At 37.0% G+C, this 123,815-nt stretch overlaps 8 protein-coding genes across 9 annotated transcripts; 2 read left to right on the top strand and 6 right to left on the bottom strand.

Annotated features, from left to right (window-relative positions):
• Window positions 1-6,656: 6,656 nt before the first annotated feature.
• pcyox1 (prenylcysteine oxidase 1) lies at window positions 6,657-11,146 on the bottom strand. The gene is made up of 7 exons (XM_053516038.1): window positions 10,979-11,146; window positions 10,418-10,562; window positions 10,045-10,251; window positions 8,526-8,700; window positions 8,226-8,437; window positions 7,924-8,076; window positions 6,657-7,542 (listed from the first exon to the last, which is right to left on the bottom strand). The coding sequence occupies exons 2-7, from the start codon at window positions 10,527-10,529 to the stop codon at window positions 6,872-6,874; spliced, it is 1,530 nt and encodes a 509-aa protein (XP_053372013.1). The 5' UTR covers window positions 10,530-10,562; window positions 10,979-11,146; the 3' UTR covers window positions 6,657-6,871.
• A 287-nt stretch (window positions 11,147-11,433) lies between these two features.
• Window positions 11,434-14,273, top strand: fam136a (family with sequence similarity 136 member A). The gene is made up of 3 exons (XM_053516040.1): window positions 11,434-11,785; window positions 13,598-13,738; window positions 13,891-14,273. Exons 1-3 carry the CDS (start codon window positions 11,699-11,701, stop codon window positions 14,077-14,079), a joined length of 417 nt encoding a protein of 138 aa, XP_053372015.1. The 5' UTR covers window positions 11,434-11,698; the 3' UTR covers window positions 14,080-14,273.
• A 1,840-nt stretch (window positions 14,274-16,113) lies between these two features.
• On the bottom strand, window positions 16,114-26,453 carry gmcl1 (germ cell-less, spermatogenesis associated). The gene is made up of 15 exons (XM_053515657.1): window positions 26,219-26,453; window positions 23,824-24,034; window positions 23,292-23,415; window positions 22,427-22,523; window positions 22,232-22,329; window positions 21,195-21,307; window positions 21,032-21,097; window positions 20,858-20,942; window positions 20,684-20,774; window positions 20,370-20,510; window positions 20,022-20,091; window positions 19,129-19,204; window positions 18,902-19,047; window positions 17,548-17,635; window positions 16,114-17,323 (listed from the first exon to the last, which is right to left on the bottom strand). Exons 2-15 carry the CDS (start codon window positions 23,997-23,999, stop codon window positions 17,183-17,185), a joined length of 1,512 nt encoding a protein of 503 aa, XP_053371632.1. The 5' UTR covers window positions 24,000-24,034; window positions 26,219-26,453; the 3' UTR covers window positions 16,114-17,182.
• A 1,507-nt stretch (window positions 26,454-27,960) lies between these two features.
• Window positions 27,961-41,738, top strand: ggcx (gamma-glutamyl carboxylase). Its single transcript, XM_053516112.1, has 15 exons — window positions 27,961-28,075; window positions 28,383-28,583; window positions 29,090-29,248; window positions 33,457-33,622; window positions 33,906-33,984; window positions 34,143-34,249; window positions 34,900-35,063; window positions 35,585-35,886; window positions 36,098-36,229; window positions 36,321-36,472; window positions 37,164-37,333; window positions 37,568-37,698; window positions 37,842-37,989; window positions 39,534-39,738; window positions 41,116-41,738. Exons 1-15 carry the CDS (start codon window positions 28,054-28,056, stop codon window positions 41,270-41,272), a joined length of 2,295 nt encoding a protein of 764 aa, XP_053372087.1. The 5' UTR covers window positions 27,961-28,053; the 3' UTR covers window positions 41,273-41,738.
• Window positions 41,739-45,468: 3,730 nt separating this feature from the next.
• snx24 (sorting nexin 24) lies at window positions 45,469-51,240 on the bottom strand. Its single transcript, XM_053516114.1, has 7 exons — window positions 51,045-51,240; window positions 50,736-50,819; window positions 48,257-48,361; window positions 47,452-47,546; window positions 47,302-47,331; window positions 46,947-47,011; window positions 45,469-45,763 (listed from the first exon to the last, which is right to left on the bottom strand). The coding sequence occupies exons 1-7, from the start codon at window positions 51,111-51,113 to the stop codon at window positions 45,693-45,695; spliced, it is 519 nt and encodes a 172-aa protein (XP_053372089.1). The 5' UTR covers window positions 51,114-51,240; the 3' UTR covers window positions 45,469-45,692.
• A 1,640-nt stretch (window positions 51,241-52,880) lies between these two features.
• loxa (lysyl oxidase a) lies at window positions 52,881-65,558 on the bottom strand. Of its 2 annotated transcripts, XM_053475931.1 has the most exons (7): window positions 64,743-65,558; window positions 63,585-63,693; window positions 62,113-62,244; window positions 56,952-57,108; window positions 55,512-55,607; window positions 54,833-54,948; window positions 52,881-53,411 (listed from the first exon to the last, which is right to left on the bottom strand). In XM_053475931.1, exons 1-7 carry the CDS (start codon window positions 65,305-65,307, stop codon window positions 53,405-53,407), a joined length of 1,182 nt encoding a protein of 393 aa, XP_053331906.1. In that variant the 5' UTR covers window positions 65,308-65,558; the 3' UTR covers window positions 52,881-53,404. The 2 variants fall into 2 exon arrangements, with proteins under 2 accessions (XP_053331906.1, XP_053331907.1); XM_053475932.1 differs by lacking the exon at window positions 52,881-53,411 and having other exon boundaries at window positions 54,829-54,948.
• Window positions 65,559-83,118: 17,560 nt separating this feature from the next.
• On the bottom strand, window positions 83,119-96,035 carry LOC128545381 (eosinophil peroxidase-like). Its single transcript, XM_053515598.1, has 15 exons — window positions 95,957-96,035; window positions 94,873-95,018; window positions 92,668-92,764; window positions 92,378-92,556; window positions 92,055-92,187; window positions 91,639-91,768; window positions 90,828-91,034; window positions 90,243-90,606; window positions 88,838-88,998; window positions 87,945-88,203; window positions 87,517-87,687; window positions 86,974-87,211; window positions 86,219-86,418; window positions 85,482-85,525; window positions 83,119-83,900 (listed from the first exon to the last, which is right to left on the bottom strand). The coding sequence occupies exons 2-14, from the start codon at window positions 94,937-94,939 to the stop codon at window positions 85,488-85,490; spliced, it is 2,244 nt and encodes a 747-aa protein (XP_053371573.1). The 5' UTR covers window positions 94,940-95,018; window positions 95,957-96,035; the 3' UTR covers window positions 83,119-83,900; window positions 85,482-85,487.
• Window positions 96,036-111,479: 15,444 nt separating this feature from the next.
• On the bottom strand, window positions 111,480-123,614 carry LOC128545333 (eosinophil peroxidase-like). The gene is made up of 15 exons (XM_053515510.1): window positions 123,583-123,614; window positions 121,964-122,077; window positions 120,825-120,921; window positions 119,510-119,688; window positions 118,479-118,611; window positions 118,078-118,207; window positions 117,283-117,489; window positions 116,816-117,179; window positions 115,947-116,107; window positions 115,260-115,518; window positions 114,810-114,980; window positions 114,342-114,579; window positions 113,160-113,365; window positions 112,696-112,733; window positions 111,480-112,230 (listed from the first exon to the last, which is right to left on the bottom strand). The coding sequence occupies exons 2-15, from the start codon at window positions 122,028-122,030 to the stop codon at window positions 112,216-112,218; spliced, it is 2,265 nt and encodes a 754-aa protein (XP_053371485.1). The 5' UTR covers window positions 122,031-122,077; window positions 123,583-123,614; the 3' UTR covers window positions 111,480-112,215.
• Window positions 123,615-123,815: the final 201 nt, after the last annotated feature.

Here is a 123,815-nt window from a genome sequence, read left to right as displayed (position 1 = left end):
TATCTGCCGGAGCATCAGTGCATTATTATTAATATTCTTTTGTTGCGTGGTTTTTGAGTCAGATTTTGATAACTGACGATATTTCATCCCTGTTGGGATAGGTTATTTATTATTACTATTGTTATTATTATTATTTTCTTTTTTCTTGTTAGTTTGTTTATAGTGTTATATCTATTTAATGTTTCAATTAAATAGTTGTATTTCTTTTCTTTCATTAAACGTTAGGGGTCTAAGAAATAATACCAAAAGAAAAGCTACTTTTTTGTTTTGTAAAGAGAAAAAAGCTCAATGTGTTCTTTTGCAGGAAACTCACTCAAGTGGCGGTGATTGTACTTTTTGGTCTAATCAGTGGGGTGAACCAATTTTATTTTCTCATGGCACAACGAATTCAGGGGGTGTTGCTTTTTTGTTTAACAATTTAACTGGGAAACGTATTGAATCAAGATCTGCTTTAGATGGACATTGGTTATTTTGTATTCAAAAAATAGATAACTGTTACATTATCTTGGGAAATGTGTGTGGGTATAACAATGTATCCCAAAACAAACTTTTAATTTCAGAAATCTCAGTAATATTAGAGGAAATGAAAACAAAATATGCTACTGATTTTGTTATACTGGGTGGTGACTTTAATATGGTGTATGGATCACCAACTAAATATGATGCACATCATTATAATTCATTACTGCTACACTTTTGTAATAAACAGGGTTTAATAGATCCCTGGCGTGAAGCAAACCCTTATCAAAGACAGTTTTCTTGGTTTAAACCTGATGCCTCTAGCAAGTCCCGAATTGATTTCTGGTTAATTTCTTATAATTTTCTACACTATCAAACAATATCCAGTTTATCGGCAGCTCCTCTTACAGATCATTGTTTAATTGAATTAACAATAAATTATAAAAACAAACATGTTCGTAATAAAGGTTATTGGAAACTTAATTCTAACCTTTTTGTGAAAGATGAGTATGCAAATTTGGTTAAAGATATAATTTCAATGGTTATTAGTGACGATAATTTGGTCTCATGGACAAGTAAATGGGAATTTTTTAAATATAAACTTCGTCAGAAATCTATTTCCTATAGTAAACAGGTGAAAAAAAATCATATCATAGAACAGACGTCTATTATTAAAGAAATAACTGAATATGCAAACAAAATAAATTTAACAGAAGGTGATAAATCAAGGTTGTTATTTTTGCAATCACAATTGGATGAAGTCTATATGAAAAATGCCAAAGGGGCATCAATTAGATCAAGAGCTAAATGGATGGAAGAGGGGGAAAAAATACAGCTTATTTTTGCAGGTTAGAAAAAATACGTCAAGAAAGGAACTCTATTAAAACCTTAATCATTGATGGAGCAGAGTGTTCAGATACACAATTAATAGCTAAAAAAATAGCTAGCTTCTATCAAGATTTATACTCTTCTTCCTCGTCAATATTAGATCCTGATCCTCTTTTAGAAAAACTCAGCGACTCTATCCCTCAAATAGATGAACAATTCAAACTGACATGTGATGCAGAAATAACAATTGAAGAGCTTGATTCTGCTGTTATGTGTTTGTCATTAGATAAATCACCTGGACCAGATGGTATTACATCTAACTTTTATCGTTATTTTTGGGATTTGTTAAGAGAATTTCTTTTTGCAGCTTTTCAAGAAATTATTAAAAATTCATCTTTGCCTAACTCGATGAGACAAGGGGTAATTACACTTATTCCCAAACCAGGAAAGGATGTTAGATTTTTGGACAATTTCCGACCTATAACTTTATTAAACAATGACTATAAATTGTTAACTCATATATATAATAATCGCTTAAAATCACATTTGTCCAAAATTATTGGGGAGACTCAAACTGGGTTTATCAGAGGTCGATCTATACAAAATAATATACGGCTGGTTTTGGACTTGTTAGAATATGACCAAGAAATTGAAGATGATGGGGTTATTTTATTTTTAGATTTTTATAAAGCCTTTGATATGTTAGAGCACTCCTTTATTTTTAAATGTCTGCAAAAATATGGGTTTGGTGAGAATTTTTGTAAAGTTGTTAAGCTATTCTACACAAACACTAATAGCTCTGTTGCCCTACCAACGGGTACTTCGCCCAGATTCGATATCAAAAGAGGAGTTAAACAAGGCTGCCCCATCTCACCTTCACTATTTATTTTGGCCACCGAGATGTTGGCCCTCCTTATCAAAAATTCCAAAATTAAGAAATTGAATGTATTTGGTCAGGAAATTGTAATTAGTCAGTTAGCTGATGATACAACATTATTTTTAAAAAACATTGATCAGATCCCTAAAGCAATTGAGATAGTTGATTACTTTTCAAAATTTTCAGGCTTAAAACTTAATATTGAAAAATGTGAAATTATTTCCATACATGAATGTCATCTTACAACTGCATATAACATTCCAATTAAATCAAATGTTAAATATTTAGGCATACACATTTCTAAAGATGAGATCAAGATGGAGAAGCAAAATGTCTGGGATAGATGGAATGAGTGTAAAAATAGACTTGAGGTATGGATGCAGAGAGATTTATCTATTTTTGGTAGAGTTTATTTAACTAAAATGGAAAGTCTGTCTAGATGCATCTATCCTGCATCTTGCCTTTCTATTTCTAATAAAGCCATTAAGACTATCAACCAAATTAATTTTAACTTCATATGGAAAAAACGTGTGCATTATATCAGGAAAGCACAACTTGTACAAGATTATGAAAATGGGGGATTACAGTCCTTCGACTTTACCTGTATAAATGGTATGTTAAAAATTAAATGGCTAAAATATTTTGTAACAAATGAAAATAAATTTTGGTTTTCCGTTCCTAGAGGTTTATTTAAAAAATTGGGTGGAATTGATTTTCTATTAAGATGTGATTTTACTGTTTCTAGACTACCAATTAAGTTATCTTCATTTCATCAACAGGTTTTGCTATATTGGAAATTATTATACAATCATAACTTCACTCCACACCAAACCTCAATATGGAACAATAGATTTGTCTTATTTAGATATAAATCCTTGTGCATTCTTGATTGGCTTGAAAAAGGTGTTTGGTCAGTTCATCACTTGATGAATGAGGATGGGAGCTGGTTATCGTTCAGTGGTTTCTGCTCAAAATACAACTTGCATGGTGAACGCAAACAATTTGAACGAGTATTAAAAGCTATTCCAAAAAGTTTTATAAACCTTGTACAAAACAGCTTTACTGACATCTCAGATAGTTCATGTGATCTCCCATCACTTCTTTTTAATGGTAATAACCTTAAAGCAACGCTTCCCAACAAAATCATCCGCTCTTGTTTAAATTTTCTAATATATCCAACATCATTATATTATAACAATATTTTACAAACTTATGATAAACCAACTGTTAAAATACTACGAACACAATATATTGCCTTTCCAGTGGCTCCTAAAGCAAAGGAAACCCATTTTAAAATATTTAATGGTATTTATCCATCATCTGAGTTTTTAAGACACCGGTTTAATTTTGAACAAAATGCTTGTACTTTCTGTAAAGTTGACATTGAGACTACTGATCACCTTTTTTTCTTCTTGTGAGTACTCCGCTATCTTTTGGGAAAATATGTCTTATTGGTTGGAGCCAAAGATAAAATCACTTCCTGCTTTTGAAAGAAAACATATTTGGAATACTACTGGATGATAAGAATAATACCTTTCTCATTAATATAATGCTGATTTTAGGCAAATTTTTCTTTCATAAATGTAAGTGTATAAAAACTAAACCTTATTTTTCAGTCTTTAAAAAGGATTTTATTTGCAATTATGTTCCATCATTGGAACATATGAAAGGTAAAAAGGCCAAAAAATTAGCTGAAATAATAAGAGAATTTAGTTTATCAGAAGAAGAATAAAGGGACCCTTTTTCATTTACTTTTTTTTTTTCTCAATTTTTTTTTTGTTTGTTTTTGTTTTTGTTATATATTTTTTACTATCATTTTCTTGTTTCTATACTTATTTTCGAATAATTTATGTGTGCCTTGCTTTTTGATCAACGTTTACACAACTTTATGATGCTATTATAAATGTATATTTTGTTCTGTTTTTGTTCAATAAAAAAAAAAAAAAAAAAAACCGGGACCTGCGTTCCATTCCGAAGTGCACTTCACAGTGTGCGCCCTACTCCAAGTGCAGGGAATGTCGGCGAAGGGAACTTCCCTCGACAAAACTCATTAAATATTGAATATTTTAAAAAAAAAAAAAAAAAAACTGGTACCGTTATGAAACTTATGCTATTGAAACGTGTATAACTTGTAAATAAACTATTGATTATTATTTTAATAATTATTATTAAATATGTACGGAAATGTATGTATTTGTTTACAGATTACTAGCCTATATAATACTACGGATTTCTTGATTAAATAATCTTTTTAAATTATTGTGTCCCATTAATAAATACCGTCCTCGATAATAAATGTATAAATCCTTTTTTAGGATTTTTTTCAATCTTTTTTTTCACACTCCAGCGAGACGTAATGACTTATAGGAAAGTTTCCATTCCCTTTTCCATTGAACCTGTTGTTCACTTGTTCCCTACACCATTCGCAGTTCCCTTTTCGGTCCCTGTGGTTTGAAATCACACTTAACATGGCTGAACACCCTATGAAGTATACTTCGCAGGCTACTTCAGGCCGATCGAAACTTTTCGCGTCCCTCATGCCTGAGCTCACTAAGAATTACAAAATACAGAAGAGATCTATAATTTAAAAAAAAGGCTTTATTTAATTATAACAGTTGATGTTAATTGATGTATATATCATGCTAGATTAGCTACGCAGCAGGACTAGATAGTTTTATTGACAGATTTTACATTATATTCAGTAACTGATTCTAGTGATAAATAGGATAGAATGGCGGAGGCGCAGCAAGCCCGAGTGCATCACGCGGTGGAGGAGATGGTGCAAAGTCTAAAGCGGGATCACATTCGGAAAATGCAGGTAAGATCACTCACCTGGTGGGATTATTATTACACACTAAGCCGCTGTCCCCACTGGAGAACATCATCCTCATCAAAATCTATTATAAATTATCAAATCCAAATGAAACACCTGGGCTTTATTTCAGCTATATATAAAAGTACAGTATGTACAGCCCTGGAGGAATAGATAGAAATTTGCCTAAGCATATACTGTACTCATACTCATGTAGTGGTATTACCGTACTTTACTGATTCCCAAAGTAATCAGAGTTGTCATTCAGTTTGAGAAGCGTTGATCAGTTAATGTTTTAGGGTTTCGCTCAAAATTTCGAGCCTCTCTCTCAAATTTTCAACAAATAACTTAAAAACATTCAAGACAAAAATCACTATGTCCACTTTGGGTTGAGACAAAAGCAAAACCAAATTCTACTAGAGAAATTCTACTACAAAAAGTTAGAAAAAATCTGAAGTGGTGATAAAATCATGTTGACAAAAGCTCTTATAATGGATTGGACTACAACCCCACAAGTGCATCAGTGAGCCGTAGTCACCCATGACACTGACCACTGCAGGCAGGGAACATCCTGCAAGAGCTGCAGATTTTGGAGTTCCTCTGATCCAGTCCTCTAGCCATCCCAAATTGGGCCTTGTTACAGTAGTTACAATATCTTATACCAGTTGAGTGGGTATAATAGGCAGTAAGTGAAGCTTTTGTACCTGAAGTTGAGATGTACAGTAAAGAAGCAAAAAAAATGGGCAAACGTAAGGACTTTAGTGACTTAGTAAGGCCAAATTTACTTACACTGCAGATTCAGATTTAATCCTTACCTGTGATTAACAGATTCTAATAAATAATTATATAATAGATGGTATGTCTGTGTATACTTACTACATACTTTTATTAATAAATTTATTAGAAACAAATATTTATCAGTACAGCAGTTTATTCTAACAAAGGTACTGGATCAGTGAATAGCTAACAAGAAAAGATTTACGGTTTTAAGAAAATCAAAGGTGTCATGTGACCACTAGCCTATGTAGTAATATTTAAATCAACATAAATCTGTTACACCCTGACTTACATTTGCAGGTTTTAAAGTTGAAGTTAATTAGTAAATTAATAAACTGAAAAATAGTTAATACTTTTACACAATATTCTGAATTTTACAATGAACTGCTTTTTCCCCCCACATGAAAAAAAAAAAAAAAAAATCACTCGCAGTGCTGCTTACCCACGTTCTAACTTTTATAAACTGAGCACTACAGCAGAGAGAGAAAATGCTCAGCCTGGTATTCTGCATTATGCTGTATTCGACTAAATGACTGAACTCATAACTTCCAACTTACAGCTCGGGCAAAATAATGAAAAGTGAACTGGATAGCCTCCTGAACTGTAAGCTCAGCAAGTGACATCAAATCAACAGTGGTAGCCCGCAGGATCGACAATAAGCAAAGTGGCACTTTCCTTTAAATGAATTACGCTGTCTTTACAGGGACTTGTTTTATATTAATCAACATAAAAAGTGAATAATTGATTGTTCATTTTAATGTTAAATGTGTTAGTTTCAAAGAAATCTTAAGTCTGAAATAAAACGGAAAAATATATATATTTCTTTCACATCCTCTAGAAATTCAGAACCAGAATTATCCTGCTCGATAACATCTGGTAAGATAATTATCTTTACCACACCAGTGCAATGGAAAGAACTTTACTAAATCAGTTATACAAGTAGTAACTCTTAACAGCTGTTCTCTCTAAAACACTTCTCTAGTAATGGAAAAGCACATAAAAGTGGTCCTCAATTCACATAGACAACTTCCAAGTTCAAGAACCTGATAATGCCGTGAGAAACAGCCAGTGCATTGTTGATTTCCTGATTGTTATTAGTAAATGCATCTCTCGCTCCTCTACAGCTCCCCCCGGAGGCGAGCATGAAGATCCTCCTGATCCACCTTCGATGTGTGTCCTTGCCAGCGGTGGTTGGCGAGCAGTGCTATGTTTCGTGCTGAAATGGCGCTCATCTCCATCGCTGATGCGGCCCACTCGATAGGGCTGAGGTAGTAGAGGTTCTGATGGAAGATGAAAGGTGGGGCACGACGCTCTGGCGCTCTGTATGATGGATACGCCAGCCAGCGCTTCTCCACCACACTCTCTCGTGAAACGAAGAGCGTCTTCAGCTGTTCCTCAGTCAGCGGTTTAGAAGAAAAAACCTTCCAGATGTTTTTCTGGCTGCCCGGAGGTCGCGAGTAACCTGGAGTGATGTGGACAGGATCCAAGGAGCTCAAACTGGCAAAGCCCAATTTCTCATCATCTGTTGTGAAAACGTCAGAGATGAGAAACTCGCTCGGTTTCCGTCTGGTGTCCAGGTGGGAGACGTTGAGACGCCCGTGGACTAGCGTGCTCACAGTCTGGTGGTAGCTTCCAGCAAAGTTTGAAGGCAGGGAAGGAGAGAAACCAGAGAAACTGATATCGGTCAAACCCTGGTGGAGGGGTGTGGCCAGAACCACAATTTCATAAAGGGAGTGGGCGGGGCCAGAATCCGCATCGTAGTTCACCTCGTAAAAGGTTAAGATGGTGTCTGATTGTTGACACAAAAAAAGGACAAGCGGGGACAAAGTCAGGGTGATTTACAGTATATCTGAATATAGAGTTGTGTGCAATAGTTTGTACACCCTCAAGATGAATGTAAGAACATATTTAATTTAAAGAAAACATGATATGCTTTTGCAGAGGATCATTAATAGCTTACATTTTTGGTACTTGTGATAAAATTAATTAACGAAATCAAGGAGCTCAGGATGACACAAAATTCTCTTACTTAATAAAATGTAAATATATATATATATATATATAAATAAAACACCTGTTATTCACATCTAAAGCTCGGTTACTGGTCGCCTGTATTAAACATGGATTTCTCTAAGCTGACTTAAAAAAAAAAAAAAAAAAAAATCTGTACCTCTTTTATGGGGCCTTGTTTTGAGAGCGATGTTGGTCACACGTGCCTGAATGAGTTCTGCTTTGCTGTGATACAGAAGCCCAGAACAGACTCTCTTATTACCTCCATCCACAGCCCACAGACCGGAGTCAGCGCCCGCCAGGGACACGGAACCTGCACAGGGATGGAAGCAGCATTTGTTCTTCTCAACTTATACTGTGAAGTTATACATAATAATTAACTCTGTGTTTAGCTTTAAGGGTTCTCGTCTAATGCTGAAACATACTGTACATGTAAAAATGTTAAGGTTTGCGCAGACATACCAACAAAGGCATGCAGGCGAACACTCTGACCGTAATTAACACGCGATATTGGCGTGACGATTTCATTAATGAAGGTCTGAGAGAAGCCGTGAGCGAGCATGGCCTCCTCTAGAGTCTGGTTAAGCAGACCGAGAAACTCGTCACCGCCCATGGCATGAAGCAATCGCTCAACACTCGTGAAGGAGTAGCTGAACTGCTGGTACTGATAAATCCTGTTGTATGAAGAGAACAGTTTAGCAAGACAAAGTCCTAAAGGAACACTGGCAGCATTATGTCATACTGTAGATGAGAATGCTTCACCTCATGAACTTGTCCAGAATCCCCTCCACCCACATTTTCATGCGAAGCGAGTTGAAGCCGTAGTTCCACAGCATGCGCAGGAAGTTCACGATAAACCAGTCGCTCTCCTCGTATATTATCTCCTTCCCATCAAAGATTGCTGTCTTGGAAGGAACATCAGCACGAGCTGACAGACCTGGCAGAAGACCAAAAAAACTTTACAATCATTTCAAGAATTAGTCTTTCGTAATGTTTATTTATTTGATACAAAAACCAGCAGGCATTGCTGTAGTGTGTAAAATTCAGTACTTTCTGATAAACAACAGGGACATCTGCATCCTCAACATAAAGGAAGCTGCCAAAGCTATAGCAAAGCTATTTCAGGCAGTCAACCTTGCTGTGTCCTTGACTAAAATGTAGTCAGCTACTTATGCTGCTTCATATAAATCCTACAAACATTCAACCACTTGTTTTGACATTTTAGTCAGCTTAGAGAAATCCATCCATCAGGACAATCTGACAGACAGTCAGAAACGTAAGCTGACAAATGGATTCACCAGTGCCAAAAGGTTTTTCAAAGCCAGACAGCTGCCAAAACATGAAGGTGCAAGCACCGCCACTGTATAACAAACAGGAAGGATGCTATCAGACCGTAAACATGTTTGTTTCAAATAAAAAAACATTCTCAGCCATTTACAGTCTTGAAGGAAAAGTCAGCAAGAGTGGAAAAAGATTGCTGTTATTTGAATTTAAAAGCGAGTAAAAGACACCCCTCCCCTTAAAAGGCCCACCCTAAATCTATGACTGTATATCGCCAAGGTAGCAACACTAGGCTTACCAATACCATACTTTAAAAAAATCATAGGGTGCAAACAGCCCCTACTGATGATCAACTGGAATTGTATTATTATTGTATATTAGTATTGTTTGGAATAATCTGCAACTTTTTGATTGTTTACCACATACAGAGCCAGGGCATTGTTTCTTCCCACATGCGTACTGTATAAGACAGCAAGTCAAAAATGTATTATTCGAAAAGACAAATACATCATTCTACATAATCTCTTTGCTTTTCAATACATTTTGTCATATCTGTAAACAAGATCATAACACACTTGAACATCAGTCCTCTGGATTTAATCTAAAGTTTAGGCTTTAATAACCATCTCACTGTAACGAGCACTCTTGATCATCAGAAAAAAAGTTCAACAATGTTCTAATATTGACCCTTGAGCATCCCAGAAAACTAAGCATAAATTTTTCAGATGATGGTTTACTTTTGAAATTTTTCTCAATTAAGTATGTTTCCATCCCTACTCTGCCGTTTACTCTCAGGCTTAAAGTTATAAATCCATGTCTCGTCACCAGTAATGGTTATATTGAGAGTATCGATCCAAATTTTATTTTCAGATATCCAAGCACTTCTGTTTATGCTCTTCCATTAGTTGTTTCACGTGAAGGATTTTCCAAGGGCACCACACAAAGAAGAAAGTGTGTGTGTATAAAAATAGATTTGTAATTAAACTAAAACAAAACTTGCCTAATTTATCCACAAAGTGCTTCATGTGCAAATTGAGTGGGTGTAAAATAGAGCCTCCAATTTCATAATCTTGTCCACCGATGTTCTCTGTAGCGAGACGTCCTCCAACAGTGCCTGCTTCGTACACATCGATCTTGACATTGGGTCCAAACTCCTGCCTGAGAAAATAAGCTGCTGCTGTTCCTCCGATTCCAGCTCCAATGATGGCTACAAAGAGTAAAGCAAAGCCCCGGTCAGTACATAGTCTCAGTATATAATGTGCAGAAAAGCAACTGCTGAGTGACTAAACATGCATTTGTAGTGTCACCAGTCAAAATGCAAAAATGAACAATCTGAATAATGTAGACTTCCCACACGTTCGGTTCACACTTACCGATGTTGTTCGGTGGATCTTGTAGATCAGTTGCAGAGGCGAGACCTCGGCGTCCGACCTGACATAGTCCGAGGAACAGAAGAGCCTTGAACGACAGGGTTCTTACAGACATGATGAGGGTTTAGAACTTAACAGGTTCAGACATCTGAAAAACAAGTGCAAAGTGAGTATAAATCACTACAACGTGAACAACTGCAAACGTTGATAAAATGTTTTCTGGGGGGAAAAAACACACACAACTCATATCTAACCTATATCAGCACTTCAGACTTTGTATATCAAAGGTCAAACAACATTATGACTGCAGATAATAACACACAAATACACTGCTTTCATATTGTATGCAATTTGCAAAAAAAAAAAAAAGTCAAGGCTGTTTCTGTTTTAGTTAAAATTTTAAAGCTAAAGTGTATAATTTTTAACTGATCTAGAGTAAAATCTAATAAAATTATAGACTGTTGTCCCCCCCCCCCCCCGTTCCCACACCTGCATTCAGACACGTTACAATAAACTACCGTGCCAAGTTATTAATTACTAAATAACTAACCACACCAAACTTACCCATTAACTTGCTCTAAAGCAGAAAAAGAATAGTCTTGCACTTGGTTATTTCCTAACCACTTCCAGGAATTAAGCGATTAATCGTTTTTACACCAGGAAACGAGTTAGATAGTTATTTTTCCCATCTGCATTCAAAAAGGCCCGCCTCTCTTCTTGATGATTGGCTGATCGTTCTCAATAACTGCACTATGATTGGATAGTCGCTCATAGTACGGTGGCTGAATAACCAATCGAAGTGCAAGAGATAGATTATCTGGATGTACTGTGGGGCGACTCTGGTTAATATCGTGAAAATTTTCTATTTATATTTTTTTCTGATAAAAAAAAAAAAATTATTATAGAATAAGTACTGCATATACAATATGGGTATGTTTTTTTAATACCCTTGAACGACGTTTCAGTCCAGCGGGAGGCGGAAATGCACAAAAAAAACAAAAGACGAAGAAGAAAGCAGGGCGGAAGCAACGTTTATGTTAAACCCGGAAGCTGCATGGTGTCCCTGTGTCCCTCATGCCTCCGCTTACTAAGAGGTGACCTTACAGAATAGGCATTTATAATTAAAACAAGCGTCTTTATTTAAAGACATTTTGCGACACAGTGAATGGTGAAATTATTTCGCTCATATATCATGCTAGATTTACTACGCAACAAGAATAGATAGTTTTATTGAGAGATTTTATTTTATATTTAGTAACTGATTCTAGTGATAAATAGGATAGAATGGCGGAGGCGCAGCAAGCCCGAGTGCATCACGCGGTGGAGGAGATGGTGCAAAGTCTCGAGCGGGATCACATCCGGAAAATGCAGGTAAGATCACTCACCTGGTGGGATTATTATTACTACACACTGTCCCACTGTCCCCACTGGTAGTTCTGGAATCAAGGACATCATCATTATACTCATCATCACCATCAATACTTAAGAATGATCAAAATCCAAATAAAATCCCCTTTATTTCAGCTATACAGTGTATATATATATATATATATATATATATATATATATATATATAAAAGTTTGTACACCCCTGGAGCAATAGACAGGAACATGTCTAAGCATATACTCATATTCATGTGGTGGTATTACTGTACTTCCAAAAAGTTTCCGGAACCTCCACAGTAATCAGAGTTGTCACTCAGTTTGATAAGCGTTGAGTTGTTGATGTTTTATGGTTTTGCTCAAGTCCACAAAAGCAGCTTTGCCGTTGTCGCGTGTCAAAATGTCAAGCCTCTCTGGAGATGCTCCAAGCTTTAAACGAATACCTCCAAAACTTCCAAGACAAAAATCACTTTGGGTTCGAGACCAAAGCAGTTTCCCTCAGGGATTAATTCTCAGGGATTTGAATCTCGAATTAAATCTTGAAAACAAAATTCTTAACCACAAAACAAAACCAAAAATGCAACACACAAAAAGTTAGAAAAAAAATCAACTTGTGTCGATGTCACCAAACAAGTGATTATAACTTCTCTTTTCCAGCATGGTTTATATATCTGAAGCCCAGAGTGTTGCTCCTCCTCTTTTTCTTTGTCTGATCCACTTTTTTTTTTATTAATTATTCATTAGATAGACACTTATCAGTCATAACATTATGACCACCTGGCTAATATTATGTACTGTAGGTCCTCTTTCCACCGAAACAGTGATGCACTGTGTGTTCCGACACCTTTCTATGGGAACCAGCATTAACCTTTTCAGTAATTAGCGCTACAATAGCTCTTATATTGGATTAGACTACAACCCCCAAGAGCATCAGTGAGCCGTGGCCACCCATGATGTCGCCAGTTCACCTGTTTTCCTTCCTTGGATTAGTTTCAGTACGTCGTGACCACTGCAGACCAAGAACATCCTGCAAGAGCTGCAGGTTTTGGAGTTGCTCGGATCCAGTCCTCTATCCGCATCACAAATTAGATTTTGTCACAGTAGCTACAGTTATAATATCTCATGCCAGTTGGGTGGGTAGAATAGGCAGTAAGTGAAACTTTTATACCTGAAGTTGATGTGTTGGAAGCAGAGAAAGTGGACAGACGTAAGGATTTTAGTGATCGTGACAAGGACCAAATCTACTTATTCCGCTGATCCTGATCGCCCTATCAGTCTTAATTCTCACCTGTGATTAATGAGAACAGATTCTGATAATTATTTTCATACCGTCACTGATTTTTGTTTAAAAATGTATACAGAATCTCTAAAAAGTTGAAGTTCGACTATCTGCGCTAGAACTGTAATTTACTGCTGCTTAAGAGAAGATTAGTCTTATGGTTTTCTATCAGACCTGAAAAGAAACTTGTTTGCTGGCGGCATCTGTCCTTAATTTAGTAACTTTCTTTCTGCTGTAGTTACGTCATGTCTGATTGCAGTTCCCTTTTTTGTCGACATTAAGTCTCAAATGTGTTTTTCCTATTTTTTTTACTTATATAATTATATCCACATAATATGGTTTTCATTATTATGGTAAATATTATTAACTTTATCACTATCAGAAATGTTAGTGGTTGTTAAGACTGTCGATTAGTACTTATCTTTAGTACTTACCTTGCAAACGGAGACAACTAATATGTCCTCACTTCTCTTGATCCAAATGGTGATGATAATCCAAGTGCATCATGTATCCTGTTTTAGGGCCGGATGTTCCGGTGCAGCGCAGAGTGCTGTGAGCGCACGACGGACTCCATGAATCAGGTTCATGAGTGTATAGAGCGTTGTCACACACCTCTGGCCAAAGCACAGGGACTGGTCACTAATGAGCTGGAGAAGTTTCAGGTAAGTGCCTTTGTTTATTAGATTTGGAAATGCAGCTCACTATGGAGTCACTATGTTCTAGTTCTACAGTTCTAGTAGCTTAAAGGTTGTGAAATAAGTTAAGGTTTCTTATTTCAAACAGACACAGGTCATATTAACGTATTATCTTTCAGGATCGTCTCACACGATGCACTATGCACTGCAACGATAAAGCCAAAGACCTTTTCGACTCTGGGGCGAAGGAGCCAGCGGTGCGTGCTCTCATGGATAAGTGTGTGGGCAGCTGCGTGGACGATCACCTTAACCTTCTGCCCAGCACGGCACGCCGACTGAAGGAGAACCTCCAGTCTATACCACAGTGAGCGGTCAGCTTTTCAACACCATCAGGCAGCGATATGTGAAGGATTATTCACAGAAAGCACAAGCTTCATGGTGGACTTATCTATCACCGTTACTGTACTGTGAGTCGTCTAAATTAGAGGAGAGTGTTGTGATCCGTGTCTGCCTCGACTGCTTGTTTTTGTACGGACAATAAAACAATTACTGTGAAATGAAATGATCTGGTTGTTTGAATCTGTAATTTGAAAGCACACTAAATACAGAGTCAGGCACAAAATTGTATACACACTTCAGGGAAAAAAGTATGATGTATTTTATACCGTATTAATGATATTATTCATATCGTATGTATAGGATCAATATATCACGTATAGCAATCAACTTAATAAAATATTTATACAACTTTTTCTTTTTCTGAAGTGTGTGTACATTTTTTTTGGGCTGATTTTGTTTTCCATGACTTTTGCAGACAGGTTATTAGATTTTGTTACAATTCTAAACAAACTTAATAAATACTTGAGGATGCTGCCCTGCCTGCCAATATATGAATAAGACGTGCCTATTATAAATATAAAACTTGGTGAGACACTGCAAACAAACAAGTATGAAGTAAACATTATTTTAAAGAGTCGATTTTAGAGTCAGTGTGGTGATACATGGACGGTCACACAAAACAATCACAATACATCAATTTATTATCATTTGTTAATTTCCCAATAAGGACACTATCTAACAAGAAATTCGATTGTTCAGCTTCAATTCATCCAACTCAGAAATAAATACTAGCCAGTCAGTAAGGGTAAAAGTAATGGCACATGGGTAAAACAGGTGCTGAACTGTGTTACTGGAAGATTTGGCGCACACATTGTCCTCAGTTACTATTGGGACAAATTCAGCAGTTGGTCAGCGTTGCCTTTAATGGGGTTTCACGCTTAGAATGATTTAGATAAACTTTTAAACATTAAATGACAAATTATTTAAAAATACACCACAGCTTTTGCAGAAAATATGAACATCTTCTGCAACGTGTGTGCAAAATACTCATTTTGTTAGATTATCGCTTTTGCGTTTTCTGAGTTTATGAGCGGTTGGCAATACTGCCACCTACTGGACTGGAGCATGCAGCTAAATATCAGCAGGGGATATGGATTAGTATGGGACATGATACTAAAATTATTAACACAATATTAAAGTTACACAGCACTTTTATAGTTATTTTATTACTTTATGAGACACCTATGAGAAATATACTCAGCAAAAAAAGAAACGTCCCTTTTTCAGGACTGTGTATTTCAACAATAATGTTGTAAAAATCCAAATAACTTTACAGATCTTCATTGTAAAGGGCTTAAACAATGTTTTCCATGCATGTTCAATTAACCATAATCAATTAATTAACATGCACCTGTGGAATGGTCGTTAAGACCTTAACAGCTTACAGAAAGTAGGCATTTAAGGTCACAGTTCTAAAAACGCAGGACAATAAAGAGACTTGTCCACCGACTGTGAAAAACACCCTAAGAAAGATGCCCAGGGTCCCTGCTCATCTGCGTGAATGTGCATTAGGCATGCTGCAGGGAGGCATGAGGACTGCTGATGTGGCTAGGGCAATAAATCTCCATGTCCGCACCGTGAGACGCCTAAGACAGCGCTACAGGGAGACAGGAGGGACAGCTGATCATCCTCGCAGTGGAAGACCACGTGTAACAACACCTACACAGGATCGGTACATCCGAATATCACACCTGCGTGACAGGTACAGGATGGCCACAACAACTGCCCGAGTCACACCAGGAACACACAATCCCTCCATCAGTGCTCAGACTGTCCGCAATAGGCAGTCCATGAGGAGGAGATGCACTGCAGTACTTCAAGCAGCTGGTGGCCACACCAGATACTGACTGGTACTTTTGATTTTGAGCCTCCCTTTATTCAGGGACACATTGGGAAACATTTTTAGTTTATGTCTTATGGTGTTGACTCTTTTAGTGTTCGTACAAATATTTACACATTAAGTTTACTGAAAGTAAAATCAGTTGAAAGTTAGAGGACATTTCTTTTTTTGCTGAGTATATATCTGCCTGAAATAAAACGGCAATATATACAGCTACTGAAATTAATTAAATCTAATTGGCAGTCTACCATGATGTTTCATAGCTCTAATGGAAACGCTTTATTTTTGATTGTCTGGTTTAAGAGAATCAGCAAATCTTTTCTTCAAATTGGCTCTGTCTGTGTAACATTTGTGCAAAATTTTTACTGTAAGATTAATGAAGGACTTCACCGTCCTTTAACTTGTACATAAACTGTGGGTTTGTTTTTTGTGGATTTCTGCACTTTCTGATTTTTTCCCTCTTTATTGGTGAAACCTTTTAGTTGATTTGACTTATTTATTTGATAAAAGAAAACATTTTCTTGTATTATAATATATAAAAAACCCAGCAGAATCAAAGAGATGACAATTCAAGACATTCATTTAAATGACCATTTTTTTTTTTTTTTACATTTTATTTTTTGTGATTAGGCTCTCTCCTGATCACACACACATCAGCCAGCACTGATTAGATCCTTGTGCCTGAATGATGACTTTATTTTGGTCCATAAAGCACACGTCATCTACATTTAACATACTAATCAATATTTACAAAATTATCTAATTACAAAATAATGGAATATATGACATGGCCAATTGTTCATTAGTGATATCTGTCTAACTTGATGTAGAGCTGCACCGGAAGAAAAACCTGTATTTTAAAAAAAGCACCAGTTTCTTTTTCCTTAAGCAGTACAAAAACATTGAATAAATAGGAATGCCTGGCAAATTCAGAGCTGTACACAGTACACAGGCATGTTAACTTCATACAAAACTCATTTCAACAACAGAAATTAAATTGTAACAAGCATTTGCTGTGTCTGTGGTTCGTTTTGGGTTTAATGATACCAAAATCATAAAAAAACTAAAATTCTGAAATAAATATAAAATCAAAATAAAACTAATTAATACAATCAGTATACACACTTAAAAAAACGTAAAAATAACGCAAAGTATACAAAATCAATTAAAAAAAAAAGTGAGTGAGTGCTAGGAAGTGATGGTGTCATAAGATCAGTTTATCGGCTGGAGCGTCACGACTTGCTCCGGGTGCTACTTTCCGATTCGCTGGTTTCGGTGCGGCGCTCAGGGGAGGGAGACGTGTACAGGAAGTTACAGCAGACATACAGCGGGAAAGACAGGAGACGGCTATCCAGATTCATCACCACATACTCCTACACACATCCACGAAAATCCAAAATTTTGATTATGCCAGTTAGAAAAGCCTCTCTAAATGTTCCTCTCTACCAAGACTTTAGGACCATTTCAATGCATGTTGTTATAAGAAATCATTTGACTAAGAATCCTGTCAGATAGTATTTAATTTTATTGTGGCCCTTACCCTGAAAGTGTGTGATGTTTTACTGGCTTTGTATGTGTATATGGACTTGGGACAAACCTGATCTTTCTCCAGAGTGAGCAGCTGGTAGCCTGTGGATCGGCTGCAGATCAGTTTTCCGCAGCTGTCAAACGACGCCAGCCGTAACCTGTCCAATGGGAGATGGGGTAAGAGACAGAGAAAGCAGTGCAGTGCTTTAGACACCAATATAGCAATGAATGTAAAACAATTATAAATATAGCTGCAAGCAGCGATCACAGGGTTCAAACACCATTAACAATTGGGGACAAATGTAAAATGTGTCCCAAAGAGCCTCCTGTTGATCAACCAGTTTGAATTACCCTGCTTCATAAACACAAAAAGAAGTCAATGGGTTCTTAATTTCAGAAATTTAAACCTCAGCTACCCAGCTAAGATACATCAGTACTGAAGTTTAACAGTACATGATACTTTCATCTCAGTTTTTAGTAAAAACAAACAAACAAACAAAACAACATACCAGTAGTTTGAACATGTATCTCTGGCTTCCTGAAGTGGTAACAACATAATTTTTTATAGCTTGTTAACTTATTTTACTAAATTCATATTCAAAACTTTTTCAAAACAAGGGAAGGAAATAAGAAAATCATGCTTATGTAACGATGTGAAAAAATTAAAGAATTCAGTGACAAGCCTTCATTTCTGTTCTTCTGATACAACAATAGTAAGTCCTTCATACAGGCTCTTCATATACCTGTCTGTCTTATCATAAGCACTTTCTTGCAGAAATGATCTGAAACTTGTGAAATAAATTGATTTTAAGAAACACAAAATAACACTTTGAGTACTCAATATTCCAAAATGTAACCTCTATATGTTTTTCCCTCTATGAGTACCCATGCCCTCTTTAGGTACCTGTCTACCAAGAGTCTACTTTTACTGAATTTGAAAACTCTTTTTTGGGTATTATTCAATTTGTGCAATATTTCATAAGATACTTTTGTGGCCCCAGATATTAAACACACCATTTCCATTTTATAAAAATAGGCTGAGCCTCACTATGTCAAATGTCTGCAGTAAGCTAACTGGATTATAGGAACCCTTTTACATTTGGGCCAGAGCTACTTACAATTTTTATCTCATTACACATCTGAGCAGTTGAGGGTTAAGGGCCTTGCTCAAGGGCCCAACAGTGGCAACTTGGTGGTTGAATGTCCTTTTGAATGTAATACTGCCCCCTATTGATCAAACATGGTTAGAACCTATGCAAGGTGCTGCTTTTCCAATCAAACAGTTGGATTATGACAGTGGCGAGTTAGCTGTTGGTTGAGAAATCTTATCTCATTAAAATAACACTTGTCAAAATCAATTAAAAATGAAGAACTACAATCAGCTCAGTTTTTGACCACTGTATGTTATCTTTTAGGCAGCTCACCTGAAAGCAATGTGTCGTCGTGGCTGCAGGCTGACCGCGCCCCCGCACGGCTGACTGAGCGTATTCCTCTTGAAAACGATGAAGCGGTTGGTATAAGTGACCAGCAGATCGAACCCGTAATTAAAACCTGTCCATCTCCAGCAGTACTTGGGATAAGATTTACATTACCATCAACTTCAGCTTTTAATACTGCTATATTATTATTATAAAATAACTAACAGACTTACATCGCCATCTTTGTTTAACTTTCGACCGCAGCGCATGCTGTTCTGCTCAAATTCCTCCTTATTGGCCTCTTGGGGTCTATGGCACAGAGATAAGAAAAATTACACATTAAAATATAAGATAACATATACAGTATCTGCCTTGATGTAAAATAGAAACATGGACGTAAAGAGTCTTGGCTGAGGAGCATGCATGTTGGGAGTTCTCTGTCTAATCCAAAAGGCTGTACAAATTAAATTCTTTTTAATCGTTTTTAGACATTCACAACTCACGTTTATTTATTATATTTAGTTTACTTTTAATCAATTTACTTTTTCCATTTTTGTTAATAAATGTGCCTAAAGAGTCTTGTATGATGTTATTCCAGGCAAGAAAAAGGCAGTTTGCTCAGGTCCTCCTTCTCAGACTCTTCTCCTAGACACAAGCCATAAGTTTTAAGTTCAGTTTTAATTGGCTAGAAAAATGCACTTCCACAAACAGGCATGGGAAGAAGTGTGGTAGTAGCTCATTCTTTTTTAAAGCTATACACCATCAAACACTGCATTTGAAGCGTATGCTAGGAGGCACAATCTGTGTGATTGGTATTTCAGCTGGTGCATTAACAAACACTTTTACAAAACATCCAAGACTTTAGTCCAAGTGTTACATTTATTAAAAAGGATTATAAACTTTAAATGTTGTTTTTGAAATCCACTTTACTTTCCTATCAGATCGGTCTTCCCATTTCTAGGCTAAGAGCCCCTAGCCCTGTGGTCTCTGGTCTGATGGGCTTAAAAATTAGAGTCCCTGGAATAAATGCGGAAATACTTGTGTTTACAACTGGACTGATTTGCCAGTCGATCCCCCCTGCTGTAGCTCAGGTTTGATTTGATATACTCTGGTTGATCGCACTCACCCATTGTCGTTGTCATGCTCTGTTCGAAGCATGGCGAACCACTGCTGCTTGTAAATCCTGGACAGCCAGTCTTAAAACAAGAGCAGAGAGATCATCAGGAAATAAAATTACAAACCTCATACTGATAGTCAGAATAGTTAACCAGGTTTTGGTAAAATCCAAAAATTTAAACCGCTTGAACCTTGATGTGCTGAAATCTTTTCAAATGCATACGAAGAACAAAGGAAACACCAGGTACTTAATGTAAGTTTTTTTCTTTTTTGCTAACATGTTCCTATAAAGTGAACAGGATTTGATTTAAAATGGGATCATGATAAAGTCAGTGTAATTCAAGTGCAGAGGTTTTACCAGATGGAATGATGTTATCCCTCTCGAGGATGCGGGCCGAGGCCAGGTCGTTGATGATGTACTGTAGGCGTATGTGTCTGAAAACGGGGGTAAAAGGCGAACCCTGCTCCGTGCACAGAAACGGCTCGTCCTCTCCCAGCTCTGTAGGAGAACCCACATGGTCAGTGTGTACACCCAGAGAAAAACAGATGCCAGCCTCAAAAATAATACCAGTACCAAGAGACAGACTTTAAAGTGGCATAAAGGTAACTGGTTTATTGTCACAAAGAGGAATCAACCAATCACGTGACTAATGTGAGTAAATTCAAACACACCGCTTCTTCTTTTACATAGCCACGTGTCTGCGTCGACCAGTAGCTGCTTGATAGGACCATCCCATGACGGATTAAGCTGCAGGAACATCCACTGTACAGTCACAGAGAAAAGGAGAAGTTGAATAATATGCGTTTGACTAAACAGGCTCAGTTGACACCGCGGGACGGACGAACCTTCTTCAGAGCGGTGTACACGTCCATTTCCACTTGCATGACGAAAAGATCCGACGATTTAATTAGCTGCTCGATGATTTCAACCCTTCATAAACACATGCACAATAAAATAAATAAACATGGGAATTCATAATCAAGGTAGAAATATGTAAATTGTAAGAGACACACTGATACCCTAGCTCTTTCATGAGGTCCACATTCTGGTGAGTCATCAGGTTATTGAGAAGCCACTCCAAACATCTGGAAAGCACAGGCCCGGTTGAATCATAATGCCAGTTATGGGAAAATTTATTTTAATTAATATTTAATAAAAAATGAATAAATCAATAAAACGGACTTCTTCGTGACAGAGTCTAGGCCGTAGATGTTAGCAGCAGCGTAGAAGCCACACACCGTCTTCACACTGATGTTCTCCTTCATGGTTTCACCACACTGCTGGATCAGTCCATCCTGCACACACACACACACACACACACACACACAATCAGTGATGGAGATTATGAATGATGTCACACCACAACCACTTGACTTAGATAGAAACATTTAAAAGCTAACAAACAACTCATGATCTACATAGAAACTGGGTGCTTTTACACTTATTAAACAATTTTAAAAATCTGAATAAATGTAAAATTTTAACTTTTGCTTTGTTTGCAGTTTGGTGCGGTGTTACACAGCACATAGTTAAACCAACTACTAAAAAAGGCTGGTGTGCTTACAGGGCTGAAGTTGCACCATAAATCTCACTACAGTAATTTAAACATTAAACAAATGTGTGCATAGAGATGATATAAAAATGGAGCACTAAATATATTTTTTAAATAATATTTAAATACTATTATTATTATTATTATTATTATATAAACATTATCATGTTTATTTTCTAAATCTTTAGACTACATGGTATTTCTGGAGCTGCACAGCTCTGTCCTAGATCTCGGATTGCACCTCACGGCTTAATCTAGCTTCTTACACGCATAACAAAAACACACGACATTGCAGACTCGTGTCCAGATTCAGATCTTTTTCTTCCTGTGCTACAGCTTACTCTGAAGTAAACCAAAACCATCTCACGGCCACCACGCACTCTGTGATTGAATTACCACAACTGAAGTAAAACTGAATTGAAAACATTAGAAAATATCTTAAATATTAATCTATATAAATCATAAAGATAAACAATAACAACCAGAAAATTTTAAATAGAGACTTAAAAATAATATGTGCATGGTCACAAATAATTTGACCAGGTCACTATCTGGCACCTACATGGCAAAGGGAACTAAATTCAGTGAGTTTACAGGGACTGATGGTCTTAAATATAAATGAAATGTATAAAGCTCTTCGCTTCCTGGTAAAACAAAGCACACTAACCAGCTGGAGCATGCAAGCAGCAGCCAGGATACTGACAACTCGGCTGGGTTTGATCAGAACATCGTCCCTGTAGAGGGAGCCAAACACCACCTGTAGAGCTACACACACACAAAAATTAGCATCAAGAGAGCACAAAGAAGACAATTTACTGTAAATGTAAAACACATGCTGTCTTCCACTTCTTCGCCGTCTCACCTTCTGTGTCGATATTCTGATCTGGGATCTCCAACTGAATGACCATCATGTTGGATTCCTTCCAGGAGCCGCTGAACATGCTAGAGAAATATCCCGACTGTCCGGAGAACAAGACAGACACATGAGACGCACAACTATTACTACATTTACATATTATGGAGGCTAAATGGCACTGTTTCTGATACTGCAACCAATAAAAGGTGAACATGTGACTTCTCCTGATCGGTCAAATTTTGAACAGAAAACGAACCTCAGCAGAGTCTTGTTTGGGATGCAGCTTCAAAAGGTATTTAGCTTTGGTACAAGAATAACTGATTTAAAAACTAGATAGACTCACATACTAGATAGAAAATTCACTATTCATGTGTGACAATGATTCCTCATGAAGTCTGAGTCTAGCAATATACATCAGGGAAGAAAAACTGCATAGATGTAATGACCTGGTAATTCAGTAATAACCTGGTAATTCAGTACATTCAGCTGACTTAGTTTTATTGCCATGTTATGTTGTCATAACTGTTTAATCCCAAACCTGTAAGGTCTTGTCACATCATGTGTGTCCAAACGCTCTCACAATCACTATTAAACACTCCTATGAAGCAACTTCACCAAGTGCGTAACTCATTTCTGATCACAATCAATTCTTAACTGAGTTCCAGTTATTTTTATGTCCTTAATTAAAGACTAAATAAACAGCTCCTTATAGAAAACCGTCAATATGTCAGTGATTACACGTCATTTGTTCATTTGTTAAAGTATAATTATTTTTTTTAAATAAGTAAATAATCAACACCACTTAACCAATCAGAATTAAAAAATTGAACAGCGCTGTAGTCATAACTGTAGGGAGAAGAGCTCACTCTACCTGACACAGGTAAACTTTGTGCAGGTTCCACTCCTGGCCGAGAGCACAGATCCGGATGTCACTGTTCTCCCCGTTCAGGAAGAGAGTTTGATAAATGTACTTAGACGTGCTTTTTAGCTTCTTCCTATAACAAACCAAGTAGTGAAAGTAAAGAGAAAACAAGAGGAGAAGAAACTTATATCAGAAATTTTTATAAGCTATTAATTACCTTAAATACAATGTTAAACCTACAATGCTCTGCCATTTTATATCACTTTAATTTACATTTGTATTTTCACCAAAAGATGCACCCCACTTGGTATTCTTCAATTTGCCTAAAGAGTATTTTAGGATTAATGTACATTTTAATTATTTTGTGTATTTATTCCTGAGATTAATTAGGTGACCCATCAGTCATTTGTGTATTGTTTTAGTTAGTACATTTCTGCATGTTTATTACTGGGGCTTTTAATGATTTAATTTACACAATAATAAAGGTATATTGCTTACCATTTTGTGTGTGTGTGAGAGAGAGAGAGAGAGAGAGAGTGACCTGCATGGTGTGTCCAGCAGACTGTCCTCATCCTCCTGCTCACTGTCACACTCGCAGTGTGAGCTTCGTTTCCTCTTCTTGCACTCACAGGTGTGTGTGCTTCCTGCGCAGTGAGGCTGCGGCATCTCGCCTAGGTGGCGGGCAGAGGCTTGAAAACGACTCCCGAGCGACCCCATCCCTAATCTGCTGAAAATACCCTCCACCAGAACACCTGTGCATGTAAACAAGAGCATGTCGCAGAAATTTAATACACTAGATCACTTCTGAGATTCCAGCTACTAAAACCCCTGAATTCACCCTGAACTGTTCTAAGCTTTAGGATCAGTGAGCTTCTGTGATGTGGGCTTTCAATAATAACGCTGATCAGTATTCAATAGTAGAATATTTCTGAACAGAGAAATAACGTCACATTTTATTACACACATTTCAGCCTTAGAATGTTCTATTAAACCATTACTGCCGTCTGTGTATCTCTCCATGAGCAGCTATTAAAATCTCCTGCACACAAAAACGGTAACTGATGCTCATGTTAGAACTTGTTCCATAAATAAAGATGACCAACAGTTTCACTAAGAGCGTGTCGGCTCCTTGGAAACAAAACAAAATTAATAGATTGGGTTCAAGGATATGCAGTCCACCTGAGAGCTAGACGAAGATACACAAAGCATTTAGCAGAGATGTTCACAATTAATAAAAGGCAAGTACAAGTCAAGTCTTTACCTTTAGGCCAAATTTAAGGCCTGAATCTAAGCCTTATAAAGTCTAAGATTTCTAAAAGGGGTGGAAAACTTTAACTGTATAACACTAAAAACTGTATTGGTCACAGTAAAGCAGAGAAAAAACACTTATGTGCAAACTCCCACAATATTGTTAAAAACATTGGTTATAAATCGTATATCTTTTTTTTTTTTTAACTAAGAAATAACAAATATGGCATTAGGTAATTGAGTGACAACAATAACAGTAAGTTGTTATTTTAAGACACAAAGGTCAGCTGTTCTAGAACAGTATTTTAAAGTGCATTTGCAAAATCCATCAAGTATTCTGCTGCAAAGAAGTTCCTTTAGAGTTACCAGCCTCAAAAATCACCAATTAACAAACAGCACCTCAGATTAGAGCCGTTATGAGGGCTCTACATCAACTGTTTAAAGGAGATTATTGCATATTATGGATGCCTTCAGTATTGTTTTAGCATTAGAAAAAAATAAAAATCAGGAAAGACCATGGAGTTAGAAGTTATGTCCATACTTTTGACTGGTAGTGTACATAAGTGTTGCTATAATGGTGTCTAGTGAAGGAAAAAGCCCAAAACACATACATGTAAATCATAACATTAACACCACTAACAGATGACTTAAATAATGCTGATTTTTAATTCTATAGCAGTAAAGTAGTGACAGGATCATGGACACCCAGGGCTCATGTACTGTATGTCTGTGGGGACCAAAGTCCAGCCTGTCTGGTCTGATCCTACAGAAAAGCCAAAGCAGCACAAACCACTGAAAAAAAAAACGTTAACACTGGTCATGACAAAACACCCAGTGCACTACAACACACTGCACACAGGGCAAAGGAGGTTGTTTATCGAGCCTCCAAACTCCCCAGATCTGAATCCGATCAACCATCTGTGAGATACCCCAGATAAACATATACGGTCTACAGAGGCCCCAACCCCCAACCCCCAAAGGATTTGCTGATAACTTTCCAGTGTCAGACACCACCGCTCCACCCAGAGGGCTGACGGAGCCATGACCTGAGGGGCCAGAGCTGTCCCAGTGGCACAGGGAAACCTAAAACTTCATTGGTTTGTCTATTTTAATTTAATGGTAATGGGTGTAAAGTTAAGGCCAATCTAGTCTAAATCTATCTATCTATCTATCTATCTATCTATCTATCTTTTTTCTTGAAACAAGTAATATTTGTTGGATTTACATTAATATTTGTTGGATTTTATACTTTAAAAAAGTAATTCAGCGAATGATACAAACATTTAAATTATGTCATAGTTATAAAAATATATAAATATATAAACAAACACACACAGTATATACAAATTAACAAACACTTGTGTAATAATATAAAGCAAGATTTACATAAATAAAAATCATGCAAGAATATCAGCATTTTATTTTTGATCAATATCAATTTTAGCAGTTATTTGCTAAAAGTTTGTATTAGTTTTTAACTGCTCCTATTACCTTTTTTATTTTAAAATAGTTTTAAATACTTTTCTCTGTAAGATATTTTGTACATCTGATGTACAGTAATGTAGGTGGACTGTGAGTCTTTCGCTACACAACAGCAGCACAGGAAACAAAATATATAAAAGTAATATAAACCTAACTTTTTATGCAATTAAAATGAACTTGTTTGTTAGATGAAGTTTAATTCTCACCTGAAGTTCCAGTGCAGGAAGAAACACTGCGATGCTAATCAGCCTGGAATTTCCTCTCTCACTCCAAAACACAAAACTACACCGGGCACTGAGACTTATTTACAGGCAAAATTAAACATCTAGAAAATCTATAACTGTCTTATTGTTTTTAAAAAAAACATCTATATTGCAGTAAACATGTACGGAAACCCAAAGGTCGCTAATATTGAACAAAAGCAAACACCAACAAACATAAGTTTCTCGTTTACTTTTACTGAAGGGCCTGAACTCTCTGGTGCCACCTATCGGTCTGGAGAAAGAGCCGCACCACACAATAAATGTAGAGTCTACTTCATAAATATATCCATTTTAACAAGATGAGAGAAAACTAATTTGAATTATTACATAAACATTATCTTATAAAAACTTTTTTTTTAAATTAATTTTGGATTTAAAAAGGACATGGACACCATCTGCTCTTTCTGTAACTCTGCTCCTGAAGCATTGCACATCAGTTTTGGACGTGTGATTGTACAGAAAACGTTTGGTCAGATATTCTTTTTTTGGTAATTAATGTAATATTTATAATTGCTACGTTTTTTATTCATAAATGTAAATAATAAACAAATAAAATATAATAAATAAATGGTATACCCTTCTTTATTGTATTCAAAAATGAGATTACAAGATCTTTAGAAAGTATTACATTTTCAAAAAACAATTTTACACTTATGTGAGTCAAATGGAAAAAATAATTAGTTTCCCCCCTGTTTTGTTATAATTTTTTCTTTGATATAAAGATTTTTTTTTTTGGCTATCTACTGCTCCTTTCGGCGGCCTGGTGGCATAATGGTTAGCATTGTCGTCTTGCACCTCTATGGTCCGGGTTTGAATCCCGCCTCTGGGTCTGTGTGCATGGAGTTTGCATGTTCTCCGGGTGCTTTCTCCGGGTAGTCTGGTTTCCTTCCACAGTTCAAAGACATGCAGATTAAGCTCATTGGTGCTCCCATAACTGCCCGCAGTGTGTGAATGTTGACCTGAGGTCCTACTGCAGTTGTAAAATAGGAATAAATAAAATAAATTGGCCCCCACAGTCCTTAGTTATATGTGCACCACAGAGAATATAAATAAAATTGGTGTGGAGTTGTTTTAATTAAGTAAATAGTTACTCATCTGATTTAGGATTTAAAATGTCACACATTATTAGGATTTAGAATGTAACATAAACTGAAGTCATATAAACTTTTTTTTTTAGGAAAAAACTACAACTGTAATATCATTAACCATTTTCAACGACAACTGGCATTTGATGGGCGTGGCTTTTCAGCTTGTATTCAGCCTATCAACTTCTAAAAGCTGCCAAGTTTCTTCCGGCTTCTGGAAAACATCTGACTGTCGTTCATACCGTGCGTTTGATTTTGTTTTCCCACCCGTATTTGCAAACGGCCATGCCTCTTGTTCTGTGATTGGTTAGATTTTTCTGAAGACCAACTCTTGGATTTAACAGTTGTTAAGGCTTTTACGGTAACCTGGCAACCACATGACACGAAGGAACTTTTAACAAGCAAACGAAGATAAAATTAATAAAATAAAATTAACTTGGTACACCTTTTAATTACGAAATTTAACCTAGTTTTATATCAAATCATTGACCTTTCCAATATGGCGGAACCTTGACGTGTCTTTTTAGCTAGCGGCACTGGAGCTAGCCTGTTGGATTGAAAGAAGGCGGGATTTGCATAATACGGGTAGGAAGTTCAGATAGCGTTGCTGCCGTTTGACACGTAGACCGGCGGTTTACGTGTCCCGAGCCTATGCGCGAGACTTGATTTCAACATCCGGTGCACGCGGGTACGATGGCAGCGGGCACGAGCGCAGGTAAACAACTGCAGCGTAGCTACAGAACAAAAATAACATTACATCATTGCAACAACATTATGCACTGAATACTGTTATGTTTATTAGTCCAGCTTTTCTTGTATACGTTACTGTCCAGCACGTTTAATGATTTATTATAATATTCTACAAGATATTTTGTTTATATTTGTTACTGAAAAAGTTGTTCATGTACGTGCGTGTGGAGGATAAACCTGATTTATTATCATGCAGGATAACGTTCAGTGCAATCAATTAAATAATTATTTTATTTTCCTCCACTGATTTGTCTGCCTGCATGCAATCTCAGCTACTTCATCTACTAAGCAGCCCAAAGTGTCACGTGGAGGGAATGGAGGAGACAGATCAGCTACAGGAGCACAGGTCAAGAGTCGAATGCAACGTCTCTTTGGTTTTGAGAAGGATGACCTGTCCTCATGGCACCGCTTTATCTGCCTCCTGAATCGCCCCACTGACCCGGCATCGCTCGGTATCTTCCGCTGCCTCTTTGGTGAGTCTCATGTTCTCATGATTTTAGACTTGATTGAGGTGTTTTAGACTCAGGAAGCAGAAAGGAGGTCCCACTGATTCCACGTTCTCCATCTGGTCAAGGGTTACCCATGGAGTCTGTGATGCACAGCCAAGGGGTCTGAAATACATCTAATAAGTATATATTCATATGCATATATTTACGACAGAGCTAGTGGTGGTATGCTGCATTTCCATTTACGTCATTGGGGAGACGCCCTTATTCATTTACATTTTATCTCATTATACGTTGGTGCAGTTGAGGGTTAACGGCCTTACTCAACTCCCAACAGTGGTAGCTTGGTGGTGGTGGAGTTTGAACCTTCCTGTCAGTAGTACAATGCCTTAATCACTGAGCTACCCCTGCTGCATCCCTTGATTTCCTTTTAGATTTCTTAATTCCTGAAAGAAAAGTCTTCATCATCATATAGCTGCTCCTCTTACAGGCATGTCCCTGTGCTAATGAACACAGTTCTATGTTATTTTCAGGCATGCTGATGGCCATCGACGTCCTGCAGGAACGTGGGCTCAGTCACCTCGACTATAAATACCTTGACGGCGCTCCGGTGTGCCGCTTCCCTCTCTTTAACTTCCTGGAGCCTCTGCCTATGGACTGGATGTACCTTGTTTATCTGGTGATGTTCCTTGGTTAGTTCTGTTGTTGTGTTTCTGTCCTGAAGGCCACAGTGCTGCTAACAGTGTAACCCATTTTAAGTTCTGCGTTAACCATTAACTACAGATATTATCTTCTAGATAATATCATCTTACTATCTGAAATTATACAGAGAGCCACAGATGCTAAATATTTACCTATAGTCCTAGTCAATAACAAGCACAAGAAGTCAAGAAAAACAATTTTTTTAAAAAGATTTGATTCAGCCAATACTTTATGGAGTATTGCTTGGAGTAAATTAACTACACTTCAGAAAGTCTAAACCAGTCCAATCCAAACACTGGAAAGGATAAGCTTGGTAGAGAGCAGACATGAAGATGAGAAGAGGGGGGAGGTATAAAAATGAAAGAGGCCCACAGCAGGGTTAGCCAGGAAGTGTTATCCCCGCTGATCTTAATGTGTAGTTAGAACACATATTTGTGATACGTAAATTAATTTTATTTTAAACGTAGGTATTAAAGATTAAACCAAAGCATAAAATATCAGTAAAGGGGCATAGAGTATTTCTTTAATTATTATACTAACATGATGTGTAAATTAACACTTCTTTAACATTAAATGTTAGGTTAGTCTTAAATAGGTGTAATTAAAAAATTTTTTGTAGTTCAATAAAAACAAGGCTCTTGGTCTGTCCACTAAGCCTCGACAAGCCTACTGACGCGCCAGGAGGGACATGGTCAAACACACAAACACATTGTCCGTCAGAAAGGTCTCTATTTATAAAAAACAAAAGACAGAGTGTTAATGTGTTTGACTAAATACTTGGTGTTATGTATAGTCGTGGCCAAAGGTTTTGAGAATTACATAAATATTGGAAATTGGAAAAGTTGCTGCTTAAGTTTTTATAATAGCAATTTGCATATACTCCAGAATGTTATGAAGAGTGATCAGATGAATTGCATAGTCCCTTCTTTGCCATTAAAATTAACTTAATCCCAAAAAAACCTTTCCACTGCATTTCATTGCTGTCATTAAATGACCTGCTGAGATCATTTCAGTAATCGTCTTGTTAACTCAGGTGAGAATGTTGACAAGCACAAGGCTGGAGATCATTATGTCAGGCTGATTGGATTAGAATGGCAGACTTGACATGTTAAAAAGAGGGTGATGCTTGAAATCATTGTTCTTTTATTGTTAACCATGGTGACTTGCAAAGAAATGCATGCAGCCATCATTGCGTTGCATAAAAATGGCTTCACAGGCAAGGATATTGTGGCTACTAAGATTGCACCTAAATCAACAACTTATAGGATCATCAAGAACTTTAAGGAAAGAGGTTCAATTCTTGTTAAGAAGGCTTCAGAGCGTCCAAGAAAGTCCAGCATGCGCCAGCATCGTCTCCTAAAGAGGATTCAGCTGCGGGATCGGAGTGCCACCAGTGCAGAGCTTGCTCAGGAATGGCAGCAGGCAGGTGTGAGCGCATCTGCACGCACAGTGAGGCAAAGACTTTTGGAAGATGGTCTGGTGTCAAGAGGGGCAGCAAAGAAGCCACTTCTTTCCAAAAATAAACATCAGGGACAGATTGATCTTCTGCAGAAAGAATGGGGAATGGACTGCTGAGGACTGGGGCAAAGTCATTTTCTCAGATGAAGCCTCTTTCCGACTGTTTGGGGCATCTGGAAAAAGGCTTGTCGTAAAAGAAAAGGTGAGCGCTACCATCAGTCCTGTGTCATGCCAACAGTAAAGCATTCTGAGACCATTCATGTGTGGGGTTGCTTCTCATCCAAGGGAGTGGGCTCACTCACAATTTTGCCCAAAAACACAGCCATGAATAAAGAATGGTACCAAAACACCCTCCAACAGCAACTTCTTCCAACAATCCAACAACAGTTTGGTGAACAATGCATTTTTCAGCACGATGGAGCACAGTGCCATAAGGCAAAAGTGATAACTAAGTAGCTCAGGGACCAAAACGTTGAAATTTTTGGTCCATGGCCTGGAAACTCCCCAGATCTTAATCCCATTAAGAACTTGTGGTCAATCCTCAAGAGGCGGGTGGACAAACAAAAACCTACTAACTCCAAGAAGTGATTATGAAAGAATGGGTTGCTATCAGTCAGGATTTGGCCCAGAAGTTAATTGAGAGCATGCCCAGTCAAATTTCAGAGGTCCTGAAAAAGAAGGGCCAACACTGCAAATACTGACTCTTTGCATAAATGTCATGAATTGTCGAAAAAGGCCTTTGAAACGTATTAAGTGCTTGTTATTATATTTCAGTACACCACAGAAACAACTGAAACAAAGATCTAAAAGCAGTTTAGCAGCAAACTTTGTGAAAACTAATATTTGTGTCATTCTCAAAACTTTTGGCCACGACTGTACATCTGTTACTACGAGATAACATGTCCTGGTGAAATCCTGAAGAACAGAGTGGAAGTTTTAGAGAGAGTCAGGAAGTGTTAGCTCAACGGAGGGGGTTGAGAAAGAGAGTGTAGAATTAACTTATGTTGCATCAAAAAATTCTTACAACAGATCATATAAGCTTAGTTAATCTGAACATTAGCTAAATAAATAGATAAACACCTTCAGGGTTGACGGTTCGATTCCTGTTCTTCCCTTGCTTGATAGGTTTTTCTCTGGGTATTCCGGTTTCCTTCCGCGGTCCAAAGACATGCAGGTTACACTAATCCAAATTGCCTGTAGTGTTTGAGTGTGTGATTGAGTGCATGCATGCTTGTGCCCTGTGATAGACTGGCACTCGGTTCAGGGGTGTTTTCTGTTTTGTGCCCCGACTCTCCTGGGGTAGGCACCAGGCCCCCTGTGACGAAAAAAGCAATACAGAAAATGAAAGAGAAGTGATCATGTATAGGGTTTTTCACAAAATATTTTACAGAATGAATTCTGTATAAAGCTGTAATAAATGTAAAAATGTAATAGTTAATTATACTGACTAATTCTGGTAACTCATTGTGATTAAGATTTTATGTAGTAATTGTCACGTTTATTTTTTTACTCGTTGATTCAGGCTAGTTATTTACTATAATATTGTGGATTAATTATCCTAGCAAACTTTTTAAAATCTAGTTCTATATTTATTTATTTATATAAAGCTGCTAAAATTCTAGTACCGCATGATAATTATTCAACCATGTAGGTTTATTAAAAGGGTTAAGGTTAATGCTTGCTAACATGCGTCAAATTGTTAAAAGCTAGCTATCTTAGGAGTACAATTTATTCATGTAGACTGACAAAAATGTTCACAGCTAACCTGATTAAAAACTCTAAATCTATTATTTTCATTCTTTAGCAAGCTAGCTTACTTCAAGAAAAATGATCTCATCATGTAGGCTAGGTAAAATGAGTAGCCAAGTTAGCTAATTATCATGAGGCAATCTAATGTAGGTTTTTTTTTGGTTTAAAACAAGCTAGTTTATCTTAGGAAAATTATGAAATATATGATATGAAGTTTAAATAAAATGAATTAAATTTAGTTCTGTATTTAAAACTTGGTTTAATACTTTTAATACTATGCAAGTTCTCTGGCCAGCCTAGATTTCTTACAAAACGTATTTAATCATGCAGGTTAAGTAAAATAGATAGTTATGTTGACTAGCTAAAATAATAGGTTTTACATCGGTACCTCTGCATATAAATTTAATCCATTTTGGAGGCGAGTTCTTAAGACAAAATGTCTTATTGTGAAAACTAATATAATAAAGTAATATATAATAAAGTAAAATAATGTAATTGCAGATAATCCGTTCCAGCCACTCAAAAATATTTCCAGTTTCCAACACTACAATGATATTTTTTGTATATAAAAACAATCAAAACATTTATAAAATACATGTAAAAGAAGGAAACTATGAAATAAATAGACCTTACACCTCATTTAATTTTAATTTATGGTTTCTTTTAGCACCAGCTGCTTTAAAAACAAAGCTAGCTCCGTCTTCTTCCTATGATGCTTGATAACATTCCAGGGACCCAAAGTGCTACATGTATGTTGTCACTAAATCTTGCACAAAATGCTTTTGCATCCCACAAAAAAATGTAAACTTGCTTCGGTTTCCCCAGACCTAACTTATTTGTCATATGTTAAAGTTAGCTATCTAACATTAGATAAAGTATATTATATTAAGTGGTGATGTCATTTTATCAAATGTACAGATGGTTAATTGAATTAAATTGAACTTTTGTGCGTGCATGTGTGTGTGTGCGCGCGTGTGTGTGTTTTACACAGGCGCTGTTGGTATCATGCTCGGCTGTTTTTACCGCCTCTCCTGCGTCATGTTCATCTCCACCTACTGGTATGTTTTCTTCCTGGACAAAACGGCATGGAACAATCACTCATACCTCTACGGCCTCATCGGATTCCAGCTCACACTGATGGACGCTAATAGATACTGGTGAGATGATGACCGTAGACAGAAAAAATATAGATATTTCTGTAACAGGATACAACGATTTAATCTCCTCTGCATTTCATTCTTGTTCTTTGTAAATTCATGTTACAGTGAGCATGTTGTGTTTGTTAATCATTTTAAAAGGAGGCAAATTGTTGAAACAATTACTGACCACACAGACACACAAAATAATTTTGTGAGGAAAACAATTTGCAGGATTGTCTGACCCATAATCACCTCTGCTTTGTCTAACAATGCCTGCATGCTCATGTTTGTTGCTCTGCAGGTCCATCGATGGACTTCTCAACCCTAAGAAGAGGAACGCACATGTGCCGTTGTGGAATTACACTCTGCTCAGAATGCAGGTTTGTGATTCAGTAGATGAAGTTCTGTCCGAGTCTCTCCTCGTTACTATGACATGGTGTGCGTTTGAGTATGTGTGTGTGTGTGTGTGTGTGTATTAATCCAGTGATTTTGTAATGTGTAACCATGGTAACATGGAACCTTTTTGTGTGCTTGACAGATCTTTATAGTCTACTTCATCGCTGGGGTGAAAAAGCTGGATGCTGATTGGGTGGAGGGTTACTCCATGAAATATCTGGCTCATCACTGGCTGTTTGACCCATTTAAGTGAGTGAGATAATGTTAGAATAAGAACATTAATGTATTATCCTAGCATTTAACTAGAGCTTGGATACCATCAGGGTAGAGAGTTTTCTCAGTACGCCAGAACCATGATCAGAGTGCGTGCTTCACGCCTGAAACTTAGAGTATGTATGTTTCATTTCTTGTTAAACATTATATTTACATTTATTAATTTATTAGACTTATTTAGAGCGACTTACATAAGTCCTTTGAAGTTTTTAAGATCAGGGTGGAGTAAATGCAAATACCTAAAAACAGATTTGTTTAAAGATCCGGACATCTAGAGGAATTTCATACCACCACCTGGGAGCCAGGATAAAAACCAGTCTAGATGCATGTCTTCCTCGATCTCTGAGAGATGTGGCATCAGTCAGGCAGTGCTGAAGAACTGGAAGTAACGTGCTGCAGTCTGGGTTTTGCTGGGCTGTTTTTAGCTTTGTAGGCAAGTGTTTTTGATGCTGGCAGCTACAGGAAGCCAGTGGAGAAAGCGGAGAAGTGCGGCATTAAACTGATACTTTGATTGGTTTCAGATGGGCATAATAGTTGCAGTTATATGCATGTCATGAATTGATGAGTTCATCCATAACAGCATTAAATCCTTTGGAATCTTTTTGAAACTCATTTTGTTTTATTAGAGTGATCCTGCCTGTGGAGTTGGTCAGTCTGATGGTGGTCCATGGTGGAGGTCTCATCCTAGATCTCTCGGCTGGTTATCTGCTGTTTTTTGACGCCACCCGTCCGGTCGCCTTCTTCTTCGTCAGCTACTTTCATTGCATGAACTCGCAACTCTTTGAGATCGGTAAGAGTCTCAAAACACAGTGGGTCAGATAAAAGGAAACAATAACTGAATGACGTTAGAGTTCTTTTATATTACGTTGTTGCATTGCTGTTGTTTGTCACATCACCTGTTAGAGTAAATACAGTATTATAGACTGGGAAATAAGTCATGGCTTTAAATCACCGATGTAATGATTTCATATTTAGAACAATTTTCCTAGAGGGCAGCAGTGAACAGTAATCACATGAACAGTTTATTGTTTGGTACTACGTGTTAGTAACCTCATAACCCAGTATAAGGATCTATCCAATGACGGAAACTACAAAGCACTTTTGTAAGTTGTTCTGGATAAGATGCCTAAATGCAAATTGTTTAATCATGAGCTTAATCAGGTCTGTTAAATCAGATGGTTACCATTTAAAGAAAAAGTTACTATTTAAAGATAAAAAAGCATGGATATGATTATATTTCAGACATGATATTTGACTCACTTTAGAAACAGAATCAAAATAATGTGAATCTATTTTTTTTTATCCATGTAGGAATGTTTCCCTACACCATGCTGGCCACGACTCCCCTGTTCTGCTACGCTAATTGGCCCAGGTGGTTCTTCGGTCACTTCCCAGAGTTCCTTTGGCCCCTTTTGCCAACCGTGACTCCGCCCCCTCAATCAAGCACCTCGTGTGTGTATCCCAATGTGTCAAGTGACTCGAATGAGCGAACAGACACGAGGACAGTCCCTAAGCCCTCCACACTGCGGATCAGGCACAAAATAGCCGCCATCTTCACCATCATGTACATCGCAGAGCAGTTTTTCCTGCCCTATTCCCATTTCATTACAAAAGTAATTTCCTTTTTTTTTTTTTTTTACTATGCTTGGCATCTGTTTATTTTCCCACTTACTTTTTTAACATGCATTGAACAAATGACATTTAGACTGCATAGAGTCATGTCTCTGCTTATTTGTGTTACATTTTATTAGATTGTAGGTAAAACATTTAATACATCAGGTGTCATTTAAAATGCTGATGTGTTTATGACTGGGTTCTCTACAGGGCTACAATAACTGGACTAACGGGCTGTACGGCTACTCCTGGGACATGATGGTCCACTCTCGCTCCCACCAGCATGTTAAAATCACCTACAAAGATGGTGTAACAGGAGAGATCGGCTACCTCAACCCTGGGGTCATTATCTCACCATTCTGTTCATTAATAAAAGAAATTTCGCATCTGTTTTTAACAAATTAAGCTGTAACGGTAATTTGGTTCGTCGCAGGTTTTTACGCAGACTCGGAGATGGAAGGATCACGGAGACATGCTGAAGCAGTATGCCACCTGCCTGAGCCGCACTCTGCCCCGCTACAACATCAGCGAACCCCAGATTTACTTCGACATCTGGGTGTCTATTAACGACCGCTTCCAACAGAGGTAATGTGAATGATTTCTTTTTTTCAATCAAAGTATTTTAAAATCCAGGTTGTTTTTAAGCAGTAGGCAGTGGAATAACTGTTAGTTACAGACAACATGAAAAGTAAACAACATAATTAATAGGCAGCTAACTAATGGGAGCGCTGGTACGCTGCTTTTCCTTCTTACGGTGATGCGTTACATATTTCCATGCTTTTCAGTTTCGGCTCCGAGCAGCCTGTGAGGCTCCCTATCCTGTTACTGTTGGAAATCGCTCTTAGAGTAAACATTTAGATTTGTCTACAGTGCAATTCAAGCAAGCAACTTCCTTCCAGAATCTAAATATTTGCAAGAAAACAAAACATCACTCTCTTATCTTAGGAGGAAGATTTGAATTAATTGGCCATTTACGAGCTGTCATCTACTGCTAAAAAATGGCAACTGTGAATAAAGATAGGATTGCCAAACAACCATGACTGTAAAGTCGTGACAAAACGCTACTGGCATGAATGCATCTAAAGTGTTTGTCAATAAAGTCTAAATCCCAAAAGGCACCCAGTTACAGTTGATTGATTAACACAAATTCTGAGATTTTCATCAACTGCATGATTGGTCTCTTCAGGTGCCTTCTGAAATCTGACCCAAACTCAGCAGACAGTACACAATAACCCAGCACTGACGTTTCATTTCTTTCCCCCCACTATGTCTGTAGGATATTTGACCCCCGTGTTGATTTTGTGAAAGCAGACTGGTCACCGTTTCGTGCTAATCCGTGGCTAATGCCCCTGCTGGTCGATTTGTCCCCATGGAGGAATAAGTTTGAGGAGATTGAGGGGACATTGGACAACCAAACCGAGGTGGTCTTTATAGCTGACTTCCCAGGTACACACCAGCCTCAGGTCTATGATATTCGACGTCTAATCGGACAAAATGGACGTCTGTCTGTTGAGTGATAAAAATTTCCATGCGCTTTTTTACTGTACATATTAACATTACAGCATTAGCCTTATAGTAACCACACTGAACCTGACGTCGCACCTTCCTTCTATTTGCATCAGAATGCTGAACTGGGCTCATTGCCATTGCCCTTTGACCTTTGTGGCATTATGTTGGCAGGCCTCCATCTAGAGAACTACGTGAGCGAGGACCTGGGGAACACCAGTGTTCAGGTACTGCAGGGCAACGTGAAGGTGGAGATAGTGGACGAGAAGAAAAACTACACACTCACTTCAGGAGAAAAGATTCAGGTAAAAGCACAAACACAAACACACACACACAAACCCTAAATCTCAAGACGTCCAACTAGAACAATATCTCCTTATACCTTTCCAGATTTATCTAAGGCTGATTACCATCTAATAGATGTGTTACATTGTCTCTGTGTACCTAGCTCCCTGCTGGAGCATATCACAAAGTGTACACTGTGACCGACACCCCGTCTTGCTACATGTACATCTACGTGAACACCACTGAAGAGGCGCTGCAGAAGAACTTCACCAAGCTGCTCGAGCTTCAGGAGAAAGTCCGTAACGGGACAGGTCAGTCCTCGCGAGGTCAAATGTGAACTAAAGCAAGGACCGTAGTTAATATGAATCACATTATTGTACAGAACACGGCCCTTCCTTTAGGAGAGAGAATTAACTTGTAGACGTGTAGAACATTAGAGATGTGAATGTGTATGAAGCAAATTGATTACATGGTCCCTGATGAACGAGCCGAGATGGCAATAAGAAGAAACCTTGAGAGGAACCCATCCTCATTCGAATGATAACAGATGGCAAAGATTTATCTGCAGGCATACTGTGTCTTAAGCAGCTGGAAGTTCAATATAACATTTGATGTCTTTTAAGTTTTTATGGAGTCCAGTTGATTATTGGATTCTTGGGTAGACTGTAGAAAATCTAGTTATGAACTGTTGAGTGACTGCAGTCACACGTCCTCAGAACAGCTGTCAATATCAGCCAAGGTCAGGAACGTCTTCATGGTCTCGTGAAACCGTCCCCAGTCACCACACGCATTCCAAACAGACCACACAGGGCATCCATGTGACAAGATCAGGACAAGTCAGACAGGTCCAGAGGCCCAGAGGGGGTCTGTATCACTGGCAGCTCAGGAGCAACATGTGTAGCTCGAGAGACAGGGAGAGAGAAAGAGAGAAATAGAAGAGAAGGAGAGATAACAGTTGGGTATAGTCACAGACAGCATCTAAACATACCAGTTCTCCGTAATACTCTACGTCCATGAGTCCCCCAGATCTGCTCCTTACCTAAAGCAAATCTATTTACACAAATGCTTGGCTAAATAAATAGGTTTTTAGCCGAGACTTAAACACTGAGACTGTCTGAGTCCCGAACATTAATTGGAAGTTATTTCATAACTTTAGGCCTTTGCAAGAAAAAGCTCCGCCCCCAGCTGTAGTTTTCAAAATATGTGGTACTGACAAGCAGCCTGCATCCTTTGATCGAAGTAGGCGTGGCGGATCGTAATACACTAGCAGTTTACTCAGATACTGCCGCGCAAGACCATTTAATGCTTTATACGTCAAAAGTAGTACTTTAAATTCAATGTGAAATTTCATTGTGAGCGAATGCAGCATGGATAAGATATGGGTGATGTGCTCGTATCTTCTGGTTCTAGTGAGGACTCTCACTGCTGCATTCTGGACTAACTGAAGCTTGTTTATGCACCTAGTTGAAGAACCAGACAGTAACGTTACAATAGTTCAACCTATTGAATAGGTTGATAAAAGCATGAACAAATTTTTCTGCATCGTTTAGTGACAATACATTTCTTATCTTGACAATATTTTGGAGGTGAAAGAATGCTATCCTGGTAATATTACCTACATGTGCTTCAAATTAAAGACTGGAATCTGGAATCACACCATGTTCTTTCACTGTTGCACTTGATGGTGCTTTAAAGGCCATCTAAAGTTACAGTGTGATCAGAAAGCTTACTTCTAGCAATACGACCTGCAATGCTGATTCATTCAATTATGATAAATCATATAGATTTAATACGGAGCTTAGCTCTTGAAATTAAATTCCTGTGGAATAAAAAAATGCTTTATGCACAATTTCAGAGACCGAGCCTCTGCCTCCAGAGCTGCAGCCGCTTATAACCGGTCTCGATGGTGAGGGATCAGATGTCAACGCCACAGATCCGCTGGTACGTCTCTTCCTGAAGAGGCAGAAGCGCAAGCAGGATGCGAAAAAGCGACGAGAGGCTCCCGTGCTTGAAAGATTCAACCGATTCGCCATAAAAAAATACTACATGATCCGCCGAGGGTAAGAGTGTTTAGGGCATTGGTATAACTGATATAACAGATACATAAAGACACTGAAGCAAAGTGTCCCTGACCCCAAAACATATTTATTTAATACATATTTATTTAATACAAATACATTTCATAGCAGTTCATGCCAAACTTGTACTGTAGATAATTGTATTTGCACCATAAACATTAATTAGAACTGCTGAGTTATCACTAAGCAAAAGAGAAACAGGAAATTAATAGATTCTCAATATGAAGGCTTCTAGCCATTTAGTTAGCAGTCGATGCTAACACTGTAATTTTAGTCATCCAGTTTCCCCAGATAAGGAAATCCTTATTCCTGATAGTTTGTCTCATATCCACAGGCACTGTTTTTTTTAATATTGTTCAATTAAAAACTGTGCACGAACTATTAAATTGTTAGCTTGAGGTTTTAGCTAGCTTATGTGTGGCATCCATGTTGCCGAGAAACAGTGTTCACACTACTTTAAATATTTTATTATTTAATACTTAAAGCATTGTTTTATGTTTTTTTTTATTTTCTCAAAGAATAATTAGTTGTAATTATTTGTCGTAATTAGTTGTAATAATTTATTTGCTACTTGTTTTTTTAGGACATCACATGCAATCCAATGTTTTATTTCCTACCTAAATCTGAAAAATGTGATTTTTGTTGAAGGTTTTACTGTAAGGTCAAAGAAGGTAGATACACTTTAGTTGCTATGAAGCCTTTCATAAATGTTTGTAGAATACTTACAACTTTACCACACAAGTTTTAACATGCCAACCATTAATTCTCAACTGAACCATAGCAGCTACTAACAGCCTTCATCACAGTCAAACTGGGGCATGTGATGAAATCTCTGCTGAATGAAGGCATAAAACTGATTAATTACAGAAAACTTTAGACCTCAGATTCTTAGCCGCAGCACTTGAAGGGTGCAGCTGTTTTAAAGAAGGCTGCATGTCTGTGAATGACAATCCTGAGCGAGGTGGCTCAGAGCCCACTGCAGTCAACGCACAGACGCATATGTCTGTGGGAACTGTGTACACAATCCCAGTTGAAACGAATTGCCAACCCCCTTTGCCAGCTATACAGCGCTCTCTGCTGTTGATGAACAATCACACTTGTGGAACTGCACTTTTATTCCAAACCTGCTATTTAAACCCCAGACAACAGTATTGAGCAATCTAAATTTAACAGCACTGTAATGTATACTTTCTAGAAGATATCTAGATCATGAGAAGAAACAATGTGTTTAGCGAAAGTATATTAAGTCAAAAACGGTCTACTTATTTCTATCAGCCACTGGTAAAATAGCTCAGTGGACAAGACGTAGAACTCTAATACACCTTTGAAAGAAATAACAAGCTACTTTGTCTTATTTAGGTTTCTAATGACTGCCATCGCGATGAGAAACCTGGTCTTCGGTCTGCCTCCTCTTGAGCAGCTCAGAAGAGAAGTGGACTACGCCAACATGAAGGCACCTGAGACAGACACCAACCAAATGGAGCAGGTCAAAGATGAGAGACATGGCGAGCTGTGACATCGTGCATCACCAGTTACCAAAGGTCTTACAAGATCCAAACATTTAGGAACATTTCTCTTTGTATGAGTATACATATTAATGTTGATTTTTTTTATCAATATTATTTTTAGAAATGAAATCAGGTACGCTGTTCCCAGATTTGAAGTTAAGCACACTTAACATTAGTTGATCTCTTGCTCCTCTGCCCCAAAACACTAACTGTTACACACTATGCAAACTAAACGATGCATTACACCAGGATAGATCTATAAAGCTTATTGTGCTGCTGTATTTTTATCCTTCAATAAGCTTCTATATGGTTTAGCTGGTTTGTTTACAAGAGAAATCCCCATGAAGCAGTTACTGTGAGTATCAGATGATGGAATTAGTGTGAAAATGAGCATTGTTGAACAATTTTTTTAATTTACACAATGATTTCCTTCTTCTTTTTTTTTTAAATAAAGACAATGAAGTAAAGCGTTGATCATTCTTTAATTGGTGTGACTCATCAGTTATATGATACTTGTCAACACAGTGATGTCTCCACATCTGGCTTCTATTGATGAGAATGCAGTGTATGTTGAAGTTCCTCCATGGTTCTTTAAATTTTAAAAAGTATTATGGTGTAAAAGGCGGCACACCAGAACACTGGAGGACTAACTGCTAGTTTTATACTACAATATCCAGACATATTTTAGGCAGTCGGAACACTAATGTGGCAGCACGATGGCATAATGGTTAACGTTGTGGCTTCGCACCGTTGGGGGTTAAGTTAGTTAAGCCTTTATTTGTCACATATATGTTACAGCACAGTGAAATTCCTTCTTCGCATAACCCAGCGTAACTGGGGTCAGAGTGCAGGGTCAGCCATGATACAGCGCCCCTGGAGCAGATAGGGTTAAGGGCCTTGCTCAAGGGCAACCTGGTGCAGCTGGGGATTGAACCGCTGATCGATAAGGGTTCGATTCCCACCTCAGGTTTGTGTGTGTGGTTTGCATATTCTCACCATGCTTGGTGGGCTTCCTCCTGGTACTCTCGTTTCCTCCCACAGTCTAAATACATGCAGGTTGTAATTGGCATTTCCAAATTGCCCATAGCATGAGTGTGTGTAAATGCCTGCAATGGAATGGCACTCGTCCAGGGTGTACCAGGCACCCTCATTTATATTTACATGATCCTTTTCTACTTAACAACAAATAACAGAGACCTGCTTGGTTTTAAAATTTATTATTTTATTGCTGTTATTTTTTTCCACAATATATTATACAGTTTAATAACAATCATAATTCTGTCTAAAGTGCTTTACGCAGGGTTCAGAATCGGCACTAAACCAAGAACCCCGGGCTTCTGAGCATCATGGCACATAGTACATACACACAAAAAAAAATAACAGCAAAAAACCCAACAATGTCAGAAATGGTAAAATGCGAGGAATTTGCTCAAAATGTTATAATTCTCAACCAAAGCAAGATGTCAGCTGTAAATGCATTTGTTGTTAGTGTCATGTCACATTTTTAGACAGCTCACTGCAATACATCATGAACGAGTGTTAGCATGCAGGTGTTTGAGTTTTAATGTATATATGCTGACAAGTTATTATGGCTAGATGAAATAAGGAATAAAACCTTTTGGGTTATATTCCTTATGTTATAGGAAAATAAGTAACATGAAGTTGCTCGAGTTGTGATGAAGCAGAGTTACTGTCTCAACGTTTATTATTTTATCTAATGCTGTCCCAAGTGTTTTATTCTTTTTGTACAACAATTTTTAAAGCATTACAATCTTTTTATTTATGAAAGAATAACACTCATACTGTAATTCTGTTTATAGTTGCATTTAATTGATTAAATCATTTCTGTTATAGCAGCCATAAACACTCCCCAGCCTTCCTTTTTTAAGACAAAAAAAGAGAAAGTCCTCTGTCCTAAAGATTACCCTGTATTGGAGACCTTACTGACTGCTACAAAGTGCTGAAACTGTAGACACCTTAACCATAATTGCTTAACATTTCTTCATATGATCAATTACACACATTTTAATCCATTTATATGGAGGATCGGTTGTACAACTCCGTATGGATTAGCTGTTAGCAACGCGCATTTTAGAACAAATGTTAACATTAACCTATGATTTGCAGCTGTACTAGGCTCTGCTGTTACAGGAAATCCAAATTTAACTTTTTCTGACCAATCGAAAATGAGAAGCTAACAGCACCTCGGTGTAAGACGGTAAAGTCACAGTACATGATGGGCTTCTTAGAGTTTTATCAGGGGGTCATGTCTAGAACTGACCAACTTTATTGAGCAGTTTGTTGGGCGAAGTTTAGTGTCCGATTACTTACTTGACCGTCATGTTCCTGGTTATACATTTTCATAAAAAGCTAATATTAGCTCCATGGATTTGTTTAGCCCTTTTCTTTAAATTGCCAAATATTTTTATTTTACATCTTGCCCAAGAGTAATATGACACCTCGCTCATTTCACCACCCCTACACACTATTCGCATAATCCTCATGATAGATGCCATGAACAAGAAAAAAAAAAAAAAAAAATCAGCCAAGATGTGTTTGTTCTCCAATATTGCACTTTAGCCACACAAGTAATGACACACACTCGCTCATCGTCTACATAAATACATGGGAACCACTGCTGTGTGTCTAATATGGCCGTCCATGTATTATTTAAACATTCAACTACTTCTCTGTACATGCTATGCTCAAGGTGGTTTGTAATTTCCAACTAGGGAAAATGAAATAAAATGTCCCTTTGAATTGAAATTCCTACTTGTCAGCTTCTTGTAGACGAGTACCTATCCAGTTTCTGGTATGATGTCAAACCAACACGGCTTCTTAGGGCATCAAAATTAAACTAAACATAATGAGTTTAAATCAACAAAGGGACATATTTGCATGTTAAATCTTTAACACTGACTAATACAGTTTGCTGTTTAAGCATGAGAACTTGCATAAATTAGTCAATACACTCAGCTCACTAGGTTGTTGCTACAAAAAAAGTGAACACAAATTCCCACCATCCCACATGCACCTTAAGTGAACAAAGTCAGAAGTCTTACTGAGGTTTACTTCAAACCTCATCTAATGCTGGACATCTGGACTACGTAAACTATACACTCGGATAAATGTCTCCTTCACAGTTTCTAGCAGCTGCAGAGATTAATTACTCAGATTTTTCAGGAGATTATTTTTCCCTTTTTCATAAATGCCATTACTGATGATTGTACAGTTGAGGTAAGTTCTCCAACCCTGTCAGTGAAAGAATGTTGTGTATAAAGGTTCAGTTAACACTTTGCAGTTGTTTGGTCCAAACAGGAAATTTCATTACTTTCCAGTGAGTACATCAATCACTGTTGAACAGGTACAGGACAAGTACAGGAGTTGGAATAGTTACACTATACTTATGATGGGTGAATGAAGCTTTTTTGTAAAAGTCTAACAGAGCTGAGTGGTGATCAATATTTAGCAATAACAATAAATCTGGTATGTTTTAAAAATCTAATAAAATGTAAATTTCGTCAGTTGTACAGATGATCTTAATCAAGCAGCTTAAGCATGCAGGGGGCAAAAACAACTTACTGAATAGCTACATAATAAAAACCAAAACAGGAAGGCTTTATGCATTGCGAGTCTAGTACGATCGCATTCATATAAATAATCTGAAACAGATGGAGTTCCACATCTTGCCGTTTAACTTCTATACAGGTTTTCCCAAAGTTTAAAGTAGCAGTTGGTCATTTTTAGCACCCTCTGTTGTCTGTAAGCTGAACTGCACTCACAGTAAACACATTGTTCATACTTTCCCTCTTCTCCTTATTTAACACTAGTCTTTCTGCTGCAGGTATGTTCACATCAAGGAAAAGCCACAGAGCTGATCAGCTGTTTCTCTACTCTTAAGTGGGCGAAGCTAAATTCTGTACCGGAACAAATGTTAACAGAAATCTCAAATACCACATGTGCTGACTGCTAAAACTGCAAATGATAACTATTTTGATATACCTCTATCTAAGATGAGGTTTATTGCAGGGCTAGAAAACCTTTTTAGCTTTACAGATTGCAGCTTTTTCTTTTTTTTTTTTGTAAAAATACCAATAATTGAGTAGTTTTGTCGAATAGTATTAATCACAAAAATATTTTGTTGTTTTGCAAATTATCCAGCTCTAGTCGCTGATGTAGTAAAATTATTTACAGCACAAGGTAGCACAATTACATCAGTTTGTTTTTTCTTGAATGAAAAAAGACGACGATTAAAGTTGCTGATGCTCTGTAAATTCACAATGCCTTACATGGATTTGAAAAAACAAAACAGAGTTTGGACTTCATGAGTAGGTTCTTGTAGTGTTTGTGTAAATGATTAGAGTATAAATGCCTCTTTGTCCATGAAACCAAATGAGGTTGTATATTTTGACTGGAGAGCGCCCTGGTCTACCTCGGCTGCAGGTCCGGGTAGAATATTCCATGAATCACGCCTTCAGTGATGACGTTCGACATAGTGTCTGGAAAAGAAATAGATTTAAGTAATGGAATGTCACCCAGCCCTGTACAACAAACCAATGCAACAAAGAGCAACAGACCAAAGCGCTCTTAAAAAAACTTAAATCTGACACACGTTCAATGTGATCATATTGAAATATCAGGGATGTGTTTTGGAACTGTGTTTCTGATTCCTTTGTGTTTAGTGCTGAATTTTCATTACGCCTGCGAGATGGTTGTTGTCTGCCTCACTGACATCACAAAAGAACAATGTTATTGCTGTAAGAGTTTTCTTATCTCAAACATAACGGATCATAATCAGGTTTTGCCGTTAGGGCCTAAAGATTAGAATTTATTTTCTCATTCATCATATTAATAAGTAATTCAGCATGGGCATAGTGGAGACTGCAAACATTAATCTTGATAAATTGTCCCAGAATGCAGTGCAGTCGCTCAAAGTTATCAGAGAGACTACTGATAACTTCACAAGTGCAGATCGTGCCAGCACTCGGCGAGAGAATGTGTTTCACTTGTTCTCTAATGACTTGTAAATGCAGTCACTCGTTAGTTCAGAACTAAATTTTGTACCTTAACCTCCAAACACGAAGGGGGTCTCCACGTTCACACACATTTGTTATACTGAACTTCCAGCCTCATAATACACAGTGCTGATCGGTTCTTGCTATCTGATGTCACCAAAATGAGGATGGGTTTCCTCTTGAGTCTGCTTCCTCTCAAGGTTTCTTCCTACTGCCTTATCTCAGGGAGATTTTCCTCACCACCGTCACCGTGGGCTTCCTCATCATGGGACAATCTGATCATTAAGACTTGTTCACATTTCCTCAGACGTTTTTGATTTCATAAAGCTGCTTAGCAACAATAAGGCTTAGCAACAATAACCCTTGTTAAAAGTGCTAAATAAAATAAAACTGAATTGAAACACATGCATAATTAATAAAAATGATTACATGAAATGCACGTTTTCATGATGCACTCTTTTGCATCTTGATGCGTCATGTCACAACATATTCTAGCATTCCTAATTAGTGTAGCAGACATTTTCATGCTTGTGCTGCTTCTACTTCATTCTTGTTGAGTCTAGTTCATTTAGGTTAACCTGAATTCTTGAATAAGATGTTAATCATGCTTATTTTACACTTAAACACTAGATGATTAAATTATGTTTAAGTGCTTGTGTATACGTACCATTAGTGGCAGGAAGCAGATAGGGGTCCCTCAGGAAGAGGAGAACAGGCTGATGTGTCAGTTTACTGTAGAGGAAGGGAAGAAGAAAGAAAAATAACATGAGGAAGGAACAAAGGACTGAGAGAAAGCCCTGATATACGTGACTCTTTGCAACATTTCTATGTCGGCTGCGTCACATTAATCCTGTTGACGCTGCAATTCTGGCCGTAAGGATATTTCCACATAAGCCTTTTCCCCTACAAGCAAAACGCTCACAATGCAAATGACATACGTAGAAGCACAGTTTCTTCTTGATGTATGTCATTATACTGTTCACTTAAATTATAATTCGTAGAATATAAAATTACAGCCGTACCATGAGTCCTCGGATTCAGTTTCTAAGGACCTGAAAAAAAAAAAAGGGAAAAAAATATATAAATAGAGGGGAAAAAAAGCTCGATAGAATCACACTGGCGACAGTCTCTTTCTCCTTTTACAAAATTGCACCCTAGCGGCCCCTCCTTACCCACAACTCTCGGCCTTTGGCAGGGACGGGAGATGGCGGATATTGAGAAAATCCAGGAATATTTTAGGAAGGACCTCATTTTCCATGATTATAGTCTAGAGAAAGAAAAAACAACACACGTGTACAGGGTCAACAGGGAAGAACGTGAATCAACAAGACAAAATAAGGCTGGAAAAATTCCTAAAAATGTCCCAATGCAGTCATCAACTTTTTTAAATTGAAATTCTACGCAGATGGTCTGAAGCTATCGGAATATAGGCATCAAGTTTGCAATTATATTAAAAAGTTAGCAGTTTGGTATCATCTACAGTGCATGCACAAAAAAGACACACTTGAAGAGTTGTTAAGTGTCTAAAAACAGACATATTTATTTCCTACTGTATGACACACATCTCTAAAACTGGACTGAAAAAATGAAGCTTAAAACAGACTGCATGCATGCAGTCATACACTGGGGCGTGGCCCAAGATTTAAACTGAGCTATATAAAGAAGTGGTTGTGACTGTAATTATATACTTAATTTACTTGAAATAAGCTGTGATTTAGACATGATATTGCACAATGCTGAACCCTGTATCTCCAAAGCAAACCCTAGTCATCAAAGAACCCATGACTGAAATTTCAATGTCTTCTTTTAAAACGATAAGCTCAAAAAAAATTAAGCATTTCACTACATTTCGTACTGTGTATGACTGTGTATGTGACAAATAAAATTTAAATAAAAAAAAAATCTGTCTTTGGACATAATGATGAAGGTCCACATTTATAAAGCATTTCATAAAATATACCCTCCCCTCAGCCGTACCTGAAGGTAAAACTCCAGACCGTGTCTTCTCTGCTCCAGAACTTTAGGGATCCAGTTCCTCACATGCTTTGATGGAAGCTCTGGAGGTTTAATGATTTTCTTTAACTATAAAGAATCCAAACAAGAAGTGAACACTTATACTAGCTTCTTTAACACTACTGTGTTATTCTGTTATGGCTGTGTGATATTTAACACCATGAGCAAAAGTAAAACATCCATGTGTACTATCTGACCATTTCAGATCTCCATTTAAACTTTTTTCCCGTGATAACAAAGCAACATCTGTGAGACCATGTGCAGAAGAATAAATGACAGATATTACTCACACATCCTCAGTGTTAATTATGCACCACACACACATCACCCAGCATGCCTCGTAATCTTTTCAAAATCTTTTCTAAGAGACACTTTAGGAGATTAAGTTTAAACCCAAAACAAAAACAAAACGCAATAAAAAGCTTAAACGATATAAAATTAACCTGGGTAAATGGGCACTTTTCTGTCTGTCTGAGCCTGTCTAATTTACGAAACGTATATATTTAAGGCAGTTGAGCCGTTATGTCATGATTTGGAGCGGCTTAAACCATAAAATATAATTTAGTGCTGTACAGGACTACAATTCTGACGGGAAAGTGTGTTATCTTTAGGGTGTGGGAGGTTACCTCTCCTTTTCTGTGACTCAGCATGGGAGAGAGGAAAAACTTACTGCTAAAAGTTCATCAACTTTTGGCATAAACACACCATTATGTAGCCGTTGAAACCCTGACAGCCGAAATCCCCCTAAGCCATTTGTGTGTCTATAGCATTGTATGTTTAAAGTTAAGGACAATATGGTTATGTTCCAGGTCTTCATGGAGTGACTGTGGCCCTGAGTAACATGTAAAACTTGAGCTTAGAGGTTCCACTTGTTTTTGTTCCACTATGTTCTTGTTTTAAAGAAAGCAATCGAAATTAAACTTAAATAATTGTGCAAACACCGGCTATGCCAAACAAAAAAAAAATGTGTAAGTAGTGATAGTATATCTATGACATCCAGAACCATTTCTGTTTTAGTAGGACTACACAGATATTAAAAATATGCTTTAAAGCCCAAGCGGCACAGATCTCTGCCGGCAACACAGCACAAGTCAATGATAATAAAATAAATTAATTAAGATAAAAAAAGTTGTTCAATAGAAGTAGGCTTGTTTCAATGAGGAAAACTTTAGATATCAAACTGTGCATTTGGGTTTTCAGATGTATTATGTAGAATGAAAGCTATGATTGCTTTGAAATTTTACCACTACTGGAATATGGGAGTGACGTTGAAAAAATTAACTCTCAAAATTAGCTTATTGGTATTATTTTTTGTCATAAAAACAACCAGAAAAACACAAGATCGTGAGTAGCTGCAATATTTCTTTGCCTATGTAATTGTCAAATTTTTTGCTCAGCCCTGTCTGTATAAATGGTTAAAATGAATTATTCTGTAAATCAACAACCTATATTTATTTAAAATAAGCAAACTAAAAAAAAAAATAAAAAATAAATTGTTCAGTGTGGTTCTTTTGATAAATTAATGGAATGGCAGGTAAATATTGCAAAAACAAGAAGGGTAACTCAGCCCAGGGTAACTCAGCCCAGGGTAACTCAGCCCAGGGTAACTCAGCCCAGGGTAACTCAGCCCAGGGTAACTCAGCCCAGGGTAACTCAGCCCAGGGTAACAATCTCCTGTGACATTAACTCAGTCAGTTCTGAAACAAAGGCAGCTACCCTATATGGCCAAACATGTTAATTACCGAATTCAAGTTATCCCCCTTATCCAGAGTGAAGGGAAATCTTAATGCCTCAAGGTACTAAAAAATCTTGGACAATGCCATGCTTCCAACTTTGTGGCAACAGTTTGGTGAAGGCCCTTCTCTATTCCATCAAGACTGTGTCCCAGTGCACAAACCAAGGACTATACAGTAAGGACATGGTTTGACGAGTTTGGTGTGGAAGAACTTGACTGGACCAAACACAGAGCCCTGACCTCAACCCCATCGAGCACCTTTGGGATGAACTGGAACAGAATGAATGGACACAAATTCCCTCAGGAACACTTCAAAATTATGTGGACAGCGTTTACCTTAACCCATACTGACTCCATATTGAAGTACATGTATTTAGATAAAATGTCATTGCAGGTTTGTCCATGTGATGTTGTGTGATTTATAGTCCACTTTCATGCATGTTATAGCATATTTTCAAATTAGATTATCAAATTAAACAATAAATAGGTTACATGTTACATATTTGTCCTGTATATTTCATCAACACTGTTCCTGAACTACAGTACAAACCCAGTTTTAAAATTATCAGCCACAAATATTGTTTGTGGTAAATGACCTTTGTAACACTTGAACGCTGCACATGTATGCAGGTGTTTTCACCGGAAAACCACCAAAACGCAAAGCAGGTACCAGATGCACAGCTCTGAGTAAAAATGAAAAAAGCTCACCATTTTGTGCAGAGCATGGAACTCGCTGTAGCGCTTCTCCACGGTGTGCTGCCGCCCGCTCGTCAACACCTCGATCTTAAAAACCTGACAGAACACAAAATCCTGAAGCTAATGAACGCGGCACGGTGCGAGCGGTGTGCGTGATAAATCTCAGAGCACGACAAGTGTATTCACGGATTTATATTCACAGTCATGTTGGGAGTATAATTATAAATTGTATAAACATATATTGTGTTAGACCAGCACAACCTAAACAACATAACTCGGGTTAAAGATGTAACGCTATACTTTAATTAATGCATAACTCACCGTGTAGCATTTTTCCGAGCCGCTCTCTTCTGAACGGAAAGAAGGGATGGACACGGATACAGGATGCATTCTGAAAACTTGTGATATATATTTGTATAATTGATTAGCCAATACAATAAGGAGTAAACCGTATGGTCTGGTGACCCTGTGCTGGCTGTCAGGTTCAGTGAAAACGGGCGGGCGGCTGATAAACAAACCGTACGATATGGGAGAGTGCGCATGCGCAGTCTAGAGCACAAAAGGACGCACAAATGGGCCTTTAGGCTGTAATCGCATTTGCCTGATTTTAAATCACACCAGAGTTCATTTATTGTGCAAAGAGTTCACACCAGAGTTCATTTAACTAGCAAAATATATTTATTTCTAGTCATGAAAAAACTGTTAAAAAATTAAAAAATGTTAATGGTATGTGATTTATCTTCATATGTTCATAAATTAATTCACAAAATTTTAAAACATCACACCTTCAGAATACATTTATTCCTACATAAATATTATTCATTAGTTTATTTATCTTCTATATCTCTTATCCTGTGTACAGGGTCACAGGGAGCCTGGAGCCTATTCCAAGTGACTGTGGGTATGAGGTGGGGTACATCCTGGACATGGTGCGAATCCACTCCAGGGCACGTGCACATCTACAAACAATTTGGGAATGCCAAGTAGCCTAATCTGCATGTCTTTGTACTGTGGGAGAAAACCACAGAGCACTGGGAGAACATGCAAACTCCATGCACACAGACCCAAGGCGGGAATCAAATCCTCATCTCTGGAAGTGCTAGGCCACAGTGCTAATCATAACGCCACATGCCACCCTTGCATAATATACTATACTGGTATATTTATGTCTCGTTTCAGTTCATTCCCAAGGTATTCACTGGGGTTGAGGTCTGAGCTTTGTGCAGAACACTTGATCATCAAACTCATCATCCAACCTTCATCAATCTAAACAAACCATGTCTTCATGGGGCTTGCTTTGTGTGCAGACGCATTGTGAAAATAGAAGAGGTTTGGGCATCTTTGCTCCACTGAAGAAAAGGTAATACTACAGCATACAAAGACATTATATACAATTGTGTTCTTCCAACTTTGCGGCAACATAATGGATGTGGTGTATGATGGTCTAATGTTGAATAACTTTATTTATTCTGATAACACTTGGTTTTTATCAGCTATTGGCTAATGTTTGTTTATTATTGGTAATACGTCAGGGGCTATTGTCCCATAGTAAAAACAATTCTTTTTTTTAGGAAAACTAAAAATAAACTCAAGACCAACCCTAAGACTTCCTTAGGCTTTTCAGGGCTCATCTTATCAGAATTATAATCTACAACTTAAAAAATGCTCTTGTACCTTTGGTTTAATGGATTATAAGTCTTTAATGACTCAATTTGAATAAATATTATAAACATATTCGATCCAATCTGTCAAATGAGCTCTTTTAAGGTGTGTGTGTGTGTGTGTGTGTGTTGATGTTGGCATAGAGTTACATGAAGGCTGTTGTTCATTAGCTGCCATTACCTGTTAGATACATTTGCGTCATTGATGTAAAGTATACACAAATCTTGCAGTTGGATGTCTTGGCTAATTTAAGGCAAGTGGAAAATCCGGGTAGTGTTTAAACTTTAAACAACTCCCTTATGACATTAAATACATATATTATTTGTGTTTCATTTGTACACATACATGGATATGGACATGGATGAACAGATAAATAGTGTAAGCCATGGCTCTGGCTGCTGTAATGCACATACTATAGTTTATGTGTGTTTGTAATTTGTTTGCTATTTTTGGTTAATGCATCTTTAACTATCCAAAGAAATCTTTTAGACAGAATCAGAATGAATATTTATTCAAGTCATTTTCATGTTATACATGTCTTGCAGTAATACGAGCATTTGTTAAATAAGTTCTCAGAATAAACAAATATAGCGTCACGGACATGGTCAAAAAGCTGACTGTTGTCCGGTGTGGATCAGACTGAACCTTTAATCTACTTCACTGTAAAGCTGAGTTAAACATGGCCCTATAGGAGAATAGCACTTCCTACTGAAATGGCCGTTTTATCTTCAGCTGGAGCATCCTATTTTTTGTAAACATTTTATAATCTTAATTAAAATATGTCTATTGAAATGAAATAAAATGAAATGAAATATCAATTCATTTAACAAAAATGAAAATACATAAAAAATAGAACCGTATCTAAGCTTCATCTCTTAATATGTGCTAAGTTTCAAAGAGATTGTATTAGAAATATCGTATTTGGTCTTGTGGAAATCCACTGCTTTTCTTCATGATGGCTTACTAACATTAAAGTCGCCTCTGTTCAGCCACGTTCGTGAAGTCGTCCTGAACGTCCTTTAATATCTGAAATAGAGCAAATCACACCAGTGTTACAGTGCTGCTTCTTTTCTAGGAATTCGTTTCAGACTCAAGTGATTCCATATAGGCCATTTACGCTGCCGCTGTTTTCCAGACTACAAATATTTGTATATTTGTCATTTACACAATTTACACACACTTAGATTGGACTAAGGAGCAATAGAAAAAAGGTCATTTGGTGACCTTTTGACAGACCAATGGTGAGTCAGGGTAAGAAGGTAAGCACATGAAGCGATGCACCATTCCTGCATAGTGTCCACTGTACGAGCCCCTGGAGGAAGTGTTATGATCTGGGGTTGCTCCAGTTGGTCAGGTCCAGGCAAAACAACATTATGTAGCGATAAAATGTAGCTGATGACCTGAATGTACTAAATGTATAAATTAACTGCACATTACTACATTTCTTTATATATATTATATTCATATTCTTACCAGGTCATATTACTTAAATTGTGAAGTCAGTGGTTTTGGGAGCATGAGGAATAATTTTCACACATGAATTGGCCACCAAATAGGTGATGTATTTAAAGCTAAAGGCGTTTAAATCAATCTTAGAGTGTGTGATTTTTTGCGGCTATGCCTAAATGACATATTGTACATTTCAATATGCCTGATGTTCACTTTTCTCTACAAGGGATGTTGCATGTTATTTGTACAGCACAGTGATGGTATGTGATTAACTGCTGTATAATGAAACTTTGGAAAGTCATCTGAAAGACGTTGTGTGTCTGTGCAGCTTTTGCAACTTCCTTAATGTCAGTTAAGGACATCAAAGGATGTATTGTTTTGTTGTTAGTTTCACTGTGCACTGAAACTTAGTTGTGGTCACAGGAAATGGAATCAGAATTGCCATATCAACATTTCTTTCATTAGATGAATTAGAATGCACAAAAACACAAATTTGATATGATATGATATAATATGAAATGTCCCTTGTGTTAGGTTACTTGTTTCTCACTTGCAAGGGCAATATCACAAAAATATCACATCGCTATACTTTAAGGCATTTTTAAGATACTCAATATGTATCATTATATATAGGTATGTGCAGAATGTATAACTGTTGGTACTGAAAAAAAGGGAAATTATATACTACAAAAAGAAAGTACTTTAAGCTAAAAATAACAATTCTACCAATAAATAAAACAAATATATACATGCTATAATTGTATCAGCTGCTTCCAATTCGAGGTTTGGTATTGCTATGTTAAATTAAGAAATATGATGCTCTCTATATCTTACAATAACTATAATATTGAAATCATCAGATGCTTAAATAACTGCTGATTTATATATCATATTTCAAAAGCACCAGATTTCTGAATTAGTATTCGGGAGTATGTGAAATTTGTGATATTCTTTAAATCCTGTACTACATTTAAAACATAATAAAAGACGTCACTCACGGTGACAATTGACATCCTGAAGCGTAGACATAGTTGCCGGTGTAGCGAAGGTCACACCGCACAATGTTGTTGCTGTAGTCAGACTCTTGAACACTAAAACCAGGGTTCACGCTTATCTGAAAAACAAAGCCAACATTAATTAGTACCACTGACTGTTATAGCCTTTTGATTCCCTTGTAAATTTTGGTAGAGTGGCCCGAAAACACACTAACAAACCATAAAAAGACAACAGCAGAACTCAAACCAAGCATTCTACAGGATGGTGAGGAAATATTTACAAGGAATTTTTAATAGTCATGTTTTTCAATTCATATGATAAAATTTTAGCTATTCTATCAAATATGTATGGCATTATTATAAGCATGCAAACGATGGAACACCAAGTAAATGACAAAATGAGTTACAAGTTACTTAACCTGTTTTCTCAAGACTAACTAGACAACATTTTTCATGTGTGATAGTCACATGCCATGTCCAATTAATCAGTGAGTATGTAAAGGATATAATAAGAAACCCCGCTTTTAAATTTAAGCCATGTTTCTACATTTGCTGCTGTCTTTTTCTGTCTTGTGTGTTGTGTGAATTGATTTACTCTTATGTTTTTGGTTGTTGTGTTTATTTTGATAGAGTACAGATGTAAGAAATATAGATACACCAACAGCTTGATCATGACACACACCTTGAGGATGTAATTTCCAGGTTTGACGTCTGTAATGTCAATCCACTGGCAGTCAATGTCGGCGTTGTAAGTGTCGTAACATCCTGGGCTCAGACCCTACACACAAACACTATCAGCATGCACATGTCCTTCCTCACACGTTGCATTAGGCTGCATTAACAAAATAGTTTTCAAGTTAAAATAAATTGTTTCAATACATGTTCCTGATGTAAGTACTATAAAAAGTTGAGCAAAGTTACTGATTCATTTCCAACAATTATAAGCCTAAAATCTCTTAGAAACCTGCCGATGATTACTTTAATGCAACATAAGTAGTTTTTTTTTATCCATTTTAGTTACCCATCTTAGTTGAAACAAATTGCTTTAATCATTCGTGTTATAGCAGCTATGAACACTTAAACAAACTTGCATAATATGAAAGTGGTTTAGCATGTTATGAGGGGCGTTCAGGTTAAACCAGGACCTATGATTTTCTGATGAATGAGGGCATAAAACTCATTGACATTTACAGGAGACTTCAAGCACAGTATGGTAATGAGACTCTTAGCCGCTGTAAAATATCAGAATTTTTTAAAGAGGGCTGTACATCTGTGAATGATGATCCCGGGTGAGCATTGCACTGATCCCGGGTGAGCACACTGCAGTTATTCCGAACATTCAGAGAGTGGAACGCCTAATCATTTAAAATCGCCGGATAACTTGTCACCGACTTGAGGAAGTCAGTCTGTTTGAACTGTACAAACAATCATTCACCAACACCACTTACATTTACAGTAGTTCATCCTGGAGATATTGCCACATCCCCGTACAGTCCTGACCTCACACTAAGACATTTCCACATGTTTGGGACATTAAAGAAGTTCCTAAGAGACCAGCATTCCAGATGTGGAGAAGTCCAATCATGGCTCCAGCGTCCTGAGAAAACGTTCTATCTTGATGGTATGTAAGCACTAGTGAAACACTGGGATAAGTGTATTTGTGTAGCAGGGGATTATAAAGAGAAATAAAGAAAGTGTTTTTACTCTCATAACTGTGTTCAGTTATTCTGCAAAATCAAAAGTTCGGCTTTGACTTGAATGCCCCTCATAGAAATAAATCGCAAAGCACAAAGTTCTTTATGCTCAGGCCTTTCAAGTGGCAGAAAACTTGACATACAAAGCACTAAAACTGGAGATGCGCTACATAAATATCAAATCAAAACATCATACACTAACAATTATGTAATTTCTTTCTTAAATAATAACATGTACAATATCATTCACATACCCCAAAACGTCATAGTTAATATTACAACTGAACTTGTTAATCTAATGACTAATGAACTAAAAAGTAGTCCCATGTCCCCAAAAAGTCCAACACAAACTCATTAATACTGACTCTTACATAATGCGATTTTTAAAATAGCATAAATTAGCACCAGCCAAGGTAGAGCTGAGTCACCTGTGTGTGAGCAGTACAAGCAAAGCGCCTGTAATAGCCATAGTCGCAGGATGTATCCTCCAGGCAGAAGCTGGCCTTGTGTCCCTCAGCCACACGGGAGTGAGTGCTGGCGTCCAGCAGATCGTAATGGCTGAATTCGTCCATGCTGTGGAAATGCCTGTGTTTTCACAGTGAAAGGGAATTGTTTGAATTATTTTAACACACACAAACACACTCACACAAACATCTATCAATCTATCAGTCAATCTATCCATCCATCCATCCATCCAGCTAAACAAGGTGCTCCAGGGGGGCTGTATAATGGCTGACCCTCTGCTCTGACCTCAGCCAAGGCTTGTTTAACTTATTCCATTGTTGAATTTCTCAACAATTAATGAATTGTAGAAGGTTCATGTTTTCTGAATTAAACATAACCCATTTAAGTTTTTAATTCATTAAGTACATTAAGTGCATTGTAAAATCAATAAAACTAATGAAGCAAACTTAATTTGTAATTAAGTAGTAAATTAGTGGTAGTTAAGTGTAAGCTGGGCATGATATCTTAGTAGTACCAATAATAATCTTAGTACTGGTTCTGAACCCTGGTCCTGGATGTGCGCCTGTTCAGCACATTTTAGTGTTTATCCTGCTCTGTCACTCCCACTGCAGATTTAGAAAAGGAACATTTTTAATTAGCTTCTTAGTTAAAACAGGCGTGCCAGGACCTGAGAAGACACTAGGACCAGGGTTGAGAGCAACTGTATTAGAGGAACGTCACTGCGTTTAAGCTTTCAGTGTTTAAGGCTTCGGGCTCCTGATCAGAAGGTTTTGGATCCTTAAACAAATCCCTCAATCCTCATCTGACTATTTCTATTATGCCTTAATCGTAACCGGCTGATAAATGTATCAGCCAAGTGATCAAATCTAGATACAATCTCTAAGCTCAATAGTCAGGTCAAGTTCTGATATTGGCAATGACTGTTTGAATGACACCTTGTTAAGATTTCAAGGCTTAAGATTCCTGAGATTTTTCCTGTGAATAAAAGGCTTAGGGTCCCCCTGGAGAGAAAGGCCATGTGTAGAGATCAGTGCTGGAATGCAGACTTGGTGTTTACGCTGAAGCCATATTTCAGTACATATAGTCCCAAAAGGACATGTGGAAAAAATCTGACTTTGCAATGCTCTATGAATATCTTTCTTTTTTTGAATTAGTAAAGGTTTAAGCTGTACATTCTCTACAGCAAATATGAAAGCACTGATGGATCAGTAAGAATTCCAGTTTGCACTCTAATATTTCCCCAATAACATTCTTATTTCTGAATGTACTAAGAATTTAAGATTTAAAAAATCAACTAGGATTTATTAACATGCTGCACTCCGTATTGATACAGCATTCAGCTGCATGGCGGAGTTTTAGTCATGTATATAGATAAGCGTATCCTAAACCACATTAACAAGCATGTGTAAGCATTTATGTGTGACCATTTAAGAACTGGAAGCTGACTGAGTAGGGCTAGTTTTCTGGGGCAATGTTGGCTTACGCGGTTGAGGCTCTGGGTTGTTATTCAGTGGGTTCAAGCCCCTTCACCGTCTGGTTGCAACTGTTGGCTCTTTGAGCAACCTACACATCATACAAGTTGTTTCAATCCTGGTTAGGAAATGGGAGGGTTTGACAGGAGGTGCATCCGACAAAAAACCTGTGCTTTGATCTTGCTGATCAAATGATCTGGCAACAGGTAGGACAAAGCACAAGAAAGATTTACTGTAATTTACTATGGCAAAATAGGCACTATTGGACTTTATAGAGTACCAGGGTAGGTACTATGGCACTTCAGGTAGTGGTAGTGTGGTATGTATTAACATACAGTACATTGGTGCATACCATGGGACCTATTGGATATCAAAGAGACTATCACAGTTCAGGAAGTATCTAACATGGCATGTACAGTACTTAATGTACCATATTAGAAATGTTAGTACATACTACTGGTAGGGTATAGTACAGGCAGTACCATATTGTTGAGGTTTCACATCAACTTTGTACCATTGTATTTACCACGGTAGAAGCACGTGCCATTCTGTTGAACATACTGTATATCAGCAAATCTGTACCATGGTACTGTCAAAAATACCACAGTGCTATATAATCTGGTACAGGTACCATCGGACTACCATGGTACCTATAAAGTAGAAAAATTTTCTTATGGGCTTTCTTGTTTTTGTAGCACAAAACTAAAAGAAGTAAACATTAGACACCAAAGATCTCTAGAACTGCGGTGGGAGTTGAGCTCCCTAAGTTATGCATTAATCAGGATAAATGATTAAGGGTCAGAAAACTGCAGTTGCATGTCACAGAGAATGAACACCTTTCAAAGCTGTGCTAAAAGGGCCACATGTGTGCGATTCTGGCCTGGTTTTGACTGGAACTCAGCCACATGTACTCCATACATGGTGATGAACCGCATCTGACTTCAGTGCAAAACTATGCTCTGAAAGTCATTAGAGTGTCTGGAACAGCTCAGCATGCAGAACGGGCCTGCACACTGTTTTCCTTCAGACAAGACCACAGATAGTTTTCCTGTACCACCAACAGCACCAAGACCCCAACACACTTAGCACAGAGTGAGCTGATCTAATGCAGGATCTCTTCCAATAACATTTTCGCAAAGTGTAATTCATTCGAACGTACGGCTTGTTCATTAGTGGTCAGCAGTCACAGCTGGTTGTGTTACTAAAGCTGTGATTCACATATATTTTTACAAGTAGGAACACACGCGTTTACATTTTAGCTATGCTGTCTCCTCAAACTATGAATGTATTTTTTTTTTACACTGATTACGAAATGCGTGCTGTGTTTACTTCTGGCTTCAATTCTGGAATTAATTATTGATGAAGTATTTTATCTTTTACATTTTTTATGTCACCTCAGGTTACATGTTACAGATATGACAGCGAAGCAGGTTTAAATAAATGAACTCCAGTTGACACAAAATCCAGTTTATAAATAATATCTCAACTAGAACTTCAGTCCCTGGTGAGGAGAAGCATCACTTTGGGTTTTACTTTTATAAAGGGTTTGCTTTTATTCCTACAAGCAAGCCAGAGGTAACAGTGGGCAGAAAAAACTCCTGGAGGTGGCATGAGGAAAAAAACATAAGAGAATCCATCCTCATCTGGGCAACACTGGAACGTGTGTTTAGAAATCATTTCCTTTCTATGACTGTATCATAGATACTAGTCAGAAAAATCCTGAAGATACAAATCTTTATTTGTGGTTCGTCAGAATCATGTGTGCAAGCATTTTCTTTTTGCTTAGGTGTTGTTTGTTGTTATTTCACATTAAGGAGGAAAAACGATCTGACATGATTAACTCACTCATTTGCTCATTATCTACACCGCTTTATTCTGTACACAGGGTTGCGGGGGGCCTGGAGCCTATCCCATAAGACGTAAGGGTACACCCTGGACATGGTGCTAATCCATCGAAGGCACACACACTTACACACATGCACACACATTTATTTACACACAATTTGGGAACGTCAATTAAGCCTAATTTGCATGTCTTTGGATTATGGGATGAAACTGGTGTTCCCACGACAGTACCAAGCACTGGAAGAACATGCAAACTCCACTTGGTGCTACTTCTAGAGATCTACAGCAGTATCCTTTGAGTAAGATCACCTGCTCGGCTCTGTGCTTGGACTGCACACTGCATCACTGCATCTCTGCCAAATGCTCTTCTTTTATACACATTGCTGTCCAGCAGCTGTAATAATACAGCTTCTCTCAAAGGAGCTATAAAGTGTCTGTCTATTGTCGGCCAAACGAATAACTTAATATTATATAAAAAGAGGTTTTGTCTTAAACTTCTCTGTTTGTAGATATGATCTGAATAAGGCTTTGTATCATATCTGGCAAAGTTACAACATAAATGTCAAACTGAACTGAGAATATCACTGTTTACAGGATCGAAAAGCTGCTCAGAGGATATGAAAGAGGTTGTTTGAAAATATTCATTTCACAATTAAAAAGGAAGATGCACACATCTGACCTGATATCACATCCTATAGTGGACCCTTTGTGCAAAATTCACTACTCAGTCAGTTCAGACATTTAGACAGGTCTCCAATATTAAAAAATAAACAAAAACATGTCCATTTCTCAGTTTTGTATTGGACAGAGTTTAAACAAGCCAGATAGATTTTCGCCCGGATGTGACTTCATACAAGAAGATCGCCTCTCTCAGCTTTTTGTGCAGCTCTAAAACAGCACATTTGGAGGAGGAGTAAAACAGAGGGGTTTGAGCAATGAAAAATGCATCATCTGAAGGGTATTTCAGCTGGAGCATTTACAGACACACTTTGGGGAAGCTCTGAGGCCTAAGACAAAAGTAAAATATGAGACACTAACCATACCTTATAGGTTAGGTAATTTGCTTATACTGTATATTTAAAACAATAATCACTAAAGCTCTCGATATTGTATACTTTATACAATTATTATCATTATTAATTTTGTTCCAATACTGTGTGAACATAATCTTTAAATCAATGAAATTTATATAATTATTTTAAAATATGGTAGGAAATACAGTATGTAGAAGTAGAGTCTCAGCTTTAGATATTATCCACTTTTCTGGCCACAACCTTCAGGATTGTGATTTGTTTATATCTGCCAAAGATATAGTCATTAGTCTGAAAAACATGCATCCCATCTCTTAATCATCTTCAAGATTTGTTTGAAACATTCAGTGATGAGTAAAGGCTGTTTGCTAGTAAAATGCTGAGTGAGGCTGTTCTCTGCCATGTTTACTGCTGAGGCATATCAGGGTTGCTAGTGAAAAAATCCAGAAGTCTGGCTAAAGAAACTTATATTAGGATATTGTATATGTAGCTATAATAATAATAACAACAACGCACATGAGGCTTTTACTTTTAAACTATCCTCAAAGTGCAGTACCATTTAATTAAGTCATATTAGAGGCCAATTAAGGACTGAGAAACCAAATTCATATTATCTTCCCAAATTATTGGTTGTGTGTACAGTACAAAATATATTATAGATCATTCATTAGAACTAAGTCAAAGTGCAAAATTACGCTCACAGAAGCACATGGTTTAAAAAAAAAAAAAAAAAACTTCTGCTGTGATGGCAAAAAAACAGGCGGAGAGAAACTTACTGATGGCAGCTGTGCCACTCCCAGGAATAGCGTGGCCGGTTAGGCAGGAAGTCAGATGTACCCTGGTTCTTCACACGCTGAGGGAAGCGCAGCAGCATCCGAGTATCATAATCCCTCGACCTGTATGCTGAGCTGCTCAGTACAAACAAGAGACCAAACATAGCACATCAGACATCGTCCAGGGTTCCTAGTAAGTTCAAACTACTTTTGGAAAGAAGGTGTGACTGCAGGAAAATAAATGTTGGGAATATTGGATAAATATTGCTGTATTTTTATCTCTCTCTTTGGGATTAGACTGTGTCTGTATGCTTCAATAATCACTTAAACAGTCTGCTGATGAATTTTCCATGTCCTGGAGTGAATTTGTCCTCCCTCTACAGCAAGAGTTCACTTTTTCTTCCATCCTTTCACAGAACTGGGTTGAATTATAGGAATTTTACTGGGATAATCATGCTTCATCTGATACGCCGTCATCAGTCATGCTAGATGTCAGCTACAGTATTTCTTTCTTAGTTACTTCAATATGGTTCATTACTTATTTTCTGACATGCAATACATTCAAACTAAGCATGGACAATTAAAAAAAAAAAAAAAAATTCGACTGACATATTAAGACTGACTGCAATAATAAATGACAAGGCACAACAACTATTATAGACGCAGTACAGTTCAAACTAGATCAACATCACACATTAGCAACTGTCAAATCAAGCAGGGTTTCATTTGCTAGCTAGATTATTTAAGCAGGATCGCTAGCAAGGACACTTTTAGCTAACAATCAATTGTACTCATATAACATTTGCTGGGGAAAAATAACCTAAACCTACATAAAATTTAAATCAAAGTTAGAAACACTAGGTGTTTAGCTATTTATGTTGCTAGCTAGTGCAGTAAACTCTAGCTCGATAACACTACCATAATTTTTGAATATTAACCAAAAAAAGCAACATAATTTTAAAGAAACTGATTTGAGACATTTATTTCTTTTCTTTTTCCATTTTTATGATATACTTTTTGAGTAATGTTTTTATATTAGCCAGTTCATCAGCTGGCGTTCCTGATGGATGCTCGGGGCTAATTAAACATAATCAATGCTAATCCTAATCTCAATTAGGTAAATTGTAAAAAAATTTAACATTAATGACAAGACTGCTGCTTATAAGGTTTTATCTCACTTATTCTAGTTAAATAGGCAGACCTTTGGATAACAGGTTTCTGCACTGCTACAGTAACTAGCTAGCTCGAGAATAAATGCAACTTCTGTTATCTTCTGGAATATGCTTCACCAATTAGTGTATATAACACAAGTCTAATCACCTTGGTTGATGAGACCTTCAAAAATGACACCTTCATGACTGTTATTCAAAGTAAAATGACCATTGTTACTTTTATGTTCTTATAGCATTTATGAATTGAGTTATATGTCAAAGGTTTTGCTTTCACATTGGCTAAACTCTAGTGTTATGCAATACCTGGCGAGGCAGTTCTCCTCAGCAGCACATCGGAGGTTATACATTGGCACCCTTTGCACGTAGGTGGAGGCCTGAATGTAGTATGGATCTGGCACAAGGTCAGGCAAACCTACAGAACAATTCAACATCTTATCACAAAAGCCAAATTAAGTTAGCAGTGCAAATCTAATCAGCATTCCTTCATTCACATACGAGTGAACATTCTTGATGGAATTATGTACTGTTATTACAGCTAATGTTTTACAAGGGGAAATGCTATGAGACGTCATCCTACTAGAGCCCCTAAATGTATGAAATGTGGAAAAGTGTACAAATTATGCACTTGAACCTAATGGCCTGATCTACAAAGCAAAAAGAGGTGGACCAATCAGAAAAGATCATGGTTTGGGTTTTTCAAAATGGTCAATACAGAGAGGTGCTTTAACATATGTAATTTAGGAGCAAAGGGTTTGGGCCAGATGATTTGCTGATTAATGTAGTTGTTGTTAATGGTCTTTCGGCTGCTCCTGTCGAGGGTTGCCAGAGCGGACCATCCAATCCGCACAACCACTTGGCACAGGTTTTTATGCCAGGTGCCCTTCCAGACACGATCCTCCCATTTCATCCTGGCTTGGGACCGGCACTGCATGCAGTGGCTGGGGTTTGGGCATGGGCTGGGAATTAACTTGTCATATTTTTTTCAGTTTCCATAGGTGTAATACTAAAGTACTAGTATGAGGTCCAACAATACAATGTAGGGTGGATGACTGGGGACTTTGCACTTTACATATGCATTTTGTGATAGTGGTACTAGACTGTATCTTTCCATGTGACTTGGCACCAACCTTTATTTTTTTGTGTGTGTATCTTCTACTTGGAAAGGGAAATAGAGTATAAAGCTAGAGGAGGTGTATAACGGTACAAGTGTGGTCCTTAAAGTCTAGTTATGCACCTTTATTAAATTTAAGTTCCACTTTATGTATGATGGTTACACACTAAATGTGTAGCAGTTGAGGTTTCCATCCCAAACCAATGACAAGGGAAGGTACATTTTAACAATTTTTTTTTTATTTCCCAGTAGGTAAATATCCCTTAGGGCTCTTGCAATGATATGAAAAATGCTGTTTTAATAATGGCTTATCAGTATAAAGATGTTACACCGTACCAGCGTGTCCTTACCGTACTGAAAGTACCTTGTTCCGTATCCGGGTCTCTGGTTCGGACTTGGTCTTTCATACGCGTCATAATAGTTGTAGTACGGGCTTTCCTGTTCGCTGTACTTGTACGGATTGTAAGGATCGTCTCCTACCATGGCGTCCTCTCCCGTCCTCGGAGGCGGCGGAGACGGAGGAGGAGACGGAACCGGCCCCGGAGCCGCGCGCGCGGTGTCGTTCACGCGGCCGCGCAGCGTCACGGCGCGCCTGAGTGCCAACCAGCGCGATCCCCGTGAGGGCGACCCAGACGGTTCGGTGTTTCTCGCATGGCCGCTGCTGATCACGGTTAACGGTCTGACCGGAGACGGCTGCTCCTTCTGCTGCTCTCCATCTCCGTTTCCGTGTCTCTTTAACGGAGGCACGTACTGCGCGCCCTGACTCAGGATGCTGAAGAGTCTGCCGTCATGCTGCCACTGGATGGTCCGCCTGAGAGGCACCGAGTCCCGCTGAGACCGTGCGCTCTGGAGCACGCAGCTGAATAAACACAGGTGCACGCACGCGTAAAATACCGCGTTGACTTGTGCGCGCATTTCGTCCGTGAGATCCCTGATACACAATGCCAATTACTCTCCAATATTCATACAAATAATAGTCAGGACTGTTTTTTTTTTATTTTTATTCAGCAGTCAAAGCCTAGCCTACTCAGTGAAAAAGTAATAAAAAACAATGTGCATGATGACAAAAACAAATAATAATGATAATAAAAATAAAAAAAGATCTTGGGGCAGCCTCAGCCTGTTGCTCTGAGCCTTTCCCGACTGATGCGCAAAGTGAAAGCAGAAGGAGGAGCTGATGTATTTTTTATTTAAATTTTTTCCCAAAAAGGTTTCTGATTTCATCTTAGACAATCCCCTGAAGATGTGAACGTGAGCTACATGACCTTAAAAAAACACTAAACACATTTCTTTAATAAAAAAAAAGAAAGAAAGAAAGAGAAGGAAAAAAAAACCCTTCACGGACCTATAAACGGACCTTGTTAGCTTTTTTTTTTTTAACTTGAAGAGTGATACGAACATTTACAGCAGTGGCATATTTTGAATTTTGATACACACCATATGGTCAAAAGTATGTGGACATCATCTTGCAGGGGTGACGCAAAGTGGAGGGAAGTAAGGAGAACTCCAAGGGACCCTGAGTTACAGGAGATGCCTTAAAAATGCAGTGTCAGTTGAAAAGTGTTGGCTTTGTCAAGGCTGGGGGTCCAGAATCCCTAGCAATTCACTTGCCTACCTGACCATCACAGCTACTGTATATAGGTTTGTTGGACATTCCATTTCAAACACAGGAAACAAAGGAAGTAGTCCCTTCCATTGCTTCATGCCATAACAAGATTTTAAATTTTCTACAAGATTTTCAGTGTGTCTGTGAGAATTTGTACCCATCCAATCAGACACTGTAGGCCTGACTGCTGTGACAAGTGACGTTCAATTTCATTCCAAAAGTTTCCATTGGGTATAATGTCGAAGCATTGCAGTCCGCTTAATTTTATCCACTCAAAGTCAATAAATTATGTCTTTATTTACTTTGGTTTGTGCACAGAATCATGCTGGAACAAGATAAGACATTCCCCAAACTGTTGTGGCAAAGTATTGTCTGCCAAACTGTTGCTTCAATTTTCTTATGTTGGATACAATACTATAAAATGTCTTTGTTTGCTTTGGCATTAACATTAATCCTTCGTCAAAACAAAGGGGCCAAGTCTAAACGCTGAAAAACAGGCCCTTAACCAAAAACCCTTTTCTATAAAAATTGTTGCCACTATGCTATTTGGTAGGTTGCATCTGACTAACCCAGAATCATATATCAGACCGCCAGATAGTCAGTAATAATTAAACACATTTCTGTTGCTCTAGAGGGCAGAACTTTCCAAACTCAAGCCGATGCGTGTAGTGATCTTAGGCTTGTGTGCAGCTGCTTGGCCATGAAAAACCATTCATGGAGCTCCCAGTGCACAACTTTTGTGCTGAGGTTGCTTCCAGAGAAAGCTTGGAACACTGCAATGAGTGATGCAACTGTGAACTGCAACACTCATGGCCCTGTTTTGTGAGTTTGCATGGCCAATTGCTTGATGGCTGAGCTGTTGCTGTTCCACTTCGAATTCACAATAATAGAACTTACATTGAACTGGGGCAGAACAGAACAGGGTAGGCATTTCACCAACAGACTGACAATACCATCTTTAATGCCATTCAGTATGCACCTGTTAGCAATGGATGTGGCTAAAACACCAATCTCAATAATTGGGAGAGGTATGGACAAAATAGCATTATTATTTATCTTATACCAATGATGATGTGTCTTTTAGTATATTATACCAAACTTGTGCATCCAATCATATCCCAGTTGAAGACTGAAAAAGTATTTTTATTGGAATTTAGCCAAAGCCACCATTCCCAGAAAATGTAAAATCTGGAAAAACATGTATTAAATATGGTTTGTTCAATTGTATAATTATGTACAGTGGGCCACCACTTCCGAAGGTTTTTTAGTGGTTCTTGGTTCAATTCTGAACTCGTATGTCTGTGTAAAGTTTCATGTGTTTTTCTCGAGGTGTCTAGTGTTTTTCCTGCTCTCAAAAAAAAAAGCCAGTCGGCTGGTGACTTAAACATTGGCCCCCTTGTTTAAATCAGCGTGTTCATAGGACTGTTAGCCCAGTCAGGGACCTTACAGGGGACAGCTTTAATACAATTTTGTTAGATGAATAAATTTTTACATTTGTATTACATACAGTAAATAACTAGCCTATTTGGTTGTGTTATGTCAAGATGCACCTCATGTGTATGAGGTCTTTTTTGTTTTTCAGTTCTATGAACTATGATTAGAGTAAGTAGGCTAACACGGAAACCAACATTGTAGCAAACAAGCTAACCCACACGGTAGCATTAGAGTAAATAAGCTAACAATGCAATGAGTTATATAGTACAGTAAGTAGGCTAACACGGAAACCAACATTGTAGCAAACAAGCTAACCCACACGGTAGCATTAGAGTAAATAAGCTAATCTAGCATTAGTGTAAGTAGACTAAATCACATTATACAAAACAGGTTCACTTAGAAGCTAGCATTATTGTAAAAGAGCTAATTTACAAAACCAGCATTAAAGTAAATAGGCTAACGCACCTAATAAGAGTATAGGAACCGTGGTAATGTGATGGCAATCCGATGGTACTTATTTGCTGATCCAGCATCAAAATATAGTAAATAGCCACTACCATGGTGCATACTTTACATGTCCTATAATGGTACATGGTTCTACCATATACTGTAGTATGATACTAGGGAACACATATCAAAACACTGTCAAAAATGTGTTTTAATCATGGTTATAATGTTAATATTTATATAATATGGTTCCATTAAATGTACTGTATGTAACATTATTTCTGAGCAAGCCATAGGTAGCATCATAGAGCAGCCTATATCATCTATATTCCTTATATACAGTATATTGTACCATATAAGAAATGAGGAAGTGCAGCAAGGGGGTTGTTTTTTAGGCATGTAAAATAGAACAGTGAGAAACATATGAGACAGAGACATGGGACGGTTCCACACAATGTGCAACGAAAAGTTTGTAAAAGGCAGTTTGTAAAAGGCAGTTAGCCTAATCTGCAAGTCTTTGGTCTGTGGGAGGAAACCGGAGTACCCAGGGGAAAGCCATGAAGCACAGGGAGAAATTGCACACAGACCAGAGTGTGGGAGGGGGGACAAACCCTTAACTGGGAAGTTGCGAGGCCACAGTGTAAACCATTTAGCCACCACCTAATGAACTGCCACTTAACACATTTGACCTGCAGTATAATATGAAACTTAGTTAAATTGTTTTATTGGAGCATTAAATGCTTCATACCATTTTGGAAAACTTGATGTAATTCATGAGCCTACATAAATAACATTATGTGTAAATATTTTCCCCAGTTTCCCAGAAAGAAAAGAAAATTTGGAATATGATGTAAAGGTTAAAATACACACAACCAAAAGAGAATAACTTCCAGTAAATCAGACATTACACATAAAAGAAATACAAATTGTCTGAAGGCATTAAATGAGTGGTTAGACCTTAAAACTCAGTCTGGTGATTCAGTAATTTAGGCTCTCAAGGCTTCAAAGGTCTTCTGTAGTGCTGAAGGGGTTAATGTTCAATTTCTCAGGGAGTGGTTTATGGTCAATGTTTCTAAGATTGTAGCTTATTGTTATTGCATGGAAATCGTTCTGACAGCTGGATAAACTCTGAAAAGAGACAGTCATGCAAACTCGCAAAAAAAAGGTTTCTCCAGTTCTTGCGACTAAGGCAAAGATCTAAACAAAAGCATGTAATGAATGATGCATAGTTTATTCACCTCTAAACATGAACATAGTGTTTTCTTCACTTGTCATTCTCCAAATCTTTAGCATTTTTTCTCTGCCCAGCCTCAGTTGCATATAAGCTTTGTTTAATCCAACATAACTCAACAGAAGCACTTGAAATACACAGAAACAGAGAGAAATATATATATATATATATATATATATATATATATATATATATATATGAGAAATATATGATCTTAAAAGGAAGTCCAAAAAAGACTTTTGTGCAACAGGAGTGGCACATAACTAAAAATATCATTAGGGAAGGACATGCTACATATTAATGATATATTAACAATCACATTAAAATGATTATTGATGAGAATGTGTGGCAAGATTTCATGAAACTCCAGCATCCACGGAGTGAACATGGAGTAGATTAATTCCACCCAACAGGCCTCTTGTTGGAGTTCCCATTATTGACCACTTGGTGCAAGAATAGGTATGATGTCCCAAACATGTGGCAATTGAATGGCCTTGGTCTTTTTTTTTTTTTTTTTAACTGTTTGCACCATTCAAATGTTTTACTGCGGCTAAGATTCTCATCACTGCACTGTGCTTGAAGTCTTCTGTAAATGTTTGTCTTTATTTACAAGAAATTTCATCACAAGTCCTAGTTTTACTTGATATATAAGCTAAATTGAATGTGAGCAACAAAGTCATGTAAATCAAGCGAATATAAAACACTGTAAAAAAGTAAAATTCCTAAATTATTGTTTCTCAAAAGAATAAACTAGCATTTCATTGTTGTCTTATCGCCTAAACTGCTTTATCCTGTACATAGGGTCGTGAGGTGCCCGGAGCCTATCCCAGGAAAGTTAAGACACGGGCAGGGTATACCCTCAACAGGGTGCCAATCCATGGCAGGACACACAACAATTTTACTATATTTGTAAATGAGGACTTTAAGAAGACTTAACTTTGTTGAATGACTAATGTAAATAATTTGGTTCTGGAAGTCCAGGTCTATGAGCTGAAGTAGGACTTGATTCAACCCCTTATGTCACTGGTGTGATGAGCTTTATTAGGTCTGACTCTGCCTGGTAGGAAGATCAGAAACACTTTTAACCTGTGGACTTTTGCTACTGAAGGAAGAGGTACTTCCTATGGTAATTGATTTGAAAAGCTCAAATTAGTCAGCTGCTTCTCTAATCACAAAAAAAGTCAAAATAAATTGTATTATTGGAGTAGTTTATTTACCTGTAAATTCGATATATTAGCCCATTCCTTTTGCATTTAATAATGGATATCTTATTACTCCCATCAACTCTTGACGTGGCCACCATGGCTGGAGCAGTGAGGACTTTTCTCTCCTTAAACGATCCGTAAACATTCACTGGGAAACACACCACAGCCCTCCATTTTACCTCCTAAAAAGCACAGACTTGTGGCTACAACTTAATTGGCAGTTAGAGTAACGTAATCAGTGCTCTCAAAACCTTTGCCTAGTCTCTGTCAGCCAAGGACAAACCGCAGAAACCAAGGCTACAGTTCTCAATCAGGGGTTTGTCATGACCTTCCAATAATAAATCATTCTAACCTGCCAGTGTGTCCTGTGATTTCGGAATGGATAAAAAGACATTTTTTGACTTCCACCATGGTTCACATAACTTCATTTTCAGTTTGTACTAAAACGTTAAAAAAAAATGCTAAGAAAAATATTTCAGAGATTTTTCAATGAATCATCTACATTTTAGACACTAGAGGGCATGTTCTAATAAAAGCGAAGCCTAAATGTTTTATACAGAGACACAAAAGAGGATTTGTTCCATTCCAGAAATTTTTGCTTTTGTAGTAATGCTAAATGTGTATCCTGGATGCTGTTCAAGGACAAAAAGTTCGAGACATATAAGTGGAGTCATTTAGTGTACTATATGCAGATGTCTAATTTTCTTAGACACCTGGACAAACATATTTCTTAATATAACCTGTTTCATCCTAACTGCAACAAAACCAAAAGATGAGCAATGAAAAGAAAATAGCAAAGAGGCAGCGCTATAAAACAGGCCATAACAGGTTTCAGAGGAAAATCATGTTATCTCAGGGGAGTGTGTGTGTGTGTGTGTGTGTGTGTGTGTGTGTGTGTGTGTGTGTAAAAGGCAGAACCTGGCCATGGAGCCTGACTTTATGCCACAAAAATGTGCCTTTCTCCTTCCAAATGTTCTCAGAGCAGCAGAGTCTCATTTAAATCTCAGATTTTTGACCCTAAAACAGTTACTGAGACGAAAAAAAAGAAAAAAAAAGAAAAGAAAAATACGTTCAGTAAAGTGTCAAAATAACTTCATATAGTTACTTAATGTTCTTCTTTTCTGGCAAGAAAAAAGTGGCTTCAAAAACAGGAAACAAAAATGGAAAGTACACTGTGAGCATTCCAGGACGCTGGACTTTTAATGTTGTCCTCATAAACTCTTTTCCATCTCCATCTGTTTTGACGTTTAATGGGGTAAATTAAGGGTCTCTGACTCTACCAGGACCAGTTTTTTACTTTTGGAGGCCCAAAATATCCACCACGATTCACACAGCCAGAACAGCAGCAATGATAGGGGCCAAGCACCTAAAGTTAACTGTGAAATTTGTAGGGCAATAAAATGACAGATGTAGGAGAAAGCCTTCTAACAGCGATTATTGTGGTAGTAATTTATGCACAGAATACAAATTTTTATACAGTTTGAGGTCAGATGAGGTAGAAAGGGAAATTCAGTTCATGTTTTGTGACTTTTACAGTAGTACCCATAAGTACCATCTTTTGAATTTTGAGATGAACTAATGATTCTTTCCAAGGTCAATTTTTGTATATACAAGGGTGTTTTCCATTAAATCTTTAAGTAACATATCTTCTATTTCTGTGGGTTGATTGCCATGAAACAAGGCCTATACAGTAACTTTAGCTCAACCAAATACACATGTAAAAACGAAATTCGTTAAGTAGTTTTTACATAAAATGTGCAGACAGACAAAAATTCACCAAACCCTCTTGATTAGTTCTATTACACACCTCCTTTAATAGGATTGACAGGTATACAGGCCACACCTCCTTTAATAGGACTGACAGGTATAAAGGCCACACCTCCTTTAATAGGACTGACAGGTACAGATGGAGCCACGCCAAATAGCCGCGGAAGTGTGAATGGCGTACGAATGGCGTACGGCTGCCTTATGCACGCCGTAATCCCCCCTCCTTTTCCTTCGAGAAAGGCGTGTCAAGATTTCACAGTAAACACGCCCATTCAAGCCCTATTTATGCATTTACCTGGTTCCACCACTAGATGGCGCTTCGTTCTCAAGGACCCGTTAACACAAGCCAGCAATTTAGTTGCGCTGAGTTGCAATCACGTGATTTTAACAACCCACCCCCACCGAACAGACGCTGCCAAACTGCACTAGAAATGAAGATGGCGGCTTAATGGACTATTCGCGGTAAGTGGTGTTTTTATTTATAAAATTTGTTTGGGATTAGTTTACAGTTTATTTTCCAGTTTAGTTTTTTTACCGGCCGTTTTGAAAATCACTGGCAGCACCAGCAACGGTCAGATGTGACTTTAGATAACTTAATGATCTGTTTACCAAGTCTGGAGTTAACATTACAGCTTACTGTCAGTGTCACAAACTCACAATGTCACTCCTCTTTAACTAAAAAAGACACTAAAGCTTCGAAAATACTATTTATGTCCCTATCACAAAAGCTGCACTACCGAATGAAGAGTGTTTGTTTTTTATAAAAATGCTTTAGAGTCTGACCGCGTGCTGTCTGCATAAATTCAGCATTTATTTATTCTTTGGGTAAGAGTTAATCTGCAGGTTATATCTGTGAATATAATGTGATGCAGTTCATGAAGGACACAAGCTGAGGATAGATGTACAGGAGCTCGCGAGCTAAACGCTCATAACCCGGTTTATATTTTTCTCAATTTGGCCGTGACTTTGCGCGGTAGCGCGAGCGCTTAGTTACCGAGATGAATAAAAACTCTGAAGTGTTTATCAGTTAAGGAGTGTGGGGGGGGGGGGGGGGGGGGTGGTGTGTGTGTGTTTGTGTGGGGGGAGGTGTGTGTGGGAGGAGGTGTGGGGGGCTTCAGTACTCGGGTAGTTATAGTTTGGCTTCAGAGATTAACTAATATATACGAGTGTTATATCGCCTAACTTATTTGTATGAAAAGCGCATTTTAATTTAATGCAGACGATAATACAGACAGACCGGGCTTAACACTAACAAAGTTCAATGGTTAAAGTTATCCCAGTTTATTTACATTCCAGAATTCCCCAAAACAGTATTTTACACACTCTGTGGTGTAGGTTTACTAATATCTTTTATATTTATTACAACTAGATATTCTGTAAAGTTTATTTATCTTTGTCTTCACTAAATTCTCCTGTTGTCTTTAATCAGGGCTCCGCTGTGGAGGACTGGGGGGTCAGACGGATGACGGTTGGCCTTTTGGAGCTACTGGAGGAGCCTGAACAAGCTGTTAAAGGGAGCTGTAGGAGGGATGACGTCACAGTGCAACAGCTTTAGAATTATGTTTGGTCAGGTCTACTGTATATTCTGAACATAGAATTGCAAAACGTCTAATACTTTAGGGGGGAAACAAAGAATTAAACAGTTCCATCTTTAATATTTTTAAAAAATGATATTTTAATATAAAAGAACCAGATAGAGACTGATAAGCAGCTGGTGTTATCCGGGTATTTTAATGACCTTTAAGCAAAAATTAAACATGTTTTCACCTGTTTTATACAAATTATTTGTTTTTACTTTTACTTTTGACTAGTTTTGAAAGAATAAATTTTATTTTTAAAGTCATGTGTGCGTGTTTTAATTGTTGGGGGATTGTTTGTGTATTTAAAAATACATTTACTTAAACCAACAACTTCAATGTGCAAAAAATGGGACCCGACGTTGTTTTAAATAGTCAAAGAGTTGGGCTAATAATAATGATAATAATAATTATTATTATTATTACTGGTTATAGAAACGAATGAAAACAACAGTTAAACACTTGATCATATGTATCTGTGCTAGTTTGTGTTTGTGATTGTGACCCATAATCATTTTTTTTCTCAGTATAATGTTTTGGGGGGTTTTAAGAATCCATTAAAAGAGCAAAGACAAACTTGGAAGGTAAGAAACCTCAGTGGAGAATACTGACTATGACATGGTGCTAATTGCTCTGTGTGTGTGTGTGTGTGTTTGGCGGGGGGAGGGGTACTTCGGACTTACTTGTCTCTGCCCAAATGTTTGTGTTAAACCAACGGAGAAATGCAGGAGCGCGCGCGCGCGCACACACACACACACCTCTCATCCACAAACGCTTTAACTGTTGTCTTGTAAATCGTTGATTAAACCTAAGAACACAGCTGTTCAGCATCAGTCCTAAACACAAGCGCAGGGTCTGTTTTTGTCCTTAATTAAAAGACACCAATATGTTAATTTACACAATGATAACATGTTGTTTATGTTTAATGTTTATTTTGCGGGAAAAGGTAATAAGCAATATTTAAAATAAAACAAACCAGGAAGTAAGTGTTTCATACATTAAGGTGCTGTGTATAACCAAGTGCCCCAACAGACATAGCAACAGTGTGTGCGCTGTGGGGGATTGGAAGGTGAACGAATATAATCATTTACAAGACAAAGGACGTTCAGAGGTGTGTTATACCCCCCTGCCACGGAATCGCTATCTTCAAAGAAAAGCCGCCGCCCCTTTTCATTCAAACGCGTTAGCGAGTGTTTTTTCTTTCCCTCCGCTCGGTTTTGTGAACACAGTTGCGTTCAGTAACACGATGGAACCAATTACCTAAACAGCAGCAACAACAACCATTATGATCACACTTTGTTGAATTTATATTGCTTAAATAGTTCGCAGCTCTGTCCTCTTTGCATTGCTACGTGTTTATTTACTTCCTTTTCGCACGTATAATGCACTCTAAAATCGACACTATCAAACTTGGAAATTATATAATATTCAATCAAACATCAAGTTATTAAAAGTAACGAATTTGTCACTACTCTTCTCTCATGCAGCACGGCTAAAAAGATAATAAAAATTACACCAAAGTGCTGCAGGTTTGGTGTCTGTGAGCTTTTCCTAATCAGAGTTACACGGGGGGCATTTTGTGGCTGCTCCAGTTACACTCTACTTAGATATTACACAGAGGAGAGTTCACTTCTGTTCTCTTCATCCTAGCTTAATTTCATCTCATGACATAATAGTAAGTTTTGTAAAGTCTGAGTTCATCTCCCCAGCCAGTGTTGTGTATGGGCAGGGTAGCATCATGGCAGGATTGGTGTCATTTTTATTATCTTTTTAGCCGTGCTGCGTAAGAGAAGAGTAGTGACAAATTCATTACTTTCGTTACTAGACATGGTCTATTTTGTCTGCAAGTGAAATACATCGATACGTTAATAATTTACACCACGATAACATTACTGCAGACGGATCTAGAGACGTGACTTTGAGACGTTCACAGTATATTCGAACCGTAGACAGAGTTTATTCTGCATAACATTACAAAACAGCCATGTCCAATAAAACAGTGCATCTTTAATAAGCCACATTGGTTTCCAGTCAGTAGTAAAATTAACGAAAGACTGAGAAGCCCCGTAATATATATATATATATTTTTTTTAATGTTCAAATTAACGTTTCAGAGTAGCCTATATAATTTGTCTTGTCATCCGTTTACAGCGTTGGCTGATTTTGTAATTGAGACCCATGGGTTACATTGAAATATTTTTATTAGTATTAGTAAGCCAGTCTTTAGTAACCTTGAATAAATCACAGTATAAGCCCTCTCCCGCGCACGCTCTCTCTCTCTCTCTCTCTCTCTCTCTTTCTCTCTCACACACACACACACACACGTACACACAAACAAATAAAACATGAAATCGCGTAAAACCAAATGAAACTATGGCAAAAAATATATAAGCAGTAAAAATTACAGTAGTATTCTGTAGGTGATTCCTGTCCTGATAACAGGCGCTAACCCTCTGGAACTGTTTAGTTCTGCTAGTATTGTGTTCAAGTGTGAATGTTTATGGGGATTTAATCTGTCTCTGCTGCCGCATCTATTCACTGTAGTGATAAGTGATTAATGTCCCATCAGATCTTTAATGGGGAAACGTTATACTGGTTAAATGACTAAAGACATACTGATCCGTATGAACAGATATTTGTTTCATATATTATGCGTTATTAATCGATTTGTTTTGCCAATTTTTGACTATCAGCAAAAAAAAACATCAGCGAAAACATCAAAAATATAACGAAAACAAACCCAAGCAGAAGTTAAATTTTAAGCGTACTTTGCAGCAAAATATTATCTACCAGTGTATTAAACGGAAATAGATAAAATACACCGTAATGTAAAATACTGTACATAGCCCGCATTGTATTCCGTACCTACAACGACCGGTATAGATAAATTACAGATGTTACCGTGTCTTTAAGTATTATTAAGGATGTCGTAAAAAATATTGCAATAAGTAGTTTTATTAATTAATTTAATCATTAATTAAAAATAGCATAAGCATCATGGGTTGTGTATTGAGTGATTTAAATCTGTTTTATGAATCGTTTTTTATCCCTCTTTTTTACCACATCATCTTTTTATGAAACTATGTTGACGTAAGTTATGTTATAAATATATATCAAATATAGTAACCGGCTGCTTGGACACTGCAGTCAACTGAAGCAGTCAATGCTCCATCTGGCGGAATTATACAGCATTGCAACCATCTTTTTAGAAAGCGCATGGGGGCGTTTATGGGGCGGGGCATCGTTAACTACGTCATCGCGGGGGATCACATTCCGTGCACGGATCGATCATGGTCCTGTCACGGTCCTGTCATGGACCTATCATGCTCCAAGCGGCTGTTTGACGTGGCTCCCACTGTATACAGGCCACACCTCCTATATTGGGACTGACAGGTACTCAGGCCAAACCTCCTATATGGGGACTGATAGGTACACAGGCCACACCTCCTTTATTGGGTCTGAAATGTATACAGGCCACACCTCCTATATTGGGACTGACAGGTACTCAGGCCAAACCTCCTATATTGGGACTGACAGGCACACAGGCCACACCTCCTATATTGGGACTGACAGGCACACAGGCCACACCTCCTATATTGGGACTAACAGGTATACAGGCCACACCTACTATATTGAGACTGACAGGCCCACAGGCCACACCTCCTATATTGAGACTGACAGGTATACAGGCCACACCTCCTATATTGGGACTGACAGGTATACAGGCCACACCTCCTATATTGGGACTAACAGGTATACAGGCCACACCTCCTATATTGGGAATGACAGGTATACAGGCCATACCTCCTATATTGGGACTGACAGGTATACAGGCCACACCTCCTATATTGGGACTGACAGGTATACAGGCCATACCTCCTTTTCCTCAGTAATATATTTATATTTATATTTATCGTATTTGGCAGACATCCTCTTCCAGAACTTTCATAAGTGCTTTGAAGTTTCCAACAACAAATAAATCTTGAAACTGGTTATTAGGTTACTAACTAGATGTGCCATCAGTGTCAACTGTTGGGAGGATTTTTTTTATTATTATTTATTTGTTTGTTTATTTTGTTTTTCTGCAGGTTACCACAAAAGGAAGCCATGTCTCCTTCTGGAAAACATTTCTCATAAGAACTATGCACATGATATTTGGAGAATTTTGCATTACCCGAAACTGATGCAGGTATGTCAAGTGTTTGGCATGACTAGTTTCCTATTGGGAAAGACATACTGAAATTTCCAAAAGTCCTCGGTTTTGTGCGTGGTGCTGTAGACTGTCAGTTATTCATTTTCTGTTTAAGGCCAGTGTAAAAAGACCTGCCAGATTTTTATGGTTCAGACCATTTGAAGCACAAAATATTCTGAGAAAAATGAAAACAAAAAAAAAAAAGAAAAGTTCACAACGCAGTAGGAGACCTGCAAAACTTTAGTGCTTGGTCCTCTAAAGAAAATATTCGAGTTCTTCTGCGTGCATTGTGCTGCTTAAAAACAAAAGCATCTTTCACTCCTCTTGACCACTGGGGCTCTCTTAAAGTGGGGAAAAAGCATTCAGCCTCCAGTGCCAGTAGAACAGAACCAGCTGTACTGGGACATTTTTATTTCTGACTGTGGGCACATGGCACACTATGGCAGTGGAAGCACATCTGCAAGTGATTAACCTAGATTCTTCATCCACGTTGCAGAAATTCTCTTTTTGTCTGACATGCACAAAGTGTGTTAGGGTAAAGTGTGTGTGAATTTGCAGCAGTAGTGGACACGGATTGGTCAGCACATTCAATCAGCTGGCAGGAATAAAGGCAAAGAGAGCCAGGCAGAGCAGATAGTTACGTCCTAAGCTCTCAGGACATTGAACTTCAGAAGTTTATACAGTAGAAACATTCTTTTGAGATTCTGGTCATCATTGCATCATATAATTGCTGAAGATTTGTCAGCCATGCAGTTCATGCTACTGCTATTATGTCGTACCATATTCCCATGATGCTCTATTTGACTTTGATCTGGTGTGTGGTGAAGCCCAAAAAGTACAATAAATCAATAATCATGCTTTTGAATTTTCATTCGGGAAGTTAGCCATTGTATAGGCTATGGCATACAAAAAAAATGCTTGATTGGTATTTAAGGGTATTTAAGGGTACAATGCATGCCAATGAAAACATTCCCTACACATTACACTACCACCACCATCCTAATTTTGCCCATTTGCATGTAGCAACAGAAATCTGGAATGCAAACTTCAGTTTAAGCAGGTCTTTATTTACTTGACACATGATACTGACAAAAGTGGAACCTGATATATTCATCTGATGTTGCAGCCCAAGCAATAAACGTCACAATACAAGGCCCTGTATCTGCAGGATATGATTGGCTGATTGGAGAACAGCATGAATGAGCAGATGTAAGGTTTTGCCAAGTCTATAACAAGATGTGTCATCTACAATTGTTATTATGGGAAAAAAAGATTGTTCGAGCAGCACACAAACAGCAGATCCTCTCATTTCAGTAGAAGGCATTAACTTTGATCACTAGTCAAATCATGGCAGCAAGAGACTGTTGCTCCAAATTGAATATATATATTTTTTGCTAAAATGATGTAATTGTGATAATGTTTGGGAAAACTGTAATGGGAATAAATTATATCAGCATTCTAAATACATAATTCATTCATTCATTGATTCCTTTATTCATTGATTTTCTAAAGGGCTTCGCTTGTACAGGGTTACAGAAGGCCTGGAGCCTATCTCAGGAGACTTCAGCCATAAAGTGAGGTAAAGCCTGGACACGGCACGGGCAACTTGGGAACAGCAGTTAGCCTGATCTGCATGTCTTGGGACTGTGGGAGGGTACAGGGCAGGACACAACCCACACAGGGCACAAGCACACACACTCTCACATGCTACAGTCAATTTGGTAATGCCAAGTAGCCTAATCTGCATGTCTTCGGACTGTGGGAGGAAACCGGAGTACCCAGGAAGGAAAACCCACCAAGCACGGGGAGAAGATGATGCACCCAGACCCAAAGCCATGGAGGTGCGAGGCCACAATGCAATGCACTATGCCACCATGCTGCATATGTTTGTTTAATTATTAATTTCATATGAATGATGTCTTTTGATTTGGTGATGACATTGACTCCAAAAGAGAAGAGGTTGATTTTTAAAGGACATAAAGCTATCAGTGATTGGTTCAAAAAAGTCTGATTATCAAATGAAGTTAAGGCAATAAAGACTGTTAATAAATAAGTGTGCAGTTATGCATTTTCATAACTGCACACTTTTCTAGGATCTTAAATTGAGCTGTTGTTTCCAAGCGCAGCTCCGAAGTTAGGTAGCATCAACCATAACATAGTTACATCATAGTTACAAAGTACTTTATTTTAATTAAGAGGAACACATTTGTGTCAGGACGCATTTACCAACCACTCGATCCTGATTATTTTACATCCTGCCTCTATAATATATACCTTCCAGTTTGTGGTCTGCGGTGTCTCCTTAACACTTAGCAAACAAACACCAGCAGCAGGACTTGGGATAATTAAATGAGCTGTAATTGAGGCACTAACACCGGCTTTGTGTCTTGTTCTATACCACACCTTTGAAAATTCCAGTTAAATGGAAGCTGCACACAGACTCATTTTTCCTGTACAAACAGGAGGTTTCCATTACTCAGAGGCTAACAGTGAAACCTCAACACACACACACACACACACACAGGCACACACAGGCCTACGTGGCAGTCCACACGTGTATGCAGCATTTAGTGAGAAATAAAACTGGGACTAGAGGAGGAGTTCAGTAGGAGATCTGGAGCAGGGACTTCCTCCTTGAACAAAACTCAAGAGCATTTCTGAAATTCCATACAGATTTTTTCTTTTCACTTGCCCCATTAGAAATCCCACCATTTTCTTCAGAAAAGTGCAAAGAGGGGTGTCATCATGCATTGGTACCCAAAAAAGCCATTGCTGCTGAGTGAAACCCAAACACCAGAGGAGAAGTTAGGATGCCCAGAAAGTTAAGTGAAGCAGAAGTGTTTGTCTCACGGTGCCAGAATGGGGTGACAGTGGACAGTAACAGATCCAGCCAAGCAGCTGTGGAGAATGTTAGTTTAGTCTGGGAGGTCTATTTCACAATGAAACCACATTGGACAGTGCGATCTATAAACAATGTCCATGTTACTCAAAACATATTTAAAGACGTGTTTGAGGTCACTTTGGCAAACGATTGACCTAAATTTCCCACAATGCCATTTGACTACCTTCTTGATAGTATTACAGTTTCAACTTTTAAGATTCAACTTTCAAGCAATGCTCTTGGTACTGCCACAAAGCTCATAATCCTGTAGTTTGTTATGTACTGTAGATGACCTAAGTCTCTTGTTATGTTCGAGGGGCGTTCAAGTCAAACCAGTTTTATTTGTGCAGGGTAACAGATCACAATTATGAGAGTAAAAACTTTCTTTATTTCTCTATATAATCTCCTGATACACTAATGTACTTATCCCAGCCTTTCATGAGGGCTTAAATTCGATCAAAGTAGAACAATTTCTCAGGACACTGGAGACACGATTGAGCTGCCTGCTATATGTCTGAAACACTGGCCTCCTAGGAACTCCTTCAATGGCCCAAACAAGATTGTTCTCTTCTGCAAGTTCTCTTCTACAGGTTATCTATAGATTTTCATTCCATCACAGGGCACACACATTTACACTATGGACAATTTGTGAACACCAGTTAGCTTAATCTGGATTTCTTTCTTGAAAGCCACCAAGCTCAGGGACAACATGCAAACTCCATCTGGACATCTTGTGTACAGTATCAAATGATTTTAGTGCCATCTACTGGCAACAGATTGTCAGCTCTCACCTTCTTGAAGCCAGTGATACAGTATTAGCAGCTATTTAATGAATTCTAAATAATAATTAGAGCTCCAACACTTATAATCATACACCTGAGCATTATCAGTTTTTATAAAAAAGTCGCCATGTACAATGAAAGATATCCACATCAGTGCCATCAATAGCCACTGTGATCAGTAAAAAGTCAAAATCTTAGGTCCCCAGAGCCATTTGGCTCTTCAACATCTCACTACAATGACATGTGAATTGTGGACTGGGAGATCTGTGCCTGGCTAGTCTGCTATTTATCACAGTGTTATGTGCATAACTCCCATCTGTTAGCATAAGGGTCTGCTCAGTTACTCCAACTATTGCATACTTTGACATTTACACACAGACTAAATTTCATTGTCACTTTCAGGTTGCTACTTGCAACAACCTAGTTTTTGAACAATAAATACCGTTTGCACTGTTGTTACTTTGCCACATACAAAATTCATCCACATCACATTCACACATCATGACTGCAATTAATCTTTTTTTTTTTTTTTTTTTACTTGATTTATATGCTTAACTATATACTCCTTATATATCTTGCAGTATTTGTTTTTAGATTTTCATTGCACTAGTAACTTCTGGTCAGTTCTCACATTACTCTTATATGTAAGATATACAGTGTGCAATCTACAAGCTGTCTTTGTGTTATTATCTCTACGGCTGCTGGATATCTGGAATTTCCTTTGGGATCAATAAAGTATGTATGTATGTATGTATGTATGTATGTATCTATCTATCTATCTATCTATCTATCTATCTATCCATCCATCCATCCATCCATCCATCTATCCATCTATCTATTGCATTTAGATGAAGGGTAGATAATTAAACTCGCAAACCTTTGATTTATAGCTTTTGTTCATATAGAATATAATTTTTCATATAGAATATAATATGGAATATAGAAACAATATAAACAAACTAAAACTAAAATGAACTTAAGTAATTAAATTATAATAAAATAAACTAGAAACTAAAATTAAAATAAAACCAATGAAAGTTTGTCTTAATCAAACAACATGCATCATTCTTTTAGAGATCCAGAACTGGTGCATGATTTGCTCTAAAATTCATTCTGCTGCCCTTGGTCATATTTTCTGTCAGCTGTTTTTTTCGTTCTTCTATAACCTTTCTACTATGGCCAGCATTGAATTTTTTGCCGTTTCTGTGGGACTGGAGAGGTAGGGCTGGCCTTTGGTCTCCACAGGCATGGTTGAGCCTTGAGTGCCCACGATCCTGTTACCAGTTTACTAGTACATAATTGGCGCCTAATGTTGTCACATCTCGTTGGTCACAATATTATGGCTGATCAGTCAGTCATATTGAATTTGGTCTTTTGCTTTTTTCTTCAGAATAAACCATACCAAAAGACATAAGGACCATGAGGCGCGAAGTCGAGGTGCAAGGCGACAATGCTAACCACTACCGTGCTGTAAAAAGCCTCCATCCAAAGCTTGATACTATAGAAATTATTTCATTTGTTTTGAAAATAAAATTTATATTAAGTGTTAACATTAAATCAGTAACAGTATTCAAGAAGCCAGAGTTTGTACAGATTGATTAGATAATTTTATTTGTAATCTGGTAAGCAGCCCAAAAAAAATTCTCAAAACATCAAACAAATCAGAGGAAATCAGTTTACAGAAGGAACAAAGCCAAATATAGTTAAATGTACTGTATAAAAATAAACATGCTATATTTTCTAGGACTAATCAGACAGCAATGCTGAATACAGATCATATAAATCAGTAAAACATAAAAAAAAAACATAACAGAGGTCAGCGGAATCATATAACCTTATTATTTTCCGTAAACATGAGTTTCCGTAAACATTATTAGTTTCGTAAACATTCCATAAACAATTTTCATAAATGGAATTATACAAACATGTTCCGTAAACATGAATGTATAATTCCATATACAATTTGTAAAAACGTTTATTTTCTGTAAATATTTCCGTAAAAAAAAACTAGAAATATTTCCTAGCAATAGATTCAATATGGTAGACAGTGCTACAGTAGATCGTTTTAGCGCTATATGTTTATATGGATAATTTAAAAGTTCTACTTTAAACAGTGATATTTTATTTTGTGTGTGTAAGTATGGAAAATAAATTTTGGGTGAGACAGACTTCTATTCTGGAACATGCAATTGAAGACTAATTGAGTACATTTAGAGGTAAACCTGATTATATTTAGCAACCTATTCTGTTAAAATTAGCTTAGAATTTGTTTATCACATTATAAAAATTCATTCATTAAAATAATTAAACATTCCACAGGGTTCCATGGAGACTGGTGGTACAGGAGGAATGGAGGTTCAACGTGGACTGCTGTGGCCTCTCAGACCTGGTTAGACGTAGAAAGATCAGAAAATCAGAATGAGTAGAACTGTAAAGATGTAAGAAAATTGTCCTAGTTCAAGTCATGAGGCACTGACATTCAAAAAGTAGAATTCCAAAACTTCCTGGTTTTACAGGATGAGGCTGGTTGTCTGGCACGCCAACCATGCAGACCGCCAACCACTTTTACTCAACAATGCTAAGAACCAAGGGCTCATGGTGGGTGGTGGGGAGTTATGGGGGTGGGTGGGGGTTAGGGTTGTCTTTGCCAGGTTGGAGACCTGGTACATTTTTTTTTCAATGGGCTCAGAATCTCTAATAGTGTCCCTGCTAAGAGCAATGTTTCTTGAAAAAAAAACTACTGATTCTGGAAATGTACAGTAGATATTCAATCAGCTTGCAATCTTCAACATCATGAAGCTTGTGATCAGTAAGTATAATGAAGACATTCGTTGCTCCTAATACGTTACTATCCTCCTAATAACTAACACTACTTGCCTTTTTGGTTTCATGAAGCAAAGCAAACATTTTTGATTGGCTCAATATGTAAACTAATATGATTAAATCTACATAAAGCCAAAATGTGACCTTCTGTTTTTTTAGGTTACATGCAGCTATTAAAAGCCAAATAAAGTTACACTGATGGCGAAATATAGAAGACAGCTTGGAGAACTGGCAACAGTACAAACTATTCAGCAACATCTGAGTCCCAGCTGGAGACCATCTCTCACAAAGCCATCTCATAGCGAAAGCTAGGAAATGTTTGCTATAAATTAGGGAAAATGCTAGAGATGGGAGTAATAGATAGTAATAGGAATCCCACAGTGACTGGAACAGCGCCATCTTACACAAGAAAAACAGGACAAGGTGAATCTGGTTTTGAAATTTTGATGCCTTTGCAATGTCTTGTATTGATGAACTCTAGGATGAACTTCTAGATCAATTGGGCACAGCTGTTTTTTTTAAAATGCTGGATTTGAATAAAGGGCAACTGGAAGATTCCCAAGAACAAACAGCTTTCTTTGGTTTGATTAACACCAATTTGTCACACTTTAACTTTCAACATTTTAAAGTTCCAGCCACATTTTAAAGACGGATTGATCAGATATTTAACCCCAAACTAACAGGACTGCTTTCTGGCTGTTCTTGGTGCTCGTGGATATGATTTCAGGTCAATGTCTAATTACTTTCACCATTGTGTAAAAAAACAAAAACTGAAACAGACAAGTTTAGTGCAAACTATCTTCCACCGACACAAATGCAGCAGCAACAATCATAACCTATACATAAGTCTTATGTGTGGACTTATGTAAGATTTTTTGTGTTCAGGCAGGCCCAAAGGTTTCCCTGTCAGTGTTCAGTAATCAAGGACCAGGACCAAAAAGGAGAGTTCTTTTTAAGGCAGTGATTAAATATTTATTAGTACAGCACACAAGGTAGTTATTTGGGTCCATGCACCAAAACATTTGCTTTTGCAGATGACCACATGACTGGGCAAATACTTTTATGAGCACTGTCAAGATTATTATATATTCTATTAAAAATGATCTGGATTACAGTAAAAGAAAATAAGAAACAGTTTGCTGACCTTATATTAATAAGATTCCTCACTGCTGACCCAGTCACCTAGATCTTTAAAAAAAACAAAAAAAACAAGGGTAAGCCAAATGCACAAACACATGCATAAACAATAATGTAATGTAGTTATTTAATTGGGGGAAAACAAGTAGGGAAGGCCAGCTTAGCTACAAACTGGCAATTATTAGATTGACTTCTGTCCCCTTTCTCCAATAATAGTCAGCATACTGATGTCCTCATCTCTACCCCTTAATGTATATTTTACAAGAACTACAATTCCTAGTATATTATGTATAAATAAATATCTCATGATTTCCACTAAGTGATGAATTCCCTTGCTGAGGTATAGTAAGAGCGCTGTTCCATCAGGTATGGAAGTCTAAAACCTTTGAGCAAAATCTCGCCACACTACTGGAAATATATATATATATATCATTTATAATCAATATTGTCTCTCTCTTTCTCTCTCTCTCTCTCTCTCTCTCTCTCTACATTACATTATAGAAATAGCAATGCATGTAAATTAATGCTGGAAAAACAGGAGAAATATAATGAACAGTATAGTAAAACCTAGCAAATTAGATCTCCTGACATAAAAACTGCTGTTCATAAAATGTTCAGATCCATCAGTTTAGGGTGTAAAGATGAAAACAAGAAATTTAGGAAGCAAGAATATTAGTTATTTAAAAAAATAAAGACGAATAAAGCATGTAAACAGGATTTCATTTTGCAGTAGACCTCTCTTACCTGTTTGTTTCCAAGGACTGAGGTCAACCTCCGGGATTGCATTGCAGTTAACAAAGTTTGCTTGGTTGCGACTCAAGAGGAAAGCGTCCCTAGGAACTTTGGTGAGGGCCGTGTTGTCACAGATGATTCGAGACAGGGAAATTTTGGTCAGTTGTTCTTTCTGTTCTGGAGTGAAAATACCATCATTCTCCCACCAGAACCTGCGTTCGGAAATGACAGAAACAGATTCAATCATCATTCCAGTTTATTATCGTAGCTCAGGAGAAAAAGAAGTACATGCAAGACATGTCTATTTAACACAAATTGCATTTTATAGTGTCTAAAAAAGGTTATATTATGTGTCTGAGAATAATAATTCGCTAAAATAAGTTTAATTTTTTTGCATTACGCTTGCATTATTTTAATTATTTTAAAAATAGTCTAACCTGTTATTCCTCTTATATCAGAAATGTTTTCCAAGCTAATAATTTTAGTTACAAAAAAAAGTGATGGAGTACAAATAAAATAAAATGATGTAAACAACCGAAGGCTCTTCTAATGTGGAAAAATGTAAAGGAACTGCTGATACTGATATCATGTAGACATGATGGACACTGTCTGCCATGCACTTATGAAAAATTAATCAACAACTACTAATCAATTTCTGAACCAAAATCTGAAATGATAGTAAGACCTTAAAAAGGGTCCTCATTAGACTACATACTGTATCAGCCTAATGCAGCCCTGACTGGTTGGAAGGTTTGGAACCACATTACCTGTCTCCTTGGCGGATCTTGTGGAACTGGGTGGCAATGATACAGGAGAAAAGTGGACCAACTCGGCCTCCGCGGACAAACGGTTCAGAAATGCCTCCAGCCCAAATATCAATGTTATCGGGAGAGCCGTAGAGGTTGAGGAGACTGCTTGCAACGCTTGTGCTATTCAGCACTTTTGCCAATTCTTTTAAATTCTTGGGTGTGGAAAGACCGCAGAACTTCCTCCATGTATTATAGCCTGATGGGCAAAAGAAAATATGTTCAACAATGTGCTCTTCTACATATGTTTTTGTCATCTCTGTCTGTGCCTTTAAATCCATTTATTTATCTTTTGTATTAATCTGTCATCTTTCTTCTTTGTGTAGGTATGTTTTTGTCCATTTATCTTTCCTCTTTGTTTGTCCTCTGTCTATCTGTCTGTCTTTCCTAATGTCTGATTCTTTCTCTGTCTCATCTATCTGTCAGTATAGCTGTTCTTTTTCTGTGTACACATGGTGTGTATGTGTGTGTGTGTGTGTGTACAGTATATACAGTACTATATACCTGGTAGGGCGTGGTCTCGGCTCCTCTGCAGGTTGAGGGAACCCAGGTCCTGAGCAATTTTGTTGGCGAAGTCGAACAGTTTTTCTCTGACCTCGTTGACCAGCACAGCATGCTGCTTGTTCAGCTTAGCCGGATGACTAAGCAGGCCCCGAACCAAAGGATCGATTCCACCTGGGGGAGCGGTTTCAGGTGAGTTTTTATAACAAAATGCTAAAGAGATCGTACTAGAATTAGAATGTTCTAGACTGTACAACGACACATACAGTACTTTGGGACTGTGTACATGTATACATTGGATAAAAAGCAGTGTTTTTACATCGGTAGCGTGTTGCATATAAGCATATTGAGCATTCATATTTCCACAGATTCATTTTCATCAAAAATGACATTATAATGGACACACAGGATTATTGAATGCATTAACTCACCCTCATATACGACTCTAAATGGTGCAAAGAATCCCAGGTGCAGAGGAAAGGTGGGATACTTTGAATCTGGCTTGTATTGTTCATTCACACGGAAGATGTAGGGCTGGAGAGTGGCATGGGCGAAGCGGTTAGCAGCGGTGGAGAAAACACTGGAGACGGTTGGATCAACATTGGAATCGTAGCCGGGATAGTCCCCGAGCAACCTCGTTGCGGCATCGGTTCCCACGATGTGTGGCAGATAATCCCTAAACACCATGATCTGTAAGATACAGCACGAGTATTTAGTGTGAATCAGTCAGTCAGCCAAAACATGCAAATATTAATACAGAATTCTTTAAACATCAGAAAATATATATCAATATATTATCCGCGTCTATATAAATATATATCCATCTTTCTGGACATTTCTTCCTTTAATCATTGAGATCATTTTTTTCGTCCAAAATGGCAATATTATTGCATTATTATTTAAAAACATTTAAAACAAATGGAGATCAAATTATGGAAAATTTCACTCTCGAATGATTTATGATTATACTATCTGAAATCACCCAAATGGGGTTCCCTGTTGAATTTGGATCCTCCTAATGTCATCTCAGTGAGTTTTCTCTTGCTTTATCACGTACAAACTGATAGTTTTAGTCTATACATTTTCCATATACAGTATGTTTTATATTATTTCATAATCGTTTAATTTTGTAAAGCTGCTTTGTGATAAAGACCATTGTTAAAAGCGCTATACAAATAAAATTTAATTGAATTTACTCTTTGTAATCATCTTGTCCTGATAACCTGCAGTCTGGGTCTGGATTTCTTTTTTTTTTTTTAATGCCATTCTGAGTATATTTCTTAAAATTAATGCTGGTGTTATACAGTAGTTCCACAAAAAGTACCTGTTGAAAGGCTCCCATGATTTTGCGAGCTTCCTGATAAACCTGTTCGCCGCTCCAGTGTGGGTTGATGCGGCGCAGAGCACGTGCAACCCGGTTGTGTTCTCGGAAGAACATTGTGTGCAGCACGGTAAGACCGGGGTTCTCAGATACACGGTTATCACCTGCAAACATGAACTGTCCTTAGATATTTGTGCTTTTACTTATCTGACAGTGATCTTTTTTTAATTTTTTTATTTTGTGCAGTAAAAATGTTTTACTTAATGATAAAAATGTTAAATATGTTTAATATGGAACAAATAATACAAAACATGCACCTTGTTATTTTTGTACTCACACTGTAAACAAAATCATTATATACCTGGATAAAAAATTTCATTCTAAAAACACAGGAGTTATTACTGTACTGATATGTTGAAAAACAATTCTGTATTGATTTGTCTGTCAATATATATTTTTACAAAAAAAATATATAATCAGCTCAAAAAAGTACACACACTTCAGGAAAAGAAAACTAGTATGATGTACTTATCATATATATATATAGACAGTAAAACATATAGCAATAAATTTTGTATTAAAATATTTGTATAAATATATATTTGTTGCTTTTCTTTACCTAAAGTGTGTATATATTTTTGGCTGACTCTGTATAATACTTATTTAATTTAGAATCACAGACCTAAAGGCTATTCCAGGAACACCTGCACAAAGAACCCCAATCCATTGCAGTGTACTATACACACACACTCAATCACACATGCGGCAATTTAATGCAGGCATTTTGCCCACTTGCACATTTATAACCATACAGAGCGCAAAGACTGGAACCAGAAACCTCGGAACAGAAAGGCATCAGTACTACGAGATGTGTCATCACATCCACATAGCCCTAGTGCAAAAATTAAAGAATTAAAAATTTCAAAATAAACAGGACACCAGAATGGCATAGTGGTTAACACTGTTGCCTTGTACCTCTGGGTTCTGGGTTCAATTCCTGCCTCGGGTCTGTGTGAGTGGAGATTGTGTGTTTCCCCTGTGCTTGATGTGTTTCCTCTGGGTTTCCTCCCACAGTCCAAAGACATTGTCGCCTATAGTGTAAGAATGAGTGTGCGTGTGTATGTGTCCTGCAATGGATTGCCCTAAGTCTCCTGGGATAGGCTCCAGGCCCCCCATGGCCCTGTATACAGGATAAAGCAGTATAGATGACAACAATGATGATAGTGAACAGGTCTTGGCTGATAAATACCCTCTGATGTACTGTACGTGCTTCATTTTGAACATTTGGTTTTTGTGCGTACCATTCCTTGATAAAAGTAATGAGGAATTTTTTTATCTTTTATTAATCGTTTGTCCTGATTCGGGTTCTGTTACACAAAAATGTAAAGCTTTTTCATCACAAACCCACCTGCATCAAAACACGGCACTTCCGGCTTTCCCGTGGTGTTTAGATACCGATTGTGTGTGGTGCACATATCGCTGTCCACTGTACTGAAGGGCAGCAGTTCACGTCCATTGTCCTGAAATTTTGGATTGGCACGCAGGAGGCCTTCATCACTGGAAAGGTCGCGAAGTTCCCGAGCCTGTCCATCCTCAGAGCCATACACCGTGCCCAAATCTATGTATGATGTCAAAGAGTTGATCTGCAGCCGGATCTGGGGCACACCTCCAAATAAGTATGCATTTTCTCCAGAGGCACAGACGGGAGCAGAACGGAAAAACGGGAGGCAACCCTTGCGGAGGGAGGACCGGCGGGGATCATTTGCAGGAAGCTAAATAAAATATTGGAAAGGAAAAAGTTACTTTAATGCCAAACCACCAAGTAGTCAATTCACATTTAGGACTAAACTATAAGATTTTGCACTGCTACAGTCCTCAGTGTTTATGTATGTGGGTGGAAAACATAAAGCATGTTGTGTAACTGAGGGTATGGCTTGGCAGGTTTCTGAACCTGGAGTGTGGTTTGTGTGTGTGTTTGTTTGTTGTTAAAGACCTCGATGGGGAAGCATGGCTCAGCACGCGCGCAGCTCACGTCACAGTCAATGCCGTTGCTAAAGGACCGGATGCTTGGTGTCAGGGGTGTGAGGGTCAGGTCATGGTCAGTAAACTGACCAAAGAACGTGAGGAAGAAGGTGTACTGACTGTCTCCCACAACGTCCTTGTTCTGTGTGGCGAAAATTCGGTTTGACACCTCCCTCACCTGAACAAACACAGAAATAAAAAGCAGGACAAGGATTAATATTCTGCTTTATAATATTAAAAAGTATTCAGAAGACAAGTAAAAAATGTACAGGTCTGATCAGATGTCTATACAAATCCTTCATCTGTAGTTCATAAACTGTATTAAACAAAATAAAGAATAGAGCAAAGCTGCCTGAGTGACGACATTCATTAAAATCCATGACTGAGCCTAACCCTATCCTAACCCTAAGCAATACATTGTTTAAGGTACCAACAGTTCCTATAGTGAGGCATGGTGGTGGTAGCGTCACACTGAGATTTTTTACGCTTTTCAGATTTCAGATTTTAATGGTTTAATCATGCTCCAAACGATGTCAAAGGATAAACTATTTTAACAATGTCTCTCTAAGTTACTTGACTTCCGGTGACAGCAAGTGGCATCAGAACTAATTTAAGTATTTTACAACAAAGCAGATAAATGTTTCTGCATCACAGTTATTTTTGACTAATTATGCTAACTATATTGATTGACTATATATTGACGTTACTACATGACCGTAATTCAAAATTCATTTTAAAATACAAAAAGAATAAAAAAAAAAAGCCATAACATGCAGTCATACCAGAGGCAGAGGAAAGCCATTATAGAGCCGCCCTTGGTTCCATCCTTTAGGTTGGGAGATGCCATCTTCATAAATAGGAGGCAGCCAGCGGGAAAACGGTGTGTTTGAAGCTCCTTGAAGTGGATTATATCTTCAGATTTAAAACAAAGGTCACATATTGTTACTTCACAGCATTACGTATTAGATCAAAAGTCTAAATGACTAAAAGAAAGTACATTTAAACTGATTAATATAGTTAACCTATAGTAACATAGTTAAACATAAAAATCTTTTTAAATATTAAACCAACAAAAGTAATGTTTATTTATTACAATTATCATCCCCAGAACCCAGACTAACAAGGTGGCAGTGACAGTGTGTGTGTGTGTGTGTGTGTGTGTGTGTGTTCTAGTTTTAATACGCTATGTGTCTCTTACAGGTTGTTGCAGACGCTGGAGGCTGTGCGATATTTGTTCAGATTCTGTGTGGTTCTGCATGAAGGAGGATGGGTTTGAGCTTGACAGCCAGTCAGATTCTCGATCAGGTGGATTTGTTCAGGAGTAAGCAGTGCTGAGAGAGAGAGACAACACACACAGTTGCGGCTTCTGTGAGTATTAATGTGAGTTCTGCTATTTTAAAAGCTCTTCCTTCAGATTGATTGGGTTTTGTACCGTGATTTAAAATTGATGCAAGTTATTAAGTAAATTTAAGTACAGCTTGAAAGTGTGTGTGTGTGTGTGTGTGTGTGTGTCAGTCAAACCTGTGGCGTTAATGGATCTCTTGTGTGCATGGTGGCTTCTCTCTGAGATGATTCTTAGCGTCTGCTCCATGTAGTCTGCAGCTCTCACGGCATCACGCGCCTTCCGTCTCGGCTGTTTCATTATTTGCTGTATATCAGCTGGCCTAGTGAATTCAGCCCTGCGCACCCTCTCAAGGCTCCTGTAATTACACAAACACACACACACACATACACATGTAAGAACTGGGTTGACAACTTATTGTAAGGGTTCTTTCACTCTGATACATTGTGTTAAAGAACTGTTGACTCACACTTGACGAGAGTACAAATAAGTGTTATCTACGAGCCGCTTGGCTTCATCGATCGCGTCCAGAATGAAACTCCTGCTCAACCCCTCTTCTTCAGAACCTGTGCAATTATGCATCACAGCAAATGATTAGGAAAGTATACAAAAGAAATGTCAAGCTGCAGACTTTATTGCTACAGTACTTTAAGGCCCACATCTGGGCTGAATAAATAATACATTTTCAGCATAATGTCCAGTCCAACTATCTTTTAAAAAACACACAAAACCCCATAACTAGACCCTAAAATGGCCATTAAAAAAGGGATACTTGTTTTTTTTATTATTATAATTTTTTTTAATCTGTATGGAAAATAAGGTCTACACTAATTTTTTGACATATGGACACGATCCACTTTTTTCTCTCCCAATTCTTGCAATATTTTACAATATAAATGGTTACCATAGATACAATCTTATCTCTTAGACTTTTTGCCATATTGTAAAAATGTATTATGTTTATTTCTGTTTTTCTTTCTGTAAAATTATCATAGCTGCTGATTTTTTTTAACTTTAAAATGAATACTTTTGTAAGCCAGCCAGTAATGTACTGTATATGTGTATATACTGTAATTTTGTGCTTGTGAAGCAGAGTCTGGTTTATACTTGATACATGACACATGCAGAAAGAACAGAAACAAATGCAGCATTGCTCATACACTCCTTAGTTTATCTTGGATACTTTTGAATAATTAAACACGACATTCTTTGAATGGCACTTTGGGGACAGAGCCTCCCTGTATGACAGGTTTGCCAAACAAACATGAAATCTTTCTTTACTTCAATAGCAGTCCTGTGTGGTACATAAATAGAGCTATTTAATTTAAGCCACAATGCTACATCAAGTTCCCTGAACACAACATGATCTAGTAACAGGGCAGACATGGACTACACCATTGGAATATAATAACAGGAGAAGACATGCTAAAGCAGTTTTAATTAAAGCGACTGTGTTGATTGACTGCAAACATTGCAATGCACAAGAAACTTCTATGCCATGGAATTTGGTTATTTTGCAATGTTCTGTAAAAGGTACAGTGTTTAAAACATTTCTGATCTGCTGATAGAACCAAGATTCACTCTGTAATATTTTATTAAGAAAAAGTAATATAATACTCCAGCCAAGTCACAAGTATTCTACTCACATCACCTTTTATTTCCTGGCTTTTTTAAATGGTGACTGACTCATTTCATAACTATGCTTGAGAACTAAAGCAATTAGTCATGAAATCGGTTCATTCTTTTTTAATTATCCTGTATTATATTATAATCTGAAATTTCCTTTGGGATCAATAAAGTATTTATCTAATCTAATTTAATATTATATAATATAATTATAATATTATCATATTTCTATTTTTCATTACATTTTATTTAACTCATAGATATTTACACTTTTCTACATTGTATGAGAGATTTTTTCTTGATAGACCAACAGCCAGAGTATAAAAACACTTTAATTTAAATCTTCTGTCTTTGTGAATATCATTAAATCTTGCTATTGTTCTTGTTATCATGGTACTTCATCTCATGTCTGTTTTTTTTACGTCTCGCTCCTGCCCTGTTTTCTTGTTTGCTGATGGCCTACAATAACCTGCACACCCTGTAGGATTTTACATCACGCGTTAGTGTTGATTAATCTGCACTTGTGTCTTCACCTGTGTTTTTGACACTCTGGGAATGTTAATGTATACGCTTAATTTTTTTCTTAATTAATTAAGGATTAAAGCGTGTATTAATTTATCATTATGAAAATGTGTTTTGATGTTTGTTAAGTGTTTATAATAACATTTGTATAGTGTTCATTGTAACAATCATGGTTATAATTAATAACACCAATTATTTATAATTAATTGTAATCGTTAATGTTAAACCATATAGTAAAGTGGTACAAAATCCTAATAGATTATTTTCATTTAGTTTTAGTTTAAAAAAAAATAGTAATAAGAAAATGAGAATAGAAAAATAATAATAGGTCCTGATTGACAGTAGCATTGTTTTTTGTTTTTAAGATTTCAGAAACTGCTAATCTACTGTAATTTTCCCACTAAACAGTTTCTCAAGTTTGCTAAATATAGTGTGAAAACACTTAGCAGTGAAAGATGTCTGCACAAAGTGGCCAGACTGGTTGACGGTTTTTATTATTATTATTTTTTATAATGTTTTAACTCACCTGAGACAGGCGGGTAGCTGAGTGTGTAGCACAGCCCCAGCACCACTACAAATCTTAAGAGATTCATGTCTAAAGCACAGACGTGCACTCAAACATGAACACACAGCAAGGTCAGAGGAATGTCACAGGGGAAATCTTCTCTCGATCTGAAGTGAGGACAAAAGTAGAAAATCCTTATCTTTGTGTTTACCTTGTGGTAATCAGTGGAGATGTGTTGACTGTGTGTGTGTGTGTGAGTGTGTGTTCCTGCAGCATTATTATTATTATTATTATTATTATTATTATTATTAGAATCTATTTATATGCCTTCTTATACATTATTTAATTTTATTTCATTTTATTTAAAATTATTTATATTTCTTTATCATGTATAAATATTAAAATTGGTGTAAGCTTCTAGATTTTTTTATTGTTCCTTAAATTAAAGCATTTCCCCCAAAACAATCTGTAGTGTTTATAAACATGTCAAATTCATGTTGCAATATCTTAACAATTTTGCATTTTGGAATAATACACTTTTCAGGTTTATGTCTTTTCATGTGAACTTTAAATTGACCAAGTTTCATCCAAGTGGCTTAATATTTTTAAGATCATTGAAAGATTTGAATTAAAATAGTTACAGATGCTAAGAGCATGAAATTGTACAGTATTTAGCAAATGTGTTTCTTTTTATCTGCCTGGGAAATAAGAAGCGTTAAGTATTATAAAAAATGTTGTTATATGATCCTATCAGAAAATTTACATTTTCACCGAGACACTTGTTAGCACTAATACCATGTTTTGGCTGATTCTAACTTTGTTGTCCAGAATATGACTTATTTAATACAAAATATTCATATTTTATCATTTAAAAAAGTAATAAGGTAGAAATTATTTTTTTAAGCTTATGAACACATTTAAAAACTGTTTGTTTAAAATTATTTATTATTCCTATTTTTATTGTTGCATTAAAGCGAAAATGCTATGCTTATTGTAGCTTGTAATGTAAGCACAGACAAAAATATTATTTTGCTAAAATCTTATAAAAACATGTACATATACAGTACAATATATTTAAATCAAAAGAGCCATGAGAATTGCTCACCTGTGTGTGTTGCCTCTTTAGTTCTGAGATGAACTGCACTGTAGATGCACACAAGACATTTATACCCTCAGCAATCAACACATCTTTATCAATCCCATGCCCTGATGAGCCGCGGTATTTAAACCTTTTAAAAAATTCATTTCCTGCTTCTTATTCTGCAACATTTTTTAAATTTCCTGGATTAATAAAAATGAAACCAAACAGGTTTCCAAAGAAAATAAACAAAAACAAAATATTACAACCCACATAACAGGTATTTTATTTATAATACTGTCCATTTATTTAAACCGCTGCCAACTATTAATTTTTACTGTGTTTTTGTCAGAGGGTCATAGGATCCTTGATGGAGTTCCATATCATTGCGAAACTTATCTCCTAGGATGTTTCTTTATTTTATTAAAAAGGTCATAGAATGGAATGGTTTCCCAAATAGGACAATTGAAACAATGTTAAAAAAAAACCTAAATACCTAAATACTTCAAAGCCTATAAACTTTACATATGGTCTTTTACTGGAAAAGCAGACATGAAAAATATCTGTTTCTAAAATAAAGTACCATCTAACCAAGGAGAGAAATTTTGTTGATTTTGGGTTCCAAAATATTTTTTATTTTATATCCATCAAATATCCGACAACTAAGAAGTTCAAAAGTTCTGTTGTATATTATTTCAAGAGTCCTAATTGTAATTGATTTCTAGATTAGGTAAACATTCAAATAATAATAATAAGATAACGCCATAGTAGCTATATGGATATTAAACATTTTATTTAATATTTGAATTAAATTTTATGGATAATATAAATTTAAAAGTCTGGCTGACAAGGAAAAACTGGAGCCAAGCTGGAGGAAATCAGTGCACATCACAATCATCTAGATAATATACAACAATACTGAGATAAGTGACTAAAGGAAACTTAGGGACATATTGTTTTTAAATTAAGCTTTTGATACTGTATCAGTATAAACCTTTCTTTTCTGAACATTTCTGAATATCTGATATTGGATAATTTTGTGAGCAATGTTTTAATGTCTGTGTTTGTATTGTTGTTTAACCTGCTGAGAGGATCTGTGAAAGTGTAAATGGACCATGTGAGTGTAGGCTTTTATTAAAACCAAGAAGTAGCCACATCTGGTTCCAGACACATATTGCAATTGGGATTTATATTGCAATATTTAACAATTAAATATGCCATTTTGTGATCAAAAATATTTATCTTAAATTATTTGCTTACTGCAAATAATTAGCATTATTTATTTATTTATTCATTTATTTGTTTATTTATTTAGTTGTTTATTTTGAATAAACAAATATTTAACTTTTTGAAAAACTCTACAAAATTCCTAACTACAATACAGTATATCAACAAAAGTATTTGACACAAACCTGCAATGACATTGTATCCAAATACATACACTAGTATGTATTAGTCATCCTTGGCCTTAAGTTGAATGTCAAATAAAACATGTGGCATCTGCTTTTTAGCTTACACTCCCTGTCACACTCACTCACTGTCCCTTTCTGGATGAAATTTGAGACTGCGGTTTTAATTAATAATACAGATGTCTTGGTGGTACTGCTCTAGGCTTACTGTAAGTTTATTCTTTTCCAAAAACAGAATTTTTAGAATTCATATTTGAACTTCTATTGTACCTTAAGTCATTTTCTGTTATTTTACTGTTATCACTTACATTATGGCAGGTATTAAGCATTGTTTCAAGTCCTATTGTGTGCTTTTTTTGTGTTAGTGTGCAAATTACAATCTATTAGGAGATCCCAGAATGTGATAACTCAGCCGTCCTTATGACCAACCCATGGTGGAACAGTTTCAGCATCTTTCCATTATGAGGCACTAACACTGGAGACTCCTTCCAAAAAATATCAAAGAACGCAATAATCAGTAAATCAACAATTAAACACTCAGTTTAAAAAACATAAAGCATAAACTTTAATAATGGAACTTCCACCATACAAGTCCCTGTGTCAACTGTTACTGTAGCAATGAAGATATATTAGAGGTACTGCACTCCTTCTGCACAATCGAAAATCGATATGATATGACAATCCTGTCTTCAAGGTTCTACATATGAAGATTTACAGTGGTGTGGAAAACTATTTGCCCCCTTCCTGATTTCTTATTCTTTTGCATGTTTGTCACACTTTAATTTTTCTGCTCATCAAAAACCGTTAACTATTAGTCAAAGATAACATAATTGAACACAAAATGCAGTTTTTAAATGAAGGTTTACGTTATTAAGAGAGAAAAAAAACTCCAAATCTACATGGCCCTGTGTGAAAAAGTGATTGCCCCCCTTGTTAAAAAATAACTTAACTGTGGTTTATCACACCTGAGTTCAATTTCCGTAGTCACCCCCAGGCCTGTTTACTGACACACCTATTTCAATCAAGAAATCACTTAAATAGGAGTTACCTGACACAAAAGCAAGTAGACCAACAGCACCTCAAAAGCTAGACATCATGCCAAGATCCAAAGAAATTCAGGAACAAATGAGTCTGGTAAAGGTTATAAAGCCATTTCTAAAGCTTTGGGACTCCAGCGAACCACAGTGAGAGCCATTATCCACAAATGGCAAAAACATGGAACAGTGGTGAACCTTCCCAGGAGTGGCCGGCCGACCAAAATTACCCCAAGAGCGCAGAGACAACTCATCCGAGAGGCCACAAAAGACCCCAGGACAACATCTAAAGAACTGCAGGCCTCACTTGCCTCAATTAAGGACAGTGTTCACGACTCCACCATAAGAAAGAGACTGGGCAAAAACGGCCTGCATGGCAGATTTCCAAGGCGCAAACCACTTTTAAGCAAAAAGAACATTAAGGCTCAACCTAACTTTTGCTAAAAAACATCTCAATGATTGCCAAGACTTTTGGGAAAATACCTTGTGGACCGACGAGACAAAAGTTGAACTTTTTGGAAGGTGCGTGTCCCGTTACATCTGGCGTAAAAGTAACACAGCATTTCAGAAAAAGAACATCATACCAACAGTAAAATATGGTGGGGGTAGTGTGATGGTCTGGGGTTGTTTTGCTGCTTCAGGACCTGGACGAATTGCTGTGATAAATGGAACCATGAATTCTACTGTCTACCAAAAAATCCTGAAGGAGAATGTCCAGCCATCTGTTCGTCAACTCAAGCTGAAGCGATCTTGAAATCAACCTCTGAATGGCTGAAGAAAAACAAACTGAAGACTTTGGAGTGGCCTAGTCAAAGTCCTGACCTGAATCCTATTGAGATGTTGTGGCATGACCTTCAAAAGTTCATGCTAGAAAATGCTAAGGGTGGCCCAACCAGTTATTAGGTTCAGGGGGCAATTACTTTTTCACACAGGGCCATGTAGGTTTGGATTTTTTTTCTCCCTAAATGATAAAAACCATCATTTAAAAACTGCATTTTGTGTTTACTTGTGTTATCTTTGACTAATAGTTAAATGTGTTTGATGATCAGAAACATTTTGTGTGACAAACATGCAAAAGAATAAGAAGTCACACCACTGTATACTGTTAAGGATTTGTATAATAAATGCTAATAACAAAAAAAATATAATAATATATTAAATAAATGGTGACATAACATGGAAAACATGTGATCCAAGTGACTTTGACCTTTGCATGGTTATTTATGCCATATGGTCTGCTTTGAATGTCTCAGAAACTGACATTTATTTTATACAATTACAGACCACATTCTTTCTTAGCAACCATTAACATTTCATTATTCTCAAATTCAAATTTTATTTGTCACATACACAGTCATACACAGTACGATATGCAGTGAAATGCTTACAAATGCTTCTCTTTTGTCTTTCTGGATCTGTTACTGTATTTGTTTTTGTTTCCACCTCAGAGACAGTGTTTTTATCTTAAAATAATAACCGTTTACTTTCGCTTGCATTTTTTTCTTTAATCACAAAAGGTGGTAATTTTTTTTTTATTATCATAGGTGCTGTCTAACTGACTCATTTACCGTAATCATGTTTTTTAATGTATGTTTTCCTCATTTTTGTCATATGCTGGTAAAAAAATACAACAAAAGAAAACTAACTGGCTCAGTGACAATGATCATATCTTCTCTAATGACAACAATGAAATAGAACCATACCCTGAGCAGGTATGTGTATATACAGTATATATGCTATATAAAAGATTTTATTCAAATTCATTCAGACAATTAACAAACAACACAGATAGATAGATAGATAGATAGATAGATAGATAGATAGATAGATAGATGTTTATTGTCAGGTACTCAGCGATCAAATACAGTACAGCTTAGCATCAACCACAACTGCAAATAGTAGTATTGTGCAAATCAACAAGGTACAAGTTAAATAAACAGGTCTGTGCAAAAATTCTTGACCCCCCGCTTATGCATGTATATTAAATTGAATTAAGTTAAATAGTGTAAACTAAATTAAAGACATAGAAGAAAATGTTTTATCTTTTCCATCCACTCAGCATTCAGCATCACCATCACCAGTAATGACCAGTCTGATCATCTGTCATCACCTGTTTCTCATTGGCTCATGCCTCAAGTTAGATGTTTTAATTATTTTATATTTTAATTCTTGAATAATTCATAGGTCACTATGTGGCTCACTAGGTGTGGCTCAAGACTTTTGTACAGTATTGTATATACAGTAAGTAAATAAATCGTAAAGGTATGGAAAGTGAATATGTGCAGTGGATATTGATTGTAACACGTAGTACCGCTGTCTCACTGCTTTCTTGCTGCTGTTTTGGGGTGTGCTGCCTGCCCAGGTTCTTTGGACGGCCTTGGATGATGTTGCAGGGGCTAAAAGATTTATCAGTGGTAAAAATATACATATAGAATAAATATTTATAGGACTGCTTTAATAATAATAATTAAAAAAAAATCATACTAAAATTATTTTGACATATTGCAATTGGGATTTATTTAGGCAATTTTTAACAATTAAATGTGCCATTTTGTATTCAAAAATATTTATCTGGGCTTACTGCAAATAATTAGAAAACTTATCTCATTAAAAGGATGTTTGCATTATTTATTTATTTGTTTGTTTGTTTGTTTGTTTGTTTGTTTGTTTGTTTGTTTTAAAGAAACAAATATTTAAGCTTTTGAAAATCTCTGCAGTTCCTAACTACAATACAGTATGTCAAAAAAATTATTCGACACAAACCTGCAATCACATTGTATCCAAACACATACACTTCAATATGGAGTCGGCCCTCTTTTTTATTCATGATCCCTTAATCAACAGACATGATAAATTAGTTTAAATGTGGTGTATCAAATTACCAGCCTGCTAGTTATTGCCAGCCTGCCCTTAAGGAAGTTGTTGAGTCTAAAAAATGAGGGAAGACCAGATGATGTGTCCGCCACGCCTCAATATGCTTGACGACCAGAAAGAGATATGAGATATACACACACATGTATACACACGTGCACACACATGCACATGCACATGCACGCAGAGCTGCACGCACATGTTTTTTCTAGTTTATTCACAGGAGAAAGGGTTTTTATGTCCTAGCTCATTTCTCGAGGGATTGCAATGTACATACAGTAGGTGTCATGTCCATCTGTTACTACTGTATCTGTTACTACATAGCCATGTGCATGTTCTATGGAAAACCTGGGGAAACAATAGAGAGGAAAACAAACTATAGGAAGCATTTCCATTTAAGGAAACAAATAAAGAGATGCCTCAGAAATTTTACACTGTCAAGCTGAAATGTAAGAGGACAAAATCCTAATAGCTGCCACCTTAAACTTTAACTGAATTTACAAAAATCTATTAGATATACTTTTTACAGCTATAACAGATTCCACTTGGAAGGCTGTCCACAAGATTTTTAAATGTTTCTGAGGGAATTCTTGCCCATTTATTTGGTAGAGCATTTATGAGGTCAGACACAGATGTTGGACGAGAAGGTCTGGCTCACAATCTTTGTTCCAGTTCATCTCAAATGTGCTTAAAGAGGTTGAGGTCAGGGCTCGGTATTCGGGCTAGTCAAGTTTTTCCACACCAAACTCATCAAACCATGTCTTTATAGTCTTTACTTTGTGCACTGGGGCACAGTCATGTTGGAATAAAAAAAATGGCCTTCCTCATACTGTTGCCACAAAGCATAGCATTGTCCAAGATTTCCTGGTATGCTGGAGCATTAAGATTGCCCTTCAGAGGCCTAAATAGTCTATGTATGTATTACCTTTAATAAATTGTACCCTATTGCAGTAAAAAATTGCACATGTCCATGCTGTTAAGGTGCTGTTAAGTCCTCTTTTCTGATTATTTGGTTATATATATATATATATATTTATTTATATATATATATATTTATATATATATATATATATTTATTTATTTTTTTTTTAAGAAGAGTGTCATGAGCCAGCACAACCAACCCAGTACGTCCAGGTCATAACTCTACCCAAGGTTTCCACGGTCCCTAAGTTGCTTACCTGAGTGCACCTGCTACTAATCTGGAATTCTACTCTTGGCATTAAAAGGACACGGAAAGATCCACTCATCATCGATGTAACTAACTTGCGTGCCTTTTCTGTGTTTGACCTCACCCGTTTTCTGGATTCTGTCTCGTGCTTAAGCCCCTTACCGACCCTGCTTTGTTTTACGGACCTTCTGCCTTCAAGTCTGGACATTAAAACCGCCATCGATCTCTCGCCATCTGTCTGTCCCTTTTTCCTCCATTCACGCTATCTTTCTCAACCTGTGTGTTTGTGCTTGTGCCAAGAGCCAATCAACATCACACTCAGGATCTCTTTTCTGGTGCTCTTTTTAATTATTTATTGTTTAAATTATTACGTCTCAGAAACATATAGAGTGGATGTTCCACATATGTCCCGTAATCATATGTCCCATCTACTTCCCAATATCATAATCGATTTGCTATTATTAATTATGGTCATACTGATATTTGATGTAAGTGTTTTTATTTTTTAAAGTTCAATGTTTAACATCATATTAATAGTACAAGTCTTTTTAACATCTTTTTATTCCATGCAATAAGCATCGACCAATCCAAAACCTGTGAATTCAATTTCCACAGACCTGGAACGAGGAAATATTTGTGTTAACATTGCTTGAAAACATTTGGGGATTTTTTGAATGATTCACAGCTCAAAAGTTTTAAAGTCAAACTTATGTAAGTCACCCTGGATAAGAGCATCTGTCAAATGCCTAAATGAAAAACATGCATTAAATCAACACACATAGCTGCTGAACTTGCACAGCTGCTTCTGGAGCAATCTTGCTAATCTTTACTGATTGCAAAGGTAGCAACAGAATAAATATTGAAGTCTTTCAAGCAATCTGTCTGTCAATTTACAGATTTACAAATTCTTTCCAACTAAGTGGAGAGAGGTAATGACTTGAATTTTACCTTGTGAAGCCTGAAACAAGAAAACATGCAGTAGAAGCATGGAAGAGAAATGCAAGAAGAAAAATCGAACACTTTGGTTATGTCGCTGGTTGGGTCTTCAACTTTGTGCAGTTATTGAGGGCAAGGACTATGCAGCCGAACATCATTTTTCATAAATCACTGCATTAAAATGTTTTTTCAACTTTACGGTCAAAAGCCACTAACTTTAGAAGAATTTAACATTTCTCACCTCAAAATACATGCTTACGTGTAACATAAGCAGCAAATAGTGTTTAAAAAGGTTGTAAAAATTAAATAGAAATAAGGATATATTTATGAGCAATGTCTCAGGGGTGTTTACGTCAAATTAGTACTTTCAATAGCAGAACACTAACTACCTTTCAAAAGCTTTAAATTTAAAAAACATATTTTGTGACTTGTTTTCTATAATAATAATAATAATAATAATAAATACATTCATTGTGATTTTTATGTGAAAACCAAAACAAATTAAATAAATGATTAAAAAATAAATAAATACACAGGGCATTTAATCAAATCAAATAATGTCCTGTATACGCTGCAAATTAACAATTATACAAATCTTCTTTGTCAATTGTGGAAAATAATTTGTAAATATATTTTCTATACCTACTGCATGTAATACATTTGATAAATATTTAACATATAACATTAAATAAACATAAGCTTCTTAAGCGGGCTTTAGAAGGAAGTGCTGAAGACTAGGTATTAAGGGGAAATCGACAGAAAAAACAAACAACGAAATCCTTGTCACCAAATGCTCTTAATTCCTAAAACACATAGATTCAGAAGAAACCACATTCCACTGCCCACGCAGCCAATGAATTTGTTTAATACAGCTTTTCACATTTTTTATATTTGTCAATAAAATCTATCAGCTCCATAAACCAAGTCTGTCTAATTACAAGCAAGAGCTTTTATTACCTTTTATGCCTCTTTTTTTTTTTTTTAAACATACCAAAACATTTGGCCTATACAACCAGAGCCATTTGCCATGTTTATGATTAATATATTGCAATATTAAAATCTTGTTTTTGACACATTCCTCTTTTTGTACTTTTTACTGGTTGGCTCTACACTGTTTTTAACTAAATTCATCTTTTGGAATTCAGAAAAGACAAGCAGTAGGTACTATTATCTACACTATGCTAATTTGTTTATGTATGTACTGTATACCAAGGATGTACAGGCCACGGGCACACCAGGATAAAGTGGGCCTGTTGGCCATACTGAAGAAGTCAAGTTATTATTTGTTGTTCCTACAACTTGGATAGGCGACAAGACTTTGTCAGGGTGTACAAAAAAGAACAGCAAACCAATTTCCGTATCCAAATCGTTATGGATAAGATAATTTTTTAGCAGTAATCATTTGCTAAGTAGTTTTTAGCAGTATTCCTTGAAGGAAGCAAAATAATCTGCCAAAGAAATTGAAGTAATCGAAAAGTACAATTTGTCCAGGACCGAGCTTAATAGCACCCCTTACAATGCACCTCCTCACCTCACGCAATTAAAACAAGGCCAAGAACTTCCTTCAGCACCATAATAAGCGCCTTAATTGACCGACCAGGGCTGGCAATAACTAACCGACTACCATACTGCTGTTATCATCCTACTATTAAAGGCCAGCGGAGCATCTTTGTCATCTCGGAGTAGTTTGTCTTGGGTGTTTATATTACATAGGCTACGTTTTGTCAGCCTTCTTCAGCCCTCACCTGCAGGAATCATCCCTCAGCTCGGTGATTAATTGCTGCCACCTCTGGGAGCCAAGGAACTGCACCCTTTGCACCTTCCTCCCCCATTTTTTCCCCCATTTTTTTTGTCTTGCAGTGTCTTTGTTTCGACTTGCTTTGCTTAAGGCTTTATACTTATGGAGATTGTGGGCATCTGACACAGACTCTGGGGAGCAACTCAACTTCGGAACAGTTCCACAGCCATCTGCTCCAGATCAGTTGCTGGGGTGAGTTGTACCCACAGTAGGGTCTGTGTTGGATGCCAGCATTCTCCACCAGTGTCTCAGCACCCAGGAGCTAAATAAGCTGGTTAATCAATTGCAGGATGTGTTCTCCACCAATCTGGGACTTACTATACTTTCTTCTTGTTTTCTAATTCACAAACATTTTGTTTCTATCCAGAACTGACTATGCTCAACCACAAGGAATGCTGCTGGTGAAGCGCCAACGCTACACTTTTATGCATCCTTGAATACCTTGTCTTTACGGTCCGCCAGCAACAATCATCCATCTGCTCGGGAATGACAGCTGCCACCTTCGGAAATCAAGGAACTGCACCCTTTGCACCGTCCTTCCTGACTCTCACCTCTCCTGGCGTCTGAGTTTTAATCATTTTAAATTTTCATCGACAAGTTATTAAGCAAGTGAAAATGTAGGCAACAGCAGATTGCCTTAATGTGCAAGAGCAATTGCAGTTTATTTAAAATTATAAATAGAAATTGCTTTAATGATCAATAGAAATTGCTTTTATGATTGCAGTGAAGGAGCTTATTAGTCTGAAAACTTGACCTTTTTAAATCAGTTATTGCTGTTAGCCTTTACTAGTCAATGTCTTGCATTGTGTCCGTCAACTGTACCTGACGGAATACAGAAGCGATGTTCCTGACTTATCGACAAATAGGAAGATGTGTTCCTGGCCGTGTTCCTGACTGTGTGGCAACTCTGAACTGAAATGCACTGCTAACAAGCATTTTTAGCTTAAAACTGGCCAAGTGCCAGAAAAACATTTCAACTGTCGTATTTGTAACTTATTATTAATATTCCACACACAAATATGAGGCCACTCAGCTTTTTTGACAGACATTGTTGTATTCTTGCTGTGCTAGTTGCAGTACTGTGTAATGCTTTTGTACACAGCTTTTTAATCCAGCGTGTAGTTCTGTTGTGTGTTAACTTATTTAATTCCCTACTTAAAATAAATGAGGAGAAACTGAATATATACCGTGTGACACACAAAGCTTTCATCAGCATGTCAGGTATTTCTATTACAATAGTAATGTGTTTAATCCAGTGTTTAATGTCAACACCTTTTAATTCAGAGACCTCGGTTAGAAGCCTGGCAATGTCAAGAAGTTTTTGTAAGACGCTTTTGACGAAAGAGGAAAGCCGAGAGCATTCTATTGCACAACCACATTTCACCTCCATAACTGAACATCAATCAGCTACACTGTTGTTCATGTAGGCAGTGATGTTCCCATGGTGTAAATATATAGGGGTCAGAATTGCGCAATATAGAATGACATATCCTTTTTCAGCACAACCTAGGCAATACGACAAACTGAATTTTGTTCAATTTTAACCATCTATACAAAGATGACTGAGCAAAAAAATTTTATTGGGTCACATAAGCAAAGAAGTACATGAGTATGTGAGTATGAGCTTTTATGATAGTTTTTAGTTTTGTCTATAAGTAATAATAATATTAATAATAATAAGCTTTTGGTGAAACATTTTTGTGACATCGTTTCCATATTTCGGTAGTGTTAAAATTTTACACATTTCAAAGGTGATAATGATACCTTTAGTTCTGCCTGACATATCTAAAAACCCTGATACACTAATGACTTTGACTAATCCTGTTATTTGGTATGGGTCCATGCCACTTGAGTTTTGAGGGTTAAAGGAGACCTATTATGCAAAATTTATCAGATGGGTCTCCAGTGTGTTCATGCGAGAAAAAGAAAATGCTCTGCTTTTTGTCCTTTGTCCAATTTTTGTATGGACTGTTGCTTAAACAGGTCAACTAGATTTTTACCCTACTGTGACCTCATATACTGTATGAAGAAAAACCCCTCACTCAGCAGTAGCTCATTGACATAAACACTGAAACTGCACATTTGGAGGCAGAGATTGAGACATAAAAATACAGAGATTGAGACATGAAAAAATACATTATCTATAAGTTAACACACATTACTATTAACACAGGCACTTTGGACCAGAGGGGGCAACAAAGGTTTGTGGATCAGTCCAACGAACACCTAGACTGTCATGAATGGCTCCAATCTGTAAGGCAGTAATGTCCATACAGTAAATAAAAAGGAACTGGGATTATTAAGATCAACATAAGGGCACAGAGAATTGGTTACCTTGGAAACAATGTCATTCTGAGGGGGAAACATAACAAACTGCAACAGCTGATGGTAAAATAAGTGGTTCAGGATCACATTTAACATTGTGCATCAAATTTTTACCTGCCCTGCGATGGATTGACACCCTGTCCACGGTGTACCCTGCCTAGTGCCCTAAGCCTGCTGGGATAGGCCTCAAAAAATGATAAAGCGGTGTGAATAGATTTTTACTAATAATGTAATTTATCCTGTCTGCCACCAGAGGGAAACAGAAAACCACAACTGATGTTTCTTTGGATTCTCAAAATTGCATTGTATATGTAGATGAATTGACCTGATATATCTCATCGGACGTTTTGCCATCTTTTACTTCTGCAAAGTTCTTCTGATTCGGTTGATTTTGTTATCTCAAAAAATAGATTTTGTTTTCATTGTGTTTCTTCTAGACAGTGTTAATTTTTCCCATCATTTATTGATTTTTTCCCCCTTTTCTTCATCATCTCTTAAATAGCAGTACTTTTTATGGTCTGTTTCTTTCTCTTTTGCTTCCTGGATTTCCAAAGAACATGCAAATGGCTATGTAGCAAAAGATGGACATGACACCTATAGGCTATATGTTGTAATCAGGGGCATTTCTAGGATTTTCAGTAAGCGGGGCTCAGCCCCCATAAAGGTTTAACACATATTTGGCTTGTTCAGAATCAGTACTCAAATGAGTCTTCCTGGTCATACACGCGTGCACACACACACACTGTTTACTCTATAAACCTTTTTCTATGTTCAAGTACAATCAGAAAAATGTAACCAGAAAACAGCATATAACTTTAAACTTACATTGATTAGCAAACAACATACCTATGAGGCTGGACAATGGAATAAACTGTGTGTACAATGGAGTAAATCTGTTCATTCTTTGACAATACTGCTGCTTTTTGTTTGAAAAAATAAAAAAATTAACAAAATACTTTCTGATGCAATAACTTAATGAGTGTTGAGACCACAGTGTTAATGTGCCTGAGAGGCTGCCCATGCTCTATTCTTACCTGCTGTTCATTTGGAGACCACATGTGACTTAAAAAACCTTCCATCCAAAGTTGAATATAAATATTAAAATCTTGATTACATGTTGTCTAGTTTAATTTAATGTTTTAGCTTCGTAAAAAAAACAGTAGGTTCTAAATTTAACCCCTTAAAATTTCATAGCTGCTAGGTTATTTATTCAAATTCATTAATATAGACAAACATTGTTTTAAAAGGGCATCTTTTTAATATTATTCTTTTTTTGTTTCTATTAATTAAAAAGATACGAAAAAAAAAACTATTCTAAGAATAAGAAATGTATTTTACGATTTGGGACATTATTTAATACAATACAATATTTATTACAAAAAAAAATATTTTTCTATTTCTGTAAATCAACCTGCTATGCAGTTAAACCGAGCGCACTGAATGCTGTCTGTCACTATTTTTAATCATTTATGTGCATAACTCTACGGTAGTTAACGCCATATGCACTGTTCAATGTTTTATATAGACAGTCAGGTTTTCCAATTAAAACAGCAACAGCATGATTGTTGTATAAACTAGACTATAGGTTTATAGAGTGTGTATTAACGGCTTCCTGTGATCAGGGTGAACACAGCGAAGATTTACCTGATTAATCCTTGGCATATTATTACTTTGTATATTTTTAAATAGAACATTTAATGATTTTATTTTAATAACTTCCAGGTCATGTGACCTATTGCCTCAAAATTTATTCTAAAATGTGTGTCCAACTGTCCTGCAAAGGGCACAGTGTTTTTTTTTTATTTAATAAAAACTATAATAATATAGTTAATATATAAAATAAAGCACAATAATTTGTGCTGTGCTTTTGCTGGACTGTTTGCGAATCTCTGCCACAAATTGGAATCAGGAAGCCGGAGCTTGAATATCCAACGTCCAACTTTAAACGAACTTCACCGCGGTTCTTTAGCCATTTTTCGTCCTTAGTCAGAGAACTTTTGACCCGCCCCAATATTTAAAAGTTTTATTTACGTGTCAATTTAAAGAACTTTGCGTTGTGTTCAAAAGAGGTCTCGCTTGTCCCTTTGTCATATTTCAAAGACATTTCCATCATATTTTCAAGAACTTTTCCACTATTGTTTTGTTTTTCCATTGTCTCTCAAATTAAGGTAGTTCTGTTAATTCATTCCTGATGTGTTTTCAAATGAAGTTACATTGGCAGTAACATTATATATATGTACAGTAAAAGTAACATTAAAAGTAACGCAATTAGTAATCTGATTACTTTTTACATGTAATAACCAGTAATGTAATCAAATGACAATTTTTAAGTAGTAATTGGTCATTTTTAGTAGTATTACTTTTTTTGAGAAACTTCCCCAACACTGATTTTAATAGTAGAATAATATATAATAATTATAATAATAATTATAATAAGATATTATATTATAATATATGAATATATGATGATAATCTTATATAAAAATTCATTTTAAATAGTTCAACTGGATATGAGAAAATACATACAGCATGAGGCGCATTATCTAACATACTTGCCATTCGTTCTATTTCTTGTAATGCAGCCAAACATAGCTTGAATGACATCTAACCTGATCCCTACCTTACCTACAGGACTGTACGGGGGATGTGGCCATAACTCCCAGCCCAGTTTCAGTAAAGTGCAAGTGGTGTTGGTGAAGGATTGTGTCCAGTTCCCACAGAAAGATGGTGAAGACTCTCTGAATGTTTGCTAAATAACTGCAGTGGGATCCAAGCCACCTCACACTGTAAATTCCAATAGCTTTGCTGACTCGCATATAAATAGTATACTTCTTCCAAGGTTTTGTCGAGTTACACTTAATTGCAGGGTGAGTAAAACAATTTACTTAATAGTTTTAGTGATGCTTACTTGCAACACATAAGTAGCAACAAAAGAAGCAATGACGTTATTGTACCAGTGAGAGGCAGCAGTGCGCCCAAGAGTAATGAAGAAGTAAAAAAAAGGAGGAGGCGGGGGAAGAAGAAGCAAGACTTGTGAGAGCATGCGTAATAGAATCTGTACCTGCTCAGCTTGTGAACGGGTGAATTGGCGCCAATTTTCAGATGTTGAAAGAAGCAGCAGGAAGTTTTGAACATCTGAAGCTTCGTTATGGTTTTAAGTTACATGTTAGGTTAAAATGTGTAAGATTAGTGATGATTTGGGTTAGATTTCAATTGTTAAAGTGAATATTTGAAGTAATTTTATACCCCAATGTAAACTTAGGTGGACCATCCCTGTGCCTGTTAGAAAAAAAACTGTCACTGCCTTAGAGTATTTGTCAAGGTGTAAGTGGATTCCTTGTGAAATTGCGAACCACTTCTCAGTGGTTTATACATAATAAACAATTGATGCACTTAAGTTATCGGAGTAATGCTTACTTGTTTTTTTTTTAAGGCAATCGGTTTGCATGGTTTTAATAAGTAAACTGGCGACCTTTTGAAGTAAATTTAACTTAGAAATTCAAGTTGAATGCAGAAAATGTCAAGTTATCTCAACTTGCATAAATCAGTAGTTTGAATACATACAAAGTATCTTTCACTTGAAATTCTGTAGTTGTTAAAAATAGTAATTCTGAGTAACTTGTACTAAAGATGAGTACATCTAAAGTAAACAATCAAGTATATGCTACAATTTAGCTTTAAGTTACTGGAACTCTCTTGTTACAATACAATACTGGATAGCCGTTTGTTAATACTACAAACTATTCCCATTTAACTTTACTACAAAAAAAAGCAGTATCAGAAAGTATTTTGCTTGGAGCTTTTACAGGCACACTTTTGTAGAGCCCTAAGACTCATAGTAACTTGTTAAAGAAATAGTGAACACATTTTTATGGCTAAATTATTGCTGAATAATAGAGCAATAAATTAATAATATATGGTTTTGGAAATAAAATGTCTATGTTTGCCAAATGTATGCCAAATGTGTAAATAGTACATTGCACAACAATATCAAATAAGACAGAAGATGTGCAGATCAGGTACAGCATTTTATTCAATTTTAAAAAATTAAAAAGAAGAATAAAAATATCAATGCAACACAATATTTACCAAGCTCAGAAAAAGGGAGCTAGACTGTATGCATAATGAAAAATATATAGTACTGTATATGTAAAAGAGAAGTGCTGAAAAACTATCATACTAAATGTGATGACATGTAACAGTAAAGTGACCTACAGTACAGTATATTCAAGTGTCTCCTCAACAGAATGCTCAAAAGCCATTATCTTTCAATTCTCACTATCTAGCAAAAGAAAAAGTTAGCCATTTAATTTGTAAAGTGCGATCAGTGCACTCGGAGGAGCGCAAAGTTAGAAAACATATTCGTGAACAGTGTACAGTATGCAAATCCCTATCTGGAAAGCAACCCTTAGGTGTGTACTGGTGTATGTGGATCGACCCTGGATGTATTTGATTCCTTTCCATCATTACTCTTCCAATTCCAACTGATACAACATTGGTTTGTTTTGTGGTAAAATTGTACAGCTGTAACCTAGGACAATAGTTTGCTATGTAACAGAACTTGAATGTAAAATGGGGACTTTTGCAGAGCAATCAGTCAATAAATGTATTAATCAATTTAATGAACTCATATGGGTGTTGTAGAGGTTCAGATGTTTGTAGATGATTTTGCAGAAGCGAAGACAGAGAGGAAGAGGCCAGGGGGATTACTTTTGTTGTAGTTCAACATGGACAACTGGAGCTTCTCATTCTTCGTTAATCTGAGAGTGGAAGAAAAAGAAAGGGGAAGATATAAGCTTATGAATTAAGAGACAGAAAAATGTCTAAAAGACATATTTTTATTTCTGTTTGTGGTAAAAAAAAAGCAATCTAATTCAGTTTAAATTAAATCTATAAAACTATAAAATCTACATACACAGAAACCACTGTAGTTCTGGGTAAGTTTTACATTTTTACAACATTTACATTTGGCAGACACTCTTTTTCAGAGCGACTTACATTTTTATCTCATTACACATCTGAGCAGTTGATGCCTTATGTCCAATGCCTTAACCACTGAGCTACCCCTGGCCCGCATCAAGCATCTTTAAGATTATAATTCAAGTCAAGTCAAATGATCAATAAATCATCAAATTCCCAACAGTCCACTTTTCATTCCAAGTGTTTTGTAATGTCTTCTTGATTGGTTTAGTGTGTAATAGTTGATAAAAAAACACTTAACTGACCTCATTTTCATCAGATTCACTTTCACTGCTTACGCCCCCTAGGAGGTCAAATAGCAAAGTTAGGCCAACACCACACACAATGGCACACTCAATATTTGAAATGCACAACATTTAACAGTTATAAAGGAAATTAAGGTTAGATGTCACATATTTTAGTGATATACTGTAGGTATCCTCATAGCTAATTATTAGTGTGTGTTCAATATGAACAATATGTCATAGGGACTTGTCATCCTGCAAGATTCATATAGGCTTGCGATTCCCAGCAGAACTGGAAGGTAACTAAGAAAATGTACTTTTACTGTCCTTAACTACATATTTAATGTATCTGTACTTTACTTAAATGGTTTTACTTTTTAGATACTTTTTACTTATACTGTACTTGTTCACATCCTACAACAAATATCTGTACTTGTACTTAAAAAAAAACAGGACATGTTGGTTTTGCTGTTGATCTCACTTACTAGTGACTGTTTCCTTCCAAGGACTGAGGTCAACCTTTTGGATACTTCTGCAGTTGATGAAGTTTGCTTGGTTGGGGCTAAAGAGAAAAGCGTTCCTAGGGACTCTAGAAATGCCTGTGTTGTCACAGACGATGCGAGACAGAGACACTTTGGACAGGGAGGCTCTCTGTGCTGGGGTGAAAACGCCGCTGTTCTCCCACCAGAGCCTGAGTGCACAAATTGCAAAGACCCAAATTAACTGTGTATATATACAATTTCTTTTTTAAATTCCAAGTAATTCGATCTTCAATTCATGACATACAGTAAGTGCCACTGCTATTCATTATTTGGTAGCTACATTAGCCTAAAAGCTAAAACATCTTATCTAATCAATTACACATGGAATAAGGGGTATAACTGTGTTAAATTGGATTTTACCTCTATTCAGCTATATATAGCTGACGTTTGGGATGCGGTAAGTTATTGTGACCTGGTGCATGGACTATTAATATGAGGTGACATACTGTATGTAGATATTCCTGTAAATTGCTGCAGTCAAGTGAGTTGGAGAGACGCAAGTTTACTGTATTTATCCAGTAAGAGGAATACATTCAACATCAATTTTAAATGTTGCTCATATTTGAACTAAAAAATACAGCCAGTCAACGATAAACAAATACTTGCGTCTCTCCAGCTCCTGCTGTTAAAAATGATTTTAAATATTATTTATTTTTTAAAAAAACTAGCGGGCTATGTCCGGTTAATATGTAATAATGGAGCAAAAATGTTATAGAAAAATAATCAGTGCAGTTTCTTTACCACTCACTCACTCATCATCTATATTACTATATCCTGTATACAGTGTACGAGGGCCCGGAAGCCAATCCCAGAAGACTTGGGTACAAGGCGGGGTACACCCTGGATGGGGTGCCAATCCACTGCAGAGGACACACACACTCACACACACGCGCACACACACACACTAAGAACAATTTGGAAACACCAGTTAGCCTAATCTGTATGTCTTTGGATTGTGGGAGAGTACCCGGAGGAGACCCACCAAGCATAAGGAGAACATGCAAACTCCATGCACACAGACGAGGCAGAATCGAACCCTCAACCCAGGGTGTGCAAGGCCACAGTGTTTACCACTGAGCCACTGGAGTGGTGAAGGTACATAACCTTAATGCACAGACAAATTACCTGTCTCCTTGGCGGATCTTCTGGAACTGGGTGGCAATGATACAGGAGAACACTGGCCCGACTCGGCCTCCGGCGACAAATGGTTCAGCAATGCCTCCAGCCCAAAGGTCGATGTTATCGGGAGAGCCGTAAAGCTGGAGGAGTTTACTTGCAAGAACGGTGTTATTCAGCACACTTGCCAATTCATTGACATTCCTGGGTGTGGACAGGCCGCAGAATCTGCGCCAAGCGTTGTAGCCTGATGGAAGGATGAAAATGGTTATTGGCAAAATTTTTTAAAATCATATTTACTACTTCATATTCATTATATTATTCATTTATTTCTTTGTTTGTTAGTTGATTCATAATTTATTTTTATTTATGGGTCTACTCTTTTTATCTGTTTGTCACCCTGTCTACATGTACAGTATCAAGCATTGTAAGCATATATGTGTGTGTGTGTGTGTGTGTGTGTGTGTGTGTGTTTACCTGGCTGGCCGTGGTCTCTGCCCCTCTGCAGGTTGAGGGAACCCAGGTCCTGAGCGATTTTGCTGGTAAAGGCAAACAGTTTCTCTCTTACTGCGTTCACCAGGATAGCATCCTGCTTGTTCAGCTTAGCTGGCCGACTAATCAGCCCTCGAATCTGAGGATCAATTCCACCTGGGAATTGGGGGAATTTTGTTAGTTTTTGCTTCTGGTTTGTTCCTTGATTAAGCTGTGGATTGGAGATAGCTATGTTTTTATCCATTGCCTTTTTTTCTGTTTTTTTATCTCTTTTTTATCTTTGAAAATAAACCCATTTGTTATGACCTAACATCTGTCCTGGATGTCAGAATATCATGATTGCCTAGCAACATTATTCTTACAACTTTACCCTTTTAAACAACATACTGTATTGTGCTCAGTGCTGCTGTCAAAATCGCTGGTTAATCAACTGACCTTCAAATACGATTCTCCATGGTGTAAAGAAGGCCGTGTGAAGCGGAACGCTGGGGAACTGTCTATTTTCTTGAAAGTTTTCATCCAGACGGAAAATAAGGGGTTGGAGAGTGGCGTGGGCGAAGCGGTAAGCAGCGGTAGCGAAGACGTTTGAGATAGTCGGGTCAACATTGGGGTTATAGCCAGGATACCTGCCGAGCTGCCTTCTCGCGGCTTCTGTTCCCACGATGTGTGGCAGGTAATCCCTGAACACTATGATCTGCCAAACAAGCGCATATATATTTACTGTCTATCGATATAATAGGCATTTAGGCATTATGAAAAACCCTTATCCAAAGCGACTTACATTTTTATCTTATTATAGATCTGAGCAGTTGAACGTTAAAGGCCTTGCTCAAGGGCTCAACAGGGACAATCAGGTGGTCTGGATTTGAACCCGGGAACCTTCCAATTCCTTAACCATTGGGCTACCCCTGACCCATTCACAGACATAAGGCCTTTTTTAAAGCATTTGCACTCTTCAAATGTTTTACTGCTTAATAAACCCCAGCCTCTCTTTATATTATTTAGTCCCAGAGAAAAAAAAACAAGCAGTTCCACAAAATCCAGAATAATCTATTTAAAACATTTATCAACAGCAGTTAATCTTAGTGTGTGTGTGTGTGTGTGTTTGTGTGTTTGCAGTACCTGATGAAAAGCTCCAAGAATTTTGCGAGTTTCCTGATAAAGCTGTTCACTGGTCCAGTGCGGGTTCAGGCGCCGCAGAGCACGCGCGATCCGGTTGTGTTCCCGCAGGAAAAGTGTGTGCAGTGAAGTCAGAGCGATGTTCTCATCCACACGTGCATCACCTGCAAACAACAGCTGTTCTTAGATAAAAGTACTTACATTCATTTTCAACTTTCTTCTTTGATCTTACTGTATTATTGATAAAAGGAAGAATGCAAAAAAATGTAAACTATATTGCTCTTTCTGGAATGAAGTGAGTTGTTTAAAATATGTTTGGGGTCTGAAATTTGTCTTTTAGTTATGTTTGCTTTGGAGCCACAAGAATATTGTAGCTTACAAATACTGTAGTGTAAGACTATCTCACTTACGATGTTTCCTGTTAATATATAGCCAAATCGTTATATATTTGCATGCATTTTCTTCTAACTGAAGCTAAAATAACAACTACAGTTGCTCTACTTTTAATGGGATGACAATTCATCCCAGACGGCCAGCTAAAAGGCAGTAATTTAATTACTGTTAATTAAACCTTTGTTGTGGTTTGATTACTCTCATAAATGTAATAAACACAGCAGTTTGCTAATGCAATTCACACATCCTGGTGTGTCGAAGCCATCCATGGTAAAAATGTGTCTGTAAGCCTAAGCAGGTGGAAGAGGATGGATAGCACTTCTTTCTAAATGTGTTAATATGCCCTCGGCTAGCCTGTCATGCCTGTTTGGAAGGATGTAAAATGTTTGGTAGCTGTCGGGAAAGCGGTCAAAATAGCTGGGAATTGGCCATCTTTCAATTTGGAACCAAAAAATACAAAAATCAGTCAATCAACCCACCTGCAATAAAACATGGCACTTCCTCCAGGCCCGTGGTGTTGAGAATGCGATTGCGTGTGGAGCAAATTTTGGTGTCCACCTTGGTGAAGGGCAGCAGCTCACGTCCATTGTCCTGAAATTTATCATTGACGCGCATGAGGCCCTCGTCGTTGGAGAGATTACGGAGTTCTTGAGCGAGCCCATCCTCAGAGCCATACAGCTGACCAACATCTAAGAATGATGTCAGGGTGTTGATCTGCTCCCTCCCTTGCGGGACACCTCCAAACATGTATGCACCGGTTCCAGAGCCGCAGGCAGGTGCAGAACGAAATACAGGGAGGCAGCTTTTGGCGTTAGAGGGCAAGCGCGGGTCATCTCTAGGAATCTAAGTAAAATTGTGGACAATATTTATTCATTTAATTAATTATTCTAAGGTGAGTTAAGGATAATCCCTCAGAATTAATTCAACTCTAAGTCCTTATATGCACCTGGATGGGGAAGCATGGCTCAGAGCGCTCACAGCTCTCATCACAGCTTATTCCGTTGCTGAAGGACCGGATGCTGGGTGACACTGGGGTGAATGACAGGTCGTGATCATTCCACTGGCCAAAGAAGGTGATGAAGAATGTGTACTGACTGTCTCCCACGACATTTTGGTCCTGCGTGCTGAAAATTCGGTTTGACACCTCCCTCACCTGAATGAGCACAAACAGAAACAGGAAGAAAGTGCTTGTTTTAGAAAAAGTTAAATTGCCCTAAAAGAGACACATTAAACACATTTTTTCCCGATTTTCTCGCAAATTTAGTCGTGTCCAATTCCTCCCCGTCACCAGTGGGCTCCCACATTATGGCTACTACTACCACGACCGCATCTTTTTGAACTGCTTGCTCAAACACCATTAGGCGTGGCATAACACACTCGGAGGACAGCGCTATCCGCTCCTTCTGCTTGCGTGAGCTCACAGACGCCCCTGATTGGCCGTGAGGAGGACGAAGTACCTCTCATCCCTCCCCTCTGAGAGAGCTCGGCCAATCAGCTCTCTCTAAACCTCCGGCTGGGTGAGGTTACTGCACCTGGGAATCGAACCAGCGATCTCTGGATGATAGGGCGAGCACTTTACCACTGCAATCTCTACACCCCGATTGTCTAAAATCTGTACATCCCCTAAAAATGCAAGCGTACAAAATGTCACATATTCAGCTGCTACAGAAAGGTCATTCATTTAAATCATGAACAGTACAAAAGTTCAAATCCAAAGAGAATTAAAAATAAAATGTCATACCAGAGGCAGCACAACACCATTATAGAGTTTTCCTGTGTTCCATCCTTGAGGTTGAGAAATGTTATCTTCATAGTTAGAAGGCAACCAGCGAGCGAATGCTATGTTTGAGGCACCTCGAAGTGGATTTAATCTACAGATTTAAAGAAAAAGTCAGATATCACAGCAGTAAAAATGTAGAGTATTGGGTTAAACCTATCGACTAAAGAACTTCTTAAATTTTTTTTATTCAGTTTTGGCACAGTGGGACCAGCAATTTGAAGATTTTAAGAAATATTCCTTTATAGCAACACGTTTAGAGCCTGGAACCCTGACTAACAATGTGGCAGTGACAGTGGTAGTCTGTCATTAGACTAAATCTATTGATCTACATGTGTGTTCTTAATTCAATGTGTGTCCCGTACTGGTTGTTGCAGACGCTGGAGGCTGTGCGATATTTGTTCAGATCCGGTAGTGTTCTGCATGGAGGTGGCTGGGTTTGAGCGGCACAGCCAGTCAGCTTCTTGATTGTGTTGAGTTCTTCTTGAGTAAGCAGTGCTGAGAGGGGGGAAAAGACAAACAGGGTTAATACGCACACACACACACACACACACACACACACAGACTGAAATAGTTAGCTTTATCTTTATACTTTATACTATACTTTTTTACTATAATTTTTTAATTTTATTATTATCTCTGTATAAAAATACTGTAAAAAACCCATAAAAAATTAAAAGATTCATTCATAAATCTAAAGGAAAATTGAAAAGTAAGCAGCATATTATGTAAAAGCCCCCTTTTCACACCCAAAAAAAGCTTCTGGGTTTTGCAAATATGAAACAAGAAGCAGTTGTGTTCTCGGAAGGCCTGTAGCTGGTTCTGCAGGATGTTCAGGAAAACTAAGCAGTTACTGTAAGTTACTGTACTGTATGTAATTTATGTTTACCGCTTTTATTTAATATTTTTTTTAATATAGGATAGATCATGATTATAATTTAATTTACAGCATTTGTGTCCTATTTAAAGTTTTACATGTGAGTTACACAAGTCTACCAGAGAAAAGTTTAGTTTGCAAGAGAATTGTGATGAAGCTACAGCCATGGCTGGGTGTCAAGGGAGTTAAAGTGTCCTCGCACTCTGGGGGTAAATATGGCCCAATATTAACCACAGAAACATCACCTGATCACGTGCATCTGTGATCATGTGTACTGTTTGTAAAAGAGGGCGGATAGCACTTTCCTCTAAGTGTGTTATGTTTCCAAGTGCCTTAGCAGAAGCAGCAGATTAAAAAGATACATTCGACTGTCTTCATGTCTTGGTAGAAGTGCATGTTACATCTAATACTCACTTATACCTGAGTTCTCAAAAACTGAGTTCTTTCTTTTTTAAAATCTTATCTCTAAAACTATAATCATATGACTTGTAAGTGTGTGTGTGTGTGTGTGTGTCAGACCTGTGGCATTAATAGATCTCTTGTGTGCGTGGTGTGATTTCTCCGAGATGATCCTCAGTGTCTGCTCTAAGTAATCCGCAGCTCTCACAGCATCACGCGCCTTCCGCTTTGGCTGCTTCAATAGACGCAGGATATCAGACGGCTTGATGAAATCATCCCTGCGCACCCTTTCAAGACTCCTGTAACCCAAAGGTGAAAATACAACTTAGCAAGCTTACTCAGTAAAAGTCATTAGTTTACACTTAATTGAATTCTGAATGGGAAAATTTTAATGATACACTTTAGTCGTTTTTTATTTGTTAAACTGTGTTTTCCTTTTTCCTTTTGGAAACTAAAAAGACAAAATATTAAATTAGTGTTGACGCGTATTAGGTTTGTAAAGTTTGTACCCACTGACTTGCACTAATTTATACATTTTTTATAAGGGTAAGATTTATGTAGCCCTTAATGCTCAGAGCATTTTAGCCATTATTTGTTTTGCTGTTTAAAAAAAACAACATATACACAGGGCTCAAGATTGTGGAGTATAGAGTGACATGTAATTTTTATCAGCAAAACCTAAGCAATATGATGACCATACAAACATGACAGAGCAAAAAAAAAAAAAGAAGAGGGTCACTTATGCAAAGAAATAGCACAGATACACATGATCACATGTTTTTCTGGTTGTTTGATTGTTTACAGATAATAATAATAATAATAATAAGCTTATTTTGTGAGTTCTACGTTTTTGCAATGTTATATCTTTATATTTTTTTTCCCATATTCCAGTAGTGGTAAAATTTACCCTTTTAAAAAATCCTGGTCACTTTAGTTCGAAGACAAGGCGTCCGTATATATTTTTTAAATCATCATTGACCTGTGCTGTGTTGCCGTCACGCATCTATGCTGATTTAATTTTAAGGTAATGGAGACCGGCAGTATTTTGCTAAACACTCTTTTCAGTTATTGCTAAACATTAAGGTGGTTCTCTACTGTCTGTGTTCAAAAATAAAAACACTCCCTATTTTATGTCCTGTTAATCAAGCCAAGATTTTATCCCTAAAAAGACCCGGCACAATCATGGGAAAAAGAATGAAATAAAGGGAGTTTGAGTTATAAAATGGTACAGTAGATGAGGTTAAAATTTAATAAGATTATATTGTTTGTAATCTTTGTTTAGTCTTATAATCCTACCGGATATTTGAAACTGAATTATGTCTGTCAGTTTGAGATATAGTTCTTAATTTGATCTTCAGCTGATTCTTGGATAAACAACTTTGCTTTAACATCCTCTGATATGAATATATTCTGGTACAATGTGTTAAAGCCTTACTTTTGACGAGAGTACAAATAAGAGTCGTCTACAACTTGTTTGGCTTCTTTGATGGCATCCAAAATGAAAGGCCTGATTGAACTATTCTCCTCAGATCCTGTACAAACACACATCACAGTTCACACGTTTATGAAAACAAAACTGGTTTGCTAATAGATTACGAACACTTACATAGACAAACATAATGGGAAACAATGAAACATATACAGTAGATGCACAATGAAATATTATATAAATCATCATTAAGAAGGACAGTTACTGACCTTAACTAACCCTAACCATTAACTTATCCTGTTAATTAAAATCATGACTTGCATTATGAGATCATCTGAGGTTGTCTCATACATTAAACTTTTAATTCTAGTTAATAAATAACTTAAATACGTTAATAAATGGTTAATTTATCATGCAAACATTACAAAGAGTAAAGACACATAATGCTTGTAAGACAAGATAAGGTAAGATAAGGTTTTGTGTTCGCTATACACATTACTATATGCAAGTGCATTTGCTAAGTAAATATTGAATATTTTAAGTCTTTGATATTTTGGTCATTTGCACCATTTTAGGTTCCTGATTAAATGGAAGCAAATGTGTGATCTTGTGCATGTTCACTTTGAACAACTTATTAGACCAGTGGTTGCCAAAGTGAGGGACGCGCCCCCATAAAAAAAGAAAAGATATATTGCAGGGCCAGGCCGCGGCAAGGCAAATTTATACATACATTTTATTTTTTTGTTTGAATGCCTTAAAATGTTTAAAATATATTCAAATGAGTTTAAAAGCTAAAGATGTTGAGTGGGAGGTGGCTTGAAAATATGCCTTATTACAAAGGGGGCTATGCAGAACCACTGGATCAGACTAACGTTCCTTATCACAAGTGCATATGTGAAGAAATCCCAATTTTATTCAAACTATTTTTAACCACAACATTTCCTAAACTGTCTCCTTACACAACATGATCTTTGTGTATAAAAGCCTAGACAAGTTTAAACAGTAAATAAAACATTTCCATATTGTTTTGCTGAAACATAATTACACTTTTAACCCTGGAAGCTAAACATCATCTTAGGTATCTCAGTATCACTAATCATCTTCTGGATGTGTTTGAAATGTTAACTGCCCTTGTTTTAACTCACCTGATACAGACAGAGAGCTGAGCACACAGCACAGTCCCAGTGTGACTACAGACGGTAAGAGATTCATGTCTGAAAGGCTTCAGAGCAATCTCGTGAATTTTGTCTTCTCCTGATCTGCTCAAGGAATAAAAAAATTATAATAAGTATCATTTCATAATAAAAAAAAAGATTTTTAACTTGAAAATGAAAGTCAAGAATGATATGATGACCCTTAATAGGTGTGTTTGTGCAGATGGTGCGCATTTCTCATTATGCCTTAAATCTATTTCCACCTCTGTTTATGAACTTCTAAACTAGTTCACAATTTAAATCCTGCAATAGGAACCATTTCATTACTGTCAGAAATATTAATGCAAAATTACAGTTATTATTAAGACATCTGTTTATAACAATCTAAGAGTTTTTCTGAATTTTTCTGAATCCACCTGAATATCTTTAAGATTCTGTGATGTCAAATGTTTTTGTCTTTTTGTATACAAAATTGCAAAAGTACACATTTTAAAAGAATAAAATGTAACAGTTTCTACAGCCTTCTAATCTGAAAAATTTGCTGGGACTCTTGCCACCTCAAGTTGAGTGTGCATGACATCTCTACTGTTCACTTAATGTGCACCTGATAATCATTGTTAACATGTTGTGGATTTTCCTTATTTGAACTTTTGAAAGAAAAAAATATTGTAGTTTGGGCAACAAAATTTGCACAATGATGGAAAAAAAAAGGTTCCAAAAAAACCTTTAATGTGCATCATGACAACCATGGTTTATGAAATTCTTGATTCTGAAAGTATACCTTAACACAGAGCTCTGTTTATATTAATGGAAGATAATTAGAGATAAAAAAAGTTGCTGATTTTGGCTGCCAAAGCAATAATATTAAAGCTGAGCAAATAATTAAGACGACCTATAACCTGTACATATGTGGACGCAATGTGACAGTGTGAACATTTGGAAAGGTAACTGAGATTTAAGTTGTCTAAAAAAAGATACGAAGGACAGATTTAAATCTGGGATTAAGGGTGGAGGAAGCGTAACTAACAAACTATTAACCAACAATATCATCCTGAATATTTAAATTTATACACATATGATTTGGGGGGAAAATGGATTTTATGTTCATACAGATCTAAGAAAAAGTGTCATGTTTTAATTTTTTTAAAAATAATTTCCACTAATATTCATGTATTTGTAATCCATTTATTAATTATTAATTAACGCAAATATTTATATATTTAATCTCTTAAATATATAATTTTTTTGTCATATTTATTTTATTTATATTAAATTATTCCTCATTCTTAAGGTTACAAAATCTTTTATAATTTAAAGCAAAAGAATTTTAAAAAAGGTGTTATAAATACTATATGCATAATATAAATATATTTTCATTTTAGTACGTATTTCATTTCATCATTAAAATATACAAATATAAAATAATAATAATTATTATTCAAATATAAATGATTTTAGTTAATTATAAGCTTTTCAATTCAGTTACAATAAACTTTATATTTGTTTTTTATGTTATTGTTATTATTATTATTATTTTACTATAATTATTATTTTACTTATATATTTTATTTTAAATATGAAAAAAAAAAGATGCAGAAGCATCAACTCACCTGTTTGTTTCTCAAATGATTTCGATTATGAAAGCACAGGGGGCATTTATACTGTACACACAGCACACTATCTCCATCTCACTGGTAGGCTGTGACATTTCTTAATACTTCCTTCTGGAGTAGTTCCTCCTTCCTCTTACAGTATCGGCAAACATCTTTAATCTTCTGGATTAATGATAATCAAACCAAGCAGATTTTCCAGAAAGGTCTTTACCCATAAACATAGTGTCATA

Source organism: Clarias gariepinus, chromosome 17 (assembly GCF_024256425.1).
Source record: "Clarias gariepinus isolate MV-2021 ecotype Netherlands chromosome 17, CGAR_prim_01v2, whole genome shotgun sequence".
NCBI classification, from domain to species: Eukaryota; Metazoa; Chordata; class Actinopteri; order Siluriformes; family Clariidae; genus Clarias; species Clarias gariepinus.
Note: the sequence above shows the minus strand (reverse complement) of the source record. Positions and strands in the feature narration are given on the sequence as shown.

Excerpts from the sequence above, each read along its gene's own strand:
- ggcx (XM_053516112.1), top strand. The coding sequence starts at position 28,054 with ATGGCAGCGGGCACGAGCGCAG. Across the intron at positions 28,584-29,089 it reads TATCTTCCGCTGCCTCTTTG|GCATGCTGATGGCCATCGAC; the intron begins GTGAGTCTCATG and ends TGTTATTTTCAG. Across the intron at positions 37,990-39,533 it reads GAAAGTCCGTAACGGGACAG|AGACCGAGCCTCTGCCTCCA; the intron begins GTCAGTCCTCGC and ends GCACAATTTCAG.
- fam136a (XM_053516040.1), top strand. The coding sequence starts at position 11,699 with ATGGCGGAGGCGCAGCAAGCCCGAGTGCATCACGCGGTGGAGGAGATG. Across the intron at positions 11,786-13,597 it reads ATCACATCCGGAAAATGCAG|GGCCGGATGTTCCGGTGCAG; the intron begins GTAAGATCACTC and ends ATCCTGTTTTAG. Across the intron at positions 13,739-13,890 it reads ATGAGCTGGAGAAGTTTCAG|GATCGTCTCACACGATGCAC; the intron begins GTAAGTGCCTTT and ends ATTATCTTTCAG.
- snx24 (XM_053516114.1), bottom strand. The coding sequence starts at position 51,113 with ATGCATCCTGTATCCGTGTCCATCCCTTCTTTCCGTTCAGAAGAGAGC. Across the intron at positions 50,820-51,044 it reads GCTCGGAAAAATGCTACACG|GTTTTTAAGATCGAGGTGTT; the intron begins GTGAGTTATGCA and ends GTGTTCTGTCAG. Across the intron at positions 47,332-47,451 it reads CCAAAGGCCGAGAGTTGTGG|GTCCTTAGAAACTGAATCCG; the intron begins GTAAGGAGGGGC and ends TTTTTTTTTCAG.
- loxa (XM_053475931.1), bottom strand. The coding sequence starts at position 65,307 with ATGCGCGCACAAGTCAACGCGGTATTTTACGCGTGCGTGCACCTGTGT. Across the intron at positions 63,694-64,742 it reads AACAAGGTACTTTCAGTACG|GTTTGCCTGACCTTGTGCCA; the intron begins GTAAGGACACGC and ends ATTGTTCTGTAG. Across the intron at positions 54,949-55,511 it reads CTGGAAATTACATCCTCAAG|ATAAGCGTGAACCCTGGTTT; the intron begins GTGTGTGTCATG and ends TTTGTTTTTCAG.
- LOC128545333 (XM_053515510.1), bottom strand. The coding sequence starts at position 122,030 with ATGAATCTCTTACCGTCTGTAGTCACACTGGGACTGTGCTGTGTGCTC. Across the intron at positions 116,108-116,815 it reads AGTGCCATGTTTTATTGCAG|GTGATGCACGTGTGGATGAG; the intron begins GTGGGTTGATTG and ends TGTTGTTTGCAG. Across the intron at positions 113,366-114,341 it reads AAGATCCGCCAAGGAGACAG|GCTCTGGTGGGAGAACAGCG; the intron begins GTAATTTGTCTG and ends TTGTGCACTCAG.
- gmcl1 (XM_053515657.1), bottom strand. The coding sequence starts at position 23,999 with ATGGGGTCGCTCGGGAGTCGTTTTCAAGCCTCTGCCCGCCACCTAGGC. Across the intron at positions 21,098-21,194 it reads CTAGACTCTGTCACGAAGAA|ATGTTTGGAGTGGCTTCTCA; the intron begins GTCCGTTTTATT and ends TGTGCTTTCCAG. Across the intron at positions 20,511-20,683 it reads GCTATGTAAAAGAAGAAGCG|AGCTGGGAGAGGACGAGCCG; the intron begins GTGTGTTTGAAT and ends GTTCTCCTACAG.
- pcyox1 (XM_053516038.1), bottom strand. The coding sequence starts at position 10,529 with ATGTCTGTAAGAACCCTGTCGTTCAAGGCTCTTCTGTTCCTCGGACTA. Across the intron at positions 10,252-10,417 it reads AGATCCACCGAACAACATCG|CCATCATTGGAGCTGGAATC; the intron begins GTAAGTGTGAAC and ends TACTCTTTGTAG. Across the intron at positions 8,701-10,044 it reads GCACTTTGTGGATAAATTAG|GTCTGTCAGCTCGTGCTGAT; the intron begins GCAAGTTTTGTT and ends GTCTTCTGCCAG.
- LOC128545381 (XM_053515598.1), bottom strand. The coding sequence starts at position 94,939 with ATGAATCTCTTAAGATTTGTAGTGGTGCTGGGGCTGTGCTACACACTC. Across the intron at positions 91,769-92,054 it reads TCCAGCGTCTGCAACAACCT|ATATAATCCACTTCAAGGAG; the intron begins GTAAGAGACACA and ends TTAAATCTGAAG. Across the intron at positions 91,035-91,638 it reads ATGGCTTTCCTCTGCCTCTG|GTGAGGGAGGTGTCAAACCG; the intron begins GTATGACTGCAT and ends GTGTTTGTTCAG.